The sequence below is a fragment of the Oncorhynchus keta genome, chromosome 19, assembly GCF_023373465.1.
Source record: "Oncorhynchus keta strain PuntledgeMale-10-30-2019 chromosome 19, Oket_V2, whole genome shotgun sequence".
In the NCBI taxonomy this organism is placed as follows: Eukaryota; Metazoa; Chordata; class Actinopteri; order Salmoniformes; family Salmonidae; genus Oncorhynchus; species Oncorhynchus keta.
The window spans coordinates 32840017-32984195 of NC_068439.1; the positions used below are offsets into that span (position 1 = coordinate 32840017).

Consider the following 144179-nt stretch of genomic DNA (forward strand, 5'->3'; position numbering starts at 1 on the left):
GTTTTAAACGGGAATGTTTGGCAGCATGAGTGAAGGATGCTTTGTTGCGAAATAGGAAGCCAATTCTAGATTTAACTTTGGATTGGAGATGTTTGATGTGGGTCTGGAAGGAGAGTTTACAGTCTAACCAGACACCTAGGTATTTGTAGTTGTCCACGTATTCTAAGTCAGAGCCGTCCAGAGTAGTGATGTTGGACAGGTGGGCAGGTGCAGGCAGCGATTGGTTGAAGACCATGCATTTAGTTTCACTTGTATTTAAGAGCAATTGGAGGCCACGGAGGAGAGTTGTATGGCATTGAAGTTTGCCTGGAGGGTTGTTAACACAGTGTCCAAAGAAGGGCCAGAAGTATACAGAATGGTGTCGTCTGCGTAAAGGTGGATCAGAGACTCACCAGCAGCAAGAGTGACATCATTGATGTATACAGAGAAGAGAGTCGGTCCAAGAATTGAACTCTGTGGTCCCCCATAGAGACTGCCAGAGGTCCGGACAACAGACCCTCCGATTTGACACACTGAACTCTGTCAGAGAAGTAGTTGGTGAACCATGAGAGGTTCAGGTGATAAATGAGCTGAAAAAGAGACTGGGGTATGATTTTAAAGGGGTAGTTTACTCCAAAATCAAAGTTTGTCAGACATCTAGAGATCTTTTAACGTGGTGTATTTCCAGGATATCTCTATTTTCTAAGTCCTCTATTATGGAGATCCAGCTAACGGTATGTGACTCAATCCCAAATGAATGGAAAAGGCCATTGAAATGCAGTTGCATTATAGTTGACTGGCGGGTTTTGCAACCCTATCAACAATCAAGCAATACAGTGAGTCATTATCAGATACCTAGTGTGGAGCAGCACTTTGCGAGGGGAGTTAACCTCGTGGTGTCTCTTGTTTTGTTCTCTTTCGCCTGGTATGCTGAAGCTTCATGTAAACAGCACATTCCGATCCCTCGCAGAGTGTGGGATGGATGTGTTTGCTCAGCCTCACTCTGCGTGCCTCTGCATGTCCACAAACACACATGTGCACTCATACACCACATGCACGCACAACGCACACACACACTCTTTCCCTTTCTGTGTACATTCGTTAACGATCTTTCCCATGACGTTTTGATTCTATCTTCTAATTGTCTTAAAGGAGAACCAAGTGTTTTTCACACATTTGCACAGTCTGTATACAGAGTATTCAGGTCATTGATAGGCTTACTGTATCTCTGTATGTATACTGTATTTTACTGTGCAGACCAGTGGACTCTTTCTGTCATGCCCTGGCCATAGAGAGGCTTTTATTCTCTATTTTGGTTAGGCCAGGGTGTGACTAGGGTCTGCATTCTAGTTTCTTTGTTTCTATGTTTTGGCCGGGTATGGCTCTCAATCAAGGACAGCTGTCTATCGTTGTCTCTAATTGGGAATCATACCTAGGCAGCCTTTTTCCCACTTGTGTTTTGTGGGTAGCTGTTTTCTGTATAGTTTATGAACCTTACAGAACTGTTTCGGGTTTTCCCTCTTGTTTATTTTGTTCAAGTGTTTTGTGACCAAATAAAATCATGAACACTTACCACGCTGCGCTTTGGTCCGATCCTCATTACGATGAGAGCCGTGACACTTTCATTACTATGATCCAGAAAATGGGTGATAATAGCCGGTTAATCCCAGACTTGGATTAAGCCTAGTCTAGTTTAGTCCTGGACTAAAAAACATATCTAGAAATTCTCCAATTAACTTTTTAGTCCAGGACTAGACTTAATCTGTGTCCGTGCGAAACTGTCCCTAAAGAGTTTAATCTGGCATGTAGCTACAGATTATGTCTGTGTGTTGTGGGCGGAATATCAGGTACTTTCTCTTCTTTCAGCAGAGAGCATGTACATGACCCCATTTGAGACATGTGACCGCAGTATCTCAAATTCCACCAGCCCACATCCTGCTTATATCTTTCACCAGTCCTTGTGTTGCGTTTTGTCTTTTACAGTTTTTCTGTGTGAGCTGATCAAATTGATTTTACGCAGCCTGTGTCTCATGTCTATGTGTAAGTCAGTACAGTCCTTGACCATGAAAGTACCTTCTATCTGCGGTAAACAAAGAAGACGTCAAAGAAGACATTAGTTTAGTGCTCCGGGAAGTAGTGGTTCAAAACGTGCAAATGTAAGGTAAAAGTGGATGACGTGAAAGAGATGTCACTAGATTTGTTGAAACAATATGCTATGTTAACTTTAGTAGCGTATGCAGACTTGTTTATGTAACTATTTAACTGTATGATTTCCACACCCCTTCAGAGCGAAAAGAGACATGTGGTCAAGAGATTCCTCACCCTCATGACTTGTGAACATCTTGTCTCCCTCTTCGTTAAACTCCATTTTGCCATGGAAGGTCACACAGAATAGAAAAAAAACTTGACCGTCTAAATTCAACCTAACAGTCTGATAATTTGTTTTTCATGTGTTCCCTTCTAGGTTAAGCTCTCTCCTGTTTAACCTCTAGCGTCGAGCAATCCCATATCCTGGAGCGTAATCATAGCCTCAAGCTCATTATCATAACGCAACTTTTCCTATTCATGAAAATCGCAAATGAAATGAAATAAATATATTCAAACACAAGCTTAGCCTTTTGTTAACAACACTGTCATCTCAGATTTTCAAAATATGCTTTTCAACCAAAGCTAAACAAGCATTAATGCATAGCATTAACAAGCATTAATGCATAGCATTAAGCCTAGCATTCAGCAGGCAACATTTTCATAAAAACAAGAAAAGCATTCAAATAAAATCATTTACCTTTGAAGAACTTCGGATGTTTTCAATGACGAGACTCTTAGTTAGATAGCAAATGTTCATTTTTTTCAAGAAAAAGACCGTAAAATGCAGTCACTTACAACGCCAAACTTTTTTCAAAATTAGCTCCATAATATCGACAGAAACATGGCAAACGTTTTTTAGAATCAATCCTCAAGGTGTTTTTCGCCTATCTATTCGATAATCTATCAGTGGTGGCAGTTGGCTTCTCATCAGAAGCAAATGGAAAAATACTGCAGCTGGAGATTACGCAATAATTGCAACGGAGGACACCAAGCGACCACCTGGTAGATGTAGTCTCTTATGGTCAATCTTCCAATGATATGCCTACAAATACGTCACAATGCTGCAGACACCTTGGGGAAAACGTAAGCTGACTCCTAGCTCCTTCACAGCTATATAAGGAGTCATTGGCATGAGGCAGTTTTAAAAAATGCGTCACTTCCTGATTGGATTTTTATCTGGGTTTTTTCTGTAACATCAGTTCTGTGGCACTCACAGACAATATCTTTGCAGTTTTGTTTTCTTTCCAAAGCTGTCAATTATATGCATAGTCGAGCATCTTTTCGTGACAAAATATCTTGTTTAAAACGGGAACGTTTTTCATCCAAAAATGTAAATAGCGCCCCCTATATCCAAGAAGTTAAACAGAAGACTCATAGCAAAACAGTCTAGGCCGGGATTCAATCAAAGATCACTTCCTTGATGTTCACAGAGATCGGATTCACATTGAGAGAATGCTGTGGATATCGGCTCAAGCGTCAAATACCTTGAAGTGCACTTTTGAATCCCGGCCTAAGGAGGAGTCAAATCTTAACTGCCGTGTTTGGAGTAATTATTTAAAATTTTATGCTCCAGAATTGACTACAGTGGGTACAGTCAAATAAATGGGCAATGGCATAGTTTGGGTTTCAGACGAGTTCTGTGTTATGCCATAGATAGGTTGGCTGTTTAGCACATCTAAAAACAGACAGGGTTGGCTTAGATTGTTTACAACATATATTACTGAAAACATAAATAAGTTTGCACGATGAGCACTTGTCTCTCAAATACATTGTTACAGTTGTTGGTTAGCTAGCTAGCTAGCGAATTTTCGCCATATATGTGACATCAGTCAAAACACCTCAGTCAAGACATGGTATCAACAACAAGATAGTCTAGCTGAAACGAGCCACCTATGATTCCCCCACATGGCAGCTTCTTGTCATTGTTGCTAGCTATTTTCCCATCCAGAATCACAACACATGGCCTTCTGCCCCATTAAAAAGCGCACATTGTTTTCATGACGTTGTCAGCTAACCTGTCTAGGAAGAGCATAGGCTAGAAGACTCTGGCCATTTAACTGACACGTGTGCCCACTCAATCATGGAAGATGTAGGTCAGTGACTGAGTTATGTGGACGCCACCAATGTAACTTCTACCCAGGGGAGATAGGGAGATTGGAGTGGGGCCCAGGGGTGTAGTGCCATAAGAGTGTGGGAACAGGGATTGATGTTGCAAAATTCACTGGGAACCAGATAAACCAGTGTTTCACATGTACTGTAGCAAAATTCAATGGGAACCAGATAAACCAGTGTTTCACAAGAATGAAATAAATGGGAAGAAATATTTAGTAACCATTTAGTAGTGCACATTGAGTGGAGGGGGAAGAGACATTTCTAGCACACCTTGTTCTTCAGGTCTAGTTCATTTGAAGTTGGGCTCCAACGTAGGAATCGGGAGCTCACTCTTAAAACAAAGTTAGTCAGTCATTAGTGGTATGAGGGAGGCCCTGGAGAAAGCCTCTCTTCTTAAAAAAAGTACTGTCTCAAGACCAGAGCCTGAACTGAACTGCCTGCAGGGGATGCTTACATGCACTCCTCGCATGGCAGCCGCATGCACATGCCCTTCAGCCAATCAGAGAGCGAGTGATAGCGCCTGTCGGCCAATGGGGGTTCTCATTTTTGTTGAGGATAAGCAGAGAGGAAAAAACTGAGTTCACCTCAAGCAAGGGCCTGTTGTACTATAGCAAATGTTTTGACGGTCATAAACATTATCTCACCTGATAGAGTATGTGATGAGTTTATTTGATACAGGCTATTAGATTCTTCTAAAAGAATATAACCTTCACATGTTTAAATCCACTTTTAACCTGTGATATATTCACATTTTAGCCCATTTATCACCATCAATTCCGTATACATTTCAATGTGTAATTCCCCATTTAATCAGTGTAGTTTGTACACACATCTGCTTTGACTTTGATCATCCCTGCTGTGAGATCCTCTACTGCTGTCAGATCAGCTCTTCTTTCTAAGCATTTACACAATGACCTAATCAGTTTCCTATTTCAGAGTCAGACTGGGCTATACTGGGAGTGAAAGGATCCATGCTTGCATTCATTGTTATCTTACACATAATTTTTACTTACACATGCTCTACCCCTCTTTTTACAATAAATATGTTAAATATTTGTACAAATATATCAGTCTTTTACATTAATCTATTGTAAACCATGTTATATTAAAATATATTGTGTGCCCTGGTTTTATGGAGGTCTTTTAGCGGTGCCTAAGCCTAATAGTTGTAAAAGCAGGTCTATAATTGATCAGAGATGCTTTTTGTTTCCTTTAGCAGCTAGCTAACACATGCTGGCCTGGATTCTCTCAACCAGCTGTAATAAAAGTAGAACAGAAAGGAGGAGAGAAGAGACAAAGGCTTGCTTGACTCAGGCCTCTAGAACAGAAACAGGAAATCCACAAGTGGGAGGGCAGGGGTGTCTGGTGCAGGGTGTAGTGAACACGCGCTGACTGAATGGTAGCCCTCGTGAACAACCGATATGACCAATCGCAATGTGAGTGATCAAGTGGCTGAGCCAATGAGAAGCCCAAAAAAAGAAACCAGAGAGTGTGAATACTGAGTTGAGTATAATGGTTTCATACCATCAGAGGGTTTTCTGTGATGAGACAATACTCAAATTTAGAACAAGGGCAGGATAGTCTGTTGCAATGTTGTGCATATTTGCGGAAAGGAATGTTAAAACACATCTTCCAATCCAGGGGATGGTAACATGATCTTGTTTTTCCTTTTGATGATGAACAAAAGTTGACATGAGGCTTATTTCCAAAGCTATTCAGAAAGTGAATAGAATTACAGAGAATCATTATTGTAATTTGTGTTAACTGGGTGTCATCCTGGCAAATCTTCCCACAAAATGTAATATTCTACTAACTGTATCATACTTGCTTGTTTCAGAATATGGAACGATTACTGAAGAGAACGACATACACCAAGGACTCCAAACTCTGATTCAAGAGTGACCAACATACAGTAACCACACAATGGGCACAATTCTTGTGTCTGTGTGTCAGAGACTGAAAGTTAGCTGCAAAACTAACTATTACTACAGTAGCTTCAGCATCCACTGTTTACCATTGGTGGGAAAAGTATTAAATTGTCATACTTTTGTAAAAGTAAAGATACCTTAATAGAAATTGACTCAAGTTAAAATCACCCAGTAAAACACTACTTTAGTAAAAGTCTACAAGTATTTGGTTTTAAAAAGACTTAAAAAGACTTAAGTATCAAAAGTAAAAGTGTAAATCATTTCAAATTCTTTATATTAAGCAAACCAGACGGCACAATTTTTAAAAACATTTTTAATCGATGGATAGACAGGGGCAACCTCAGACATATTTTACAAACAACACATTTGTGTTTAGTGAGTCTGCTAGATCAGATGCAGTAGGGATGATCAGGGATGTTTCCTTGATAAGTGTGTAAATTAGACAATTTTCCTGCCCAAATGTAACAAGTACTTTTGGGTGTCAGGGAAAATGTATGGAGTAAAAAGTACCTTATTTTCCTTCGGAATGTAGTGAAGTAAAAGTTGCCAAAAATATAACGTGTAAAGTAAAAGTACAGACACCCCCTCCAAAAATACTTAAGTCGTACTTTAATGTATTTTTACTGAAGTAATTTACACCACTGCAGTTTACTAGCCTGGTCAAGTGTGGAAACTGGATGGGGTGTATTTCCTTTTTTCCTAGAAGACCGGCTGCACATATCTTGGCAAGAGACCAGTGTAAGTGTACGTGTGTCAGGAAATCCTGAAGCACATGCCATAGTAGTCAAGGCATACCAGAGCAGCACTGAGCAGGGAAGGAGAGCATTGCAGCAGACAGAGTAACCTTGTTTGGTCAGAGAGAACGGCTAAGAGAACATTGGGTACTTCTCTCAGCTTTACAATGCTGGCCAAGCTTTCGGTCACAACACAATACTTAACACCGACAGGTATAACATATTATGATCCATTTATAATGCACTGTAAGACTTGTTATCAGCACGTATGACTTCCGGACTAAATAACAGCCATTTTGAGTACGACAATTTTCTACATAGAGAGACATAACATACTGTATAATACAGGAATCCTTAAAATAATAACACATTATAAAGGCTCATAAATGTTATAACAAGTTATAAAGCTTCATGTCTGTCCGGTTTATGTGAAGTAGTTCAATTTAAACCATCGTCTCCCTTCAATATCACTGTAACATGAATAATGCATTTGATCCTTTCCAACAGTTTGTCAAATGACTGACCACTTCTGTTACAGAAAAGCTATAGGGAACACAAATAATCAAATCAAAACTAAAGTTGTATTTGTCACCTGTAGACTTAACTGTGAAATTCTTACTTACAAGCCCTTTCCAACAATGCAGAGTTAAAAAGTATGAAAAGATTATCAAAGATGTCACACCCTGACCCTAGAGAGCCTGGAGCCCGCAACCAGGGTGCCCAGTCCGTGGCCCGCAACCAGGGTGCCCAGTCCGGGGTCGGTGGCCAGAGGTGCCACCAATGCGGGGTGATCCAGAGGCTACGTCCCAGCACCAGAGCGGTAGATGTAGATAGATGTCCATCCAGACCCTCCCCTATAGGTTCAGGTTTTGCGGCCGGAGTCCGCACCTTTTTTTGGGGGGGGGGGGTACTGTCACACACTGACCTTAGAGAATCTTTTTTATGTCTCTTTTTGGTTTGGTCAGGGTGTGATTTGGGTGGGCATTCTATGTCCTTTATTTAGTCTTTGACAATTTTTAGGGCCCTCTGTAGCGCCTTGTTGTCGAATGCCAAGCAGTTACCATACAAAGCGGTGATGCAGCCAGTCAAGATGCTCTCAATGGTGCAGCTGTAAAACTTTTTGAGGATCTGAGGGTCCATGCCAAATCTTTTCAGCTTCCTGTGGGGAAATAGGCGTTGTCGTGCCCTCTTCACGACTGTGTTGGTGTGTTTGGACCACGATAGGTCCTTAGTGATGGGGACACTGAGGAACTTGAAGCTCTCGACTAGCTCCACTACAGCCCTGTCAAAGTGAATGGGGGATGCCCATGCCCTCCATTTCCTGTAGTCTATGATCAGCTCCTTTGATGACTTTGAGGGAGAGGTTGTTGTCCTGGCACCACATTGCCAGGTCTCTGACCTCCTGCCTGTAGGCTGTCTTATCGTCATCGGTGATCAGGCCTATCACCGTCGTGTTGTCGGAAAACGTAATGATGGTGATGGAGACGTGCACGGCCAAGCAGTCATGGGTGAACAGGGAGTACAGGAGGGGACTAAACATGCACCTCTGAGGGGCCCCCGTTTTGAGGGTCAGTGTGGCGGATGTGTTGTTGCCTACCCTCACCACCTGGGGGCGGCCCACCAGGGTGTCTGGGATATGATGGTGTGATGTGAGCCATGACCAGCCTTTCAAAGCATTTCATGGCTACAGATGTGAGTGCTACGGGGTGAGTTCTCTTTACACTAGGACACATACAGAGAGCAAAGAAATTAAACTACAGTATACAAAAAAAACTTCTTTGAACAATTTTAACTAAATTTAAGGTTAGATTCATATGATATTTTGAGTGTAAGATCAAGCTGATAAACAACAATGACATTTTTTCACAGCATTTTTTTGTTCATATCTACCTAGGGTGCCATCCTCAGGAGGACACTGTATATACTGGAACCAACATACAGATCGCATTCCCAGTTCTCCAGAAGTTGCATTGCATGCGCACCATGGACGTTCTCCCCATAAGAATCAGGACAGTGAATCATTTCTGGGTTTTAGTCAAATTCTACAAAAAAACAGCAATCTGTTGTGTTTTTGAAGTTTTTCAACAACAATAAATAAATGTAAAATGTAATGATATCATAAAATTGCTGTTGAACCAGGCTTCGTTAAAGTAGGCTTAGGCGAAGGGTAACCTACAGAGGGCTTGGGTTTAAAAAATATGAAATGGAAAACAAACCTTTGTTACAGGAAAATTACTTATAAATACGAGGTTCACCAGTATTTACCGAGATCCTCATCTCTTGTTTCATGATGGACATGGACACATGTAGCCTACATCATGGAGGGTTTTTTACACATGTCTAAACATGGTGAAAATAATGTAAGCCTGCCTACAATATATAGGTAAAAAAAAGGACTGTACTCTCACTGTTTTTCCCCTCTCAAACTTTATCTTTTATTAAAGCTTTGTTGATGAAGATTTATTTCCAAGTGGTTGGACTTGACTAGCCTACTTGATTACATTGGGCAGGACAAAAATAAAACAGCCTTCATTGAGAGGAGGAGAGGCTATTCTTGGTTTTGAATCAAACACAACAAAAGTTTTATGTTTGTAAATACAAAGTAGCCTATACAAGTACCAAAAGCACATATTGTTACATGCGCATATGGGCAGTGCACGCCCTGACTGGTTAGTCTGCATTTCCCCTGTCAAAATTCATGCCATAACCAACTGTGTTGTCACTAAAATCACTTAAATATCCCAACAAGTGCTGCCTGAAATTTGCATTGTGGATCATGTTTTTAGGGTCACATCTCAAATATTTCCATCCCTCCCATCTGAGTGCAAGCAAGCTGATGTTGGACAGGTAAATTTCCGAACCTGGCATTAGGGCTGGAAAATCCAGTGTGCCAGTTTGTACATGAGAAAATTCCAAACTAATGTGCGTTTGACACTAGCACTGCCTTAACTCCAGCTGAAAATAGAGCCCTGGGTCAGGGAGAGGTTGGAAATGTCAGTGAAGACACTTGCCAGCTGGTCAGTGCATGCTCTGAGTACTCGTCCTGGTAATCTGTCTAGCCCTGTGGCCTTGTGAATGTTAACCTGTTTAAAGGTCTTACTCACATTGGCTACCGAGAGCGTGATCACACAGTCATCTGGAAAAGCTGGTGCTCTCATGCATGGTTAAGTGTTACTGGCCTCGAAGCCAGCATAGAAGGTATTTCGCTCATCTGGTAGGCTTGCATTGCTGGACAGCTCGCGGCTAGGTTTCCATTTGTAATCTGTGATAGTTTGCAAGCCCTGTCACATCCAACGAGCTTCAGAGCCTGGATATGGGCCCTGCTCGGGATAATCAATATGTCCTTCGCCTCCGACTCATTGAAGTAGAAGTCCTCATCCAAATCAAGGTTAGTGATAGCTGTTCTGATGTCCAGAAGCTCTTTTCGGTCATCACTTTCTATTATTCATTTTACCCTCTAAAGAGCAAACGAAAACTTGAAGGGCATTGTGCATAACACAGTAGTGAGGACTTTGTGTTTGTTACAAGTTAGGTCTGTCAATTCATCCATTGTTCATTGTTAAACAATTGAGTGCTCCTATTGGATATGCCTGGATGGTGGATGGTAAGGTGACTAGTATATTCCACGTACAGATGTTCTAAGATAACAGCCAGAGGGAAAGAGTCTCTCCTAAAGTACATTGGTTTCTGATATTTGCCATCACCAAGGACTTCCTATTTCACATGCTGACTCAACTCGTTTCTGATTGGCCAGAGAGCTAAATCACTTGCAATGCAATTGGCTGAGAGCAGTTTCACATGGGCTGCCACATGCACTCTGCATGCACAGCACTTCCCAGAGCTCTGGGTTATGCTGGATTTATAATCATGAAACTCTTCATGAACATGAACTGGAAAGTAAGGCATCATCACAATGATTTCACCCTTCAGGAATTTTCATTAAGCAAACACATACAAAAGGCAACATCGTCAGCTTTGTCATAAACATCCTCATTTGTTCAGTTGTCCTTTCTCTTAAAAATACAAGTTCAAGACTTATAAGACTTATCTAGGTTTTGAGTTCTGTTTTTCTTACAAAGTTATACAATGTTTTGTGAGATTGACTTGCTGTGACACACCAAAAACATGAATGGGAGAGGTGGTGACTACTAGAGCCTGAGGCAAGTTATATTGCAAAATAAGAAAATAATTAGTGGAACAGAAAGTAAAGGCAAAATGAGAACCAAAATCCCCCTTCACCACCACTCTGTCACAGAAACAGAGTTCTTTGAAATAACCCAAGAGTGAAAACTCCAAGCCAACCAGACAAAACAACAGTTAAACTCCAACATGTGTCACTGAGAAGCGTTTTTTTGTTTTGGTGTCCAAGAGAACTCTCTCTACGAAGCCCACACCCATACCAGATGCCATCCTGTTCACCTCTGTAGTCTAGGCCATGCACACCTCAAGATGATTCTGCAATCTGCGAAAACAACCAAGACTCATACAGTAAAACCATTAGTGTGTTTACTTCGTGTCTCAATCTCTTTTGCCTGCGGCCAAAGAAATCTATGAAACTCGAGACATGCTCCACACTGTCAGGAGCCAAGCAAGTGTCTGGGACATGGCAGCCAATGGGAGACTGGATGAACAACTCCCCTTAACCAATTAGAGCTCTAATAAAGAGCATCTGCAATTAGCTACTTGAGATAAGGATGAAACTTCCCATGCTGTTTTTCCTCCAATTACCTCACAAGACTCACCAATCATATACAGTTGAATTCGGCAGTTTACATGCACCTTATCCAAATACATTTAAACTCAGTTTTTCATCATTCCTGACATTTAACCCTAGTAAAAATGCCCTCTTAGGTCAGTTAGGATCACCACTTTATTTTAAGAATGTGAAATGTCAGAATAATAGTAGAGAGTGATTTATTTCAGCTTTTTATCTTTTTGTATCACATTCCCAGTGGGTCATAAGTTTACATACACTCAGTTAGTATTTGGTAGCATTGCTTTTAAATTGTTTATCTTGGGTCAAATATTTTGGGTAACTTTCCACATGCTTCCTACAATAAGTTGGGTGAATTTTGGCCCATTCCTCCTGACAGAGCTGTTGTAACTGAGCTAGGTTTGTAGGCCTGCTTGCTCACACATGCTTTTTCAGTTCTGCCCACACATTTTCTATAGGATTGAGGTCAGGGCTTTGTGATGGTCACTCCAATACCTTGACTTCGTTGTCCTTAAGCCATTTTGCCACAACTTTGGAAGTATGCTTGGGGTCGTTGTCCATTTGGAAACCCATTTGCGACCAATCTTTAACTTCCTGACTGATGTCATGAGATGTTGCTTCAATTTATCCACATAATATTCCTCCCTCATGTTGCCATCTATTTTGTAAAGTGCACCAGTCCCTCCTGCAGCGAAGCACCCCCACAACATAATGCTACCAACCCGTGCTTCCGGTTGGGATGGGTGTTCTTCGGCATACAAGCCTCCCCCTTTTTCCTCCAAACATAACGATGGTCATTATAGCCAAACAGTCCTATTTTTGTTCTATCAGACCAGAGGACATTTCTCCAAAAAGTATGATCTTTGTCCCCATGTGCAGTTGCAAACCAAAGTCTGGCTTTTTTATGGCGGTTTTGGAGCAGTGGCTTCTTCCTTGCTGAGCGGCCTTTCAGGTTATGTTGATATAGGACTCATTTTACTGTGGATATAGATACTTTTGTACCTGTTTCCTCCAGCATCTTCACAAGGTCCTTTGCTGTTGTTCTGGGATTGATTTGCACTTTGTGCACCAGAGTACGTTCGTCTCTAGGAGACAGAACACGTCTCCATCCTGAGCGGTATGACAGCTGCGTGGTCCCATGGTGTTTATACTTGCGTACTATTGTTTGTACAGATGAACGTGGGACCTTCAGGCGTTTGGAAATTGCTTGGCTGATTTCTTTTGATTTTCCCATGATGTCAAGCAAAGAGGCACTGAGTTTGAAGGTAGGCCTTGAAATACATTCACAGGTACACATCCAAATGACTCAGATGATGTCAATTAGCCTATCAGAAGCTTCTAAAGCCATTTTCCAAGCTGTTTAAAGGCACAGGCAACTTAGTGCATGTAAACATCTGACCCACTGGAATTGTGACATAGTGAATTATAAGTGAAATAATCTGTCTGTAAACAATTGTTGGAAAAATTACTTGTCTCATGCTCAAAGTAGATGTCCTAACCGAATTGCCAAAACTATAGTTTGTTAACAAGAAATGTATTGGGTGGTTGAAAAATGAGTTTTAATGACCCCAACCTAAGTTTATGTAAACTTCCAACTTCAACTGTAAATAGGCTTTCTAACATCGTAAACATTTTTATAAGGATAGTGATGTTGTTTGTAGAGTTGTCATATATCTTTCTAAAAGTCAAATCTAGAACTCTGAATTGTTTTCCAAGATGTGAATTGACCCTCTGTTTTTAATCCAGTTTGACTGCTCGTGAACTTGGCACTGTGACAGTGATTGCAGGTGTAAAAATACTTTATCCTACAGTATGCCAGGGCCTCAGAGCACTAATGAGCACTGTATAAAATTAGCCCCCACTAATCTAAGGATTTCAATGGCTTAATCAACAGGCTGCTATCTGACAGTGTGCACACTTGCCCTGTCCCTGAAAAGACATTCCAGCACCTTTAAGTATGGAATGGATGGCTCAGCAATAATTTGCAATGCTTGCATTAACAGATGCACATTTAAAATATAATTATATAAATTAAATTATATCATATTAATATTGTCTGGTGGTGCGGGAAGCACTAGCTAGCTTTACACATATTGCCCTGGGGTTCAATGGAGTGGAGTGTCTTCTCTGTGACACAATTCTCAGATGAGTTTCCTGAAAGGCACAGTGTATTAAACATTAGGAACACCTGTTCTTTCCATGACATAAACTAACCAGATGGATCCAGGCGATATCTATGATCCCTTATTGAGGAGACACGTTAATAAATAAGGATATTTAAGCCTTGAGACAATTGAGACATGGATTGTGTATGTGTGCCATTCAGAGGGTGAATGGGCAAGACAAAAGATTTAAGTGAATTTGAGCGAGGTATGGTAGTAGGTGCCAGGCTCACCGGTTTGAGTGTGTGAAGAACTGCAACGGTGGGTTTTTCACACTCAACAGTTTCCCGTGTAACAAGAATGGTCCACCTCTCAAATGACATCCAGCTAACTTGACTCAACTGTTGGAAGCATTGGAGTCAACCTGGGCAATGAACTGAGGCTGTTCTGAGGGCAAAGGGGGGTGTTACTCAATATTAAGGTGTTCCTAATGTTTTATACACTCAGGGGTCCTTTATTTCTTTTGACGACCCAAAAGCACACCACTCACAGAACTGCTTTATTTGATGAATTTGGTTTGCTCATAGACAGAGGATTGACTGTCAAATGTATGTTATACTTATATTACTCTATAACGACTGAGCTTTAGGGAAAAAAGAATCGTGTTTCTTATAAGATCCTGAGATAGGCTTCTTTACTGGACCTATAAACTGAAGTGGATTTTTATACATTTATAACCACGCAGTTTCTGCGTATATCTCAATACACATATTTTTCATTGATTGCGGACGGAATCATTTTCACAACTGTCTCAGAAATATAATCCATTTTGTTCTTGAGGATCCTTATCTTGCCAACTGGGTGAAAGGGTAGATGGTAATGAGATCAGTCTAGATGGGGCTACTCAGTAAGCCTTGTTTTGATATAATTCTCTCAGAAAGATCCCAGAACAGGTCTCATATTACGTCCTCTTGTCGCAGGACATGACCTTGTTTGTTCCACCTCTTGGCTTCGCTTGGCATTAAACTTTCCAAAACAAACACATTTATACCACATGTTGCATGTCTCCCAGAGTGCCTGGATAAAAAAAATATTTAAGAGAAATGTTGATGTCGCTGGCTCCCCAGCAGGTGATGGAAACTGGAGAACAGGTTGATCCTCTCACCTTTGTTCCACATGGCGTAATGTAACATAAAAGGCTCATCAGGCCAATTTTCCCACTCACACTGTACACATACTGTACTCCCAGCTCATGCTGCTCCACAGTACAGTCAGTTCCATTTGTGATGCTAAAGATATGTCTCTTCAGAATGCAGAGTTTCTAATACTGCTTGATTCAAAGTTGTTTGTTTTTGTAGCATTTAAGGGCCAATCCGCAGTTGAAACATTAGCAAAGTGGACACCACGCCTCTGTTTTGGTCAAAAGCTGAGAGATGGGGCTGGAGAAAATGTAACTACTCTCAAATTCATAGACTGCGCTGTGGATGCAAGGACTGACCATCCATGATTAAAAAATATATAGTTTTAACAATTTTCTGAGGCTATACAGGGTTTGTTTACATTTGCTATGTTTACAAAACATTGGAGTCAAAAAAAGCTGGGTTCTGTTATATTCTTCAAGAATCAACGGCTGTATATTATAAATGTATATGTCCAAAAATGTATGTAGCATCTGCAGATTGGCGCTTTAAGATGAATTTAGTTATTTCCAGAGTCTATAATGCTATAGTTATAGTTCTATTTTTTTTGTCCCAGCCGCTGTCCGCGCAGGAGACTTTTGGTAGGTCGTCATTGCAAATAAGAATTTGTTCTTTAACTGAGTTGCCTAGTTAAATAAAGGTTCAAGAAAAATAAAAGAATTCAACTAATAGTTCCACAAAGATCCAAAGGATCTCAAGAAAAACCTTCAAAATAGAGTTCTCGGTTACAAAGGGTTTATGGGATGTAGGGCATAGTTTGGGGTCAGTGCAAAAACAGCTTAGATGTAAATAGAGCAATCCTAAGCTTTTTTATTTATCCTTTATTTGCCTCAGGTGGGTTGTACCAAAAGATTGGTGGGGTCAATGACATCTAACAGAACATTTAACTGTCACATTTCCAAATTACATCGACACTACCTTCTCTCACAAACACAACAAAGTATCCATGACTTGCCGAGTTAAACAAAGGTTCAATATTATATATATATTTTTTAATCCATGGAAATAGCATGAACCTGGATCATAGGATCCAGGTTCATGCTATTTCCATGGATTCAAAAATATATATATATATATATAATATTTAACCTTTAACTAGGCAAGTCATGGTGAGCCTGGTGAGGTGGGGACATGTTGACAAGGTTGGTACTATCATTAAAACAAAGCCAATTGTCGTTAGTTGGTGATGAGAGGGTAATAAATGCTCACACATAATGGGGAAGTGGTGATGGAAGGGAGGAGGGCAGGGTTTGACCTGGCCTCACTTGACACTCCCTCGTGTCTGGTTTCCCCTGTCTGTAGTTACCTGGACTGCTATTTTGACAGCTAGGGGTTTGATTGGCCAAGGGTTGAGGGTAAGGAGGTGAGAGGTAGTGGAGTCAAGTCCAAAGGGGAGTCTTGCTCTATTCTAAGAATAGTTGCACGTGGAGTAAACAACAGTGTTGGGTTGCTAATGGGGTGTCTGTAGGGGCTCACTAGGACACTGACCAATGGGACTGCTGGGCTATGTTGGTGGACAGAGGAGCCAACAGTTAAATGTAAATGGCCAATGCATTAATTAAGTGTTTTAACCAATGTGTTTTTACATTGCTGACATGATTGTTATCATAGTATACAGTGCATTTGATTTCAGAATTTTCATGTCCACTGTGTAATTGCATTTTGTAAGAAAATTAATTAATAAAAAACAAATTGCATATATTTTTGTTTGCGTCATATAGTGTGTGGAGTATGCATTTCTATGAACATATATTGTCACCATTATTCCTTTCAATTCCAATCACATTTATTTTCAATACCAGCCATTTGAACCTTACCGCTTCAAATGATAATGGTGCTTTGTGGTGTGCAGGGCCTGCGGGGGTAAGGCATGAAGCTTTCAGCGATGAGTCTCCCGAGTGAAGATATATTCAACTTTTACCATAGCCAGTTGGCAAGCATGCCACAGTACAAGGTCTATTTTGCAAGTCAAACTTTAAGCAAAGGGATGGAATGGACATGGCTAAGATTCGAAATAGCAGTGTCGAAAACATGCTCGCACACTTTCATGTTGACACTGCATGGGTGATAAACACAGGTGAAAGGAAGGTTGGGGGCTTTGGCAGAGAGTTTCCATTTACAAGGCTGGAGACTTCGCAAATCCCGTTATCACATTTTCTAACACGTCTCTCCCCAGAGCATCTGACCAAATTACATGAGGTTTTAGTTCTGGGTTAACCGAGATTACGCTAATGCTAAACGTTTCCTGTCTCCACTAGGTTTAGGGCCTAAGATTAGAGGTATGCCGTGGCTAGGTCATGCAATGGACAAAGGGAGCGAGGGATCGAGGATTTACAACGCTCTCACACTCTTTATTTATTACCTGCTTGTCTATCTGAGTGCACAAATGCAATGCCATGGAAAAAGTTTGAGTTTAGAATGAAAAGCCTCTTCTATATATTTCACCAACCTTAAATGACCTCAGAACTTGTGCACAGAAATCTGAGTGGAAGAAAGTAAGGAGCTGCTCACAAACTAAACTGTTTATATTAGCAGATAAGCAGTCCACACAGATAAGATTTCTGCCTTTGTACTTTGCAAAGTACTGGTTACTCCCAGTGCCCTATATTTCCCATTGAGTAACACTGTTTACAGCACACGCTATGTATGTATATGCAATTACAGGTTTTGTTTTGGGATAAATACACGCAACAGTTTTCTAATGAGAGAAATGGTGAAACATAGCAATAGCATGTCGATTTTGGACATCGAGTTGTCCTCTTCATAACCTGGTATGACTATGTGAAAGACGACCATAATGTAACACCGGAGATATCTTTCCACACTCGGCTGAGAAATAGTTTCTGTCATATGCCAATGGAACATAGCGAGACTTCCAATAGTGTTTTTAAGAACTGGCTCTAGTGTTCAATTGTTTTTAGTGGGCCTTGATCATTTGCATACATGTCTGAAATATAGTGCCTTTGGAAAGTATTCAGACCCCTTGACTTTTTCCACATTTTGTTACGTTACAGCCTTATTATAAAATGGATTAAATAATCAAAATCCTCAGCAATCTACACACAATACTTCATAATGACAAAGCGAAAACAGGTATGTCAACATTTTTGCCAATTTATATACGAAAAAAATATATATATATTTACATAAGTATTCAGACCCTTTGCTATAAGACTCAAAATTGAGCTCAGGTGCATCCTGTTTCCATTGATCATCCTTGAGATGTTTCTACAAATGTATTGGAGTACACCTGTGGTAAATTCAAGGCACTCATCTGTCTATATAGCTTCCAACATTTGACAGTGCATGTCAGAGCAAAAACCAAGCCATGAGGTCGAAGGAATTGTCCATAGCGCTTTGAAAGAAGATTGTTCAGGCACAGATCTGCAGAAGGGTGGCAAAAAAAAGTCTGCAGCATTGAAGGTCACCAAGAACACAGTGGCTTCCATCATTCTTAAATGGAAGTAGTTTGGAACCACCAAAACTCTTCCTAAAGCTGGCCACCCGGCCAAACTGAGCAATTGGGGGAGAAGGGCCTTGGTCAGGGAGGTGACCATGAACATGATGGTCACTCTGACAGAGCTGTAGAGTTCCTTTGTGGAGATGGGGGAAACCTTCCAGAAGATTACAGCACTCCACCAATCAGGTGGTCACATATACTGCCTTCCCGGCCTCTAGGTCATCAGGCTGCTGATTATCCCGCACACCTGTCACCATCGTCAAGTGCACCAGCGCCTCATGACACTCACCTGGACTCCATCACCTCCTTGATTAATTTCCCTATATCTATCACTCCCCTTGGTTCTTTCCTCAGGTGTTATTGACTATGTTTCATGTTGGTGTGTTGTTTGTGTTTCGTGTTTATCGTTTTGTTTATTTATTAAAAAACTCACTCCCTGTATTTGCTTCCCGACTCTCAGCGCACTCGTTACACAGGCCTTTATGGTAGAGTGGCCAGATGGAAGCCACTCCTCAATAAGAGGCACATGACAGCCCACTTGGAGTTTGCCAAAAGGCACCTGAAGACTCTCAGGCCATGAGAAACAAGATTCTCTGGTCTGATGAAACCAAGAAGGAACTCTTTGGCCTGAATGCCAAACGTCACGTCTGGAGGAAACCTGGCACCATCCCTACATTGAAACGTGGTGGAGGCATCATGCTGTGGGGATGTTTTTCAACAGCAGGGACAAAAAGACTAGTCAAGATTGAGGGAAAGATGAACAAAGCAAGGTACAGAGAGATCCTAAATGGCATATATTATTATATATTAAAACCTGAACCAGAACGCTCAGGACCTCTGACTGGGGTGAAATTTCACCTTTCAACAGGACAACGACCCTAAGCATACAGCCAAGACAACGCAGGAGTCTCTGAATGTCCTTGAGGGGCCCAGCCAGAGCCCGGACTTGAACCCTATCGAACATCTCTGGAGAGACCTGAAAATAGCTATGCAGTGACCCTCCCCATCCAACCTGACAGAGCTTGAGAGGATCTGCAGAGAAAAATGGGAGAAATTCCCCAAATACAGGTGTGCCAAGCTTGTAGTGTTATACCCATATATCTGACAAAGGTGCTTCAACAAAGTACTGAGTAAAGGGTCTGAATACATATGTAAATGTGATATTTCAGGTTTTATTTTGAAGAAATTTGCTAACATTTCTAAAAACCTGTTTTTGCTTTGTATTTATGGGGTATTCTGTGTAGATTTGAAGGTTGATGAGGGAAACAAACCATTTAATACATTTTAGAGTAAGGCTGTAACGTAACAAAATGTGGAAAAAGTCAAGGGGCCTGAATACTTTCCGAATGCACTGTACATGTGGATGGTATCCCCCATTACATAACACTGGATCACTGGTCAGCCAATCGATTGTGAGATAAACAGGGGCTGCTGACAGCTCTGGTGGTGGTCAGTCAGCTACAGAGATATGCAGTATATAGCTGTCAAAAGATGGTACTTGTTTTCATAACACTGGCTCTGGGGGTGGGTTGTGGGGGTAGTAGTTGAATAGTTGGGTTACAGACCAATCTCTCCTACACTGCAATTATAAAATACTCAGAATCAGGCTGTGTTTAAATTGCCTTCTGTTGTACCCAAACTACAAAAAACATTTTAGTTGCGCAATTTTACATCTAACTATAGTGTTTGGTGCAGTATTTCGCAAGTATTGTGTTGTGTGGTCTTATGTAAACAAAATCGGAACTACTGGGCAGGTCTGTCTCAATGTCTATAGATGGGTTAGCTGACAACGTCACGAAAACAATGTGCACGCTTCAATTGGGCAGAAGTCCATGTGTTGTTTTGATTTTGGATGGCCAGATAGCTAGCAACAATGACAAGAAACTGCCATGTGGGGAATCTTAATTGGCTCGTTTCATCTTGTTCTTGATAGCATGTCTTGTTTTGAGGTATTTTTTACTGATTTCATGTAAACGCTAATATGGCTGAAATATATTGCAGCTTTAACTGTAAATACTACAATATTAGTCCGCAAAAACACTAAGGTGTATAATATATATATATAATATATATATATATATATATATAATATATATATATATGTATAATACTACAGTGAATAATATATTATTTATAACATTAGTATTTTGTCATGTGGGTAGCTCTGTTATCTGCTGTTGATATTTCTTCCACAGCCACCACATTAGCCATACCCACTCATTAAGTTCAGAATGGGCAAGTAATGGTGACTCAATGGAGTGGAACAATCTCAAGGGAAACAGCCATTAACCAATATGCGTGGGTGGGTTTCAACCATTTCAGTTCGCCATCTGCTACTCCTTTGGTCAACCATTAACTTTGGGAATGTTTCCAGAAGAAGGTGGACATTACAGTTTTTTTTCTCCAAATCTGTCCTATGCCACGCTCATCCTTTGACCACAGGGAAGTTGTGTACACCTGTACAAACCAAACAGTTTGCCCATGTACATTAGTGCAGATGTTGGCAAAATGGCAACGGAAAAGCATGGCACGGCATGAGGATGGGCACTTCTACTACTAGTCGGTGTGACCTCACAGAGCTGTGTGAGGCCATGTGTCCACAAACGTGAGGGGTACTGAATGGATACGAGGGATGGGCCCAGGAAACAAATTTGTTAAGGTTTCCCCAGGTCATGTGACCGGTGACCCTATGACGTCTGAAGAGTCAGGCCTTGCGGATCTCAACTTAGGATCAACGCTATATGTTCAGACAGAAAGTGAAATTGAAGCATAGCCTTCAGAAGTTAAGTCAGAGAAGAGAGGGGGTGGAGCTGCTGGACAGAAGATAAGCGACGGCCCTTATCGCTCTACCCACAGGAGCACTCAGGCACGTCAGCACCGAAATAAAAGAGAATATGCTTAGGAAAAATGACCCCTGTTCATGCTTCTCAGTCTTGACTGAATCCATCACTAACTAGACAAGGGCACAAACAATTAAGGAGTGCTCTCCAAACTCCATATCTGACTGTCTCCCTCAATCAAGCATTAAAAGGCCAAATTACCTAAATATTCTGGCCACAGGCTTGTAGGATAACCATCGCATTGAGGTAATATAAGCAAAATTACATGACTTTGGATTCCCACGCTAGACAGACAAAAAGGAGAAAACATCTCATTTGGGACATAAACTCAGCAAAAAAAGAAATGTCCCTTTTTCAGGACCCTGTCTTTCAAAGATAATTCGTAGAAATCCAAATAAATTCACAGATCTTCATTGTAAAGGGTTTAAACACTGTTTCCCATGCTTGTTCAATAAACCATAAACAATTAATGAACATGCACCTGTGGAATGGCCGTTAAGACACTAACAGCTTACAGACGGTAGGCAATTAAGGTCACAGTTATGAAAACTTAGGACACTAAAGAGACCTTTCTACGGACCCTGAAAAACACCAAAAGAAAGATGCCCAGGGTTCCTGCTCATCTGTGTGAACGTGCTACAGGCATGCTGCAAGGAGGCATGAGGACTCAAGATGTGGCCAGGGCAATAAATTGCAATGTCCGTACTGTGAGACACCTAAGACAGCGCAACAGGGAGACAGGACGGACAGCTGATCGTCCTGCTCAGTGGCAGACCACATGTAACAATATCCGCACAGGATCTGTACATCCGAACATCACACCTGCGGGACAGGTACATGATGGCAACAACAACAGCCCGAGTTCCATCAGTGCTCAGACTGCCCGCAATAGTATGAGACGCTGGACTGAGGGCTTGTAGGCCTGTTGTAAGGTCCTCACCAGACATCACTGGCAACAACGTCACCTATGGGCTCATCGTGAGATGACCCTCCAGCATGACAATGCCACCAGCCATACTGCTCGTTCTGTGCGTTATTTCCTGCAAGACAGGAATGTCAGTGTTTTGCCATGGCCAGCGAAGAGCCCAGATCTCAATCCCATTGAGCACGTCTGGGACCTATTGGATCGGAGGGTGAGGGCTAGGGACATTCCCCCCGGAAATGTCCGGGAACTTGCGGGGTAACAATCTCACAGCAAGAACTGGCAAATCTGGCGGTCCATGAGGAGGAGATGCACTGCAGTACTTAATGCAGCTGGTGGCCACACCAGATACTGACTGTTACTTTTGATTTTGACCCCCCCCCCTTTGTTCAGGGACACATTATTCAATTTCTGTTAGTCACATGTCTGCGGAACTTGTTCAGTTTATGTCTCAGCTGTTAAATCTTATGTTCATACAAATATTTACACGTTAAGTTTGCTGAAAATGAATGCAGTTGACAGTGAGAGGACATTTCTTTTTTTGCTGAGTTTAGTATTATAAGTAAGGTGAAATGGTAAAAACCTGGGGACAGGTGTTCTTTTAATCTCCCTCTATTTATAAAACATAATTGGGATCACTAGACATGGAGGTAACTTGAAAGGATAAAAGTACAAGCTTCCCAAAAGACAAGAGGTCACAAACCCAATAGTGTATACACCATGCATAGCACAACTAAACTAAGCCTGCATTCGCTCCACTCTCATTTGAAATGCCTTTCAGGAATCTTTTCTAGCTAGGTAAACAGTGAGTATTTCTGTTTGTCTTGACCTATTTCATGGAATGTTTCCTAAGAATTGTGTTTATCCTTGTTCAGTTGGTAGGGGAAGTTTTTATGGGCAATCAATTGTGGATTTGCACAATGTGTCATTTTTTGTCCATTTCCGATTGAGGCGCCACATGCAGCATTTACTGTGAATGGGGTAACGTTGCCTTTAAAACATGCATTGCAAAGCGCAATCAGATTGAATCCCGGTTCAAGTATATTTGCTCTCGTTATTGTGGGTCTCTTGAAAAATTGTACCCGATTTTAGTTCTGAAAAGGTGCTACCTCCAATAGTCGTGAAGCTGTAGTTACAAGTTCAATAAAAATAAAGTCAGTATGACTTGTTATAAAATGGAATTTGGTGAAACCGAAGGTTTCAGAACCATTGTGTAAATACTAGGGGCAGAACTCAATCCAGATCGCAGATCTGCATAAAAAAAAAAATCCCATTGCGCCGACATGAGTTTACTGCGAATGCTGTAACATTGCCATTAAAATTGAGCTATAACGAGGATTTTTCTGCAATACAGATTGAATCCCACCCTAGGCTTCTAATTAAAATTCCCTTTCAGCAAAGGGATCATCTCTATAAGCAATTGTGGCCTGGTACCATTAACACTTGGCTAAACCGTAATGATTGTAGGTTGTCGTCATGCACATTAGATTTGTACCACAAGACAAATGAATTACAACTTTTTATTAATAGATACTAACCCATAGGGTCTCATAAAAAATAAAAAAAACTTTTCATTTATGATCTGCACAAAATATAAAAGATGCATTGCATATGTGTTCTCACAGATCAGTCTTAGTCATTCAGTTGAGGGCCTGCTTAGGCATCCCACAGTGCAACACTGTCTAGGAGAAACCAAATATGTTTACAATAATATTCACATATCAACGTCTGATAGCATGTGCACATTTTCAAAAACACTGGTACAGAAAAATATGTGGACTCGGCACGATTGTCTTGGGAGAATATATATATCTCTCAACATGTCGCAATTATCAAAAGCAACAAATATTCTTTTAACATCAGTCTGTCAAAACAAACTCCATAATAAATTTGCTTACTTTCATTTTAGAAATAAACAAAATATGGTTGCTCAGATGAAATCCCAATTTTCATGAAATACAGGAATTATAAGAATTGACTACACACTATGAAGTACGGACACCCAACAAACAAAGAGCTTATTCATAATCAGTTGGGGACTTGTCAACGTGTGATTGGCCCCGGTGGGAAACTAATGGACAAGACATCGCAAACCACAAGGTCTGCAGTGGCACGTTCAGAAACCGGAACAGCAACAGAACAAGATCAGCTTAGATGGCGCAGCAAAGATTGCCGACAGCGCAGGCACAAGAACTCTTCAGCTTCTTGCCCTTCACATCCTCTTCCTTTCTCGATGCAGGGCCAGCTCCGATATCCGCCACATCACTTCTCAAAGTCCGTCCAACACTTCTCCATAAGTAGTTTGGCTCTTCTACTCAATTGAGCTAAGTGCCGAAAGTGGCCCTTATGCAGTGGACCAGAGTTCTGGAAGCTACAAGGTAGTTCAGCAGACCTGCAGCATGTGAGCGTTGCCACTGAACTCCTCATCAACCTGAAACATACGAGACGCTTTGTTAGATTACCTGCTCATCAATTCAATCACCCTTCAACTAGTGCCATCATGGAGATATCACTTAATCACTCTGCATTTATTTTCGAGACACTCACCTCAGAGTAGGCAGGCAGGTTCGGGAACTGGAACGCAGAGGCGTGCATGAAGATGGGGCTGTCGTCACCATCGTAGTCATTCAGAAGGGGCGTGAGGGGCTGGTCCAGGCGGCAGTCACGTGTGACGTCACAGTAGCTGGGGGGAGCAGAAGGCATGCGCAGGGACACCCAGCTGGCTGAGGCGTTGCTGACCGAGCCATCTGTGCTGCTCATGCTGTTGGTGCGGCTTCCCAGGCCGGCTGTGCCGATGACCAGCGGCAGCTCCAGGATCAGCTTTTCGCTGCCTGGGATGTGCATGTAGATCTGGAGGTCGGGATAACATTAGAAACCAGACTTGCCGAGTGGCCATTTCAAAAGGCTGCATGTCTAAACTAGTGCGGTCACTTGGCTAATCCCCTTATCCAACTGAAGGGATCTGGCGGATTTACAGTAATGACCATAGTATTACAAGCATGTCTATGATGCGTTAGTTTGAAGGTTGATCAATACACTTAATTTCCCCAATGAAAGTTCTTTGCTACTCGAAACAGCTGCTTACCACCAAAGCCATTAGCACTCTGCTATTTTGCTAGTTGGAGGGGATCAAGATGCTCACCATGAGGGCGTACTCTACACGGATGATGTTGCAGCCCAGCATAGAGGGCTTGATCTTGGGCACCCGGATGGTCTTTCCCTGCCAGGCGTCGCACATGCCGGAGATGATGTGGTTGCCGCGCACAGAGGACAGCTTCTGCCGGAAGACCTTGGTCCTGCCATTGGCCTGGTAGGTGTGCTTGGAGATGATGGCTGCCTTGGGGACCACAATCCGTGAGCAGGTGTTCTCAAACTTGGCGCAGATGCAGATGTCTTCACCCTCACAGAACCCCTTGCGGTCAATCTTGGCATTCAGGGATACCTGGCCATCAGGAATGAACATGCAGGTGACCTTCTTCTCCTTCATGCCACCTGTAGGAGACTGAAGAGAGGGCAAGAAAAATAGTGGTTTCACAGGGGCGCACTTGAACAGATGTTTAACCATGTTTTTAGAGCTCCAATTCAATATCGCTCTTCCTTCATGTCCACATAAATGCCAAGTTAACTTAATAATTTGAAGACTTCTAGGAACAAATCTGTCCATGCTTTACAAGGCAGATGCGCAGCATATAACAGAGCTGCCCGACCTGAAGCTTTACATCAGGACCCGACTAATCCCACATTTGAAATTATAGTGCAAGGGAAAAGTCTGCGATAGACTGCTCACCCTTAACTTTTTAGGGATAGGGGGCAGCATTTTCACTTTCACTTTGGATGAATTGCATGCCCATAGTGAACTGCCTCCTACTCTGTCCCAGATGCTAATATATACATATTATTATTACTATTGGATAGAAAACACTGAAGTTTCTAAAACTGTTTGAATTATGTGTGTGAGTATAACAGAACTCATATGGCAGGCGAACTTCCAAACAGGAAGTGGAAATTCTGGGGCTGGTTGATTTTCAACTCATCGCCTATTCACATCCCAGTAAGATATAGATCTGTTCGCACTTCCTACGCCTTCCACGTTCTACTGACTGAAGCCTCTAGTGTGATGTGGGACCGGATGGCAGCTATTTGAGTCAGTGGTCTGGCAGAGTGCCAGGTCCTGGTCAGGTGCATTTCTCATGATATCGCCATGCGTTCCATTACTCTGTAGACAAAAACGAATGCTCCGGTTGGAACGTTATTGGATATATATGATAACAACATTCTGAAGATTGATTCTCTACTTAATTTGACCAGTTTATTCGACCTGGAATACAACTTTGAAGTTTTCGTCCCGAGTTCGCCTGGACTGGCGCCAGCTTTTGGACATGTGAACTAAACATGCTAGCAAAAGTAGCTAATTGGACACTAGTAATGGACATTATCGAACAAAACAACAATTTATTGCAGAACTAGGATTCCTGGCACTGCATTCTGATGAAAGATCATCAAAGGTAAGGGAATATTTATGATGTAATTTCATATTTCTGTTGACTCCAACATGGCAGAGAAATATTGTGTACCTCTGAGCGCCGTCTCAGATTATTGCATGGTATGCTTTTTCCATAAAGTTTTTAAAAAATCTGACACAGCGGTTTCATTAAGAACAAGTGCATCTTTAATCATATGTAAAACATGTATCTTTCATCAAAGTTTATGATGAGTATTTATGTTATATGACGTGGCTCTCTGTAATTACTCCGGATATTTTGGAGGCATTTCTGAACATGGCGCCTATGTAAACCGAGATTTGGGGATATAAATATGCACATTATCGAACAAAACATAAATGTATTGTGTAACATGATGTCCTATGAGTGTCATCTGATGAAGATTATCAAAGGTTAGTGATTAATTTTGTCTCTTATTTCTGCATTTGTGACCATCTTTGGCTGGGAAAAATGGCTGTGTGTTTTTTTGGATTTGGTGGTGATCTAACAAATATATGTTGTGTTTTCGCTGTAAAACATTTTAAAAATCGGATACGATGGTTAGATTAACAAGATGATTATCTTTAATTTGCTTTATTGGACTTGTTAATGTGTGAAAGTTAAATATTTCAAAAAATATTTTTGAATATCCCGTGCTGCCTTTTCAGCTGAATGTTGGGGGGAAGAGGCAATAATGATGCTTTCAAAATGTCATATGTTGTGTATCAGAAATACTATTAACAGAGGAGTTTCTTTTCAGACATCCAAGTGGCAAGTTAGCGTGCAACTCAGCTATTTCTACTTTTGCAGTTCAGGCTGCGGTAAGTGAGATGAACTCACCAACAGATCTGGTGTGTTCACATCCAGGGGCTCCTCCACCTCAAAGTGTTTCTTGCACTCCAGGGCAGGCTGAGCAGGTCTCTCCATAAAGGCCTTGACGTAGTATTGGACATAGCCAAACTTGCCCTTGTAGGAAGACACAATCTGCCTTTGGGGAAACAAAGGTAAAGAAAGATAAGACAGAGCCACAGACCCAGAGAGGAAGATGTATTGTATTGACAATAAAATAATACAGGCCAATGCAGAGACATACCCTTGCTGGGGGAGCTCAAATCCAAACATGTACTCATACTTGTTGCCAGGTCTAAGGATAACTGAGCCATCATGATCTGAAAATGAAAAAGAAAGCCATTTAATAAAGGTGATTTATCTTGCCAATTCCACTAAATCAGGCAAAAGGTTGGTTTATTTTATTTTTACTTTAGACTATCAGCTATGTTAACTTCCTGCCAAGCCTTGTGTTGGGGGGTTTGCCAAGGCCACCATGCCACTCTGCCAAGTACGGTGAAACATAGATACTAAATGCTTGACACCTCATAAGGGGATTCCCTGTATCGACTGACCATGCACTGCTCAGTTAATGCTGCCAAAATCTTTTGCATGGTTCATTCCATGAAATTCAACTCTAAATCAATGACTCCTCATAAGTAGGGGACACTTTCAGTCTAAATAACAGTTCGGTAAACAAATCTAATAACGTTATTTGACATTAATATGTAATTCAACCCTTACAGTGACATTTGAAATGCATGTCATAATCACGAAAATGATTTGAGTCACTAACCTTAGCTAGGAAGTTAATCATCATCGACAGCAGCACCAGCTAAACGGGCATCCACATGGCTACACTTGAAAACAAGTTATCATGTTGAATGCTTGGAAAATTTATGAGGATCTTACCAGCTGGCTGGTCATCAAGTTGAACAACCTCTTCGTATCTCAAGTACTCATTCTCCTCTCGGCATTTCTGCTTTCCTTTGGCATATTCCACTTTTGCGCATCCAACTCCGAGCACTTTCATAGCCGAGACTCTCGTCACCTCAGCTACTTCCACCAGGATCTTCCCGGCTACTTTGTCTCCACTGCAGTAAAAAGTCTTGCTAGGATCGCTGAAAATAACCTCGAAGGTCTTCACTCTCTTTGATATAACAACCATGTTCGCTATTTAATCGATATCCAAGTCGAAGAAGATTTGAACTACAAGAAGTTCAGAGCTATTCCAACTCAAGTTTTGTTGTTCAATTAGACTGTCAATATATGATTGGGCGAGGTTCAGAGGTCTACGATTGGGATGCAGCGCAAAATGCTTGCTTTATAGCGTACGACTAAACTCATAAGTTACCTTCTCTCATGTTAACAGTGTGAGCTTACAAACCAAGAAGGCGCAGCTTTTATATGTGGAGACCAGCCAGTGATTCACCAGGGTTGTGATCACCTCAACTGAGCATGTGGAAGCAGAATGCACAGTATGGCTCAGCGCATGCACATCACTGTCATTGGTTGAAAAATATGCTTGTGTCGTCCTTAACCAATCACCACCCGGGAACTGCGCGTGGACACCTCGTGGCTGAGAAGAGAGCGCGAGTGCTCAGCAGTTGTAACGGAAGCGGAGGAGTGGCTAGACTAGACGCTTGTCTGGAGAAAGAAATTAACTTCACAAGCCCGGGACAGGAATAATATAATTAATTTGCCCTCAAATCTATAACGTGATTTAATATTTTTACAGCCCCATCGATTTACATTTTCCATCCTGGTAGTGGATAAATGAGTGTTATGGCTCTAACTATTGTCAGTCGTGTTGGGAAAACAATTTGACACAGTTGTTTGAGGACAAGCTTGCTTTGGAATATTTTTGTAAAACCTTTTGGTCATATTTCTACATAGGCTTGGCCATGCCTTCAGTAGGCTTTCAAGGAAGCACACCGTGATTAGGTTCACAGTCAGACATGTCACTGCACACAACATAAATTTACAACCATCCCCCAAAATGATCCAAATGAACTACATACATTTTCCTCGGGTTTGTTATTCCATGAAACCAATTTAGAAAAAGTAGCCAGATCTGCATTTTAAAGAGACTTATGAGGGGTGATGTTCAGTGTACATCCACTGCTATTATCAAATCAACATCCAAAACGACATATTGATAACTAACATATGGACTCTATAGTTCCCAGCATAGGCTGTAGACCTTGTAATTAAGAAATCATTGGCCCCATGGCTTTGTTTTTTTTTCATGCAATTCTACGTAATTTACATGACAGAAGAGAATAGCTGGATATTTTTTAATAACAGACAAATTACATACATGAGTGGCAACTCTTGACTGACAAACTGAGATCAATTGGTATTGAATTCGTCAGGGCATGGACTCTAAAAGGTATCGAAGCACTCCACCGAGATTTCGGCCCATGTTGATTCCAATGCTTCCCACAGATGTATAATATTTGCTAGATGTTCTTTGGGTGGTGGATCATTCATGATACACATAGGAAACTTTAGCGTGGAAAACACTGCGCCATTGCAGTTCTTGACAAAAGCCGGTACGCAAATTGATAGCGGGTGCCAGAACAAGGGGGAGTTCTTATAGACCGCCAGCAAAAAAAGCCTCTATTTACATGTTGCATATATGAGTGCATTTCACACTACTTTTGGATTATAATTTGTAAAACTGGGATGAAATTCGTTCTTAATAGAATTTCTGTGTCATCATCGCAAATCAACTGCATTATACTTTTAAAAAACACTTCAACTTCAACCAGTAAAATGTATCTTTGGCTAGCTTTTTGTATTAAAGTAGTTAACGTGACAGCCTATCCTATATCAATGACGTTAGCATTTTAGCTAACAACTGCTGCATCCAAAATAGTTATTTATGCAAAGATCACAAGCAAATATAATCTTAGCGACTGTTCAAGCAATAATAAAAACATCATTATAAGCGTATGATAACCCAACAGTCATTTTATTGAGAAGTAATAAAAACGTACATCTATGCTATATTGAAAGGAGGGCAGTTGGCGATTGCCTTCTTACCGCCGCCTAGAGTCGCACACATCTGGAAAAGGGTCTATGGCTTTCACCTATTCAGTCTATGTCATGGAAAGAACATATGTTCTTAATGTATTGTATACTCAGTGTATATCATAGGCTATATCATTGCTTCCTCATGGGTCCCCCACAGGCCTGGACCCTTCAGCATAGGCCTACATGCATGCATGCAGGAGCACGCACGCATGCATGCACACACACACACGCTTAATTGCTTTGGGTTCTTTTCAACCATGACAAGGACTGAAGAGCCTGCAACCTTGGGTCACAGGAAAGCTTTCTCAACAACTCATATTTTTAGCATGTAGATCCTATGTCTTATCATTATCCCATAAGTAATGATCCTAACTAAATATCAGCCATTTTGAGTCAGTTCAAAAAATTATACATATAGAGACATATTATATAACCCTTATAACACATCATGAAGGCTCATACATGCTTATAAAAAGTTATATATAACAACCTCTCTCTCAACGTGATAAAGACAAAAGGAGATGATTGTGGGCGGAACGAGCACGCCCCCATTCTTAATGACGGGACTGTAGTGGAGCAGGTTGAGAGTTTCAAGTTCTTTGGTGTTCTAAGGTTGTGTGAGGGAAAGGGGTTGAGTGTGTATGAGTGTGTGGGTGTATGTGTGTATGCCACAACTGTTGCGAGGGAGTAAAAGATGTTAGGAATAATACAGGATGATTCACAGTAATTGTTTGCTAATATAATAATGGCTTGCAATAATGTCATTTTGGTAATAGCGAGACTGGTGAGAGGTAAAATCCTTTGCATAAATTGCCTACATTACTACAAATATTAATAGCTAATTATGGAAAATAAGATAAACAGGATTTTTTTCTATATATATATATATATATATATATATATATATATATATTGATGGCTATATCAGAAATCAGAAATCAAATTTTATTTGTCACATACACATGGTTAGCAGATGTTAATGCGAGTGTAGCGAAATGCTTGTGCTTCTAGTTCCGACAATGCAGTAATAACCAACAAGTAATCTAACTAACAATTCCAAAACGACTGTCTTATACACAGTGTAAGGGGATAAAGAATATGTACATAAGGATATATGAATGAGTGATGGTACAGAGCAGCATAGGCAAGATACAGTAGATGGTATCGAGTACAGTATATACATATGAGATGAGTATGTAAACAAAGTGGCATAGTTAAAGTGGCTAGTGATACATGTATTACATAAGGATGCAGTCGATGATATAGAGTACAGTATATACGTATGCATATGAGATGAATAATGTAGGGTAAGTAACATTATATAAGGTAGCATTGTTTAAAGTGGCTAGTGATATATTTACATAATTTCCCATCAATTCCCATTATTAAAGTGGCTGGAGTTGAGTCAGTGTCAGTGTGTTGGCAGCAGCCACTCAATGTTAGTGGTGGCTGTTTAACAGTCTGATGGCCTTGAGATAGAAGCTGTTTTTCAGTCTCTCGGTCCCAGCTTTGATGCACCTGTACTGACCTCGCCTTCTGGATGATAGCGGGGTGAACAGGCAGTGGCTCGGGTGGTTGTTGTCCTTGATGATCTTTATGGCCTTCCTGTAACATCGGGTGGTGTAGGTGTCCTGGAGGGCAGGTAGTTTGCCCCGGTGATGCGTTGTGCAGACCTCACTACCCTCTGGAGAGCCTTACGGTTGAGGGCGGAGCAGTTGCCGTACCAGGCGGTGATACAGCCCGCCAGGATGCTCTCGATTGTGCATCTGTAGAAGTTTGTGAGTGCTTTTGGTGACAAGCCAAATTTCTTCAGCCTCCTGAGGTTGAAGAGGCGCTGCTGCGCCTTCTTCACGATGCTGTCTGTGTGAGTGGACCAATTCAGTTTGTCTGTGATGTGTATGCCGAGGAACTTAAAACTTGCTACCCTCTCCACTACTGTTCCATCGATGTGGATAGGGGGTGTTCCCTCTGCTGTTTCCTGAAGTCCACAATCATCTCCTTAGTTTTGTTGACGTTGAGTGTGAGGTTATTTTCCTGACACCACACTCCGAGGGCCCTCACCTCCTCCCTGTAGGCCGTCTCGTCGTTGTTGGTAATCAAGCCTACCACTGTTGTGTCGTCCGTAAACTTGATGATTGAGTTGGAGCGTGCGTGGCCACGCAGTCGTGGGTGAACAGGGAGTACAGGAGAGGGCTCAGAACGCACCCTTGTGGGGCCCCCGTGTTGAGGATCAGCGGGGAGGAGATGTTGTTGCCTACCCTCACCACCTGGGGGCGGCCCGTCAGGAAGTCCAGTACCCAGTTGCACAGGGTGGGGTCGAGACCCAGGGTCTCGAGCTTGGAGGGTACTATGGTGTTGAATGCCGAGCTGTAGTCGATGAACAGCATTCTCACATAGGTATTCCTCTTGTCCAGATGGGTTAGGGCAGTGTGCAGTGTGGTTGAGATTGCATCGTCTGTGGACCTATTTGGGCGGTAAGCAAATTGGAGTGGGTCTAGGGTGTCAGGTAGGGTGGAGGTGATATAGTCCTTGACTAGTCTCTCAAAGCACTTCATGATGACGGAAGTGAGTGCTACGGGGCGGTAGTCGTTTAGCTCAGTTACCTTGGCTTTCTTGGGAACAGGAACAATGGTGGCCCTCTTGAAGCATGTGGGAACAGCAGACTGGTATAGGGATTGATTGAATATGTCCGTAAACACATATATAATACAAATCGAGGTGAGGGCGATGGAAATGCATTTGGCAATTGATGTACTTCTGTTCTGTGAGTGGCACTGTGTGCTCTTTTCGAAGGATGGATCCCAGTCTATTCAGGGCTATGGGATCCGGGGGGGTCGGGGGTGGTCTGCCGGGCATTGGGATGACAACCCAGCTCGGGATGAGGAGGGCTTTAAGTGGGTGGAATAGTGGGGACCAATTGGAGGTTTACTTAGTAGCAATGCAAATATCATGGTACAGCTATATAGACACTCAATAATGATGTTACTTTTGAATGGTATGTTTACAAACATATATTTTGATAAATAGAATTTAAAGTTGTGTCTCATTATGGAAATGATTGTAATGGCTTAGCAGATAATAACAAAATATTATCATTTACCTGGCTAAAAGAGAAGGGATATAATTTATATTGTTTACAGGAAACTCATTCAACAATTTTAGATTATGTTTTGTGGAAAAAGGAATGGGGGGACGAAATATATTTCTCCCATGGGCAAAGAAATTCAAAGAAATTGGAATTAATTAACAGTCATTTTGATCCAATTGTGCAAATTGTCAAAACAGATCATCAAGGTAGATGGATTATTTTAAATATGTTATTGGACAATAAACAGATATGGCTTATTAACCTATACGGTCCAATAATGATGATCCAAGCTTCTTAGAAAATATATATAAGAATTGATCAACTCTATAAGCAACACTAGACTCTATTATTATGGTGGGAGATTTTAATACGGTCTTAAATACCTCTATGGACCGTAAAGGAAATCGCACTACAAACTATCACCCTCAGGCACTTAAGGAAATCATGAATGTCATGGATATATTGGAATTAGTGGATATATGGAGGCTTAAATACCCTGACCTAGTGAGATATACATGGCGGAAGCTTAATCAAGCTAGTTGTCTTGATTACTTTCTTATGTCATTCTCTCTGGCTCCAAAAAAGTGTTGATAGGGGACAGAATGTGGTCGGATCATCACATAATTGGCATATATATTACTCTTACAGAATGTCCACGTGGGCAAGGATATTGGAAATTTAATCAAAGCCTACTAGATGATAAATTGTTTATAACTAGGACAGAAGAATTTATAACAGACCTTTTCAGACATAACATAGGTACTGCAGATCCCCTTATTGTATGGGACACTTTTAAATGTGCCTTTAGAGGCCATGCAATTCAGTACTCATCTATAAAACAAACACAATTTAGATCAAAAGAGTCCATATTAACAAAGGAAATTGAAGGGCTAACAGTGCAGTCAGATAGCAATAAAAAGTGTACCATAGAGGCAGAGAATAAGTTATAGGAAAATCAAAAAGAAATGGATGGCCTTAATCAAGAAAGATCCAGTGTAATATATTAAAGAAATAAAGCAAACTGGATGGAATATGGGGAAAAATGAACCAACTTCTTTTTCAATCTTCAATATAGAAATGCTACCAAAAATAATGTATTGAAACTTGTTACAAATGATGGAGTCACGCATGATTCACCAAATTATATTTTAATTTCAGTCTCCTCCATCTCCACTAACCAAAGCTAATTGTATGGATTTTTGTCCGAGTAATAATGTAAAATTAACATCTGAACAGAAAGACTCATGTTAAGGCCATATTACAGAGGAGGAACTTCTTGATGCAATTAAAGCCTTTAAGGCTGGGGAACACTCCAGGGCTGGATGGCATACCAGTGGAAGTATACCAAACTTGTTTTGATATACTCAGAGGACCATTATTAGCATGTTTTAAGCACTTCTATATAAATGGTAGATTATCGGACACGCAACAAGAAGTTCTAATTTCATTATTACTGAAACAGGACCCAAGTGGTATATATAAAGATCCAGTCCATTTAAAAAAATGGAGGCCTCTTACACTTCAGTGTTGTGATGCAAAATCCCTAGCTAAATGCTTGGCGCATAGAATTTAAAAAGTATTGTCAGATATTATTCATCCTAATCAGACAGTTTTTTTTACATGGACGATACATTGGAGATAATATAAGACAAGTACTGGAAACAATAGAATACTATGAAATATCGGGAACATCAGGCCTGGTTTTCATAGCTGATTTTGAAAAGGCTTTTGATAAAGTACATTTGGAGTTTATATAAAAATGCCTAGAATATTTCAATTTTGGGGAATCTCTTATAAAATGGGTTAAAGTTATATATAGTAACCAGGTGTAAAAAAGTAAATATTGGCCACATCTCAGAACATTTTAAACTGTCTCGAGGAGTAAAACAAGGTTGTCCACTATCGGCATATCTATATATTATTGTCATCAAAATGTTAGCTGTTAAGATTAGATCCAACAATAATATTAAGGGATTAGAAAGAACAAAAGGTGTCATTGTACGCTGATGAATCATGTTTTCTTTTAAAACCACAATTAGAATCCCTCCACGGCCTCATAGAGGATCTAGATACTTTTGCTAACCTTATATTACGTTAAAAAAAATGCTAATGTGTACATTACCGTGTAGTTTACCAATAAAATGGTCTGACGGGGATGTGGACATACTCAGAATACAAATCCCAAAAGAAAGAAATAATCTCACTCCAATACATTTTTATAGAAAGATCTTGCTACCATGGAAAGGAAAATACCAGCCTATTTGTGGAAAAATCACCCGATGAACTCTTTAGTCATATCACAGTTTACCTATTTGCTTATCGTTTTGCCTACACCTAGTGAACTACTTTTTAAATTATATGAACAAAAATGTTTACATTTTATTTGGAATGGCAAGCCCGACAAAATTAAAAGGGCCTATTTATATAACGAATATGATTTTGTAGGGCAGAAATTATTAAATATTAAAGCATTAGCCTATAGTCATACAGAAGTTATACTTAAATCCAAACTGGTTCTCTAGTAAATTGGTAGGAATGTCTCACTCCATGTTCAAGAATGGCCTTTACCATTTATTCAGATTACAACTGCTTACTTTCGGTTGTTTGAAAAGGAAATAATCCAGCTAATGAAACGGCTCCCCAGACTATTTCTGCTGGTAAACCCTGTTTATTATCTATGCATAGTCACTTTAACTCTATGTACATTAACATATTACCTCAATTACATTTTCTAACCTGTGGCCCGGCCCGTACATTTTTATTTTACCTTTATTTAGCTAGGCAAATCAGTTAAGAACAAATTCTTATTTTCAATGACGGCCTAGGAACAGTGGGTTAGGTTAACTGCCTGTTCAGGGGCAGAACGGCATATTTGTACCTTGTCATCTCGGGTTTTTGAACTTGCAATCTTCCAGTTGCTAGTCCAATGCTCTAATCACTAGGATACCCTGCCTCTACATTGACTCTGTTATTTTACTGCTGCTCTTTAACTATTTGTTATTTTAATTGTTTCTTATCTATACTTAGCACTTCTTTTTCTTAAAACTGCATCGATGGTTAAGGGCTTGTAAATAAGTATTTCACTGTAAGGTCTACTACACCTGTTGGATTCGGCTCATGTGACAAATACAATTTGATTTAATAAAGCATTATACCATTCGGCTTTAAGAAAAGTGTTACTAATATCCTTCATCAATTCATACAGTATGAGACATGCACCAGGATATGGAAACGGAAATGTAATGGAATTCTAATCCAAACTGTTACTCTGTAGCTTCGCGTGGGTGATATTGCTGTTTTGCAATGAGAAAAGCGCCCTCTAGTGAGAAACCATAGCATGAATAAAATATTCCGTAAACTACCAAACATGAGACAAACTAATTTGGGGTTGAAGACAAATTTGGTAAACAATCTCAGAATAATGGGTCACACACATAGCTCATTCCTGAAATTGCTTGTAATATCCATTACAAAACGACAGCTGGCTTTGTGCCAATTACATAATGTATGAATAAAGTTTGAAGAGAGGTCGACTGCTGTTGCTTTTGCAGCGGATGTTTATGAGTATGCCAGGTGCTTTCTTGGAAGCAGGAAAACAACTGACTCAAGCAATGTCAATGTTTAAACGCTGGCTTCATAGGTAATACTCATACTGTAAATTTGACCTATGACTGAATATGAGCCATATTACAGAGTTCCAAATAGTTATAGATTCTTAAGTTATAAAACGTATACCTGGGCGTTTACCTACATTCCTTACTTTTTTTCGGTGACTTTATTTAAATGCTGCAAAGTTATCAAGACTTCAAGTGTTACCCTTTTTTCCGGAGACATTAGATTGGATGTCATGAATTTGAATGTCTGGAGCGTGAATCAGAAGTGCAGAGAAAGTTAATGTTTCCCCTGTCACCACTAAAACTGTGATCACATTGCTCCATCTAGAGGTCAACGTGTGCTGCTATAGTTATTGTCTATGTAAACGCCTGCAGCGTCTTTTTATCCACGCCCGCGGCTGTTCCCTGGGAGAATGAAGCACGCTCGAGACCAAAACAAAACATTTCCAAACATACCTTGCATTTTCCCAATTGTGAATATAAAGCTGCATTAAAATAGATTTTTAGTGAGCGATTTCAGCCAGACTGACTGACCAGATGGATAGCATCAACATCAATGATGGTTGCATTGTTTTTGGAGGTAATTCAACTGTGAATTATAACAAGTGATATTTCTATTTTACACCGCGGACTTTTTAAAATTTTACTAGGCAAGTCAGTTAAGATTCGTATTTACAATGGCGACCTAGGAACAGTGGGTTAATTGCGTTGTTCAGGGGCAGAACGACAGACGTTTACCTTGTCAGCTTGGTGATTCGATCTCGCAACCTTTCTGGTTAACGTTACTGGCCCGTTGGGTTGAAGTAGTGTGCGTCGTCTAGCATAAGTTTAGTGTGGTCATCAAAGGGTTTAAGAAAAGACTATTGAGATACTTAGCTACATGACATTTGTGCTAGTTGCCAACTAAAAATATGCTGCAAAGCTACTTCTAGCTGAATGGGCAAAGCCAGCTCTGTTGATTCCAGAGGCCAGTCGTCATTCAGGGCAGGTGGGGCAGAGCCTGTTTTGAGCCCTACCTGTTGCTAGGTTGAAAAGAAAAACGGAGAGGGAGCTATCTGATTTTTTTCAATAGAAATTCTCGTTTTCATCTCAAAATGTTTTCTGTTTGGAGTAAATGGTTTCAGTTGCAACAGACGAAATGTTTTGCAACAGAGTCTGCGTAATGAATACACTCCTGGTTATAACATTAATCCTGTGTCCTGATCTTGTCCTCATTCTTTTTGTGCCCACATTTTCAGACTTGTCTACACATGGTGTTAAAATGTATTTTATCCATGCACTGTATGCATTGTGACCAGATTCCCCGGCCCTCCTGTAAGACGCACATGCCTGCTGATACATTAAGTCAGTGGTGCCAGTTGTAAATTATTTTAGAGGGCAGAATAATTATTTAAATGGATTCACTGTCCAGAGCCGTCTACACTTGTAAGATATCCAGACACAATGCGTGCCTGACTACCTCCGAAGACGGGCAGGAGGATCTGATCACATTCAGATCACAATGCATCTTATTTTTTTGCCCCCATTTTCATGATATCCAATTGGTAGTTACAACCTTGTCTCATCCCTGCAACGAGGCGAAGTTTGAGACACGCATCCTCTGAAACGTGACCTGCCAAGCCGTGCTGCTTCTTAAGCTTCTTAACACACTGCTCGCTTAACCCCGGAAGTCAACCTTACCAATGTGTTGAAGGATTCCAGCTTTGATCAAAAGTTGGCATTTTAACTAACCTTAACCCTATTCCTAAACTTAACCTAATTCTCCCAACCTTCTACTTTAATTATCCTAACCTGTTGCATAAGTTCTTCTAACTTTCTACAAACAGTCAAATCTGACGTTAATTTGACCAAAGCTGGATGCCTTCTAGCCATGACCTGTTTTCTCCGACTTCTGGGTTAAGCGAGCAGTGTGTTAAGCAGCGTGTCTTGTTTCCGAGGACCGAACTCAGCTTGCTTATTCACTCAAAATACCAATTAGTGAAAAAAAAAGCTCAGAATTAGGCTGCCTGTGTAAATGTAGCCAATTAATCAAGATCTGCAACGCTGCAGGGTATTTCCACGTTCAACAGTTTCCGTGTGTATCAAGTAAGGTCCACCATCCAAAGGGCATCCAGCCAACTTGACACAACTGTGGGAAGCATTGGAGTCAACATGGGCCACATCCCTTTCGATACTTTGTAGAGTCCATGCCCCGACGACTTGAGGCTCTTCTGATTCAATATTAGGAAGGTGTTCCTAATGTTTTGTACACTCAGTGTAGTCCTGTACCTTGGGATTTCACAATCTTGATTTCTTAAAAGTATACTGAACAAAAATGTAAATGTATAGTGTTGGTCCCATGTTTCATGAGAAAGATCCCAGAAATGTTCCATATGCACAAAAAGCTTATTTCTCTCAAATTGTGCACAAATTTGTTTACATCCCTTTTAGTGAGCATTTCTCCTTTGTCAATATAATTAATCCACTTGATAGGTGTGGCATATTAAGAAGCTGATTAAACAGCATGCTCATTACACAGGTGCACCTTGTTTTGGGGACAATAAAAGGCCACTCAAAAATGTTCTGTTTTGTCATACAATACAATGCCACAGATGTCTCAAGTTGAGGGAGTGTGCAATTGGCATGCTGACTGCAGAAATGTTCAACCGAGCTTTACCCAGAGAATGTAATGTTAATTTCTCTACTATAAACCGTCTCCAACATAATTTTAGAGAATTTGGCAGTACGTCCAACCAGCCTCACAACCGCAGATCACGTGTAACCATGCCAGCCCAAGATGTCTACATCTGGCTTCTTCACCTGCAGGATCGTCTGAGGAGATGAAGAGTATTTCTGTCCAGTGATAAAGCCTTTTTGTTGGGAAAAACTCATTCTGATTGGCTGGGCCAGGCTGCGCTCATTGCCCAGTAATGTGAAATCCATAAATTAGGGCCTAATTTATATATTTAAATGGACTTATTTCCTTCTATGAACTGTAACTAAGTAAAATCTTTCAAATGGTTGCATTTTGCTTTAACATTTTTGTTCAGTATAGCTTTCATTCTTCATTTTATATAATAATAATAAAAGCTATTCTTTTGTCATTTTATATAATAATAATAAAAACTATTGTTTTGTCAATCAATCTTTAGCTCTTGACTTGGCCAACCTGTAGTCAGGTGTAAGGTTGCTGTGGAGTTAAAGACAGAAAGAGCACCACTGTAAAGTAAATGTACCTTAAAAACACAAAAGTATGCATGTATATGCGCACACACAGACACACAGGATAGAGCTAAGGCACAGGTGATGGAATGTATCTGCACAGATGCTGTGCTAGGCTTAAAGTCACACCCTGATGTGGATCTGCTTGCGGTAGAACTCATAGTCCTCTGGTACAGTATCTGATGGGAAAAATAAATAAAGATTATAACCAGGAAGCCATAACAATTTCAATTGAATTAATTCAAGAGGTTAAATTCCAATTCAAGAAGGTTGACATACCGTTGCAGCGATAGCCCAGGTTGGACCAGATGATTTGCTCCTGGGAGAAGCAGAAGACGCCCAGCCTCCCGCCCCTCATTGAGGTGTCCACCAGCACGCCCGAGTCTGCCACCAATGTCATGCCTTCATACAGCCTCACTCTGGCATAGATATACACAATGAAAAGCTGTACAGATCGCTCTATCATCTGAATTATATATAGATACTGTATAGCCATAAAGAGCTATAGATCTATCTCTATACAGTAAACAGCTCAAGGAAACAGTGAGGAAGGCCCTACTTAATAACCTTCCATCTTCTCTAAATTTGCTGTTGAATTACAGATATCTGAGTTGCCTAACTTTTACACATGATTGGTTAACTTGATGTTCCTAGGGCCTCCACCGAGCTACTGTATGTATATACAGTCGTGGCCAAAAGTTTTGAGAATGACACAAATATTAATTTCCACAAAGTTTGCTGCTTCAGTGTCTTTTTTTTGTCAGATGTTACTATGGAATACTGAAGTATAATTACAAGCATTTCATAAGCGTCGAAGGCTTTTATTGACAATTACATGAAGTTGACGCAAAGAGTCAATATTTGCAGTGTTGACCCTTGTTTTTCAAGACCTCTGCAATCCGCCCTGGCATGCTGTCAATTAACTTCTGGGCCACATCCTGACTGATGGCAGCCCATTCTTGCATAATCAATGTTTGGAGTTTGCAAGAATTTGTGGGTTTTTGTTTGTCCATCCGCCTCTTGAGGATTGACCACAAGTTCTCAATGGGATTCACGTCTGGGGAGTTTCCTGGCCATGGACCCAAAATATCAATGTTTTGTTCTCCGAGCCACTTAGTTATCACTTTTGCCTTATGGCAAGGTGCTCCATCATGCTGGAAAAGGCATTGTTCGTCGCCAAACTGTTCCTGGACGGTTGGGAGAAGTTGCTCTCGGAGGATATGTTGGTACCATTCTTTATTCATGGCTGTGTTTTTAGGCAAAATTGTGAGTGAGCCTTGGCTGAGAAGCAACCCCACACATGAATGGTCTCAGGATGCTTTACTGTTGACATGACACAGGACTGATGGTAGCGCTCACCTTGTCTTCTCTGGACAAGCTTTTTCCGGATGCCCCAAACAATCGGAAAGGGGATTCATCAGAGAAAATGACTTTACCCCAGTCCTCAGCAGTCCAATCCCTGTACCTCTTGTAGAATATCAATCTGTCCCTGATGTTTTTCCTGGAGAGAAGTGGCTTCTTTGCTGCCCTTCTTGACACCAGGCCATCCTCCAAAAGTCTTCACCTCACTTTGCGTGCAGGTGCACTCACGCCTGCCTGCTGCCATTCCTGAGCAAACTCTGTACCTGGTGGTGCCCCGGTCCCGCAACTGAATCAACTTTAGGAGAGGGTCCTGGCGCTTGCTGGACTTTCTTGGGCGCCCTGAAGCCTTCTTCACAACAATTGAACTGCTCTCCTTGAATTCCTTGATGATCCGGTTGATTTAGGTGAAATTTTACTGGCACAAATATCCTTGCCTGTGAAGCCCTTTTTGTTCAAAGCTGATGACGGCATGTGTTTCCTTGCAGGTAACCATGGTTGACAGAGGAAGAACAATGATTCCAAGCACCATCCTCCTTTTGAAGCTTCCAGTCTGTTATTTGAACTCAATCAGCATGACAAAGTGATCTCCAGCCCTGTCCTTGTCAACACCCACACCTGTGTTAACGAGAGAATCACTGACATGATGTCAGCTGGTCCTTTTGTGACAGGACTGAAATGCAGTGGAAATGTTTTTGGGGGATTAGGTTCATTTGCATGGCAAAGAGGGACTTTGCAAGTAATTGCAATTTATCTGATCACTCTTCATAGCATTCTGGAGTATATGCAAATTGCCATCATACAAACTGAGGCAACAGACTTTGTGAAAATGAATATTTGTGACATTCTCAAAACTTTTGGCCATGACTGTATACAGTCCATTCAGAAAGTATTCAGACCCCTTGACTTTTTCCACGTTTTATTACGTTATAGCATTATTCCAAAATTGATTAAATTGTTTTTTTTCTCCCGCATCAAACGGGAGACAATGACTATTGTAGCTGGAAACAGCTGATTTTGAATGGATTATCTACATAGGCATACAGAGGCCCATTATCAGCAACCATCATTCCTCTGTTCCAATGGCACGTTGTGTTAGCTAATCCAAGTTGATCATTTTAAAAGGCTAATTAGTCATTAGAAAACCCTTTTGCAATTATGTTCGCACAGCTTTACTAATCTTCTGTGAGTTTTACTAACAATACACACAATACACAAATACTTATTTTCCACCATAATTTGCAAATAAATTCATAAAAAATCCTACAATGTTATTTTCTGGATTTTCTTTTCTCATTTTGTCTGTCATAGTTGAAGTGTACCTATGATGAAAATTACAGGCCTCTCTCATCTTTTTAAGTGGGAGAACTTGCACAATTGGTGGCTGACTAAATACTTTTTTGCCCCACTGTATATATATATATATATATATATATACACTGAACAAAAATATAAACGCAAAATGTTGGTCCCGTGTTTCATGAGCTGAAATAAAATATCCCAGAAATGTTCCATGCGCATAAAAAAACATTTTTCTCAAATTTTGTGCACAATTTTTTTTACATCCCTGTTAGTGAGCATTTCTCCTTTGCCAAGATAATCCATCTGACATGTGTGGCATATCAATAAGCTGATTAAACAGCATGATCATTACCCAGGTGCACCGTGTGCTGGAGACAATAAAATACCACTTAAAATTTGCAGTTTTGTCGTACAACACAATGCCACCGATGTTTAAAGTTTTAAGGGAGCGTGCAATTGTTATGCTGACTGCAGGAATGTCCACCAGAGCTGTTGACAGAATAGATAGTTCATTTCTATACCATAAACTGCCTCCAATGTCATTTTAGAGAATTTGGCAGTACGTCCAACCAGCCTCACAACAGCAGACCTCGCATAACCACGCCAGCCCAGGACCTCCACATTCGGCTTCTTCAACTGTGGGATCGTCTGAGAGCTCTCTCTCAGATGAGGTCTGCTGGGGGGAAGGGGGGAGTATTTCTGTCTGTAATAAAGCCCTTTTGTGGGGGGAAAACTCATTCTGATGGACTGGGCCTGGCTACCCAGTGGGTAGGCCTGGCTGCACTCCTGCCCAGTCATGTGAAATCCATAGATTAGGGCCTAATGAATTTATTTCAATTGACTGACTTCTTTGAAATTGTTGCATGTTGCATTTATGTTTTTGTTCAGTATATATACTTTTTGGGTTGTGTCAAATGTGTATATTTATAGGTCTCTAGATCTCAAAATGTTTTCCCTGTTAAAATAAAGGTTAAATACAAATAATACATTGGCAGAAGAATACAACTAGGAGTAGAGCATTTGTGGCTGTAATGCCCTTTGACTTTTTGCTCACTTGATGTAGCCCATCTGTGGGCGGTGGCTGAGGTGCCAGCGGTAAGATGTCTTGTCCCTCCAGCCCACATTCCGGGGGTCCTTCCACAGCAGGGTGACCTCGCCCGGGGTGTCGCCCGTGTGCCACAGGGCGTTCCGGAGGTACTCGCCTGGACCCGTACGTGACTTCACTGCCTGTAGAGAGAAGCAAGTAAAGTCAAGTGTGTGGCTGGGGTAATCTAATATCTACTACATTTGGAGTTGAGGCACGTAGCTAGAACTACCCAACTGGATGACGTGGGATGTGGACTCCTATTGACACAAGACTATTTTGAAGGTCTAAAACATCTGACAAACTTCTGATGTTTGAGTGTAATGTCCCTTTAAAGTCAACTGGTGCAGTTTACTGTGTGCCCCACCTTTAGTTGCAGGCCTGGCTGGGCCATGGCCCTAAAAGGCAGCGACTGCCAGTAGGTCTGCTCCGTCTGTTTCCACATGACCACGTAGAAGCTGGACGAGTCCTGGTAACCGAAGATGAAGCCCACGTAGTCATCGTCTGTGGCCGTGTTGATGTGGAATGTCCCTTCAAAGTCTACCCCGTTAAAGGCTGTGTAGCCTGGTGGGGATCGGGTTGAGGGCGAGAGAGAGAGAGCGAGATACTTGACTTTTCATGCTCTTTTTTTGAGACATTTTCACGTAAAAAGGAGAGAAAGTGGGATAAAGAGGGGTGGGGTCAGAGGAAGACAAACAGAAAGATACACCACAGAGTGGCAGAAGGAGGTTTACAGACGTACCTATGGCCAAACCAGGGTCACTGTTCATGGTTTGAACAATTTCCATACCCTAAAAATACATTTCAGAACAATACAAAATTAATTGAAGTACATACAATATAATGTTTGTTTTCTACATGGGAATATTCCAAATGGTCACCCGATTGAGCACAATCCACTTGGGTTCGATTTGGGCATCGCCCTCCGGGTCCAGGATGACCGTCTGATAGTTTCTGAAGTCAGTCATTGTGACTTCAGCGCTTTCTGGACACACGTCAATCAAGTCTATCACAGAGTCGTTGTCAAAGTCATTCTCGCACATGTCACCAATGCCATTTCCTGATTGGATAAGGGGGACACAAAAAATACACAAACATACACCACTCAGAGAACACAGATGAGGTGGGGAGTATAGCGGAAATAGGTTACTGTAGTATGACATACAGTATAGGTTAGGACAAACATAGGTGGCCTGTGGTAGTTTGCCAGCAGTCCAATAAAATGCCAGACCATTTAAAACAGAATACGAAATTCTAATCTAACTTTAATTTCCAGTAAAAAGTGCTACCCCTCTGTGTGTGTCTGAAAAGTTACAGATTGGGCTTTTAAATCCTGGTCACCTTCTCACGTGTGAGTTTCAACTATCTCGAACAGTCGCCCCAGTGTGAGTCTCTTTATGCACGCAATGTCAGAATATACTTACTCACTGTTCCAAAATGTGATTCAAACCAAGCCACGCTGCCTGCTAATTATCTATAGGCTATGTTTCAACTAGTCAATTCACATATAAGTAGTCCATTTAACTGTTGCGGACAATTTACGTTTGAGGCTTTACTGAGCAGGACATACTTCTCTCTTCAATGAAAGCCCAAGCACAAACTTTTTCCTCCCTGGCACATTTTCCAGCTTCGTTCACTACTAATAATACCTTTGACATGTGTACATTCCTATCAAAGTAAATGCCTTGTTACGCTATCATTATAGTTTCTGTATATCGTGTTGTCGGTTCTAATGTAGAACACCGTATGTATGGAGCATAATGTATTAACTGTTTTATTCACGTTTTCAAGTACTGGTGACAAATCATGCATTCCGATTCTTGCATAGATTATAATGGACACATATGAAGTGTGTAAAATACTTTTTTGAGGGATGTAATTATTATGATGAGCTAATGCTAAGCTATTTGCCAGCTACAGTTGAAGTCGGAAGTTTACATACACCTTAGCCAAATACGTTTTTCACAATTCCTGACATTTAATCCTAGTAAAAATTCCCTGTATTCATCAGTTAGGATCACCACTTTATTTTAAGAATGTGACATGTCAGAATAATAGTAGAGAGAATTATTCATTTCAGCTTTTATTTCTTTCATCACATTCCCAGTGGGTCAGAAGTTTGCATACACTCAATTAGTATTTGGTAGCATTGCCTTTAAATTGTTTAACTTGGGTCAAACTTTTTGGGTAGCCTTCCACAAGCTCCCCACAATAAGTTGGGTGAATTTTGGCCCATTCCTCCTGACAGAGTTGGTGTAAGTGAGTCAGGTTTGTAGGCCTCCTTGCTCGCACACGCTTTTTCAGTTCTGCCCACAATGTGTCAATGGGATTGAGGTCAGGGCTTTGTGGTGGCCACTCCAATACCTTGACTTCGTTGTCCTTAAGCCATTTTGCCACAACTTTGGAAATATGCTTGGGGTCATTGTCCATTTGGAAGAACCATTTGTGACCAAGCTTTAACTTCCTGACTGATGTCTTGAGATGTTGCTTCAATATATCTACATCATTTTCTTTCCTCATGATGCCATCTATTTTGTGAAGTGCACCAGCCTCTCCTGCAGCAAAGCACCCCCACAACATGATACAGCCACCCCTGTGCTTCATGGTTGGGATGGTGTTCTTCGGCTTGCAAGCCTCCCCCTTTTTCCTCCAAACATAACAATGGTCATTATGGCCAAACAGTTCTATTTTTGTTTCATCAGACCAGAGGACATTAGCCCATCAGAAGCTTCTAAAGCCATAAAATCCTTTTCTGGAATTTTCCAAGCTGTTTAAAGGCACAGTCAACTTCCCAAGTTCTCTCACGTCACCCCGCTCCTCCGCTCTCTCCACTGGCTTCCAGTTGAAGCTCGCATCCGCTACAAGACCATGGTGCTTGCCTACGGAGCTGTGAGGGGAACGGCACCTCAGTACCTCCAGGCTCTGATCAGGCCCTACACCCTATAGGTTGTTAACTAGAAATTTGTGGAGTGGTTGAAAAAGTTGAGTTTTAATAACTCCAACCTTAGTGTATGTAAACTTCTGACTTCAACTGTATGTGTGGCGCCATCTTTGCTGACCTCATACAATGCATTCACGTAAACGTCTGTTAGACCACGGATGACTTTTATTAGATTTTTAGAAAGGGTTTTACTCAATTATTTAGATCACTGGTGAGGTCACCAGCGATGTGATGAATTGTAAATAGTAAATGCTATTAGCCTTATTCATATTATGGTTTCTGTCATCCGAGAGTTAGCTAAATATCACTGCTTGTATTAGGTCACTCTTTCCTCAGTTAACACTACAACTAATGTGGCCAGCTCAAACACGGACTGTTGCGTCAATCATAACTGTAACCTTCTAAATAAGTGTTCTAATCACACCGGTTTGAGCGTACGCTGCAGGGACCACTGTAGCATGATCACACACGTGTTCATAGGTGTCAAAGGGTTAAAACTCTGCGCTTCAAAGAATTTCTTTCCCTGGAACTCCTCCCATACCATTAGTGTCTGTCTGGCTGGGGTTAGGGATGAGACGACAGTTATCCGGCCCGGGAGGTCTCGCATCTGGAATGCCATCGTTGTCGTCGTCATCGTCGCATTCGTTGCCGATGCCGTCATTGTCTGAGTCCAGCTGGGAGCTGTTAGGGACGTCTGGACAGTTGTCCCTTGAATCCTGGTGGCCGTCCCCATCCCTGGACAAGATTGGGACATTAGAATAAGGCTCAAGTATACAACCTGAGATCATGGACAGGTTGTATACTTATTGTAAAATTATGTTTTTTACACATCTTGTTAGTGACAAGAAAAAGACAGCTTTACCTTGTTCAGCCTGGTTGTCATCTGGTTATATAACCAGATAACAGCTCCAAAATAGCTTCTTTATGTTTTGCTGAAGTCCCCTAAACCAGAAAACTAGTAAGAGCACTCACATGTCCTGGTTGGTGTCACACACATCTCCCACCAGGTCGTTGTCTGTATCAGACTGAACGGAGAAAATAGGTTTCAAAGATTTCCTCAGTAAACTATAGTTTTATTTCAACTCTCTAGAATGTTATTCTTGACCTCTGACCTGCATGGGGTCGTTGACTTCCGGGCAGCTGTCACAAGCGTCCCCCACTCGATCCCCATCACGGTCAGTCTGCATAGGATTGGGCACCTTGGGACAGTTGTCCAGCACGTTTGGGATACCTGGCGAAAGGACAAGGAGGAGGAAGATGAGCGATTCATTTATGGTTTTGGGCCGGTATTCACACAAAGGGTCTCAGAGTAGAGTGGTGATGATCTAGGATTAAGTCTTCCCTGTTCATGTACTCTTATTTATTATGATTGACAGGCAAAAGTGATCCTATATCAGCACTCCTACTCTGAGATTCTTTGTGAATACTGGCCCTGGACGGCCAAAACACTTCCGGGAACACTTGCGAAACAAACACTTCCATTCTCTCTCTCTATTCATGAACTAAATCAGACAAGGAACATAATCAATAATATCAACCAATCAATTAACTACCAGGTGGGGAAAAAACCCAGCAGTACTTTGGTCCTTGTGGGACAGTAATTGAATAGCCCTGTCCTAAGCGATCCATAGCCTACCATCCCCATCAATGTCATTGTCACAGGTATCCCCAGCCCCGTTTCCATCTGTGTCCTTCTGGCTTCCGTTGGGAACGTTGGGGCAGTTGTCACACGTGTCCCCATACGAGTCTGTGTCCGAGTTCTGTTGATCCTTGTTTGGGACCAGACGGCAGTTGTCCTAGAAAAACGAAGAGGAAAAACTAAATGGTGTGAAGTGGAAACAGGGAGATTCCATTTTGCCTACTGAACATGATCTCCCACTGACAAAATACAAACACGGAATTTCTAAACCCAGAGGCGCAACCATCGCAAGATTTCCGGGAACAGTTGCGAAACAGACCAGACCATTGTTTAAAGAGTCAAAGAGAGAAGTGAAAAATTCTTCCTTACTTGTTCATTTTCTGAAAATGTAAAGGCACAACCTTGATTCGAGCCAATGTCTCAAGTAGTTTGAACATCTTATGACTTCAACCTCATGAAACTGGCTAACTGACACATTTTCTGTCAAAAACAACTTTATATTGAAGGAGTACCATTGATTTGACGACGTGCACATGCACAGTTTGGCATGGGACGACCGTTAGACCTGATGACACGTTTCTACGCGTGCGCTTAGCTAGGCAACGTCACCATGACATCGACTACAAGTGTGATCGGGGATTTCTGTTGGAGGAACAGTTTTAGCCTGTCTTCATAATGTACTGTCTTGGATACAAGGCTAGACTGACCTCCACGTTCTTGATGCCGTCTCCGTCCGCATCTTCATCACACTGGTCACCTATACCGTCTCCGTCTGCATCCTCCTGGCCAGAGTTGGGTGTGTTCACACAGTTGTCCTGCATAGGGAACACAACACATGATGATTGTGGTAAGTAAGACATTTTGTTAGTGTTCTGTGTGTGTGTGTGTGTGTGTGTGTGTGTGTGTGTGTGTGTGTGTGTGTGTGTGTGTGTGTGTGTGTGTGTGTGTGTGTGTGTGTGTGTGTGTGTGTGTGTGTGTGTGTGTGTGTGTGTGTGTGTGTGTGTGTGTGTGTAACAAGCTTACGGCTCGGCAGTGATAGTCATTGTCTATGCAGGGGAGAGGTTGGTCGGGGTAGCCATCAATGTCTGTGTCTGGGCCACATGTATGCCCATTACCTGCCCAGCCCACATTACACTGTAAGGGAAGAGATATTCAGAGAGAATATACCAAGTGGTAAAACATTGGAACAGGATTTCTTAATGATGTCATACTGTATAACCAGATTACAACCAACTGGTCTCTGTTACAACCAAATAAAGACCTCTTTTCCATGGCAACACATTTTAGGGAAAATGTCATATTTTGGTTGTTATCTTTTTCTTGTTGCTAAAAAGACATTGAAGGGATAGTTCACCCAAATTACAAAATTACATATTGGTTTCCTTACCCCGTAAGCAGTATAGGGACAAGGTATGACAGAAATCCATGCGTTGGTTTAGTTTAGTTTCCACATTCAATATTTTAGCGTTTCTGGCACAAATCCTACTCAAGTCATGGGACCGATATTAGCATTTTTCGCACATCATGTTCAAATAAACTATAAGGGACGTTGTTGAGGTTCACAATCAATTTTAGATACTTTTGGAGGATTTGGACACGATGCACGAAAAATTATAATATCGGTCCCATGACATGAATGGGATTTGTGCCACAAATGCTAAAACATTAGCATGTGAAAACAATGCCAGGGAAACTTAATTTGAAACCAATTTGTCATTTTGTAATTTGGGTGAACTATCCCTTTAACAACTTCCTTTTAAAAGCGTCTTTAGCCTATTGAGATGTGCTATGCGTGTCTTACCTCGCAGGAGACCCTGGCAGCACCCTTTATGACACAGTGGGCATTGACGTCACAGGGGTTGAAGCCCAGCGTGGCGCAGGACCTCCGCAGGAAACAGCCCACCGTCTGGTTGCCTACGAAGCTCTCCTTACACGGACCACACCTGAACGAGCCCTTTGGTGGGAGGGCGAGATGGAGGAGGGAGTTGGGGCAAGACAGAAGGGTAGCGAGGAGGGAGACAGAGAGAAAGACACAGAAAGGGAATAATGTATTTCTTTTAAGTGATACAAATATTTCACCTCGCAACCTCTGACTCCCTTTCCACTACTGACCTCTGTGTTGATGCAGACAGAGTTCGGCACACAGGCCTTGTAGGGGACAGCACACTCATCCACATCTCTGCACTTCTACATAGACAGACAGAACACCTCAATTTAAGGACAAAACATATCAGACCACCTATTATGATGGCCATAGTGGCAATCACTTTGACACAGTGCACATCTATGTATACAGTGGGTGAGAAGAGGTGTCAATAGTGGTGGTGGTGTGTGCCCGCTGTGTATGTGTGTGTGCACAATGTTAATGTATGTGTGTAGGGTTAGGGAAAATAGGATTTTTAATGGTCAAACATTTTTACACTCCAAAAAGTCCTGATGTTTCACGAAAACAAAGTGTGTGTGTGTCAGGGGGTCTAATGTTGGTCAGACCTGCTTGTGGCTCTTGGCAAACTCCACCCCAAGCCCGCTAAGGATGGGTCCGGAGAAGCCCACGGGACATGGTTCACAGGTGAAGCCCTTTGCCGTGTTTACGCAACCCTCGGGCGAGAAACAGGGCCGGGCTAGAGCACACTTAGTAGACATAGAGAGAGAGAGACAGAAAGTAACAATACACATATCAGTGTTTTGTGTTTTTGTCACACCTCAAAGCGATTGGTCGCCAAACATCAACTTTCTAATTGTTACTCTGCAGCTGGGTCATCTGGGGAAATATTGTTCCACCTTAGCTGCAAAGCTTTTGGGAAACTCAACCAAGAATGTTTAAGAAATGATGGGAGCATATCGTGCTATCATCTTGTGGTGTTAAAGAAATATAAATAAGACCCTTAGAATACCTCGTCAATGTCCTGGCAGTGGGTGCCATTCCCCGTCATGCCGTCTGGGCAGGCACCACAACGGTACCCTGGGTACTCCCTGGTCTCTGTACAGGCCAAGCCCTTATAGCAGGGGTTGGGCTCGCAGCGAGAGTGGGTCTCATGGAAGCCTGGTTAACAAAGATATAGAGCATACCAGAGCTGGGTTCAAAATAGGATTTGAAATCTTTTAGCATGCCTTTGAGCTTGCACAGAGTGCCATATGGGCAGGGTTTGCACTTAAACGGGCAATCTGCAGTTGCTACTTAGAAACGAATTATATGTATCCATTGATTCTTGAAGAATATAACTTATAAATGCTTAATGAGCTCAGTTCAACTGTCACATCCCATCAGAGCCCAAAATATAAGCTTGTTTTACTCCAATGTTTGTAAAGAAATTAAATGTAAACACACACTGTATAGCCTCAAAACTATAATTTTTGGTATCATGGATGGTCAGTCCTTGCATCAATAGCTCTTTCTATGAATTTGAGAGTGGCTACATTTCTCCAGCCCCTTTCCTCAGCTTTTTACCGAAACAGTGGCGGGGAACTCTTTTTTGCTAAATTGAAAGGAGCAATTTTTCAATTGGTTCCATTGCGCCAAGGAAGATCAATCAAAGACAGCTAAAGTACTTCATATATATTCAATCTCTCTCTCGCTCTGATTTCCTGTGCTTCTCATCTCATCTGGTTTATCTTTTCTTTATATGAATCCCCTCTGTTTTATACACGGAGGCCCAGCCTGATGGTATGGTACTGCTCTTCATGTACTCACCACACACTTGGCACTCCAGGATAGTGTTCCTAATCAGAGACATCTCCTTTACCTGTGAAGGCAACAAACATACAGCAGTCACCAGAACTGTTTAATGTACCGTAATTGCTGGACTATTAAGCGCACCTGAATATAAACCGCACCCACTGAATTATTAAAAAATATGTATTTTGTAGATAAATAAGCCGCACATGTCTATAAGCCACAGGTGCCTACCGGTACATTGAAACAAATGAACTTTACACAGCCTTTAAACGAAACACGGCTTGTAACAAAAATAAATAGGCTTTAACGAAACACGGCTTGTAACAAAAATTAAAACAGTAGCCTACCAAGAAAGTCATTGGTCACTATCTTCCTCCTCCTGTGCACTGAAACCACTGAAGTCATCACCTTCGGTGTCGGAGTTGAATAGCCTCAGAATTGCTTCATCCGATGTTGGATCGTTTTCATTGTCGCTCTCGTCACTTTCATCCGGAGGCAAATACCCCGCTGAGCTCATGCTGCCCTCTTCAACACGCAGCAGTCCAGCCTTTCCAAACCCGTTGATGATAGTGGATTTTTTGACAATGCTCCACACTGTCAGGACCCACTGGCAGACTTGACCATAAGTTGCTCTTCACATGCGGCCCGTTTTAGTGAAGGATTTCTCCCACTTGTCATCCAAGCCTCCCACTGAACACGGAGCGCCACCTTAAATGCACGATTTACACTGATGTCGAGTGGCTGCAAATACTTTGGGCCATCTGCTTTTCTTCCCTCTGAAAGCTTTTGTCTTTCTGCACTGAGTCAGTTCCTCACGCTGCTGTTTACAAAGTCTTATAATCGACTCATTAAGGCCAAGCTCCCGTGCAGCAGCTCTATTTCCTTTTCCAACAGCCAGATCGATCGCCTTCAACTTGAAAGCTGCATCATATGCTTTTCTCCGTGTCTTTGCCATGATGAGGGTGACAAAATTACTACCGTAATCAGAATGATGGGAAGTTTGAGCGCGCTCAATTTACGCCACATTATGTGACGGTGCTCAGTTTTTTGGCGGCATGAATCTTGTGAAAGCGGGAAAAATCCATAAATTAGCAGCGTCATTGTATAAACCGCGAGGTTCAAAGCGTGGGAATAAAGTAGCGGCTTATAGTCCGGAAATTACGGTATTCAACTCTAAATGTAGTATACTGTAGTTGCTCTATAGAACAGGGGTGTAATGTAGTTGCTCTATAGAACAGTAGTATACTGTAGTTGCTCTATAGAACAGGGGTATAATGTAGTTGCTCTATAGAACAGGGGTATACTGTAGTTGCTCTATAGAACAGGGGTATAATGTAGTTGCTCTATAGAACAGGGGTATAATGTAGTTGCTCTATAGAACAGGGGTATAATGTAGTTGCTCTATAGAACAGTAGTATACTGTAGTTGCTCTATAGAACAGGGGTATACTGTAGTTGCTCTATAGAACAGGGGTGTAATGTAGTTGCTCTATAGAACAGTAGTATACTGTAGTTGCTCTATAGAACAGTAGTATACTGTAGTTGCTCTATAGAACAGTAGTATACTGTAGTTGCTCTATAGAACAGTAGTATACTGTAGTTGCTCTATAGAACAGTAGTATACTGTAGTTGCTCTATAGAACAGTGGTATACTGTAGTTGCTCTATAGAACAGGGGTATACTGTAGTTGCTCTATAGAACAGGGGTATACTGTAGTTGCTCTATAGAACAGTAGTACACTGTAGTTGCTCTAAAGAACAGTAGTATATGTAGTTGCTCTATAGAACAGTGGTATACTGTAGTTGCTCTATAGAACAGGGGTATACTGTAGTTGCTCTATAGAACAGTGGTATACCGTAGTTGCTCTATAGAACAGTGGTATACTGTAGTTGCTCTATAGAACAGGGGTATACTGTAGTTGCTCTATAGAACAGGGATATACTGTAGTTGCTCTATAGAACAGGGGTATACTGTAGTTGCTCTATAGAACAGTAGTATACTGTAGTTGCTCTATAGAACAGGGGTATACTGTAGTTGCTCTATAGAACAGGGGTATACTGTAGTTGCTCTATAGAACAGTAGTATACTGTAGTTGCTCTATAGAACAGTGGTATACTGTAGTTGCTCTATAGAACAGGGGTATACTGTAGTTGCTCTATAGAACAGTAGTATACTGTAGTTGCTCTATAGAACAGTAGTATACTGTAGTTGCTCTATAGAACAGTAGTATACTGTAGTTGCTCTATAGAACAGGGGTATACTGTAGTTGCTCTATAGAACAGTAGTATACTGTAGTTGCTCTATAGAACAGTAGTATACTGTAGTTGCTCTATAGAACAGGGGTATACTGTAGTTGCTCTATAGAACAGTAGTATACCGTAGTTGCTCGATAGAACAGTAGTATACTGTAGTTGCTCTATAGAACAGTGGTATACCGTAGTTGCTCTATAGAACAGTGGTATACTGTAGTTGCTCTATAGAACAGTAGTATACTGTAGTTGCTCTATAGAACAGTAGTATACTGTAGTTGCTCTATAGAACAGTAGTATACTGTAGTTGCTCTATAGAACAGTAGTATACTGTAGTTGCTCTATAGAACAGTGGTATACTGTAGTTGCTCTATAGAACAGTAGTATACTGTAGTTGCTCTATAGAACAGTAGTATACTGTAGTTGCTCTATAGAACAGTAGTATACTGTAGTTGCTCTATAGAACAGTAGTATACTGTAGTTGCTCTATAGAACAGTAGTATACTGTAGTTGCTCTATAGAACAGTAGTATACTGTAGTTGCTCTATAGAACAGTAGTATACTGTAGTTGCTCTATAGAACAAGGGTATTCAACTGGGGGAGGTACAGGGAGTCAGCACATTTTTAAAGTGGAAAATGTAATGTTTATTTAATGAATATCGCTAGTAACAATACAATGAACTAAGTTTGAATTCTATACCCACAGTAGAAAAGGGGAAAATATCTTCTTTCTAATGATGTCAACTTTATTTCTCAACTCCTAATATTGAGTAAATTACACTCATTGGAGCCGGTTACACTCACTGGAGTATCTGACATAGGCTTTGAAAAGGCATCCTCGAACATAATAGGCTATAATGTGGCTGTGGAGGTCAAAATAATGAAAAACTATCTAGCAAATCTATTCATTTTAAAATATGATAACTGCTCCTTGCCTGATGATGAGACATGACATATAATGGGGGTCCCTGTTTGGTTTTCCTGGGAGGTCGTCCCTGGGAAAGAAAAGCTTGAAAACCCGTGCTATAGAACACTGCCATCTCTCAAACAGTTACGTTCTTGTTTATGTGAGCACACAATTGATGAACCTGTACATTTCTGCTTGTTTCCTCTCTCTTTCATCTCTCTTTTAGTCCCCTCTCACCCTCAGTCCCTGTGCCTCTTATCCTGTCACCCCCCCCCGCCTTCTCCCCTCTCTCTCTTTCATTCCCCCTGGGCCTCTTCCCCCTCTCATTCTCTCTCCATCTCTTACCTGTTCCCTGATGTCCTCTCGGAGTTCACCAAGAATCTGGTTGAAGATGATCAGCTGGCCAATCAAAGCCTTGGTGTGGTCACCTGACACAGTGATGTCCAAGCATTAGAACATAAGCACAGGGAAACCATTAAAGTAAATGATAGCATTATACCGGTAACTATAATTGGTAGGTAGCATTTGGGTAGGGGGAGGTTGATAAACCAGTGTTTCTGATTGATACTCACCCAGAATGGCATTGACATCGGCGCTAACTATGGAGACAAGAAAGTCCACTTTAATCATTTCAATCACAACACACTACTCATTTTAATATACTATTCCTAACAATGTCTTTCACAGACATGAACTAGTACATGTAAACAGAGATGGAAAAAGGACAACCAACACGACAATTATATGTTAGTTACGTGGGCTCACCACTAGAGGGGGATAAAGTGATAAGAATACATTACTGAGATTAGCTTCTGCTGACCAAATACCTAATGTGACATATGGGTAGGAGGAACAAGTGGATGGAAATATATATCAGCAGATATCAAAGTGAACACTCTCTATAGACAGACAGGTTTCCTCCCACAATGTACCAATATTCTGGCTTACATGTCTGTACATAATAAATGTCAGTTTGGCACAGAGGAAAAGGCAGAGTTGGAACATCTGGCTTTCCTACATCACTGTCTTATCTGCAAGTTGCCGTAGCGTAAACCCCCAGACACAAAATGTATTTTTTTTGTTACCAAGACAATGTCATTAATCACAGATCTAGTGATGTTACTCCTAGGTCTGAGTTTCTATGACTAAAGTGAATATAACATTATACACGGGGGTTTACCAAACATTAGGAACAACCTCCTAATACTGAGTTACTTTGGTGCGAAAAGTGCAAATCAATCCCAGAAAGGACCTTGTGAAGATGGGGGTGGCAGTATCATGTTGTGGGGGTGCTTTGATGCAGGAGAGACTGGTGCACTTCACAAAATAGATGGCATCATGAGGAAGGACAATTATGTAGATATATTGAAGCAACATCTCAAGATGTCAGTCAGGACGTTAAAGCTTGGTCGCAAATGGGTCTTCCAAATGGACAATGACCTCAAGCATACTTCCAAAGTTTGGCAAAATGGCTTAAGGACAACAAAGTCAAGGTATTGGAGTGGCCATCACAAAACCTCAATCCCATAGAAAATGTGTGGGCAGAACTGAAAAAGCATGTGCGAGCAAGGAGACCTACAAACCTGACTCAGTTACACCAGCTCTATTGTGGGAAGGTGGTGGAAGTCTACCTGAACGTTTGACCCAGCAACGCTACCAAATACTAATTGAGTGTATGTAAACTTCTGACCCACTGGGAATGTGATGAAAGAAATAAAAGCTGAAATAAATCATTCTCTCTACTATTATTCTGACATTTCACATTCTTAAAATAAAGTGGTGATCCTAACTGACCTAAGACAGGGAATTTTTATTAGGATTAAATGTCAGGAATTGTGAAAAACTGAGTTTAAATGTATTTGGCTACAGTGTATGTAAAGTTCCGACTTCAACTGTATAAGTGTGCCCAATGGTTTCCATTGGGCTGTCGATTATTATTATAATGTTCGTTGGTGCGTGTGAGTACCTGTGCTGTGTGTTTTGGGCTTTCGTGCCCTTGTGGATTGCGCAGATGATTACGGGTCTCGTTCCGTGGGTGCGTGTGTATATATTTTCAAGGTATTCCTCGCTCTTTTGTTTGGGTGCATTTTTATGGTGAAAATTATCTTCCCAAAACTTCAAACTCACGCACTGCGTATGTATGCCAGTTAGGCTCTACGCCTGTTGCAAAGTGGATTAATGTGCTTAATTTTAAGAAGTTATTTGGCCACTTTAGTTGTGATACAAACCTTACCGAAACATATAGGCCTATGGGCTAGGCTACATGAGTTGTGCGACTAAAAAGTCACAAAAAAAGGTATGTCTTCTTTCTTGCCTTATGATGGTCATCATTCACAAGAGATAATAACCTCAGCAAAAAAAGAAACATCCCTCTCACTGTCAAGTGCATTTATTTTCAGTAAACTTAAAGTGTGTAAATATTTGTATGGACATAACAACATTCAACAACTGAGACAAACTGAACAAGTTCCACAGACATGTGACTAACAGGAATTAAATAATGTGTCCCTGAAAAAAGGGGGGGGGTCAAAATCAAAAGTAACAGTCAGTATCTGATGGGGCCAACAGCTGCATTAAGTACTGCAGTGCATCTCCTCCACATGGACTGCACCAGATTTGCCAGTTCTTGCTGTGAGTTACCCCACTCTTCCACCAAGGCACCTGCAAGTTCCCAGACATGTCTGGGGGGAATGGCACTAGCCCTCTCCCTCCTATCCAACAGGTCTCAGACGTGTTCAATGGGATTGAGATCCGGGCTCTTCGCTGGCCATGGCAGAACACTGACATTATTGTCTTGCTGGAAGTCACACACAGAACGAGCAGCATGGTTTGTGGCATTGTCATGCTGGAGGGTCATGTCAGGATGACATGGGGGAGGAAGGGGAGGAGGATGTCTTCCCTGTAAAGCACAGCGTTCAGATTGCCTACAATGACAACAAGCTCAGTCCGATGATGCTGTGACACACCGCCCCGACCATGACGGACCCTCCACCTCCAAATCGATCCCGCTCCAGAGTACAGGCCTCGGTGTACCGCTCATTCCTTCAATGATAAACGCAAATCTGACCATCACCCCAGGTGAGACAAAACTGTGAAGAACACTTTTTGCCAGTCCTGTCCGGTCCAGCGACGGTGGGTTTGTACCCATAGGCGACGTTGTTGCCGGTGATGTCTGGTGAGGACCTGCCTTACAACAGGCCTACAAGCCCTCAGTCCAGTCTCTCTCAGCCTATTGCAGACAGTCTGAGCACTGATGGAGGGATTGTGCATTCCTGGTGTAACTCGGGCAGCTGTTGTTGCCATCCTGTACCTGTCCCGCAGGTGTGATGTTCGGATGTTCCGATCCTGTGCAGATGTTGTTACACGTGGTCTGCCACTGCGAGGACAATCAGCTGTCTGTCCTGTCTCCCTGTAGCGCTGTCTTAATATATAATATAATATATAATATATGCCATTTAGCAGACGCTTTTATCCAAAGCGACTTACAGTCATGTGTGCATACATTCTACGTATGGGTGGTCCCGGGAATCGAACCCACTACCCTGGCGTTACAAGCGCCATGCTCTACCAACTGAGCTACAGAAGGACCACTAGGTCTTAGGTGTCTCACAGTACCGACATTGCAATTTATTGCCCTGGCCACATCTGCAGTTCTCATGTCTCCTTGCAGCATGCCTAAGACACGTTCACGCAGATGAGCAGGGACCCTGGGCATCTTTCTTTTGGTGTTTTTCAGAGTCAGTAAAATTGCCTCCTTTAGTGTCCTAGGTTTTCATAACTGTGACCTTATTTGCCTACCGTCTGTAAGCTGTTAGTGTCTTACCGACCGTTCCACAGGTGCATGTTCATTAATTGTTTATGGATCATTGAACAAGCATGGGAAACAGTGTTTAAACCCTTTACAATGAAGATCTGTGAAGTTATTTGGATTTTTACAAATTATCTTTGAAAGAGGGTCCTGAAAATGTGACGTCTCTTTTTTTGCTGAGTATATAATTCACAAGTAATATTGTCACCCATCAGACTATTCTTGATTTAGTCTTGTATTTACATATACTAAATAATATGTGTATAATTTGTTTTGATTTAGAATGGACCATTATCATGCACCTGTCTCGCAACAGGGGCAAGGCAAAAACAATACATGTCATCTATGCACTTAAATAGCGAATGGAGGATGCTTTTCCTGTAGTTCATTTTCATGCCAGCTAGGTAGGCTATACTCCTGTTGTAAAGAGAATCCATTTTCTTAATATTAGAAAAGTTGTAAATATAGTATACCTAATCTATGGAACACTGATGGAATCATCCTCATTTTAATAGAGGCCATCACTCTGTTTTCTCACGCAATTGCAGAGTCTATGGAAATGTGGTAGCCTATAGAAAACGTTTGGACACCTCTACTCATTCAATGGTTTTTCTTTATTTTTACTATTTTCTACATTGTACAATATTAGTAAAGACATTGAAACTATGAAATAACACATGGAGTCATGTAGTAACCAAAAAAGGGTTAAACCAATCAAAATATACTTTTTATTTTCGATTCTTCAAAGTAGCCACCCTTTGCCTCGATGACAGCTTTGCACACTGTTGGCATTCTCTCAAACAGCTTCACCTGGACTTTCCACATATGCTGGGCACTTGTTGGCTGCTTTTCCTTCACTCTGCGGTCCAACTCATCCCAAACCATCTACATTGGGTTGAGGTCAGGTGATTGTGGAGGCCAGGTTATCTGATGCAGCACTCCATCACTCTCCTTCTTGGTCAAATAGCCCTTACACAACCTGGCGGTGTGTTGCGTCATTGTCTGTTGAAAATAAACGATAGTCCCACTAAGTGCAAACCAGATGGTATAGTGTAAAGCTGCAGAATGCTGTGGTAGCCATGCTGGTTAAGTGTGCCTTGAATTCTAAATAAATCACTGACAGTGTCACCAGCAAAGCACCCCCACACCATCACACCTCCTCCTCCAAGCTTCACGGTGGGAAATACACATGCGTTCACCTACTCGGCGTCTCACAAAGACATAGCGGTTGAAACCAAAAGTCTCAGATTTGGACTCATCGGACCAAAGGACAGATTTCCACTGGTCTAATGTCTATTAAGGCTAGGGGGCGGTATTTTCACGTCCGTGATTTGTTTAACACTTTTTTGGTTACAACATGATTCCATATGTGTTCTTTCATAGTTTCGATGTCTTCGCTATTATTCTACAATGTAAAAAATAGTCAAATAAAGAAAACCCTTGATTGAGTAGGTGTGTCCAAACTTTTGACTGGTACTGTTTATTTGCATTTATGTCAGAGTGATTAGAGGGACAATTGAGTGCTGCGTAACAGGCAGTTAGCAAGTTTGGTAGGCTACTAATGACCATCAGCAGCATCAGAGCTTGGAGAAGCCTATTACAAGTGGAATGTGACTGCCTTCATGACTCGTGACTGCCATTGTGGTGGTCATACGGTCCCCATAACAGCCCTAGTTGTCTCGTCCCCTTCATCTACACTGATTTAAGTAGATTTAAAACAGGTGACATCAATAAGGGATCATAATATTCACCTGGATTCACCTGGTCAGTCTATGTCATAGAAAGAGCAGGTTTTCTTAATGTTTTGTATACTCAGTGTAATAAATTAGTATGAGGATTGTTTGCATGTGTTTATGGTTGTATACAAAGATTTTACCTGAATTCTGAAAATGTGTATCTCCCTGAAACGGACAGTCGGTAAGGATTCCTGCTTTGGCTATAGAGCCACCCAAAGCCAGTTTCAAAGAGTCCACTGAGCCCTGAAACACACACACACAAGCACAGTACAGTTAAATTAATTAACTCTCTCACACACACAAAGGGGCATGGTAGGTGGAAAATCATGCTAATTTGTATTCGGAGTAAACTGTCACTTTTAAATGAATGTCTAGGCCTAGGGCTATGTTATGCAACTGACAACATGCAATGTTCCCTACAACTCCTCTAGGACTGCAGCTCCCCCAGGACTGCTGCGCTAAAGAAATACCAGCTCGTGCATAGAAGTACAACAAAAAAAATCCCCGTTAGTTAACACAATCAACGTTTCCCTCCACTCAAAACTTTTCATAAAATCAATGTAATATTTGCCACTTTCAATGCAACGTGACAAGCATGAGCGGTTGCGAGTAGATTCACTTGTTTTGAGATCAAAGTGTGTGCACATTTACTCATCTTCTTTGCTAGTCATTGAGTTATGGCTAATTTCTGGTCAGCATCTTTGAAAAGAGTCAGGTAAAGAGCTTTTTTATGTCTTAAAGGGGCAGTGTTATATTTTGAGACAGGCTTGAATAAGCTAATAAGTAGCCAATAGGCAGAGGATACCATACATTTGTGTCTGATTCTTTGTAACAATAATAATGGTATGGGAATAATAATGCATTTTATTTTGTAAAGTGGTGTCTTGCATCAAACACAACACAACAATATTTTCTGGAAATTCCTTGTCTGAAGGACAAGTGGATAAACAGGTTAATGTTAAGCCCTGCATGGTTTTAAAAAAAAGTCTCATGGAATGTAATTCTACATTGAATACCAAACATTGGCTGCTACTGTAGGCTGAATGCTAGAACTGCTATTTCCATGTAAATAATATTGTTTTTCATGGCAGGCCACTCTGGTAGGCCTACATTATGATCACTGTTAAAACTGTAACTTAAAGTGGGTACAATCTCAGTGTTCACAGTAAACACACAGGAAGTTGCACAGAATATTCACAACATACAAGTTTGCGCTCAGTAGACCTGAAATTTGCTCAGTGTGAAAACAATTAGAGGGAACATTGACCCCCAGTCTTACTTAGACATATTGAGGCACATGCTCTGGGTTGTGTTCATTGGGGCACACCGTAGCAGAAAAATAATCAAAATGTTGTGCAACGGAAAGCAAAACATGTGTTTCTTATTGGACAAATTCTGATAGTACCTCCCAGTTTCACTCCCCTTCTGACCGTTTCCTTCGGTTTTATGCCTCGTGAACATGACCCTGGTCAGTACCCGTGTACATCTGCATGCATATCACCTGAGCGGTCCATTCAAGATAAGAGATACAAACTAGGAACAATAGCTGCAGTGTGCCCTCTCATTTTAGATATTTCCTTCTACAATTCCCCCCCCCTCCTTCCCGTTCTCTCTTTCATCCATCCTGACAGGGAGTGTGGCATCTATCAGTCAGATAGTCACACATGCAAACAGCACCACAGAGTTACAGATAACTACAGAGTTCTCCATATAAGCCTCAGTTTTGTCCCATAAAAATGTAGCTGATAGATAGGATTCCATGTTAGGATTTCATGTTATTCCATTTTTTTGATGAAAAGTTACTGATAAAATAGTAGACATTTGACAGTTCACTCAATTTACATATGTGCATACCCCAACCAGAAGCCATGGATTACAGGCAGCATCTGCACTGAGCTAAAGCCTAGAGCTGCTGCTTTCAAGGAGCTGGACTCTAACCCTGAACCTTACAAGATATCCCGCTATGCCCTCCGATGAACCATCAAACAGGCAAAGAGTCAATACAGGTCTAAGATCGAGTCATACTACACCGGCTCTGACGTCCGTCATATGTGGCATGGCTTGCAAACCATTACAGACTACAAAAGGAAGCACAGCCGAGATGCTGCCCAGTGTAACGAGCCTACCAGATGAGCTAAACTACTTCTATGCTCGCTTCGAGGCAAATAATACTGAAACATGCATGAGAGCACCAGCTGTTCTGGAAGACTGTGTGATCACACTCTCCGCAGCCGATGTGAATAAGACCTTTAAACAGGTCAACATTCACAAGGCCGCAGGGCCAGACGGATTACCAGGATGGGTACTACGAGCATGCACTGACCAACTGGCAAGTATCTTCGCTGACATTTTCAACCTCTCCTTGTCTGAGTCTGTAATACCAACATGCTTTAAGCAGACCACCATAGTCCCTGTGCCCAAGAACACAAAGGTAACCTGCCTAAATGACTACCGACCCGTAGCACTCACGTCTGTAGCCATGAAGTGCTTTGAAAGGCTGGTCATGGCTCACTACAACACCATCATCCCAGAAACCCTATACCCACACCAATTTGCATACCGCCCCAACGGATCCACAGATTATGCAATCACTATTGCACTCCACACTGCTCTTTTTCAACTGAACAAAAGGAACACCTATGTGAGAATGCTATTCATTGACTACTGCTCAGCGTTCAACACTATAGTGCCCTCAAAGCTCATCAATAAGCTAAGGACCCTAGGACTAAACACCTCCCTCTGCAACTGGATCCTGGACTTCCTGACAGGCCGCCCCCAGGTGGTAAGTGTAGGTAACAACACATCCGCCACGTTGATCCTCAACATGGGGGCCCCACAGGGGTGCGTGCTCAGTCCCCTCCTCTACTCTCTGTTCACTCATGACTGCACGGCCATTCACGACTCCAACACCATCATTCAATTTGCAGATGACACAACAGTGGTAGGTCTGATCACGGACAATGACGAGACAGCCTATAGGGAGGAGGTCAGAGACCTGGCATGTGGTGCCAGGACAACAACCCCTCTCAACGTGATCAAGACAAACGAGATGATTATATTGTGGTCTACAGGAAAAGGAGGACCGAGCACGCCCCCATTTTCATCGACGGGGCTGCAGTGGAGCAGGTTGAGAGCTTCAAGTTCATTGGTGTCCACATCTCCAACAAACTAACATGGTCCAAGCACACCAAGACAGTAGTGAAAGGGCACAAAACCTATTCCCCCTCAGGAGACTGAAAATATTTGGCATGTGTCCTCAGATCCTCAAAAGGTTCTACAGCTGCACCATCGAGAGCATCCTGACTGGTTGCATCACTGCCTGGTATGGCAACTGCTCGGGCTCCGACCGCAAGGCACTTCAGAGGGTAGTGCGAACGGCCCAGTACATCACTGTGGTCAAGCTTCCTGCCATCCAGGTCCTCTATACCAGGCAGTGTCAGAGGAAGGCCCTAAGAAAAATTAAAAGACTCCAGCCACCCTAGTCATAGACTGTTCTCTCTGCTACCGCACGGCAAGCAGTACCGGAGTGCCTACCTACATGTACATACTACATCAACTAACCTGTGCCCTCGCACATTGACTCTGTATCGGTAACACCCCTGTAAATAATCTCGCTACTGTTATTTTACTGTTGCTCTTTAATTACTTGTTACTTTTATCTCTTATTCTTATCCATATTTTTTTTAACTGCATTGTTGGCTCGTAAGTAAGAATTTCACTGTAAGGTTTCACTGCACCATTGTTTTGGTCACATGTGACTAATAAAATAACATTTTATTTCATAACTAATATCTACGACATCTTATTAGCCATGCAAAATCTAGGTAATTTGCTTAAGTGGCATAGATGGCAGTTGTGGATAGAAGATTAGGCATGTAAATCAACCATAAATGAGCAACACTATTAAAATGAGGAATCCATTGTGGTCAGGCTGGCTTTGTGTTTCATGTACTGTATGGCTTAATTGCTTTGGTCTTATAAAAGCTAATCTGCCAGACTCCTGCCAACTACATACAAGTAGTGTAGTACAAATGGTTGAGTTAGGAAGTATGATTAGAGACTTTGAGTCTGAGAGCATGCTCTAAAATGTGCTCCTAATAAATAGAGGTAGACTAAGCAATATGACATCATCATTTTGCTGCCCTGCCACCTTCTGCTATACAAAAAATATGAGCTCTTCCCAATTGTTGCACTCGCTTGAGGCACACGTGCCCACATTGGGGAGAGTCAATTGTGGAAGCCATAGGGCAGATTTAAATGTTGTTGTTGATTTCTGTAAGCAGGATGCCCCACTGTGTATGATGATATCTTATTGCTAAGTCTACCTTTAACTTCAGTCTAGGTCTGTTCGGAACTTATTGAAGTTGTGTTTCATCACCTGTAGCCTGGCATAGGCCTTCTGCCCGTTGCGTATCTCCACAGACTCTGCCTCGGCTGGGAGCTGGACCATGGATGGCAGGACCTGTGCTGAGTCAGCCAATCGGCAGTTGACATAGAGTTCCATGTGGAGGTGGTTTCGTTGGAGCCCACCCACACGGAGGATGAGTGACTGGGTGCGTCCATCGGAGAGGCCAGGGTTCTGGAGGTTCACAGTGTGTATTTTACCATCCTCGCGTACGTAGCGCACCAGAACTGAGAAACAGAGGATTCTAAGATCAGGTCATCTCTTGTAGACAGATCTACGTAAACATAACTGGTACCGTAGAATCTGTCTGGAAGGAATGGGATGCGTTGGATAACGAGCAGCAGTAGTTCCTGTGTTTGGATTTTTCATCACTGGTTATTTGGACAAATCACAATTTCACATAGGTGTTAGCATTTTTAAAATTACAGAAGGGAAGGGGACATTCAGTCCATAACCCGCAATCTCTCTTGGACAGATTCTCGTGAAAAGATGAAACGGCAATAATCTAGTAGTTCCTGGTTTGGAGTTTTAGACGTTGATTATTTGAACGAAATCAGGATTGGATGAAGTCGGTGCTTAAACTGGTGGGGTGATTTTCAAGCCTGTGTACTTTCCACTAGATTCCACAGCCACAAAGTCAGAATCGGCTGTATGATAAAAATTCATACAAATACAATAAAAAACGTTTTTGCCCAAGATAAACACAAGTGAAATTAGCGGAAGGGAGGTGTTTAGCCAAGAGTTACCATTTGCGAGGGAGAAGACTAATCACAATTGTTAACGGTATTCCCCCAGAAAGTAAAAGGAAATTACACACTTTCAGGGGAGAATTTTACTTCTAGGTAACCGATATTAACTTGCCTGTAATTTAGCAAAGAGAGAAGGTGGAGATTCTCGTTCCGGTTCCGCTCCTCGTTCTAGCATCTCTTAATCCCTTCTCTTAAAATGTACTGTATGTACCCAGAACATAGAGATCAGGCAACCCTGAGCATCATTGAAGCTAGCCTACATACTGTAGAAGAGTTTGTAGAACGAGAGCTCCATATGAAAAAACAACGTACATATTGTTAATTGTTTTGCAACTATCTTAGATGTATGGGTGTAGGGGCTAGGGGTCGATTGGGGTATCCCACTATTGGGATTGGATGATTGTGTCTTAGTTATAGGCCATGAAGAGAATCAATTTAGGCTACACCAAAATATCTACCAACCACACTTCCCTCCCTATCCCCTCTACTGACAGTACACCCTACCTTTGTTGACCTTGCCCATGAGGGCCACCTCCAGGTACTTCCTGTTGTCGCCTTTGTTGTAGACTCCCAACAACACTCCTCCCAGTTTGGGCGGCAGACGAAGAGTTGACACCAGGTAAAGGTCCGACACGAAGCCCAGAGCCCCCGACATCTTCCCCACCGCGGACGCACTCTGCCTGGCATCGTGCAGCTCCAGCATGTCAATCACTGAAAGATGGAGGGGTGGTGGTGAATTACATGGGTCCAGTTGGAATACTTTGGAAATGCCTCCTTAAAGTGTGCACATGTGTCGGGTGTGAAGAGGAGGAGGGATGGATAGTGAAGGTAGAGAAAGAGGGATATTGCAATAGAGAGAAAATAGGAATACACAAGAGAAAGAAGGCCAAACAGAGGACACAAAAAAGGAGATATCGGATGGAGTAAGAGTGAAAGAGAAAATATGAATGAATAGACAAAATGGGGGATTCATCCTTTTTGCGTTTACTGCCACTTTGGAGGGTTTTTTGAGAGTTTATAAGCCAGACACAAACTTAACGCCTTGTCTTCTTTCTGTTCCGTCGCCCCTGACACAAAATAAACACTGTCACTGAAAAGACCAGCCTTTGCTGTCACTGTTGGTGGCAGAATTTATGTCTGTCATTAAACTGGGTGCTGCTGGAATCTTTTCCTTATGAGACGTCTCTCCATTTATGGTGAATTTCGGTGGTGTTATAATGGTAAGTTATTGGCCATGGTTGGCAATGGCGACTGGCGTGGGGCTACAACATACATTATGCTCCTTCGCTTAAAAAAAAAAAAAAACGGTTTCTTATATTTGTCTATGAAGATATTGGAAACCCTTTGAGAGGTTGGAAATACTGCAGGGAGAAAAACATGGGGTGCAGATGACAGGAAAAGTCTTAAAATGCTTGTAACCATCATGAGTTGCAAATGTGTGCAGCAACAGAATGCAGACAAAAGAAATGTCACGTGTAACATTCTCAACTGTTGTAACAAGTATGTTCAAGGCCTAGATAAGAGTCCATTTATCCTATGAGCATTTTGCTTGAGCTCTCGTCCAGGTGAGTGAGTGAGAGAGAAAGATGACAGACATATCGGATTAGACATACCAGCCTCTCTCTAATCGTTCTCGTGTCTCCCTAGTGGCTGCCCATTCAGCAATCTGACTAAAGACAAAGACATCAGGGGTGCCTCTAACCACCAATTCTCCCCTTGCAGACGTCCGTCTCTGTATATCCCCCTTATAATACAAGCCCAGGATTTGTTCAGTCTGAATTATGTTGAATATAGACCTGGACCTAATGTGTGACCAACTCCGTTCGGACCCAGTTCTTTTACACGCCAGAAGATTAGCTAACTCAGCTAAAACCTTCATGTGTTAGGCAGTTACAGTACTCATCTCTTCATGGTTTACCAAATCACCAGTTAGTAATTAACCTTAGGCTTTAGCTTAGCGGGTTAATACAGTATTGTGGTGTGCAGGAGACCCGGGTTCAAACCAATAATGTATATAAACCCAGGATTGCTGATGCTATGTATTGGCCAATGAGAGGATTTGAAGCAACCGGTTGGCAATATTGGCACTCCTCAGAAGAAGCAGTCCTCGATAGGAATGAATGGAATTCTACAGTATTTCATTTAAATGTTTCAAGAACAAAATTACATGTATTTCAGTATTGTTTTGTGGTAGTGGGGGCAGTAACATAACGAATAGCAAAAAATTGTACTTTAAGGATTTATTTTATGTTTAGCTCACATATTATTTAAAAGTATGCATTAAGATGTATGTAATATAATAAATCTAGCAAAAATAAACGTAGACATGAATAAATGCATTTGTATAGCTTCCAAAATGTTTTGTTTTTTACAGTGGTGGGGGAGTGCCATGTTGGAGGCTTGAAAACAGTCATATAGTGTATATATAAATCATTGGTTCGAACCCAGTTGGTCACATCAGCACCCCAGGCATTCCATGGCGTCTTATTCCATTGTCACACAATGCTAACTCCTCTTGTTGGTCACCTTTGCTTTCAATCAATTGTTCTCACTCTCTACCTTGGTCTCCTCCCCATCTCAACTGCTGCGTTGCTTGTTGGTTAGTTCTACTTGGTCTCCTTTTTATTTTCTTTGATGATCTTCCTCCAAGTCCTTATCATCTCACACTCATTCTCTCTTCAGTCTTCTCCCATTCTCTCTCACTTCAGATATTCACTGGCTTGCAAAACAAGGCTCTCTGCATTTGATATCAACCCTAACAAAAATTATTCTCTTAAAAAAAAAAAAAATCAGCCTCCACTGTTTGATCGAATCCGAAAGGTCTCCTTCCGGACACCCTCTTCTTTACTCTTTCCCCAACTTTCAGAACACTATTAAATCACTTGTAAACTTGGGATGGGCTTGTTCAGTAGACCAGAACACTTACCACTGCAGATAGAAATGCACCGTATAGAACAGATTCCCAATTGTATAGGTGACGAGTGAGTCCAGTCTATACCATTTCTACCTGCACCATTCTGAATGTTCAGTCCCACTTAAAGCAGCCCTAGTGAATGAAAAGGCAGGGCAGCAATGACCCCAGGGGTTAAGAATTTGTGAGGTGATCCTTCTGTTGGACTGTTGTATGGGCCAGTAACCATTAGACCGGTGCACCATCGTCGTGGGCATGTCCCTGTGAAAACCTATTGATGCCCATCATCTGTTTGGCCCCATTCCACCATATGGTTCAGCAAACACCTTCTAGTGGGAGGCGGACCCATCAGTGAGTGTTCCTTGTTTCACTGGTTGAATCTTATTTCTATCTTAAACTGCATTTAGCAGGACATCTGGTCATCTCTATTGTATAGAGACGGCAGCCATTGTATGCAGAATTAAGAAGGAAACGAGTAGGCTAGAGATGTTTACCGTTTCAAGTTTAGGAGCTCTTTATAAAGCAAATGTAAGCTTAATATGCTATTTATTATTCTGATGGCATCGCAATGTAATGATAGAGATGATGTAATACGCAGCCACAAATTTAAGGAAATTAGAAGGGGGATTCTGGCAGGGGGGAGATTTTCGGCACAACACGCAACAACAAAAAAGTCCTTCAATTTGCATGACCTCAAATGTTGAAGAGGTCGTGGGCGATGGCAAGCATTCCACAAGAGCGCACATTTCGCGTTTTCTACATAAGTGTCTATGTTTAATACACTTGAGTCTATAGTGGTTAAATTGAACATAGCCTAATCAGAATGCCTCAACACCGCGAAAGTGAATTTGATAGGAATTACCATAATAATCATGAAACTTTTTACATATAGGTTGTGGCATACAGCCACTGAACGATGCAGTGGCTTCACTTACAATACAATTAAAACTAACATCAGAATACTATTTTGTCAAATCATGCGTTATAGTTTTCATTACCTTGCATTTCTGAAGCCCTGGTCAAGCCCAAGAGAACCACCGCGCTCGCAAGCAGCAAATTTAGCACAAACCTCACCATATCCATCCTCAAGGCACAAGGTTTATAAACGTTACCTAAATAATCGAATGTATAACTTTTCAACTGTGACTACACCGAAGTAACGAAACGTGAGTGGGAGTGTGTGAAGAACACTCCTCGACCGGCACGCTGACTCCTCGACCGGCACGCTGACCAGCGCGGGTGGAGTTGTCAAGGAGTTTAGGCTCGCACAGCCAGGCAGGTCAGCGGGTCTCGCTCGTGATCCGCGCAGCTTGGGGTGTGCTGCACCGAACACTTTCCCCATCTGCCAAATGAGAAACATGAGCTGGTCTGCGAGCTACTACAGACAGTGAACAGGGCAATTGCCTCTGTGCGCTCCCTGTCTCCAACTTGCATACTGATAATCTGAAAAGTATTCAAACGAAATGAAAACAAATATCACTTCTTACTGTACATGAATTGCAATCACACAATTAATGTTTAATTATGGTGCAATGATTCCGTTTCATTTGTATGCGTACGTACGATTTGCTTAAGAGCTGGTAAATACGTGATATTCATTTAACAAAAGCACATTTTTTATAAAAAAGCATCCCACAGGATCTAATTGACAATCCTACTAGACCAGGTCCAAACTACCAAACTTTACCCTTGACAACATTTGGAATGGCCTGCCAGAAGCTTTGAGAATTATCTTATGTATTTATGAAAACTTGTTTTTTGGTTCAAAAAGATTGAGATTATATCATGGCTCTGAGCTTTTGCCTTCAATTTATAGTTTTATTTTCTGAAATAATGTGGTTGTAGATTGATTACTGAGACTGTTTAAACTAAAGTACACTTAGTGTGATTTCATCCATATGTTTTGGCCTACAATGTACACAATGACAACACACAGGTCAAATTATGAATGTGGAGACAAAACATATGGTGAAAATAATATCTCCCTCCTTGTAGTAGTTGCCTGAAGTTTAGCTCATAGAACACACAAACAATGTCAGTTGGAGCCATTTTTCAGCATATTATTGAGTGTACTGTATCTATTTCACTGTTTATATGCTTCAGTTCAACCTCAGCGTAAGAACCAGGGCGTGTTTAGGAGGGTGTAACATAACATAACATTCAGATAGAAATGCTTTGTGGAGACAATATATACCTAACAAAAATATAAAACACAACATGCAACAATTTCAAAGATTTTACAGAGTTACGGTTCATATGAGGAAATCAGTCAATTCAAATGAATTCACTAGGACCTAAATCTATAGATTTCTATAGATATGTTGGTCACAGATACCTTTAAAAATAAATGGTCCTAAAGGATCTCATCACTGTATTTCTGTGCATTCAAATTCCCATTGAGAAAATGCAATTGTGTTCGTTGTCCATAGATTAGCCTGCCCATACCATAACCCCACTGCCACCATGGGGTACCTGGTACATGACGTTGACATCAGCAAACCCGCTCGCCCACACAACGTCATACTATCTGCCCAGTACAGTTGAAACCGGGATTCATTTGTGAAGAGCCCACTTCTCCATAGGCCATCAAAGGTGAGCATTTGCCTGCTGAAGTCGGTTTCGACACTGGACTGCAGTCAGGTCAAGACCCTTATGAGAACGATGAGCATGCAGATGAGCTTCCCTGAGATGGTTTCTGACAGTTTGTGCAGAAATTCTTCGGCTTTGCAAACCCACAGTTTCATCAGCTGTCTGTAATGAAGCCCTTTTGTGGGGAAGAACAACATTCTGATTGGCTGGGCTATGCCCTCCCAGGCCCACCCATGGTTGTGCCCCTTCCCAGTCATTTGAAATCCATAGATTAGGGGATAATCCATTTATTTAAATTGACTGATTTCCTTAAATGAACTGTAACTCAGTAAAATCTTAGAAATGGTTTCATGTTGCATTTATATTTTTGTTCAGTGTATAAATGTTTTTTTTCTTCTGTTGTGACAGAAACCTTCTCTGTGTTAAACTAAAGTCTGTCTCCTTCCCCTTCTTGGAAAGATCAAGCAATTTAAATAACAACTTCCAGTTAATATATCTGCTGTACTGTATAATTCTGTCTATGTTTTCCATTGTGATTTTAGGGGTAGGGTAACATATTTGAAGCTTGGAGAAACTGGAATGTTGGCAAACATACAAACACCTTGTGACAGATGGTTCAGCATTTTTCCTTTTAATGACCTGAAATCAAGTCAAAATTCTGTTTGTGTAAGTGAAACCTGACAAAACATTTCAGAAAGTGGCTCAACCCTCATAACTTCTACCTGAAAGAAAGAAACCTGAAAAAAGAAAAGGCATACCATTCTTGAATTAAATTAAAGCGTTCTTGAAGATTCTGAGACAAGAAAAGGTATGCCTTCCTGGGATGTCGAGAAAACAAAAATCAAGCACCAAAAACAGAGACTGCATAACTAGGCATGTTTGTGGATGCCTAGAAGTGGTCTGAACTGACAGAGGATTATCGTGCATTGTGGGAGATTGAGATGTTTGAGGAACGTAATTCCTGTCCATCTATTCTCCGTCAATATGCACAGAATAAGTCAGAGAACGTCCATTTTCCCCTCACAACATCTCCTTCTACCTGGTCCTACACCGAGACAGTACTGCTCATTCCTCTTCCTCTTCCTCTTCCTCGCCTCCTTCTTCGATGTGGCGGGGTCCCACTAGCGCTGCCTGCGGTCGGATGTGCTGGATGCTGACGATCCCCATCAAAATGGCGTAGCCCAGCATCGAGCCCATGGCGAACAGGACCGACAGGATTTGCTTGCGTCGTTTATGGGGCTCGCTGTCAAAGTCACTACTGTCCGAATGGACTGACACCTTGCGATTGGGTGGCTCTAAAACAGAGAAGAAAAAACAGGATGAGAGTCCAAGAGCAGAAAGCATGAAGTCTCTGCACACAGTGGATCTAACATTTTAGCAATAGATGCTCAATACAGTTAGAGTTTTAAGTGTTTTGGAATTGAGTATCAGACTGCTAGACTAGGCACTCAAGATCAGCATTCTTAAACTCTGGTTCTCGAGTATCCCAAACAGTACAACTTTTTTTGATGTAGCCACGGACAAGCACACCTGAATCAACCAATCATCCACGTGACTATTTGAAATCAGGTGTGTTTGTCCTGTGCTACAACAAATGTGTGTACGGTTGGGGGTACTGCTCGAGGACCGGAGATGTAAAATAATACTCCAGGGAACTTACCTCCGCCCTCTGAGGGGAAATAGAGGATGAGGATGTTGGTGCAGTAGTGCCGCAGGTTGTCCAGGGAGTTGAGGTGTTGCTGGAGTTTCCCATTGGGCAGCTTCACCTTCAGCAGGGGGGCTAGGTGACCAAACACATAGGCATCCAAAGAGGATGGGCTGTGGAGACAATCCACAAATGACAGTATACACACACTCATATGAAAGTGTGGCAAACGTGTTATACATGCAATTTGTTTGCAGTTTGCACACAGCAGGCACTTACGAATCCCCGAAGAAGAACTTGTGTGAGCCCAGCCGTTGAGAGAGCAGGGTCATGCACTCTAGCGCATCATGGTAGAGCTGTGGAGAAGATGAAAAGCCCCCAGACAACCATCAGCATGGACACACAGAGGCATTCACAGCCTGATCAGCTGTATCTGCATTCATGAAAAAGGTAGTCAGCGAGCAAGTGCCCATGGGGCTTATTTACGAACCATCCTTCAACGAAGCCAGAACATTGTTGTGTGTACAGTTAAACCAGAGATGGGCAACTCTGCCAAGGACCAGATTTGCCCATCCAGAGTTAGAGTCAATAAAGTATAGCATAAAAAAACAATACCCCCTTTACTATGGAGATAAACCACCTAACCCAATTACCATGTGTTGTGAAAACACAGACTGTTTTGGCTTTTTGGGATTACTATGAACTACCCTCTCCATGTCAGTGTACCAAAGAGCCAATTCAAGGGCCTCTCTCTAGTAATAGCTAGCTGCCATTTTAATGATAATAGTCCTTCCATAGACTTGACTGTATAACCCCTAATTTATGCCCTGTGGTGATACTCGTTTTTCACCTCCTTCTCAAGACCCTCTTTCATCACTCCCCTCCATCTCTTCATTCTCACCGTCTGAATAAACTCTTTGTAAACTCTTTGTTCCTCTCTTCTGCATCAACCTCTTCTTCACCTTCTATCTCATCCCTCCACCTGCTACCTGCCCATTTGCAGAATCCCATTGTGTCAATTCACACGCTCTTATCTTCTTCCATAATATGTATTTCTCACCCTCAACCATTCCTCCTCACCTCCTTCTCCAGCTGCTCCCCAGGCTCCAGTGTGGGGTCTCCCCTCACCAGCCTCAGCCTTTCCAGTTGCTGGTTGTGAATGCGGTTGGGCAGCAGGAAGTTGAGTGGGAAGGGGATGTTCTCGGCGTACCAGCGCCGTGTCACGTCCACATAGTTTTTTGAGTCCACCCACTGTGTGTAGATCTGAGGAGGGAGATGGAGAGAGACAGAGAAAGGCAGGGACAGACACATACAGTGCCTTCAGAAAGTATTCATACCCCTGGACTTTTTTTATAGCCTGAATTTAAAATTTAGATGTTTTGTTACTGGCCTACACACAATAGCCCATAATGTCAAAGTGAAATCAGTTTTAAAAAACGACAACATTTTAACAAATGAATTAACAATGAAAAGCTGAAACGTCTCGAGTCAATAAGTATTCAACCCCTTTGTTACGGCAAGCCTAAATAAGTTCAGGAGTAAACAAGTGCTTAACAAGTCACATAATAAGTTGCATGGAGTCACTATGTGCAATAATAGTTTTTAACATGATTTGTGAATGACTACCTCATCTCTATAACCCACACATATAATTATCATCCCTCAGTTGAGCAGTGAATTTCAAACACAGATTCAACCACAAAGACCAGGAAGGTTTTCCCAATGCCTCACAAAGAAGGGCACCAATTGGTAGATGGGTACAAATAAAAAAAGCAAACATTGAATATCCCTTTGAGCATGGTGAAGTTATTTATTACAGTTTGGATGGTGTATCAATACACCCAGTCTCTACAAAGATACAGGCGTCCTTCCTACCACAGTTTAATGGCTGTGACATTGTAGTTACTCCACAATACTAACCTAATTGATTGAGTGAAAAGGAGGAAGCCTGTACAGAAAACAAATATCTCAAAACATGCATCCTATTTTCATAAAGGGACTAAAGTAATACTGCAAAAAAAATTGGCAAAGCACAAGGTGTTATGTTTGGGGCAAATCCAATAAAACACATTGCTGATGACCACTTTCCATATTTTCAAGCATAGTGGAGGCTGGATCATGTTATGGTTATGCTTGTAATCGTTAAGGACCGGGGAGTTTTTCAGGATAAAAAAAAGAAATGGAATGGAGCTAAGCACAGGCAAAATCTTTGTGTAAAACCTGGTTAAGTCTGCTTTCCACCAGACACTCGGAGATGAATTCCCTTTCAGCAGTACAATAACCTAAAACACAAGGCCAAAACTACACTGGAGTTGCTTACCAAGAAGACAGTGAATGTTCCCAAGTGGTCGAGTTACAGTTTTGACTTAAATCTGCTTGAATCTATTGCAAGACTTGAAAATGGTTGTCTAGCAATGATCAACAACCAATTTGATAGAACTTAAACAATTTAGAATATAATAAAAATGGGCAAATGTTGTACAACTCAGGTGTGCAAAGCTCTTAGAGACTTACAGCTTTAATCACTGCCAAAAGTTGTATCACTGCCAAAGGTGTAACATGTATTGACTCAGGAGTGTGAATATTAATGTAAAAGGAGACACACTATATATACAAAAGTATGTGGACATACATACCCTTTAAAGTAATGGATTTGGTTATTTCAGCCACACCTGTTGCTGACCGGTCTATAAAACTGAGCACGCCGCCATGCAATCTCCATAGACAAACATAGGCAGTAGAATGGCCTTACTAAAGATCTAAAGATGTCATAAGATGCCACCTTTCCAACAAGTCAGTTGGTCAAATTTCTTCTCTGCTAGAGCTCCCCGGTCAACTATAAGTGCTGTTATTGTGAAGTGGAAACATCTAGGAGCATCAACAGCTCAGCCACGAAGTGGTAGGCCACACAAACTCACAGAATGAGCGAGTAAAACTTGTCTATCCTTGGTTGAAACTAGAGGTCGGCCGATTAATCGGAATTGCCGATTAATTAGGGCCGATTTCAAGTTTTCATAATCGGAAATTGGTATTTTTGGACGCAGATTTAAAAAAAAAAAAAGTTTTTTACAACTTTATTTAACGAGGCAAGTCAGTTAAGAACACATTCTTATTTTCAATGACAGCCTAGGAACGGTGGGTTAATTGCCTTGTTCAGGGGCAGAAAGACAGATTTTTACCTTGTCAGCTCAGGGATTCAATCTTGCAACCTTACGGTTAACTAGTCCAACGCTCTAACGAGGAGCCTGCCTGTTACGCGAATGCAGTAAGAAGCCAAGGTAAGTTGCTAGCTAGCATTAAACTTATCTTATAAAAAAACATCAATCAATCATAATCATTAGTTAACTAAACATGGTTGATGATATTACTAGTTTATCTAGCGTGTCCTGTGTTGCATATAATCAATGCGGTGCGCATTTGCGAAAAAGGACTGTTGTTGTCCAACATGTACCTAACCATAAACATCAATGCCTTTCTTAAAATCAATACACAGAAGTATATATTTTTAAACCTGCATATTTAGCTAAAAGAAAGGTTAGCAGGCAATATTAACCAGGTGAAATTGTGTCACTTCTCTTGCGTTCATTGCACGCAGAGTCAGGGTATATGCAACAGTTTGGGTCGCCTGGCTCATTGCGAACTCATTTGCCAGAATTTTACGTAATTATGACATAACATTGAAGGTTGTGCAATGTAACAGGAATATTTAGACTTATGGATGCCACCCATTAGATAAAATACGTAATGGTTCCGCATTTCACTGAAATAATAAACGTTTTGTTTTCAAAATTATAGTTTCCGGATTCGACCATATTAATGACCAAAGGCTCGTATTTCTGTGTGTTATTATATTATAATTATGTCTATGATTTTATATTTGATAGAGCAGTCTGTCTCAGCGATGGTAGGCAGCAGCAGGCTCGTAAGCATTCATTCAAATAGCACTTTTGTGCGTTTTGCCAGCAGCTCTTCGTTGTGCTTCAAGCATTGCGCTGTTTATGACTTCAGGCCTATCAACTCCCGAGATGAGGCTGGTGTAACCGATGTGAAATGGCTAGCTAGTTAGCGGAGTGCGTGCTAATAGCGTTTCAATCGTCACTCGCGCTGAGACTTGGGAGTGGTTGTTCCCCTTGGTCTGCATGGGTAACGCTGCTTCGAGGGTGGCTGTTGTCGATGTGTTCCTGGTTCGAGCCCAGGTAAGAGAGAGCAGAGGGATGGAAGCTATACTGTTACACTGGCAATACTAAAGTGCCTATAAGAACATCCAATAGTCAAAGGTATATGAAATACAAATCGTAGAGAAAGAAATAGTCCTATAATTCCTATAATAACTACAACCTAAAACCTCTTACCTTGGAATATTAAAGTCTCATGTTAAAAGGAACCACCAGCTTTCATATGTTCTCATGTTCTGAGCAAGGAACTTAAACGTTAGCTTTCTTACATAGCAAATATTGCACTTTTACTTTCAACACTTTGTTTTTGCATTATTTAAACCAAATTGAACATGTTTCATCTATTTGAGGCTAAATTGATTTTATTGATGTATTATATTAAGTTAAAATAATTGTTCATTCAGTATTGTGGTAATTGTCATTATTACAAATCAAAAAAATGTTTTTTAAAAATCAGCCGATTAATCTGCTTTCTTTGGTCCTCCAATAATCAGTATCGGCGTTGAAAAATCATAATCGGTCGACCTCTAGTTGAAACACTCTCTACCGCGTTCGAAACTGCCTCTGGACGCAACATCAGTACAATAACTATTGGTTGGAAGCTTTATGAAATGGGTTTCCATGGCCGAACAGACACACACAAGCCTAAGATCACCATGTGCAATGCCAAGCGTTGGCTGGAGTGGTGTAAAGCTCTCTGCCATTGGACTCTGGAGCAGTGGAAACACGTTCTCTGGAGTGATGAATAACGCTTCACCATCTGGCAGTCCGACGGTCGAATCTGGGTTTAACGGATGCCAGGTGAACATTACCTGCCCGATTGCATAGTGCCAACTGTAAAGTTTGGTGGAGGAGGAATAATGGTCTGTTGTTTTTCATGGTTTGTGATAGGCCCCTGAAGACCAGTGAAGGGAAATCTTAAAGCTACAGCATACAATGACATTCTAGACGATTCTGTGATTTGTGGCAACAGTTTAGGGAAGGCCCTGTGCACAAAGCCATGTCCATGCAGAAATGGTTTGTCAAACATATTTGGGATTAATTGGAACGCCAACTGCGTGCCAGGCCTAATCGCACAACATCAGTGCCCGACCTCACTAATGCTTGTGGCTGAATGGATGCAAGTCCCTGCAGCAATGTTCCAACGTCTAGTGGAAAGCCTTCCCAGAAGAGTGGAGGCTGTTATAGTAGCAAAAAGGGGCACCTACTCCATATTAATGCCCATGATTTTCAAATGAGGATGTTCAATAAGCAGGTGTCCACATACTTTTGGTCATTTAGTGCATTTCATTTTCAATACATTCGCAAACGTTTCTAAAAACATGTTGTTTTCATTGTCATTATATGGGGTACTGTGTGTAGATTTTTTTTTTTTTTAAATCAATTTTGAATTCAGGCTGTAACAACAAAATGTGGAATAAGTCAAGGGGGTATGAATACTTTCTGAAGGCACTATAATGGATGGAGGAGGAGAACAGAAGAGGCAGGTACCATAGATTGCGACCATAAAGTACAGCTAGAGCAACTACAACAAATGATCAAAGGCACGTTATAGAGCCAACACACAACAATGAAGATCAAATGCAACTTTTTTCAAAACACACCTGTGATCTTTTCATGGTGGAGAAACGTGCGTGTTCCACACTAGTTCCTACCCTGTCAACACCATAGGTTATCAAAAGGTAAACTCCCAATACCAGACAGAATTAATAGGACAGGACCACCCTGACTTTCCAATATGGGAAACAGTTGATCCTATTGTTGAAAATAGTATCAATGGCTAGGACTCCAATTTTGAAAACTGGATGTTTGATGACCTAATTCATGCGATTTAACCAGGGGCACAATGGTATTTACATGCTGACCACACAGCTTGCGTCGCAAAATAAATGTACACATACATGTTATTCAAATCATTGCACCCACACTGCTCGCGCACGCCAAGGAGCGTCTGCGTTGCCAGGCGCTAAAATAGAAGTTAGTTCTATTTGTGACGATGAGCGTGGTGCAAGTTCTGCCTCTCCCATCTCCTCATTGGTTTATAGACGCAGATACCCACGTGCCATCTCCTCATTGGTTATACCCACATGGTTGATTGAAAGACAAATTAAGGTCGGTCGTCGTTGTGGTAATACTATGAAAGTTAGATGCCAATCGCCATATAAAGTCCAAAGAAGAAAAGGCCTGGAAGGAGGAGCGATGACTAGAAACAATTTGGTTGACTGTTTTATGTGTGGATTAATTGTCGGAGTAGAGGACCTTGTGCATTTCAGGTAAAATAGCAACTCAACGTTTATATCCCGGGACAAATTAGCTAGCAATAGCAAGCTTGGTAAATAGGACAAATTAGCTAGCAACTGTAAGCTAGCTAAATTGCCATAAATGTTTAATGCTTTTCGACCTCCAAATTAATATAATTGGTTCAGAGTTTTTGATATTTCAACATGCGTGTCATGATTTGCGCACGATGGCAGGTGGACGAACACACGCGCCCGGTTTGGGTATGGTGTCAGACAGAATCCACAGGGGTAACTCCAACTCCTCCCCCTGGCACAGACTGAAAGAGCCAAGACCTTTGATAATGTTTGGATCATCATCAACCACCATAGAAAGGCAATAATGGGAATGTTAAGATGTGGATATAGTTATTTGTGTGTGTGTGTGTGTGTGTGTTGACCCCATGCCCCTGTTTTACCCTGATCTGCTAAACCATATCCACCCTTTACCCCTTTTCTCATCTCACTTTCCCTTTCTTTTTCTATGTTCTACGGTATGTGAAGAGAGAAAAACAAACTGTCATCTCTTTCCTCTGGCCTTCCCTCGCCCTCTCCACATGTAGACGTTATCTCACCAATGCGGGCAGCAGTTTCTCCTCCAGTAGTGACACAAAGGCCAGAGTGTCCGCCCCTTCCTTGGCTGAGAGGTCATAGTCAGCGTTGTATTTCTGAAAGACAAGGACGGTCAGTCCTTTAGTTTAGATATGGGATATCAGGTCCTAGATGAGAGTATGAATGCCGTTACAAAATAGTCAATAGAATTCACCAGGTAAAAAGACAGTCATAGCAAAAGTTCAGGTGAAAAGGCCTTTACAAAGCAGAGAGGAATCTATACTGAACCAAAACAGAAACGCAACATGTAAAGTGTTGGTCTCATGTTTCATGAACTGAAATGAAAGAACCCTGAAATGTTCCATACGCACAAAATGCTTATTTATCTAATTTTGTGCACATTTGTTTACATCCCTGTTAGTTAGCATTTCTCCTTTGCCAAGATAATCCATCCACCTGACAGGTGTGGTATATCAAGAAGCTGATTAAAAAGCATGATCATTACACAGGTGCACCTTGTGCTAGAGACAATAAAATACCACTCTAATCACACAACACAATGCCACAGATGATTCAAGTTGGGGGAATGTTCAATTGGAATGCTGACTGCAGGAAAATCCACCAGAGTGGTTGCCATAAGCCACCTCCAACATACAGCAACAGCATTACGTCCAACCGGACTAAAAACCGCAGACCACATGTAACCACGCCAGCCGAGGACCTCCACATCAGTCTTCTTCACATGACGGATTGTCTGAGATCAGCCACCTGGACAGCTGATGAAACTGAAGAGTATTTCTGTCTGTAATAAAGCCCTTTTGTGGGAGAAAAAAAATAATTGTGATTGGCTGGGACTGGCTCCCCAGTGGGTGGGCCTATTCCCTCTCAGGCCCAACCATGGCTGCACCCCTTTCCCAGTCATGTGAAATCCGTAGATTTGGGCCAAATGAATTTATTTCAATAGACTGATTTCCTTATATGAACTGTAACTCAGTAAAATCTTAATACAAAGTTGAGAGACATTTCCCTGTAATGCTTAGAGAAAATCTAATGTCAAGTGTTATTGAAGTGTTGTGGTTGTAGGTTCACCTGCCTCATAAAACCCCTATTATTTCAGGGAGTTACTAGACTGTAGGTCACCAAGTGCTAACAATCAGTATCTATATAATGTGTGTGAAATGCTTGATATTGTATGTGTTGTAAACAGGTCTACTTTCTTGGGGACCTGAATATTCATTGGTTTTCATCAAGCGGAAGCTTCTAACTGTAACCAGTGCCTGTAATCTGGTTCAGGTTATTAATCAACCTACCAGGGTGTTTACAAACACTACAGGAACTATATCATCCACGTGTATTGATCACATTTGTACTAATACTGTAGAAAAGGGATCTTCAACTAGATTAAACCGCCGGGCCATTTTTTTATTGAGCGGATGGTCAGGGGGCCGGAACTTAATTACAAATATTTTGTAGACTGCAAATTGACCACAAGTAGTACAAAACCGTTATATACCTCAGCTGAATCTGGTAATGAATGGTGTGGCTGTTGAGGAGACTAAAGTAACCATAGATTGTAAACTGTCATGGTCAAAACATATTGATTCAAATGGTTGTAGATGGGGAGAAGTCTGTCCGTGATATAGATGCTCTGCTTTTTGACACCACACTCCACAAAGCAAGTCCTGCAGGCTCTAGTTGTATCTTATCTTGATTATTGTCCAGTCAGAAGTGCTGCAAAGAAGGCTGCAGCTGGCCTAGAACAGAATGGCAAGTTTTGCTCTTCATTGTAATCAGAGTGCAAATATCAAGCTCTTAGCTAATAGTTGAGGAAATACTAACTGCATCGCTTCTTGTTTTTATAAAGAGACATTGTTTACATAGTCAATTTACACACAGCACTGGCAAAATTCAAGGAAACATACATTATGATACAGAGCCATGATAGCATGGAACTCCCTTCTTTCTCATACAGTGCAGGTGAACAGCAAACCTGGTTTCAAAAAACAAATAAAGCAACACCTCTTGGTACAATGTAAATAGTCTGGTGGCCATTTGATTAACTGTTCAGTCTTATGGCATGGGGGTCGAAGCAGTTAAGGAGCCTTTTGGTTGTAGACTTGGGACTCCGTTACTGCTTGCCGTTCGGTAGCAGAGAAAACAATCTATTACTTGGGTAACTGAAGTCTGACAATTTTTTGGGCCTTCCTCTGACACCACCTAGTAGTATATAGGTCCTGGGTGGCAGGAAGCTTGGCCCCAGAGATGTACTGGGTCGTACGCACTACCCTCTGTAGCGCCTTACGGTCTGATGCCGAGCAGTTGCCATACCAGGCGGTGATGCAACTGGTCAGGATGCTCACGATGGTGCAGATGTAGAACTGTTTGAGGATCTGGGAACCCATGCCAAATATTTTCAGTCTCCTGAAGGGGAAAAGGTGTTGTTGTGCCCTCTTCATGACTGTCTTGGTGTGTTTGGACCATGATAGTTTGTTGGTGATGTGGACACCAAGGAACTTGAAGCTCTCAACCTGCTCCACTACAGCCCCGTCGATGTTAATGGGGGCCTGTTCGGACCGCCTTTTACTGTAGTCCACGATCAGCTCCTTTGTCTTGCTCACATTGAGGGCGAGGCTGTTGTCTCATCGTTGTTGGTGATCAGGCCTACCACTGTTGTGTCGTCAGCAAACTTAATGATTGTGTTGGAGTCGTCTTTGGCCACGCAATCATGGGTGAACAGGGTGTACAGGAGGGGACTACACATCCTTGAGGGGCCCCAGTGCTGAAGATCAGCGTGGCATATGTGTTGTTGCCTACCCTTACCACCTGAGGGCGGCCCGTCAGGAAGTCCAGGATTCAGTTGCAGAGGGAGGCGTTTAGTCCCAGGATCCTTAGCTTAGTGATGAGCTTTGTGGGCACTATGGTGTTGAACGCTGAGCTGTAGTCAATGAACAGCATTCTCACATATTTCTTCCTTTTGTCCAGGTGGGAAAGGGCAGTGTGGAATGCGATTGAGATTGCGTCATCTGTGGATCTGTTGGGGCGGTATGCGAATTGGAGTGGGTCTAGGGAATCCGGGAGGATGCTGTTGATGTGAGCCATGACCAGCCTTTCAAAGCACTACATGGCGACCGACGTGAGTGCTACGGGGCGGTAATCATTTAGGCAGGTTACCTTTGGTTCCTTGGGCACAGGGACTATGGTGGTCTGCTTGAAACATGTAGGTATTACAGACTCGGTCAGGGAGAGGATTAAAATGTAAGTGAAGACACTTGCCAGTTAGTCTGGGTGTGCTTTGAGTACACGTCCTGGTAATCTGTCTGGCTCCGCGGCTTTGTGAATTTTGACCTGTTTGAGCTAGGCAGAATACTGCCCCCTTTGGAGGAATTGAGTGCCCATAGTAAACAGAAAAAAATCTGTCCAAAATTGCTAATATATGCATATAATAATTATTATTGAATAGAAACCACGTTAAAGCTTCTAAAACCGTTCAAATTATGCCTGTATGTAAAGCAGAACTCACAGGGCAGCCATTCTCCCAAACTCTCTGTCATCAATAAAGTTGGGCCAACTTTGACGTCATCGCCCCCACCCTTCCCAACCAGCTACGGATCTGGGAACAGTTTCTATGTCTTCAGCGAGATGTCTCCTTTCAATAGGGCGTTTCATTGTGAAAATCGCGCGCTCTCACCCTTTGGCGGGCTAAAACATTCGGGTCACGCGAAAATACATGCACTCTCATGCGCACGTCGCGTCTGGAGATCCCTTTGTTCCAGGAATCATTACACGATGTGAGTTTGTCTCTTCGAGTTGAGAATTGCTTTGCACGTTTAGAAAGCTTGATTCTGCACTTAGTTTGACCAGTTTAGTCGACATATAATATGTAATTTTGAAGTTTTGATGCGCAACTCCTCGAATTTTGGCTGCATTTCAGCCAGAATTTGTCGCGTTTGATAACCCAAAGACGCAGACTTGAAAGCCAAACGCTGTTTTTGGTAAGTATGACTCCTTCCCGACTTCTGATCGAAGACCATCAAAGGTAAGGGAATATTTATGTGGTAATTTTGTGTTTCTGTTGACTCCAACACAGCGGAGAAATATTGCTAATGTCTGAGCGCCGTCTCAGATTATTGCCTAGTGAACGAATTCTGTAACGTTAAAAATAAATGTAACACAGCGGTTGCATTAAGAAGCAGTGTATCTTTCTAACTATATGTAGAACATGTATATTTAGTCAAAGTTTATGATGTGTATTGCTGTTATCTGGTGGAGTTATCATAATTTCTCTGGACATTTTAGTAGCATTGTTTGAACATGTCGTCATTGTAAACAGAGATGTATGGATATAAATGGCATATTATTGAAAAAAACATAAATGTACTGTGTATCATGTCCTATTACTGTCATCTGATTAAGATTTTCAAAAGGTTAGTGAATTATTTTTCTTTTAATCCTGCGTTTGTGATTACATATTTTGTTCGACAAAATGGCTATTTAAATTAGCTGTGTCTTTGGTGGTGGTTTGACATAAATCTGACTTGCTGGGTAGATGAACACGGTGTTTATCTTTCATTTGAGCTATTGGACTTGTTAATGTGTGGAGGTTAAATATTTCTACGAATATTTTTGCATTCTGTGCGCCACCTTTTGAGTTGAGTGTGGGAGGGGGTGTGCCCTTGGGGAACGTGGTAGCGTGATGTCGTTAAAAGGTCTTGCTCACATTGGCTACCGAGAGCGTTATCACACAGTCGTCCAGAACAGCTGGTGCTCTTATGCATGCGTCAGTGTTGCTTGCCTCGGGTCCATAAAAGGCCTTTAGCTCGTTTGGTAGGCTCGCGTCACTGGGCAGCTCACATCTGGGTTTCCTTTTGTGGTCTGTAATAGTTTTCACCCCTGCCACATCCAACGAGCGTCAGAGCTGGTGTAGTAGGATTCAATCTTAATCCTGTACTGACGCTTTGCTTGTTTGATGGTTCATCTGAGGGCACAGCGGGATTTCTTATAAGTGTCCGGATTAGTGTCCACCTCCTTGAAAGCGGCAGCTCTAGCCTTTAGATCAATGAGGATGTTACCTGTAAATCCATGGCTTCTGGTTGGGATATGTACGTACGGTCACTGTGGGAACGTCGTTGTCAATGCACTTATTGATAAAGCCGATGACTGAGGTGGTATACTCCTCAATTCCATTGGATGAATCAAGGAACATATTCCAGTCTGTGTTAGAAAAACAGTCCTGTAGCGTAGCATTCGCATCATCTGACCACTTCTGTATTGAGTGAGTCACTGCCACTTCCTGCTTTAGTTTTTGCTTGTAAGCAGGAATCAGAGGATATAATTGTGGTCAGAGTTTCCAAATGGAGGGTGGGGGAGAGCTTTGTATGCATCTCTGTGTGTGGAGTAAAGGTGGTCTAGAGCTTTTTCACTCTGGTTGCGCATGTGACATGCTGGTAGAAATTAGGTAAAATGGATTTATGTCCCTGGCCACTAGGAGTGCCGCTTCTGGATGAGCATTTTCTTGTTTGATTATGGCCTTAAATAGAGTTGGTTGAGTGAGGTCTTAGTGCCAGCATCGGTTTGTGTTGGTAAATAGACACGAATAATAGATAGTAGATAGTATGGTCTACAGCTTATAAGGTACTCTACCTCAGGCGAGCAATACCTCAAGACATTGTGAACCAACTGTTATTGACAAATAGACACACACCCCTCGTCTTACCAGACGTAGCCTCTCTGTCCTGCCGGTGGGTGGAAAATACCGTCAGCTCTATATTATCCGTGTCGTCATTCAGCCACGACTCGGTGAAACATAAGATATTACAGTTAATGTCCTGTTGGTAGGATCATCTTGATCGTAGGTCATCGATTTCATTTTCCAATGATTGCGCGTTGGCAAATAGAATGGATGGCAGTGGGAGTTTACGCGCTCGCCTACAAATTCTCAGAAGGCAGTCTGACCTCTGATCCCCTTTTTCTCCATCTTTTCTTCATGCAAATGACAGAGATTTGGGCCTGTTACCGAGAAAGCAGTATATCCTTCAGGTCGGACTCGTTAAAGGAAAAAGCTTCTTCCAGTTCGAGGTGAGTAATCGCTGTTCTGATGGCCAGAAGTTATTTTCGGTCATAAGAGACGGTAGGTAGCAGCAATATTATGTACAATATAAGTTAAATTCTATTTTTTTAATACAAATGTAGCATGTGACCTACTTGTTGTGTATATGAACTGACGTATGTGTAACTGATGCAAACACACACGCACACTACACTAGTCACTTTAAACAATGCCACTTTAATAATGGTTACATATCTTATTACTCATTTCACATGTATATACTGTATTTTATACCACCTATTGCACCTTACCTATGCCGCTCGACCATCGCTCATCCATACACTTATATGTACATATTCTCATTCACCCCTTTAGATTTGTGTGTATTAGGTACAGTTGAAGCCGGAAGTTTACATACACTTAGGTTGGAGTCATGAAAACTCGTTTTTCAACCACTCCACAAATTTCTTGTTATTAACAAACTAGTTTTGGCAAGTTGGTTAGGACATCTACTTTGTGCATGACAAAAGTCATTTTTACAACAACTGTTTACAGACAGATTATTTCACTTACAATTCACTGTATCACAATTCCAGTGCTTCAGAAGTTTACATACACTAAGTTGACTGTGCCTTTAAACAGCTTGGAAAATTCCATAAAATGATGTCATGGCTTTAAAAGCTTCTGATAGGCTAATTGACATCATTTGAGTCAATTGGAGGTGTACCTGTGGATGTATTTCAAGGCCTACCTTAAAACTCAGTGCCTCTTTGCTTGACATCATGGGAAAAGAAAAAAGAAAATCGTCCAAGACCTCAGAAAACAAATTGTAGAACTCCACAAGTCCGGTTCATCCTTGGGAGCAATTTCCAAACTCCTGAAGGTACCACGCTCATCTGTACAAGCAATAGTACGCAAGTATAAACACGATGGGACCACGCAGCCTTCATACCGCTCAGGAAGGAGACGTGTTCTGTCTCCTAGAGATGAACGTACATTGGTTCAAAAAGTGCAAATCAATCCCAGAACAACAGTTGTAAAGATGCTGGAGGAAACAGGTACAAAACTATCTATATCCACAGTAAAATGAGTCCTATATTGACATAACCTGAAAGGTTGTGCAGCAAGGAAGAAGCCACTGCTCCAAAACCACCATTTTAAAAAAGCCAGACTGCGGTTTGCACCTGCACATGGGGACAAATATCGTACCTTTTGGAGCAATGTCCTCTGGTCTGATGAAACAAAAATATAACTGTTTGGCCATAATGACCATCGTTATGTTTGGAGGAAAAAGGGGGAAGCTTGCAAGCCGAAGAACACCATCCCAACCGTGAAGCACGGGGGTGGCAGCATCATGTTGTGGGGGTTCTTTGCTGCAGGAGGGTCTGGTGCACTTCACAAAATAGATGTCATCATGAGGAAAGAAAATGATGTGGATATATTGAAGCAACATCTCAAGACATCAGTCAGGAAGTTAAAGCTTGGTTGCAAATGGGTCTTCCAAATGGACAATGACACCAAGCATACTTCCAAAGTTGTGGCAAAATGGCTTAAGGACAACAAATCAAGGTATTAGAGTGGCCTGACCACAAATCCCTGACCTCAATCCTATAGAAAATGTGTGGCCAAACTGAAAAAGAGTGTGTGAGCAAGGAGGCCTACAAACCTGACTCAGTTACACCAGCTCTGTCAGGAAGAATGGGGCAAAATTCACCCAACTTATTGTGGGAAGCTTGTGGAAGGCTACCCAAAACGTTTGACACAAGTAAACAATTTAAAGGCAATGCTACCAAATACTAATTGAGTATATGTAAACTTCTGACCCACTGGAAATGTGATGAAATAAATAAAAGCTGAAATAAATCACTCTACACTATTATTCTGACATTTCACATTCTTAAAATAAAGTGGCGATCCTACCTGACCTAAGACAGGGATTTTTAATAGGATGAAATGCCAGGAATTCTGAAAAACTGAGTTTAAATGTACTTGGCTAAGGTGTATGAAAACTTCTGACTTCAACTGTAGTTTTTGGGGAATTGTTAGATTACCTGTTAGATATTACTGCACTGTCGGAACTAGAAGCACAAGCATTTTGCTACACTTGCATTAACATAAAAAAAAATATAGATTTTTTTTCTCACGTTTATTTAACCAGGTAGGCCAGTTGAGAACAAGTTCTAATTTACAACTGCGACCTGGCCAAGATAAAGCAAACATTTCGACAAAAAACACAACACAGAGTTACACAAACAAACATACACAATAGAAAAATCTATATACAGTGTGTGCAAATGTAGTAAGATTAGGGAGGTAAGGCAATAAATAGGCCATAGTGGTGAAATAATTACAATTTAGCAATTAAACACTGGAGTGATAGATGTGCAAGTAGGGATACTGGGGTGCAAAAGAGCAAAAATAAATAACAATATGGGGATGAGTTAGTTGGGTGTTGCTATGGTGACCAGTAAGCTGAGATAAGGCAGGGCTTTACCTAGCAAATACTTATAGACGACCTGGCGCCAGTGAGTTTGGCGACGAATATGAAGCGAGGACCAGCCAATGAGAGCATACAGGTCGCAGTGGTGGGTAGTATATGGGGCTTTGGCGACAAAACAAATGGCACTGTGATAGGCAAATTGGATGTAGTCTGAGTAGAGTGTTGGAGGTTATTTTGTAAATGTCATTGCCGAAGCCAAGGATCGGTAGGATAGTCAGTTTTACATGGGTATGTTTGGCAGCATGAGTGAAGGAGGCTTTGTTGCGAAATAGGATGCCGATTTCAGATTGGAGATGCTTAATGTGAGTCTGGAACGAAAATGTCCAGTCTAACCAGACACCTAGGTATTTGTAGTTGTCCACATATTCTAAGTCAGAACCGTCCAGAGTAGTGATGCTAGTCGGGCGGGGGGCAGCGAACGGTTAAATTTGCAGCGGGGGGTGCAGAGCTGTTGGCCGGGGTTGGGATAGCCTGGTGGAAAGCATGGCCAGCCGTAGAAAAATGTTGATTGAAATTCTCAATTATCGTGGATTTATCGGTGGTGACAGTGTTTCCTAGCCTGAGTGCAGTGGGCAGCTGGGAGGTGCTCTTATTCTCCATGGACTTTACAGTGTCACAAAACTTTTTGGAATTTGTGCTACAGGATGCACATTTCTGTTTGAAAAAGCTAGCCGTTGCTTTCCTAACTGACTGTGTATTGGTTCCTAACTTCCCTGAAAAGTTGCATATCGCGGGGGCTATTCGATGCTAATGCAGTACGCCACAGGATGTTTCTGTCCTGGTCGAAGGGCAGACAAGTCTGGAGTGAACCAAGGGCTACATCTGCTAACCATGTGTATGTGACCAATAACATTTGATGTTAATGTTTTTAAATGTATGTAAATAAAGGTTTTTGTCTGTAATGTATTTTTTGTTATGTGTCGGACCCCAATAAGACTGTTGCCATTGGCCCTAACCCCTCAATCTGTAAGGTCGAAGCAATATGGGAGACGCTTTACCACAACACTGCTAAACAAATCATCTGTTGCTCAACCTGTGGGGTATACTACAAAGTAGGATCAATGAGTTAGCCAAGTAATTTGATAAACAACCAGAAACAACTATTGATTGATTTCTGAAAGCTAAACTTAGATGTGTTTTTGGTTGTTGTAGTCAATTAGACAATGTCCATTTCAAGCTTATCTTTCTAAATTGTAAAAGGTTATTTTAGAATATTAAGGCAAGTTAGCTGGCTAATTTATTCATCCTGATTTGTAGTATACCCCTCTGGTGACTTGAGGAGAAACCCCTTCCATCTATGCAGAGTTTATGGCCAAGATTTCTACACCAGAGGCTCACAACCCAGCCAAAAACACTAAATTAAGCCTAGTAAATCACTATGCTAAGACTTTCTACCAATAAAGGTCAATGCAACAACTCATAACCAGTTAATCTCCACCCCCAAGACTCACTGTCCCTGGACAGCAATATATTTAAGGACCTCAAGTTTTGCCTACGGTCTTCCTTTTGCATACCAGTTGTATCATTTTGGCAGACGAGAAAGACCCCTTGCACTTATGCAAACGAGTGCCTTTTTTAAGTTTCTTAACCATACTTCTTAATATGGTTGGTTAAATGGTTATATCAAATAAAAAAATGTTTAACGTAAACTTTAAATCCGAGTGTGTGAACCTCCACTTTGAGTACTGACAATTTATTTTATTTTTATTTATTTCACCTTTATTTAACCAGGTAGGCTAGTTGAGAACAGGTTCTCATTTGCAACTGCGACCTGGCCAAGATAAAGCATAGCAGTGTGAACAGACAACACAGAGTTACACATGGAGTAAACAATTAACAAGTCAATAACACAGAGAAAAAAGGGGAGTCTATATACAATGTGTGCAAAAGGCATGAGGAGGTAGGCGAATAATTACAATATTGCAGATTAACACTGGAGTGATAAATGATCAGATGATCATGTACAGGTAGAGATATTGGTGTGCAAAAGAGCAGAAAAGTAAATAAATAAAAACTGTGGGGATGAGGTAGGTGAAAATGGGTGTGCTATTTACCAATATATTATGTACAGCTGCAGCGATCGGTTAGCTGCTCAGCTAGCTGATGTTTGAAGTTGGTGAGGGAGATAAAAGTCTCCAACTTCAGCGATTTTTGCAATTCGTTCCAGTCACAGGCAGAAGAGTACTGGAACGAAAGGCGGCCGAATGAGGTGTTGGCTTTAGGGATGATCAATGAGATACACCTGCTGGAGCGCGTGCTACGGATGGGTGTTGCCATCGTGACCAGTGAGCTGAGATAAGGTCGTGTGGTCCTTCTGTGGCTCAGTTGGTAGAGCATGGCGCTTGTAACGCCAGGGTAGTGGGTTCGATTCCCGGGACCACCCATACGTAGAATGTATGCACACATGACTGTAAGTCGCTTTGGATAAAAGCGTCAGCTAAATGGCATATATTATTATTATTATAAGGCGGAGCTTTGCCTAGCATGGCCTTGTAGATGATCTGAAGCCAGTGGGTCTGGCGACGAATATGTAGCGAGGGCCAGCCGACTAGAGCATACAAGTCGCAGTGGTGGGTAGTATAAGGTGCTTTAGTGACAAAACGGATGGCACTGTGATAAACTGCATCCAGTTTGCTGAGTAGAGTGTTGGAAGCAATTTTGTAGATGACGTCGCCGAAGTCGAGGATCGGTAGGATAGTCAGTTTTACTAGGGTAAGCTTGGCAGCGTGAGTGAAGAAGGCTTTGTTGCGGAATAGAAAGCCGATTCTTGATTTGATTTTCGATTGGAGATGTTTGATATGGGTCTGGAAGGAGAGTTTGCAGTCTAGCCAGACACCTAGGTACTTATAGGTGTCCACATATTCAAGGTCGGAACCATCCAGTGTGGTGATGCTAGTCGGGCATGCGGGTGCAGGCAGCGATCGGTTGAAAAGCATGCATTTGGTTTTACTAGCGTTTAAGAGCAGTTGGAGGCCACGGAAGGAGTGTTGTATGGCATTGAAGCTCGATTGGAGGTTAGATAGCACAGTGTCCAATGACGGGCCGAAAGTGTATACAATGGTGTCGTCTGCGTAGAGGTGGATCAGGGAATCGCCCGCAGCAAGAGCAACATCATTGATATATACAGAGAAAAGAGTCGGCCCGAGAATTGAACCCTGTGGCACCCCCATAGAGACTGCCAGAGGACCGGACAACATGCCCTCCGATTTGACACACTGAACTCTGTCTGCAAAGTAATTGGTGAACCAGGCAAGGCAGTCATCCGAAAAACCAAGGCTGAGTCTGCCGATAAGAATATGGTGATTGACAGAGTCGAAAGCCTTGGCAAGGTCGATGAAGACGGCTGCACAGTACTGTCTTTTATCGATGGCGGTTATGATGTCGTTTAGTACCTTGAGTGTGGCTGAGGTGCACCCGTGACCGGCTCGGAAACCAGATTGCATAGCGGAGAAGGTACGGTGGGATTCGAGATGGTCAGTGACCTGTTTGTTGACTTGGCTTTCGAAGACCTTAGATAGGCAGGGCAGGATGGATATAGGTCTGTAACAGTTTGGGTCCAGGGTGTCTCCCCCTTTGAAGAGGGGGATGACTGCGGCAGCTTTCCAATCCTTGGGGATCTCAGACGATATAAAAGAGAGGTTGAACAGGCTGGTAATAGGGGTTGCGACAATGACGGCGGAATAGTTTCAGAAATAGAGGGTCCAGATTGTCAAGCCCAGCTGATTTATACGGGTCCAGGTTTTGCAGCTCTTTCAGAACATCTGCTATCTGGATTTGGGTAAAGGAGAACCTGGAGAGGCTTGGGCGAGGAGCTGCGGGGGGGCCGGAGCTGTTGGCCGAGGTAGGAGTAGCCAGGCGGAAGGCATGGCCAGCCGTTGAGAAATGCTTGTTGAAGTTTTCGATAATCATGGATTTGTCGGTGGTGACCGTGTTCCCTAGCCTCAGTGCAGTGGGCAGCTGGGAGGAGGTGCTCTTGTTCTCCATGGACTTCACAGTGTCCCAGAACTTTTTGGAGTTGGAGCTACAGGATGCAAACTTCTGCCTGAAGAAGCTGGCCTTAGCTTTCCTGACTGACTGCGTGTATTGGTTCCTGACTTCCCTGAACAGTTGCATATCGCGGGGACTGTTTAACTTGAACGCACCAACAAAATAACTAGTGCCCAACCAAACTATAGATGTGGAGGTCTTGTAGAGATTACCATGTTGTTACTGGAGCTCAAGAAAACACTCGTGAAACTAATTTGTGCCTTGAATTTATAAGCAAGGGAATATACCTTGCGGCCAAAAGCAGTACACATTGGAAATCAGTTCCTGACTATGACGATATCTACAAATGGCTCCGGATGTCACTCAACCTTTTAGTGTTACATTAACACACGTTTCCTATAGAACAGCTCATAATTTGGCAGAGCATCATTACCCACCTGTTCCCTCTCCAAAAGGATGGGGGTGGAGGGGGAGGTTGTCTTTCAACTGCTTACCATTCATCTCCCCTGTGGGAAGAAGAAGAGACATGGTAGGAATAGGACTCACCTGTTTTCTAAGGTGAATGATGATATTACTGGGTTTGGAAAGACTACGAGTACTTTCCTCCGTGGTCTTCAGTGCCGGCAAGGTACCTGAAACGAGGGACCAGAGCAGTCAGCCGAAAGGGCGCAATCAAGGTAGTCTTTATTGCAATCGCTCTGCGCAGATTATCAGACCTCACTCACAACGCGTGGAAAAGTGTTTAACATCTCAGGAAACACATTAAAATGATATAGCGATCTTCTGAAATGGATAGCGGGAATGCAAAAAACAACGATCCAGACAGTAACCACAAAGACCTCAGAGTCGTCTGAACCCCCTGCGGTGTGAGGAAGCCAGGAGGGTGCAGCAAAACTGGGCTGGCATACAAAGAAGGTGGTATTGAGAGATATGAGAACGTCAGGTGCTCGCTGACCTTTTGACTGTTACCACACGACCTGTGACCCCTGTTCTACTCCAGTGAGAAGAGGGGGAAAGTAAGAGCTTCCTGTTCTCATATATCAAACCATCGCTTTCTTCATTCCTAAGGGTGAGTGAACGCAGACGGTAAAGTAACGCTATGGGAGTTGTGTGATGTGTGAGCCTGTACTGAGTTCAGTGAGTTCATTCCAAAAAAGGCATGGTGAGTACTAGGGCTGGGAATTGCCAGGGATCTCATTACGATATCAAAATGCTTAGATGCTGATAAGATAAGAATTGCAATTCTCCCTATTCTATATGTATTGTGATTTGATTGCGATTTGATGTTCCACACATATTGCTCACTATACACTGTGTACAAAACATTAGAAACACCTTCATAATATTTAAATGCACACCCTTTTGCCCACAGTCTCAATTCTAAACGGTATCGAAAGCATTCCACAGGGATGTTGGCCCATGTTGACTCCAATGCTTCCCACAGTTGTGCCAGGTTGGCTGGATGTCCTTTGGGTGGCGGACCATTCTTGATACTCACATGATACTGTTGAGTGTGAAAAACAGCAGCATTGCAGTTATTGACACATTAAAACCAGTGTAGCTGGCACCTACTACAATACCCTGTTGAAAGACATTTCAAGCTTTGTCTTGCCCATTCACCCTCTGAATGGCACACATACACAATCCCTGACACAATTGTTTCAAGGCTTAAAAATCCTTCTTTAACCTGTCCCCTCCCCTTCATCTAGACTGATTGAAGGGGACTTAACAAGTGACATCAATAAGCTTTCACCTGGATTCATCTGGTCCAGTCTATGTCATGGAAAGAGCAGGTGTTCCTAATGTTTTGGACACTCAGTGTGTGTCTGCTGAAGAGAGACGAGACAGCATAAGAAAATGACTTTTGATCAGTCATGGAAATAAAAGTGCTGAAAACGTATTTAAAAGAAGATGAAAATACTGGAGTTTTAGCGTAGGTACTGCCGACTAGCGCTAGCCAAGCTACCTAGCAAAAAAATACAACATTTCAAATTGATACTTGAAGTCAAAATATCAATATAATATCATCCAAAATAATTTTTCAATATGTATCGATTTTTACGATAGTGAGAACAGAACATAGCAGTGCTCTGGGTTGGAATTACCTGTGGGGCTTCTCCAGGGGTTGGTGATCTTGTGGACTTTGAGTGGAGCACCAGCAAACTTGGCATAGGCCTGAGAGAAAGAAAGACAGAGAACCAGATGAGCAAACAGTTTCCAATAAAGTTTATGACTCAATATAATAAATGCCATTTAGTAGAAGCTTTTATCCAAAGCAAGTTACAGTAACGCGTGCATACATTTTACATATTGGTGGCCCCGGGAATCAAACCCAGAACCCTGGCTGTGCAAGCCCCATGCTCTACCAACTCATGCTCTACCCATGCTCTACCAACTCTCTACCATACAGGACCACAGTAATGGAGTCTTATGGATTACTTTGGTGCCTTATACTTTAGGACAGTGAGATGCCTCTTTCACCACAGAGAAACTATTCAAGCAAGAAGAACACCACTTCTTCCAGATCGCACTGAAGAAATGACATGTCTTTAGAACTGAAGAGAGGTGCATGACTCTTTTCCGGCCAAAATACCAGATTACAAAGCTCATTACCTTCTTGAAAATTCAGTGAATGTTTAAATAACACAACGACTCCTTCAAAGACCGAGAGATCTCGTTAGGAAAACTCAAAAGGCAAGAATATTCTGACATTTTCAACCTCCCCTGTCGGAGTCTGTAACACCAACATGTTTCAAGCAGACCACTATAGTCCCTGTGCCCAAGAACACTAAGGTAACCTGCCTAAATGACTACCGACCCGTAGCAATCATGTCTGTAGCCATGAAGTGCTTTGAAAGTCTGGTCATGGCTCACATCAACACCATCATCCCAGAAACACTAGACCCACTCCAATTTGCATACCTCCCTAAAAGATCCACAGATTATGAAATCTCTATTGCACACTAGAGGTCCACCGATTAATCGGAATGGCCGAATAATTAGGGCCGATTTCAAGTTTTCAAAACAATAACATTTATTTTTACACCTATATTTAACTAGGCAAGTCAGTTAAGAACACATTCTTATTTTCAATGACGGCCTAGGAACTGTGGGTTAACTGCCTTGTTCAGGGGCAGAATGACAGATTTTTACCTCGTCAGCTCAGGGATTCAATCTTGAAACCTTACGGTTAACTAGTCCAACGCTCTAACCACCTGCCTCACGGGGAGCCTGCCTGTTACGCGAATGCAGTAAGAAGCCAAGGTAAGTTGCAAGCTAGCATTAAACTTATCTTATAAAAATCAATCAATCAATCATAATCATTAGTTAACAAAACATGGTTGATGATATTACTAGTTTATCTAGCGTGTCCTGTGTTGCATATAATCAATGCGGTGCGCATTTGCAAAAAAGGCCTGTCGTTGCTCCAACGTGTACCTAACCATAAACATCAATGCCTTTCTTAAAATCAATATACAGAAGTAGATATTTTTAAACCTGCATATTTAGCTAAAAGAAAGTTTAGCAGGCAATATTAACCAGGTGAAATTGTGTCACTTCTCTTGCGTTCATTACACGCAGAGTCAGGGTATTTGCAACCGCTTGGGTCGCCTGGCTCATTGCGAACTAATTTGCCAGAATTTTACGTAATTATGACATAACATTGAAGGTTGTGCAACGTAACAGCAATATTTAGACTTAGGGATGCCACCCGTTAGATAAAATACGGAACGTTTACGTAGTTCACTGAAAGAATAAACATTGTGTTTTCTAAATGATAGGTTATTAATATGGTCGAATCCGTAAACTAAGGCTCATTTTTCTGTGTTATTATGCCTATAATTAAGTCTATGATTTGATATTTGATAGAGCAGTCTGACTGAGCTGTGGTAGGCACCAGCAGGCTCGTAAGCATTCATTCAAACAGCACCTTAGCGAATTTTGCCAGCAGCTCTTCGCAATGCTTCAAGCATTGAGCTGTTTATGACTTTAAGCCTATCAACTCCCGAGATTAGGCTGGTGTAACCGATGTGAAATGGCTAGCGAGTAAGTGGGGTGCGCGCTAATAGTGTTTCAAACGTCACTCGCTCTGAGACTTGGAGTAGTTGTTCCCCTTGCCCTTTTGTGGAGCGATGGGTAACGCTGCTTCGAGGGTGGCTGTTGTCGATGTGTTCCTGGTTCGAGCCCAGGTAGGGGCGAGGAGAGGGATGGAAGCTATACTGTTACACTGGCAATACTAAAGTGCCTATAAGAACATCCAATAGTCAAAGGTATATGAAATACAAATCGTATAGAGAGAAATAGTCCGATAATTCCTTTTATAACTACAACCTAAAACTTCTGACCTGGGAATATTGAAGACTCATGTTAAAAGGAACCACCAGCTTTCATATGTTCTCATGTTCTGCGCAAGGAACTTAAACGTTAGCTTTCTTACATAGCGCAGATTGCACTTTTACTTTCTTCTCCAACACTTTGTTTTTGCATTATTTAAACCAAATTGAACAGGTTTCATTATTTATTTGAGGCTAAATTGATTTTATTGATGTATTATATTAAGTTAAAATAAGTGTTCACTCACTATTGTTGTAATTGTCATTATTCCAAATAAAAGATAAAATAAAATAAATGTAAAACCGGCCGATTTATCGGTATCGGCTTTTTTTTGGGTCCTCCAATAATCGGTATCGCCGTTGAAAAATCATAATCGGTCGACCTCTACTCCACACTGCCCTTTCCCACCTGGACAAAAGGAACACCTATGTGAGAATGCTATTAATTGACTACAGCTCAGCTTTCAACACCATAGTGCCCTCAAAGCTCATCAATAAGCTAAGGACCCTGGGACTACACACCTCCCTCTGCGACTGGATCCTGAACTTCCTGACGGGCCGCCCCCAGGTGGTAAGTGTAGGTAACAACATATCCACCACGTTGATCCTCAACACGGGGGCCCCTCAGGGGTGTGTGCTCAGTCCCCCCCTGTACTCCATGTTCACTCATGACTGCACGGGCAGGCCCGACTCCAACACCATCATCAGGTTTGCTGATGACACAACAGTGGTAGGCCTGATCACTGACAACGACGAGACAGCATATAGGGAGGAGGTCAGAGACCTGCCCGTGTGGCACCAAGACAACCACCTTTCCCTCAACGTGATCAAGACAAAGGAGATGATTGTGGACTACAGGAAAAGGAGGCCCGAGCACGCCCCTATTTTCATCGACGGGGCTGTAGTGGAGCAGGTTGAGAGCTTTAAGTTCCTTGGCGTCCACATCACCAACAAACTAACATGGTTTGAGGGCACGACAAAACCTATTCCCCTTCAGGAGACTGAAAAGATTTGGCATGGATCCTCAAAAGGTTCTACAGCTGAACCAGAGTATCCTGACTGGTTGCATCACTGCCTGGTATGGCAACTGCTCAGCCTCCGACCGCAAGGCACTACTGCGAACGGCCCAGTACATCACTGGGGCCAAGCTTCCTGCCATCCAGGACCTCTATACCAGGCAGTGTCAGAGGAAGGCCCTAAAAATTGTCAAAGACTCCAGCCACCCTAGTTATAGACTGGCGAGCAGTACCAGAGCGCCAAGTCTAGGTCCAAGAGGCTTCTAAACAGCTTCTACCCCCAAGCCATAAGACTCCTGAACATCTAATCAAATGGCTACCCAGATTATTTGCATTGCCACCCCTATTTTACACCGCTGCTATTCTCTGTTATTATCTATGCAGTCACTTTAACTCTACCTACATGTACATATTACCTCAATTACCTCAAATAACAGGTACATTGACTCTGTACGGGTACCCCCTGTATATAGCCTCATTATTGTTATTTTACTGCTGCTCCTTCAATTATTGTTAGTTTTGTTTATTATTCTTTCTTTTTTTTAGGTACTTTAAAAATGTTAAACTGCATTGTTGGTTAGGGCTCGTAAGTAAGAATTTCACTGTAAGATCTACACCTGTTGTATTCGGCGCAATAAAATTTGATATCCAGGATTATCCTACCTTTACGAGGTAGAGTTTACAGCACTCCAAAACCCTTAAGGGCACATTACTTGCATTATGCTGACAGGGCAAGTGTCCAAATATTTCTATTTACCTCAACTTTAAGTTAAACCCTGAGGACGTCAGGCCAACAAAATGAAACAACCAACCTGCACTCCCTAAATTAGGTCTACATGTAGGCTAGGCCCCTTGAAAGTTGAGGGGGGATACATTCAATATTCATTAGACTCAAACTAGCTGGGTTTAATTGAAAATAAAGACGTCAATCATCGCTTTGGCATAAAGTAGGCTAAAAGTAGTCACCCTTACAGGAGTTAACTTAAAATCTATCTGGGTGGTGGTGGTAGGAGGGGAAAGGAAAAGAAAGGAGACGAGGGGTGACGAGCCCCTAAGTAGTCTTCCTGAGGTTCAAACCCCCCATTTTCTGAAACCCCTAGGAAACCGCAGTTAAAAAACATAACATAAAATACTCGGTGGTGTTCGGAGCGCTCTATAAATCATCTTCATTTTTGGGTGTCCATAGGGATGGAGAGGAATGCATAGCCTATTTCACATAGAGCAATAAAAACCTACAGTACCCTAAACAAACACTGACTGACATTTACAAGGATATACAAGCCAAGTATGCTACAGCCTAAACTTGGCCCAGCTATCACATTCATTTTGAAATCCATCCTGGAAATGTTTAAAACGAGGGCCTGAACTAAACTCAGCAAAAAAGAAACATACCTTTTTCAGGACCCTGTCTTTCAAAGATAATTAGTAAAAATCCAAATAACTTCACAGATCTTCATTTTAAAGGGTTTAAACACTGTTTCCCATGCTTGTTCAATGAACCATAAACAAAACTTAGGACACTAAAGAGGCCTTTCTACTGACTCTGAAAAACATCAAAAGAAAATTGCCCAGGGTCCCTGCTCATCTGCGTGAATGTGCCTTAGGCATGCTGCAAGGAGGCATGAGGACTGCATATGTGGCCAGGGCAATAAATTGCAATTTCCGTAGTGTGAGACGCCTAAGACAACGCTACAGGGAGACCGGACAGACAGCTGCTCGTCCTCGCAGTGGCAGACCATGTGTAACAACACTTGCACAGGATCGGTACATCCGAAAATCACACCTGCGGGACAGGTACAGGATGGCAACAACACCTGCCCGAGTTACACCAGGAATGCAAAATCCCTCCACCAGTGCTCAGACTGTCCACAATAGGCTGAGAGAGGCTGGACTGAGGGCTTGTAGGCCTGTTGTAAGGCAGGTCCTCACTAGACATCACCAGCAACAACGTTGTCTATGGGCACAAACCCACCGTCGCTGGACCAGACAGGACTGGCAAAAAGTGCTCTTCACTGACAAGTCACGTTTTTTTCTCACCAGGGCTGATGGTTGGATTTGCAGATATCGTCAAAGGAATGAGCGTTACACCGAGGCCTGTACTCTGGAACGGGATCGATTTGGAGGTGGAGGGTCCGTCATGGTTTGGGGCAGTGTGTCACAGCATCATCGGACTGAGCTTGTTGTCATTGCAGGCAATCTCAACGCTGTGCGTCCTACTCCCTCATGTGGTACCCTTCCTGCAGGCTCATCTTGACATGACCCTCCAGCATGATAATGCCACCAGCCATACTGCTCATTCTGTGCGTGATTTCCTGCAAGACAGGAATGTCAGTGTTCTGCCATGGCCAGCCCGGATCTCAATCCCATTGAGCACGTCTGGGACCTGTTGGATCGGAGGGGAGGGCAAGAGCCATTCCCCCCAGAAATGTCCGGGAACTTGCCTTGGTGGAAGAGTGGGGTAACATCTCACAGCAAGAACTGGCAAATCTGGTGCAGTCCATGAAGAGGAGATGCACTGCAGTACTTAATGCAGCTGTGGCCACACCAGATACTGACTGTTACTTTTGGCTTTGATCCCCCCTTTGTTCAGGGACACATTATTCCATTTATGTTAGTCATATGTCTGTGGAACTTGTTCAGTTTATGTCTCCGTTGTTGAAACTTGTGATGTTCATACAAATATTTACACATGTTAAGTTTTCTGAAAATAAAACACAGTTGACAGTGAGAGGACATTTATTTTTTTGCTGAGTTTACAAATAAGCTAGACTGCTGAAGAATTGAGTTCCTGCAAGGATCTAGCGTAGAGTAGGCTATACCACGAAAATGTGCCAACATTAGATGTTGGCTATCCCTGGATAATAATAACAAAATCAATGACTTTCCCAGAATTCCCAGTTTTTCCATAAATCCTGGAATCAGGAGGGAATAAGTGCAAAATCCAGAATCCGGGATTTCTAGAAAACCTGTGGATTGTAGGTAAGTTGCAACCCTACACCTGACCAAGACACCTTTATTGTTAAGTAAAAAAATAGGCAGCTAGAAAGTCAAATTAGGTCAACTGGCCTGGATGTTGATACTGTGAATGCATGCTGTCAAACAATGGTTCTGAATACCATGATGTGTTTTGTGCCCAGTATGCGTGGGTTCACATAGTAAGGACAACACTGACACAGCTTTAGAAAATGGCCCATGACTTAGGAAAATATCTTAAGTGAAAGAGATGAATTCTGTGGCCTGACAAAATAAAGCCCTGTCTGCCTTGTCATGGCAGATCATATAACACTGCCAAGTAGCCTCCAACACCACAGTGACTGCTGTGCAGCTTTAGAGCAGCTAAGCAGAACATTCCTCCCTCCCTCAATCTGAGTGTGATGAAGTCCAAACATCACTTTCTCAGCACAGTAACTAAACAGTAGATTCCCTTATGTCTGAATGTAGACAGTTTGGGCCTATAGAGCTCTCATCTCTCTTTGAGTAGCTCAAGTATCATAGCCTACCATTTAGGCACTATCGTGCTGACCCGAACTGTGCTGGTCTGGCTTGACCCTAGATCGTAATTTCTAGCATGGTTCAAGCAACTAATCTATGCGTAACCAGGTCAGCACAGAACAGTTCATCTCGGCTTGTGAAATGGCTATTAGACCACTTTAAGCTCTCAGAATGAAGACAACCTTAATACTCGGATTTGTATACAAGAAAAATCACCTTTACCCCTCCCATATGGTCTCTGTGTGTGACTGTAGTTATAATAAGAGAGGGTTCAGGACATTGTACCATATGTTAGAAACCATAACCCCACCCTCATCCCCCTCGGGTATGGGTTTAGTAAATGGAGACCCCACTTTGTTGCAGATGAGAATGAAAATCATTACATTTTTCCCTGCCACAGGAAAAATAGTGGGAGTGTTTCCTTCCCACTGTGGGATTTGCCAGACGCTTTTACATCCCATTTCCTTCAGGGAAAAAAAGCTATTTGGGTTTGCCAGCTGAAGTGAGTCTGGCTCGAGGGAAACGAAAGAAACACTAAGGTCTAGATCACTATCCTAGTATGCCTAAGTCATTAAACAGACGCTGTGGAATGAACATTGTTCATTAACATGGTTTTAACTACTGTCGATTATGCCAACACCTGCCTGAGATGGGGAGAGAGATGATGTAGTCTATGGTTTATGCTGTATAGGCGGCATTGGAGCTTTAAAGTAAGAGCGTGGTAGTATTGTGCAGTGCAAATCATGTAAATTGAGAAAGCTCGACAAGTATTGGGTTTCAGATCCCCTAAAAATACAGACAAAGGAGGGAGCCACAATAATTGACAGAGACCTTTGTCAGGCAGCAGGAAATGTCCTTGTGGCTCCCAATCATGTCTACACATATTTTGTTGGAACTTACACTACATGACCAAAGGTACACCTTCTCAAAAATCTTATCCCAAAACCATGGGCATTAATATGGAGTTGGTTCCCACATTTGCTACTATAACAGCCTACACACTTCTGGGAAGGCTTTCCACTAGATGGTGGAATATTGATGTGAGGACTTGCTTCCATTCAGCCACAAGAGCATTAATGAGGTCGGGCACTGATGTTGGGCGATTAGGCCTGGCTCGCAGACATTGATCCAATTCATACCAAAGGTATTTGTTGGGGTTGAGGTCAGGGTTCTATGTTAGCCAGTCAAGTTCTTCCACAGAGAGGTCAGTACAGGTCCATCAAAGCTTGGACCGAGAGCCTAAAAAACAGCTTCTATCTCAAAGCCATCAGATGGTTAAATAGCCATCACTAGCTGGCTTCCACCCGGTTACACAACCCTGCACCTTAAGAGGCTGCTGCCCTGTATACATAGACTTGGAATAACTGGCCACTAATAATGGAACACAAGTCACTTTAATAAATGTTTAAATAACGCATACATACGGCTTTACTCATCTCTTATGTATATACTGTATTATATTCTCCTGTATTTTAGTCAATGCTCGATTTTATAGACCTGTCAGCAGCGGGTGTGGGGAGGGCGTAACAGGGCATCTTTCCACAGGAAACACAATTTTTTTGTAAATTATACAAGGGGAAGAATGTGTGCTTATTTATGTTTTCTTCCCCTTTCTTGGCTTTTCTCTAGTTTCTTAGAACCCCGCTAGTTGGGTGGTGGTGGTGATGATGATGGCTACATGCTGTTTAGACAGCTGCACTGGACAGTGAGATAATCCATGCTGGGTAAATTAAAACAAATACAAGTAATAACAGGCTAGCCAGGGTTCAAAGCAAGTCCCTATAACACCAACAAAATGGGGCTAAAGTGAGAGCCGGTCCCTTTCCAGTCGCCACCATTCACAATGACATCAGCATCAATTGTGTGTTAGTTAAATGAAGTCTGCCATAGAATGAGGAATTATAATAATAGGATCTCTATGTTACCAGCCCTCCGATGTTCACTGGAGGAATGAGCCTCCATATTAATTACCCTATGCCGAATACAAAGAAAACACCAGGCTAAAAATCGGTTAAATTATTGACACTTTTTCTTACAGTCAAAGATCTCAAACACCATCTGGGAATTAAAGTCATGAAATAGCCTAGCCTAGTGTTTAATCTGTCCACAAATATTTGGGTGTATGAGAACACATTCTCATTTGCAGAAACAACCTGGGGAATAGTTACAGGGGAGAGGAGGGGGATGAATGAGCCAATTGTAAACTGGGGATTATTAGGTGGCCAAATTGGGAATTTAACACCCCTACTCCTGCGATAAGTGCCATGGGACCGCAGAGAGTCAGGACACCCGTTTAACATCCCATCCAAAAGATGGCACCGTTGATTTTTTACCTTTATTTAACTAGGCAAGTCAGTTAAGAATAAATTCTTATTTTCAATGACGGCCTAGGCACAGTGGGTTAACTGCCTGTTCAGGGGCAGAACAACAGATTTGTACTTTGTCAGCTCGAGATTTGAACTTGCAACCTTTCGGTTACTAGTCCAACGCTGCCATCCCTAATGCAGGGTGGTATGCTGCTGGCGAATTGTATGTTTAGTTAGAAGTAGTAAATTAAACTAACTCTACACTAAAAATTATTGCCATTGTAAATAATATAAATGTTTCACTTCACAAATGAATGCGTATTGTGAACTGGACATTGCAGTGGCCACTTATTAGTCACTTTAAGAAAAGAAAAAAATGACACTATAAATGACATTTATTTTAGGACTAACTATTTTTTTTCAGGGGGGAAAATTATGAAATTTGTGTCTGAACAAAAACAGTTGAGCAAAATAGAATGGAAAGCGTTTAACATTTGACCTTTGACAATTTAGGCCATTACTCGATCCTTGGCTTTAGCTAATACCAAGACATGTAGCTAGTTCAAACTGTCATCAAATTCATTACTAGAAATTCTCAACACAATATTCCAACAGAGTAGTACAGTAGGCCGTTTAAGGCATGTCACACTTGACTTGTCAAAAGCAAGCAACCAGAAACCTGAAATTGGCTGTTCCCTGACCAAGTTGCATATCCAACGAGTTAACGTTACCTGGCTAAATAATAAGAGTATGTTTTACTGGATTTGAGCTAAATGTTATAACTGAGCTAACGTAATGGGAACGTGACGATCATTGACCAGCCTAGGATTGTTGGATCAATGCATGTTATGTTGTCAATAACACATGATGTAGTTAGTTAGCTAGCTAACATGAGTGTGCATTCAAGTCATTCATCAAAGCGAAGCTAACCGTTAGCTAGCTAGCTAGGTCACCTCAGTCCTCACCCTCTGTTGCCTTGTGTTGAAGGGAAATTATTTATGCGACGACAGTAACGGTGAATAATAATTTACGTATTGTAATCACCTATTGTATTTCTTACCAAAACGGTTAGACAGTCTGTATCAACTGAGGGTAAACCCCAATCGCCTTTCCAGCAGTACAACTCCAAGGGGGCAGCCATCTTAATTTGTTAACCCTTCACTCGGAAGCTAAGCTGCGAACGCCTCGATAACATCGACAGTGTCATTGTGCAAAATCGTACGCAGCCTCATCTGGATGTGTCCAATAAAAGTTAAACATTCACATTCTACTACCATTTCGGTCAAGCCTTCTGTGCATACAATTTGATGCATACGTTCGATAAATCCACACAGAACGCACTGCTTCTGCAACGCAATGCTGCAAGGAACACGCAGCGTTCCATTGGAAATGAATGTACTTCTGGGGTACCAAAACACGAAACACTGTCGGTGTGATCAAGGCGTTCGCGCCACTGTAACCACTGACAACACTCTCAGGACTTCCCTAGCAACGTTGAATGAAGGAACAGATATAACAATGAGCTATTTGATGAAGACAGAAGACGGGAGGACAAAGATGGTGAATACATGAAGATACCGGTAATTCACTGAGGCTGTTTACCAATGAAAAAAAATATTATTCTTCGATGAGATTTAATGGCGGTTGGCATCCAATAAATGTTGTATTACCGCCACCTACTAGACTGGAGTACAACCCCGTACACTTTGCTTGAATAAATAAATAAACACATACCCTACCATCTAACACCACACCCATATTTGTATTTATTTGTATAACAAATAACACCACCCTACCCTATTTAAATCTATTTAGTCCTACCTCAGGCCAACAACCTGAAAGGCATGCGACACCACCACTTAACACACCCAATTACTTCTCTGCAGCTGCCACCACAACCTCAATTTTCTGCAACTTACGTTCCATCCCTGCTGTACAGTTGATAACCATTGCTAAAAATGCTAACAATCCAATCTCACTGAAACATATATCACTTATTTGCCAATCCATATGTACTGGTAAAGATCTACTACTCAACACCACTCCTCTGATGATCCTGCCCACTTTACCCATCTACCTCTACTTTCTTCACTGCCTCACCATATGACAACTTCTGCACTACTCTAACCCTGGAAACCTCAACCTGCCTCTCTTACACTGGACATTTCTGATCCCCAGCCCCATGGGCACCCCTACAATTAACACATACCACTACTTTCCCCTATGCTACACATTAATTTATCTCATGCCCTTCTGCACACTTCTCACACCTATGATAAAATCAAATCAAATGTATTTATATTGCTCTTCTTACATCAGCTGATATCTCAAAGTGATGTACAGAAACCCAGCCTAAAAACCCAAAGAGCAAGCAATGCAGGTGTACAAGCACAGTGGCTAGGAAAAACTCCCTAGAAAGGCCAAAACCTAGGAAGAAACCTAGAGAGGAACCAGGCTATGAGGGGTGGCCAGTCCTCTTCTGGCAAGATGTTCAAATGTTCATAAATGATCAGCATGGTCAAATAATAATAATCACAGTAGTTGTCGAGGGTGCAACAAATCAGCACCTCAGGAGAAAATGTCAGTTGGCTTTTCATAGCCGATCATTAAGAGTATCTCTCCCGCTCCTGCTGTCTCTAGAGAGTTGAAAACAGCAGGTCTGGGACAGGTAGCACGTCCGGTGAACAGCTCAGGGTTCCATAGCCGCAGGCAGAAAAGTTGAAACTGGAGCAGCAGCATGGCCAGGTGGACTGGGGACAGCAAGGAGTCATCCTGCCAGGTAGTCCTGGGGCATGGTCCTAGGAACCTCCCTCCTACACACTGCCGCCACATGCCCAGAAGCTTGACAACTGTAAAAACATCATTTATTCGGCACAAAAGCTGAATAAATTATATATCCTAGCATCACTTTGTCGGGCAAAGTCTCAACATCAAAACTCATAAGAACAGACAATGACTCTTCTGTTTCCCCACTCATGCCACCCTGTCTGTTGCACCAAATGACGAGCATCCCAAACACCGGGAATCTTCCCCTTCAGTTGGTCAACTTTTACATTTACTGTTACCCCGGTAATCACTCCTTTCAATGGCACCCTTTTCTTGAGAGCAAAACAATTCACATTTCTTGCCCCCATTCGTTTAATGTGGAACGCCTCTCCCTCTGACCAGCAGAAACACAAACAATTATCACAAGACCACTTCTGGTTACCTTCACCGATTCCACAGCACCCAACTCTGTTTTCACCCACCCCAAAACCACAAATGGATCAGCCAAAAGGCAAGGGTCCACTTTTCCAAAAACTTCACTTCTACTGTCACAGACTCATCTCTATCCTGACCCTCAGTGCAAGCAAGCCTCATGCTCTGAGAACTTCACCAAGCCTACCATCTCCAATACTTTGACCTCATTCACCTCCATTTCTCCTCCTGTCTTCAGCTCATTCTGCTTACACTTTCTACCATTCTTCTTTAACAAACTATCTACTTTTTCCCCACCATTTTTAACCGACTCATGCTCACACTCTTCCTCCCTCTCCCTCGCTCTCTTTTTCCCTCCATTCCTCCTCTGTATTCCAAGTATACGTCTCCTTATGATAATACTGCACTTCTCCTGACATACATCTTGTTCTTGTCTTCTCAAGAGATGCCATTTAACTGGCTGTCACAATCTCCGTACAATCAGCACGAACCCCTCGAGATGTAGCGCTCAACAGTGCATCCCACTAATAAAGCAGCTGCTTCGTCTTGATGTTGTTCTTTATCAAAAGCTACCGCAACGCTTTTCCATTTCAAACAAGCGCGCTCTTCCAACCACCATCTCGCTTCATGCCATTCATGGAAAAAATGATCAGTTCCTGTCTAATTAAGGTGGTGGTTCTCCCATTGACACAGATGTGACAGCAGCCTGGTCTGGTTGACTTAGTTCATTGACTTCCATTGAAACAGAAAAAATAAGAGAATGGAATGTTTCGCTTCCTCTTCCATCTCTGGAGAGGACAGGATACATGTTTCTTGAACTAAAAATATACTTAATTTATGATACTTGTAAAAATATATCCAGACTACAGAGATACAAGTGTCAATACATGTGAGAGTGTAAGAACCATAGTTTTGGTCCATGTTTCCTAGGGGACCAGATAGGGGGCAGTATTTTCACTTTGGATGAATTGCGTGCCCATAGTGAACTGCATCAAAATCTGTCCTAAATTGCTAATATATGCATATTATAATTAATATTGGATAGAAAACACTCTGAAGTTTCTAAAACTGTTTGAATTATGCTCTCTCCTCGTCCGCCCACGTGTTCTCGCACACCCCGAGAGCTTCTGGTCAGCGGGGTGGTGGCACCGGGATCCTCATCTCTCCCAAGTGGTCTTTCTCTCTTTCTCCCCTTACCCATCTGTCTATCGCCTCCTTTGAATTCCATGCTGTCACAGTTACCAGCCCTTTCAAGCTTAACATCCTTATCATTAATCGCCCTCCAGGTTCCCTTGGAGAGTTCATCAATGAGCTTGATGCCTTGATTAGCTCCTTTCCTGAGGACGGCTCACCTCTCACAGTTCTGGGCGACTTTAACCTCCCCACGTCTACCTTTGACTCATTCCTCTCTGCCTCCTTCTTTCCACTCCTCTCCTCTTTTGACCTCACCCTCTCACCTTCCCCCCCTACTCACAAGGCAGGCAATACGCTTGACCTCATCTTTACTAGATGCTGTTCTTCCACTAACCTCATTGCAACTCCCCTCCAAGTCTCCGACCACTACCTTGTATCCTTTTCCCTCTCGCTCTCATCCAACACTTCCCACACTGCCCCTACTCGGATGGTATCGCGCCGTCCCAACCTTCCCTCTCTCTCCCCCGCTACTCTCTCCTCTTCCATCCTATCATCTCTTCCCTCTGCTCAAACTTTCTCCAACAATCTCCTGATTCTGCCTCCTCAACCCTCCTCTCCTCCCTTTCTGCATCCTTTGACTCTCTATGTCCCCTATCCTCCAGGCCGGCTCGGTCCTCCCCTCCCGCTCCGTGGCTCGACGACTCATTACGAGCTCACAGAACAGGGCTCCGGGCAGCCGAGCGGAAATGGAGGAAAACTCGCCTCCCTGCGGACCTGGCATCCTTTCACTCCCTCCTCTCTACATTTTCCTCCTCTGTCTCTGCTGCTAAAGCCACTTTCTACCATTCTAAATTCTAAGCATCTGCCTCTAACCCTAGGAAGCTCTTTGCCACCTTCTCCTCCCTCCTGAATCCTCCCCCTCCTCCCTCTCTGCAGATGACTTCGTCAACCATTTTGAAAAGAAGGTCGACGACATCCGATCCTCGTTTGCTAAGTCAAACGACACCGCTGGTTCTGCTCACACTGCCCTACCCTATGCTCTGACCTCTTTCTCCCCTCTCTCTCCAGATGAAATCTCGCGTCTTGTGACGGCCGGCCGACCAACAACCTGCCCGCTTGACCCTATCCCCTCCTCTCTTCTCCAGACCATTTCCGGAGACCTTCTCCCTTACCTCACCTCGCTCATCAACTCATCCCTGACCGCTGGCTACGTCCCTTCCGTCTTCAAGAGAGCGAGAGTTGCACCCCTTCTGAAAAAACCTACACTCGATCCCTCCGATGTCAACAACTACAGACCAGTATCCATTCTTTCTTTTCTCTCCAAAACTCTTGAGCGTGCCGTCCTTGGCCAGCTCTACCGCTATCTCTCTCAGAATGACCTTCTTGATCCAAATCAGTCAGGTTTCAAGACTAGTCATTCAACTGAGACTGCTCTTCTCTGCATCACGGAGGCGCTCCGCACTGCTAAAGCTAACTCTCTCTCCTCTGCTCTCATCCTTCTAGACCTATCGGCTGCCTTCGATACTGTGAACCATCAGATCCTCCTCTCCACCCTCTCCGAGTTGGGCATCTCCGGCGCGGCCCACGCTTGGATTGCGTCCTACCTGACAGGTCGCTCCTACCAGGTGGCGTGGCGAGAATCTGTCTCCTCACCACGCTCTCTCACCACTGGTGTCCCCAGGGCTCTGTTCTAGGCCCTCTCCTATTCTCGCTATACACCAAGTCACTTGGCTCTGTCATAACCTCACATGGTCTCTCCTATCATTGCTATGCAGACGACACACAATTAATCTTCTCCTTTCCCCTTCTGATGACCAGGTGGCGAATCGCATCTCTGCATGTCTGGCAGACATATCAGTGTGGATGACGGATCACCACCTCAAGCTGAACCTCGGCAAGACGGAGCTGCTCTTCCTCCCGGGAAGGACTGCCCGTTCCATGATCTCGCCATCACGGTTGACAACTCCATTGTGTCCTCCTCCCAGAGCGCTAAGAACCTTGGCGTGATCCTGGACAACACCCTGTCGTTCTCAACTAACATCAAGGCGGTGTCCCGTTCCTGTAGGTTCATGCTCTACAACATCCGCAGAGTACGACCCTGCCTCACACAGGAAACGGCGCAGGTCCTAATCCAGGCACTTGTCATCTCCCGTCTTGATTACTGCAACTCGCTGTTGGCTGGGCTCCCTGCCTGTGCCATTAAACCCCTACAACTCATCCAGAACGCCGCAGCCCGTCTGGTCTTCAACCTTCCCAAGTTCTCTCACGTCACCCTGCTCCTCCGCTCTCTCCACTGGCTTCCAGTTGAAGCTCGCATCCGCTACAAGACCATGGTGCTTGCCTACGGAGCTGTGAGGGGAACGGCACCTCAGTACCTCCAGGCTCTGATCAGGCCCTACACCCAAACAAGGGCACTGCGTTCATCCACCTCTGGCCTGCTCGCCTCCCTACCACTGAGGAAGTACAGTTCCCGCTCAGCCCAGTCAAAACTGTTCGCTGCTCTGGCCCCCAATGGTGGAACAAACTCCTCACGACGCCAGGACAGCGGAGTCAATCACCACCTTCCGCAGACACCTGAAACCCCACCTCTTCAAGGAATACCTAGGATAGGGTAAGTAATCCTTCTCACCCCCCTAAAAGATTTAGATGCACTATTGTAAAGTGGCTGTACCACTGGATGTCATAAGGTGTATGCACCAATTTGTAAGTCGCTCTGGATAAGAGCGTCTGCTAAATGACTTAAATGTAAATGTTAATGTCTATGTGTATAACAGAACTCACAGGGCAGGCAATCTTCCAAACAAGTTTTGAAATCCTGAAAGTTGGGGCAACTTTGACGTCATCGCCCCCTCCCTTCCCAACAAGTTATGGATCTGGAAACACGTCCTACATCTTCCACTAGATGTCCTCATTCAGTAGAAAGTGTAATGGAGCATTTGCTGTGAACTTTGACCTAATGGGAGGGAAAATAGTCGGTGTCGCAAGAGAATGCCATTTTGATGGCGCATTTCTTTTTGAGTGCTACGGCTGTTCCAATCAGCCCCAGATGAAAACGAATGATCCGGTTGGAATGTTATTGGATATATATGATTATAACATCCTGAAGATTGATTCTGCACATAGTTTGACCAGGTTCTTCGACCTGTAATATGTCTTTTGGAAGTTTTGATGCAAATTGATCCTGGACTAGAAGTCATTTTTTGGGCATGTGAGCTGAAAGTGATAGCAAATGCTGTTACTTGGACACTAGTATTGAACATTATGAAACAAAACAATTTATTGTTGAACTAGGACTCCTTGCACTACATTCTGATGAAAGATCATCAAATGTAAGGCAATATTTATTTTGTAATTTTGTGTTTCTGTTGACTCCAACATTGCGGAGAAATATTGTTACGTCTGAGTGCCGTCTCAGATTATTGCAATGTTAGGCTTTTTCCGTAATGTTAAAAAAAAATGTGACACAGCGGTTGCATTAAGAACCCGTGTATCTTTAATTATATGTAGAACATGTATCTTTAGTCAAAGTTTATGATGAGTATTTCTGTTATCTGGCGTAGCTTTCTATAATTCCTCCGGATATTTTGGAGGATTTTCTGAACATGGCGTCAATGTAAACCGAGATTTATGGATATAAAATGCATATTATCGAACAAAACATAAATGTACTGTGTAACATGTCATATGACTGTCATCTGATGAAGATTTTCAAGAGGTTAGTGATTGTTTTTTTTTAAATCCTGCTTTTGTGATTTTATCTTTTGCTGGAAAAATGGCTACGTTTTTTCTTTGGTTTGGTGGTGGTCTAACATAAATATATGTTGTGTTTTCACCGTAAAACATTTTAAAAATCTGACACGCTGGGTAGATGAACAAGGTGTTTATCTTTCATTTGAGGTATTGAACTTGTTAATGTGTGGAGGTTAAATATTTCTAAAGAATATTTTTGCATTCCCTGCAACACCTTTTCAGCTGAACGGGGGGGTGGGGTTCCCTGGGTGGAACCCATCGCCTCAACAGGTTTTGGCAAACAATATGTGAGATGTAGCCTATTAAACCACCAGGGGTGTGTTCATTAGTCGGATTCTGTTGCAAAACATTTAATCTGTTGCAAAACTTTGCAAAAACTTTGCAACAGAAACTGTTTACTCTGAAGAAGTTTTGCAACGCAAACAAGAGTTTCTGTTGGATGCAGGTCGCCCGCCCAAAAAGGCGCTATTGCGCCTTCTTCACCACACTGTCTGTGTGGGTGGACCATTTCCGATTGTCAGTGATGTGTACACCAAGGAACTTGAAGCTTTTTACCTTCTCTACTGCGGTCCTGTCGATGTGGATAGGGCCGTGCTCCCTTTGCGGTTTCCTGAAGTTCATGATCAGCTCCTACGTTTTGTTGATGTTGAGGGAGAGGTTGTTTTCCTGGCACCACTCCGCCAGGGCCCTCACCTCCTCCCTGTTGGCTGTCTCGTCATTGTTGGTAATCAGGCCTACTACTTTTGTGTTGTCTGCAAACTTGATGATTGAGTCGCAGACATGCTTGGCCACATAGTCATTGGTGAACAGGGAGTACAGGAGGGGGCAGAGCACGCACCCTTGTGGGGCCCATGTGTTGAGGATCAGCGAGAGCCATAACTGGCATACATAGGCAGCGTGTGAGTTTCAAGTTTGGGGAAGATAATTTTCACCATAAAAATGCATCTTTATAATAAATCATTACATGGACAATCTCATTTACGGTCACTTTTGAGAACAGTGTTTTCAGCTAACTGATTGCATTTTGGAACATTCACGATTATAGCTTATAATGTGAGGAAATATCCTAATATTTTACCAACATTTTAAGCTAAGCATTCTGATCTGTTGCATCAGCCTCATTGCTTTTAAAATGTTTTTTGATGCCAGCGGTGTATTAATTTGGGATCTACCTCATCCTACAACTGTCCCAGAGTATGTTTGGAATATTTATTTCTCGCACAGAAGGACAAGTTGAATGAGGGGTAACCTGTTACATAAAGGACACCCCTTCCATGTGTATGATGATTACACGCCCGATGTGGCAAGCAGCGCTCCGCCTACAGTGATGTCATGACCAAACTCTACAAACTCCATCTTCGCACAGCCTTGCTTTTCCCTGCCAGACTTAGAATTACCCCTCCTTCTGGTAAGAAGATTTGTCTCTACTCTGTTTTGGACGTAGATAAGTTTAATACACACCAGTACGGGTTAGTACGGGTTAGAGGGCCTTGTCATTGCGTGTTAGGGTCTGCTCATGGACTCGACGACTGACCTGTCGTTGAATTTTAGAGCAATGCCTGTTTGATTAGCTTGCCAGGTTTGATTATTGACACTTTTGGACGAGTGTCCTTATATTCCTCAATTTTTTTGTTTTGTTTCATCATTTATTTATTTATCAATTCTTACTTATTATCATTATCATACCTTTTTGTTTTGCAGGGGGTGATGGTTGGGGTAGGGTAGATGGGGTTGCATCAGACACCTGGAAATCGTGTTGGTGTTTTGTGCCATTCCGCTGGTTACTCCGATCATTTTGCGGGCCCGTTCTCCCCAATTAGGTTCCCACCAGCCTCCTGTGGTGTTTGTGTATGTATGTATGTATGTACAGTATATATATAAATGTGTGTGTACATATAATTAGTATTTGTACTTTATTTTTTCTCATCGTTTTGTTATTATGTATGTGTATATATATTTTAATTTAGTGTAGATTTTTTTATTAGTATTTATTTTATATATATGTCATTTCTATATATACATTTTCTCTTTCTATTTTTTGGATTGAGGGGTACGTTTAATTTAGCAAGATCCTTGTTCCAATTTCCCAACCCACAATATGGAAATGTACTGCTGTCTGTATCAGTTTCTGATGGTTTATGTTTAGATCTGCATTGCTCAGCAATATAACCTTGAGCTGTTACATCTTGTTTATCTCATGGAGTCAATCCAGGATGGAGCTTAAGTGCGTAATACATTTACGTTGCAACTTTTTTTGTTTTGGTTTATTAGATGCTAAGTTAACACTTGATTTGCGGGAGCCTCCTCAGTTCATATGTTAGTAGAAGTTCTAGGATAGTGAGTGGTGAACATACTGTATATTTGGGATTTTATTTTTGTTCTCGTTTGAGGTCACGCCGTGAATTTTTGGCATCAGCCAGACAGTGTGTTCTTTATTTAAATTTGTAATAATTTGTTTCCTATTTGTATATGCTTGTTCAAGGTTGGTTGAGGGGGAGGGTAGATGTTGGGGAAGGTTGGGGGACAGGGTGGCTAGTAAGGGTGCTTGCTGGGGGGGTCAGTGTAAGTGCTACATATGCTGCTCTTGATGGTTTGGTGGGCTTTTATACCTTTTTATTGAGTTGCATGTTATGCAGGTCACCATAGGAACAATAAAGGAAAGGAGGGCGGGGCTTACATTTATTTCCTGGAATGTCAAGGGTTTAAATGAACCAGTCAAGAGAGGCAAGGTCATCGCCCACTTGAAATCACTCTCGTCTGATATTATATTTTTGCAAGAAACTCGTCTGAAAAAAAAATCTTATAGCAGACTTAAATGTTGGTGGGTGGGTCAAGTGTATCATTCTAGCTTCTCCGCCAAAACGAGAGGCAAAGCAATTCTGGTACAGAAAATAATTCCCTTTCTACTGTACATAAAACCCCTATTGCAGATAAAGAAGGTCACAATGTGATCGCAATAGGAGAGATCCATTCTACTTCTGTAACTTTATTGAATATCTATGGGCAAAAAATTGATAACCCCACCTTTTTCAAAAGAGTCCTTGTCCTAATTCCAGCTATCTCCTATACTAACCTGGTTATTGGAGGGGACCGTTAACTGTGTGCAAGACCAATATTTGGATAGATCCTCTAACGGGGCATACCCCTGCACCCTATTCAAACAATTTTTTAAATACCTACATAAAAAAAATCTAACTTATTTGATATTTGGAGGATCTCCAACCCTACGTGTAGGGAATAGTCCTTTTATTCTCATGTTCAAAATGTTTATACCCGTATTGACTACTTTTTGGTTTATGCTAAATTACTCCTGGATACCTGTAATGTGAGGTATCATGATATTATCATCTCTGACCACAGTTCACTCACCTCTTCCCTGAGATTGGGTGACATCATATCAAGCGAGAGTGTCTGGAGGTTGAAAAGTCAGCTCCTCACAGAACCGATATTCTGTGAGCATCTTAAAGACCAAATTACATTTTCCTTTGATACCAACAACAACACAGAGACTTCCCCAGCAGTATTGTGGGAGGCTGTATCATCTTCTTTAAAGCTGCCAGAAGAAGGTAAAGCAGAGAAAAATGTGTAGAATTGGAGGAACAAATTCACTTACTGGATTGGGAGAATGCTAGTCATTCATCTATGGAGAAACAAAATAAATAACCTATTTAAAATTTGAATATATTGCAAAATCTTTTCTCTATTCCAAGCAAAAATATTTTGAGTTTAGTGACAAACCGCACAAATGACTTGCCAGACATCTTTAAAAAAGTGAGTGACCAAATGATTCACAAAGTTAAATCTGAAACTGGGGAATTACTCTCTTTTCCCAAGGACATCAATGACAGATTCCATCAGTTTTACGAGACTCTATATACATCTAAAGCAGATTCTAACCCCTTAATTATGCAACCCCAAAAAATAAAGGACTGGAATCTCCTTGACTTGAACCAGGAAGATTCTAACTTCCTGAATGAGAAAATATCTCTCTGAGAAATTTGAGAAACAATTACATCTCTAAAGAGTGGCAAGAGCACGGGCCTCGCTCTACAACAAAGCTTTCTTAGTGTCCAACAAGCTTTCTCTGCCCTTAACCTTGTTCTGAACACCCACAAAACAAAGGTCATGTGGTTTGCTAAGAAGATTTCCCCACTCCCAACAAGTATGATTACTACCTCTGAGGGTTTAGAGCTTGAGGTAGTCACCTCATACAAGTACTTGGTAGTATGGCTAGATGCTACACTGTCCGTCTCACAGCACATATCAAAGCTACAGGTTAAAGTTAAATCTAGACTTGGTTTCCTCTATTGTAATCGCTCCTCTTTCCTCCCAGCTGCCAAACTAACCCTTATTCAGATGACCATCCTACCCATGATAGATTTCGGAGACGTAATTTATAGATCGGCAGGTAAGTGTGCTCTCGAAAGGCTAGATGTTCTTTACCATTCGGCCATCAGATTTGCCACCAATGCACCTTATAGGACACATCACTGCACTCTATACTCCTCTGTAAACTGGTCATCTCTGTATACCCGTTGCAAGACCCACTGGTTGTTGCTTATTTATAAAACGCTCTTAGGCCTCACTCCCCCTATCTGAGATATCTACTGCAGCCCTCATCCTCCACATATAGCACCTGTTCTGCCAGTCACATTCTGTTAAAGGTCCCCAAAGCACACACATCCCTGGGTTGCTCGTCTTTTCAGTTCGCTGCAGCTAGCAACTGGAACAAGCTGCAACAAACACTCAAACTAGACAGTTTTATCTCAATCTCTTAATTCAAAGACTCAATCATGGACACTCTTTCTGACAGTTGTGGCTGCTTTGCGTGATTTATTGTTGTATCTACTTTCTTGCCCTTTGTGCTGTTGTCTGTGCCCAATAATGTTTGTTGTCATGTTGTGTTGCTACCTTGCTGTGTTGTCACGTGTTGCAGCCATGCTAAGTTGTTGTCTTAGGCCTCTCTTTATGTAGTGTTGTGTTGTCTCTCACATATGTGTTTTTCCAATATTTTCATTTAATTTATTTGTATTTTTAATCCCCCGTCAGTGCAGGAGGCCTTTTGCCTTTTGGTAGGCTGCCATTGTAAATAAGGATTTCTTCTTAACTAACTTGCCTACTTAAATAAAGGTTAAATACAATCAAATTAATTAATAAAATGAAATAAAATATGGATTCCCTGGTGAATTCTATAAAACATTCAGTAACATTCTCTCTCTCTACCTGCACAATCTGTTTGTTCAGGCCAATGAGGATGGAGCTCTCCCACCTACTTTGGATGAGGCGTTTATTACAGTTATACAGCAAAAGGGTAAAGATCTGTAAGAAGTAGGGTCATACAGACCAATATCTCTCCTCAATACAGACCAAAAGAGCTTAGCAAAAACTCTGGCTAACAGGCTTAGCACTTTAGTGGGCAAATTGGTTAATTCAGATCAGACCAACTTTATCCCTAACAGAAACTAATTATTCAATCTCAGGCGCCTCTTCAACATTATGTATTTTCAGAGGTTACCGAACGTGGACTTTGCCGTTATATCGCTGGACACCGAAAGGCCTCTGACCAAATTGAGTGGTCCTGTCTATTTAAGGTCCTACAGAAATATAATATTGGAGATGGGTTCATAAAATGGATCCAGCTTCTACATGGGAACCCCTGTGCAAGAATACTCACTAACCAATCATTGTCGCCCCTATAGAGGGACCTTAACCTTTATAGAGGGACAAGGCAGGGTTGTGCTCTGTCGTCTCTGCTTTTTGGTCTAGCCATTGAACCTCTCGCTCAAGCGATCAGATCTCACACACCAATACACGGCTATAATACTAAAGATACTCTGTACAAGATTTCTCTATACGCAGATGGCATTCTTCTCTCTGTAACTGAAGCCCAATCTATTCTTGATTTTATTAACCTATATCCTTCTCGGGATATAGAATTAATTGGAACAAGAACAAATTAATGCCCATGTGGTTGCAAGACCCCTCTTGGTTAGAACTTCTACAATTTAAATTAATGTACCGTTCTAGGAATTGTAGTTACCAAACAATACTCCTCTCCATTTAAAGAGAATTTCCCCTATCTGATGTAAAAACTCAAGGCAAACATACTATTTTGGAGAACTCTCCGAATTTCCCTGCTCTGAAGAATTAATGCCATTAAAATGGTCTTCCTCATACAACTGCTTTAGCTATACCAGAACATCCCGGTATTCATACCTACATCCTTTCATAAACAACTGGACTCAATTATCAATCCATTCATCTGGGATTCTAAAAACACACAGGATAGGTAAAAAACACCTCTGTAAATCCAAGATGGAAGCCAGACTGTCTCTCCCAAATGTTATATTTTATTATTGGGCTAATAAACTCCGTGCTGTTACATTTCGGCTGGATGACGCACCTCTTTTTTTTTTACCTTAATCCAATATCATTCCTGCTCCCTATTGTGAGGAATCCCTCCTTTGCCTCCTCTTACTTTGACAACACCTTTGAGCAATGGTGAGAACTAGGCATCAATACCATAGGGGATCTATATATGGAAGGGACCTTTGCCTCCTTTGCTTTGCTGAGGGAAACCTATAATCTTCCCAGAAGTAACTTTTTCAGATACCTACAGATTAGAGACTATGTTAGAAAACATCTTGCTACATTTGGAAATGCTAAACCTTCAATGTTTGATGGATGCATAAAAATCTGTCCCACCACAGGCAAACGGATATCTTGTCTATAAGACCCTGTTAAATCTGTCAGCACACCTTCTACAGATACCATTAAGGCAAAATGGGAGGAAGAGCTAGGCACTGATATTTCTGTAGCAGACTGGGAAGATAGTATATGGAGTAGATCCACACCTGCTCCATTAACTCCAGACATTGTCTCACACAATTCAAGGTATTACACAGATTACACTATTCAAAAACTAAGCTGAATAGGATATTTCCTGATACCTCCCCTATGTGTGATATATGTCATGCTGAGGAGTGTACACTACTCCACTGCTTTGCCCTATGTGTCAGGTATGCGTAAATGGCTGTAAGGGAGTCAGGTGCAGGAGAGCAGATATTGGGTAGCCAACGGAGCCTTTTATTTAGGCGAACCAAAAGCACACTGCAAAATAAACACGAAATAACAATTTGGGTTAACATAACCCAGCGCAACAGACTAACGTGCGCATAACATGAAACAGAATAAACAATGCCACATAAAGACATGGGGGAAACAGAGGGTTAAATACATAACACATAATGAGGGAAATGAGAACCAGGTGTGTGGAAAAACAAGACAAGACAAATGGAAAATGAAAAATGGACCGTCGACGTCGACCACCGAGCACCGCCCGAACAAGGAGAGGCATCACCTTCGGAAGAAGTGCTCTAACTTGCATGGTTATTGGTATGGAATTTTTAGGATCCCCGAAGTTCTGGAGACTTCAATCGACTCAGACTCAAATAAATTTGATTTTTGATTTGATTTGATTTGACCTGCTTCTGATCATTGTGGGAGTGTCAGAAACCATAAACAGACTAACCAACCTCCAAAAACAACTAAACTCTCAGTCTCATTTCGGCAATAAAATGTATGTTGTTGTTTAGGAAAAGGAAGGAAGTTCCATCTACCAACTTATGGCTCAGCGATTTGGCAAACAAGCTACACTTGGAAATAATTAGATATATTCTGAGCAATAAATTATCAAAATGTTATCAAATCTGGCAACCTCTCCTCTCTTATTTGGACCATTTGGCGCTGTGAATTTGTACATTTCCATGCACCCTTCCTTGTGATATTTTAATCTACCCGGCATGCGCTTGCCGCCCAAGGGTAGATTAAAGGCGGGATGATGAAGGGGGTGTTGATGAAAGGATGGACATGGGGGGTGACATCTGCCCTATTTCTGTTTACCTGTCCCTGTTCTGTATATCTTATTATGAATGATTTATTATTTTTGTATCTGTCTGCTCTTTTATGTTTATATAAGAATCGTCTTTTCTACAGAGTACTTACACACCATTCTTGTGTGCGTTCAATAACAAATATTTCAGTAAAAAAAATATTAAAAGTAATGCCACGGAATATATATATTTTTTGACCCCCTTTTTCTCCCGCTAAACCACTCTCCTATACACCCGCCTGCTTAACCCGCAAGCCAGCTGTACCAATGTGTTGGAGGAAACACCATTCAACTGACGACCAGTGTCAGCATGCAGGCGTCCGGCCTGTCACAAGGAGTCACTAGACTGCGATGAGCCAAGTAAACCCCCCCTGGCTAAACCCTCCCCTAACCCGGACGACGCTGGGCCAATTGTGTGCCGCCTTATGGGACTCCCAGGCACGGCCAGGTGTGATACAGCCTGAGATCAAACCCGGGTCTGTAGTATTTTTATTTTTATTCATTAGGGATCCCTATTAGCTGCTGCCAAGACAGCAGCTATTCTTCCTGGGTTTCAAGCACACCAAAGCATCGACATTACATATAAGACAAAAGATAAAACAGTGAACTATGTTTGTTCTGAATGAGCTAAAGATAAAACAGTACATCTTATAACATCCCTAGACCACCACATTTCCTCAACACAAAATGTTCAATACCACCATACAACAGTATCACAATGTGTGCGTATGCATGTGTCTGTACCTTTGTGTGTGTCTCATGTGTTTGTACCTTTGTGTGACGCCTCAAGCACTGCGATGCAGTGCGTTACACCGCTGTACCACTCGGGAGGCCAATGCCACGGAATTCTAAGCAAATCTTGTCTGCTAAATGAACTAGTCTAGCCCTCAGCCATATGGCATAGCCATATCAGGTTCTAACATGCTATTCTGATTTATTAGACTGTAGATGTTCCGGAGGTCTGCATCAGTGACTTGTAGGCTCAGCAGGGGAGCCAGGAGATGCTAAATGTGTTGATGTTAATAAATGGTCAATTGCCATGAGACAGGCAGTTATTTGCTTGACAATCACCAGCTGACAAAATGTCATTACCGCCACAGTAATAATTCTGAGCAAAACATTTATCTTCTTTTAAAGACTAATTTTAAATTGCATGTACCCAGTTAAGATCATGTATGTGTCTAATCTGTAATATGTCTCAACAGCTCTGCCCAAGGCTTCACTGACTAAAGATCCAAGAGACAGTCACTCTGATCTGTACTGTGTGATCTCACAGTGACTGGAGCTATCAGTGGTTCAAAGACAGCGGTAACAATAGTGTTCAATTAGTATAGCTTCTGTATCTGACCAGGGTCAGTACTGGTGTGAAGGGAACAGATTCTCTAGACCCACATCTTCATAACCAAGCGACGTGTTTACTCTGACAATAAATGGTGAGTTACTCTCTTGTGTGTGACTTTTTGTCATACAGTTGGACATTGAGTCAATGTTGAGTCAATCATAGACATGTTATGTGTCAGTAGGTTATTCTGACTCACTGAATTTTGATCAGTTACTCAAGAGGACATATCAGGCAGCAGATTTGAGAGATCTTTTCCTGTTGCATAACACCCTTTCCTTAATTCCAAAAGATAATCGTCCGACAGCCACACTGAAGTCCGGCCAAAGGGCAGTATTCACAGGCGATACAGTGACACTGACCTGTACAGTCGAGTCTTCTGGGTGGACAATCTACTGGTACAGACACAGCCAAGGCTCTGACCCAGTTACTATCGCTGGATACTCCTACACAACCGAGTCAGTGTCTCAGATGGAGGGCAGTACTGGTGCAGAACTGGGAGTGAGGACCCTGCCTACTACACCCTGTACAGTGATCCAATCCAGATAAATATTAATGGTGAATCTGAAATAAACTATATTTTTTTACCAAAACATGAATGGATTATGCATTTTACTTAATTGTATTGTCTACACATGATCCATTTACGGTTCTTAATGTAACCTCAAGCTTTTTGTCATGAGTATCGATTAATATATTCAGAATTGTAAAACTGAGATAATTGTGTGTGTTGTGTTCGTACAGACAGACCCAATGCTGTTGTGACCTTGTAGTCTGACTGGACCCAGATATTCGGTGGAGAGAGCCATTATTAGATGTAAGAGACTGGGAATATAAGTGGTATAAGGAAAGGATGTCCAGTACAGCGCCCTAGTACAGAATCAGTCCTGCCAAAATTACTGACAGAGGTTCAAACCCTGGAGACTCAATGACTGAGCTGTGGGGTTAAAGAGTTATCTACAGGCTGGAGATTCTTCTGGAACAAGATTGTTCCCTACAGAAAAGAATAACCTCTTGAGCCCTTATATGACATAAGTAATGTGAATGCAGGGAGATTCTACACTCTTATCCCTGCTGGTTCTACTCACAAAGGAGGGTATGTGTGTGTAGCTGGGAGAGGAAAATAGCGAACTTCAGTTTCTCTGGTCAGGAGGTAAGCGTCTATGGTTCTGTCTGTCTGCCTGCCTGCTTGTCTATCTCACACTACTGTATCTCAGTTGAAACACTGGAGGTGCAGCCTTTGCCAGTCAGTTGTCAAGATATTTATTCTATATTTTATCTACAGCAATGTGTCCACTTATATTTATTCTCTATTTCATATACATTTTTCTTTGAGTATTGGTCTGATGTTTTGCAGTCCTTAAAGTCTCATCAGTCCCAGCTTTTGGATCGTCTACATCAGTCCCAGTTGTGGGTCTTGTGGCCACCTGTGTTTTACTGGTCATTCTACTGATACTGCTGTGTTCATATAAATATGACAAAAGTGAGACCTTTACTAGAATTCGGATGTGCTGGCACTACTTAAAGACTTCTGGAATGGGGTACTTTTTTTGGTATTCCAAAAAAATGACTGTAGCAACAATGTTTTTAATTCATGGTGCTCTTATTATTTTAAAAAGCTGACAATGCTTGCCATGCTTTAAAAATAGTTTGAAATGTCCAAACAAACCCCATGTGGTGATTTGTTGAGGGTACTTGAGGGGGATGGAGGGACACCCCTTCAGAGGAGGAGCATGAGAAAACGAGGAACATTCATGTTTTTATGCATGCACACACACCCACACAGTTATGCACACAGGCACACAGCCAGGTATACACACACACACACACACACACACACACACACACACACACACACACACACACACACACACACACACACACACACACACACACACACACACACACACACACACACACACACACACACACACACACACACACACACACACACACACACACACATGCATGCGGCTATGCACACACATGCAGCCATGTCAACACACACAATAACAGCTTGTACATTAAAGATTTTAAACTTATTTTATAAGCTATATTTTATTGAATTGCGGATTAATCATGGTTTGATTGTGTTGAACTATGTGCTTAATATTAATATTAATATTCTATGCTATGTTTATATGCTATTCTCAGTTTTTTCCATTGTGGTCTGAGAGGCATTTGAGAAGAAGTCAGTTACAGTTCATATGATGTTTGATATTATCAGATGTTGTGTGGAAGGCTGATGACTCCGGGTTGGTTGACTCTAACAATGGCACTTGCCAATATCCCTTACAGAGGTCGGGTATAGTGAGGTACTTGTGTGTTCAATATGTTTCACCCTGATTGGTTTCACCTGTCTTATTCCTTGTCTCTACACCCCGTCCAGGTGTCGCCCATCTTCCCATTGTCCCCTGTGTATTTATACCTGTGTTCTCTGTTTGCCTGTAGCCAGTTCATCTTGTCTTGTCAGGTCTTACCAGCGTTCTTTCCCACCTTTCTGTTTCTCTAATTCTGTTTCCTATTTTTTTCCGGTTCTGCCCATTCTGCCTGCCCTGACCCCGAGCCTGCTTGCCGTCCTGAACCTGCCTGACTCTGACCTGATCACGAACCTCTGCCGGCCCTCGACCAGCCCTTTGCCTGCCCCATGTTTCTAATAAATCACCTGAGAACTGTACTATCCGCCTCCCGTGTCTGCATCTGGGTCATATCTTGAGTCATGATACAATAAGCTTAGTAATATCATCCTTTCTAAGCAGCATAGGGTAGAGGTAAAATGTTGAAATGGAGATTTCATCCTGACCCCCACACAAAACCTAGGCATGATGTGGAGTGTTTGGTTTCCGTCTTTTTAAAATGTATTTCATTTATTGTTACCTAAACCCAACCTTTTCGCGGTTCTTGCATCAAAAATTGCATCAAAATTCAATATCTGTGGTAAGCGGGATAAAAAAATAAATAAATAAACATAGACACTGAGAACCCTGTAGAGGCTCTTCAAGGACCACGGTATAGGTAATGTATATAGCAGACAAGTTAGGTAAGATATTAATCACATTCTTCCACTGGGCGGCACTAACTGCATACAGATAGCCAATAGATTGCGGGCAGCTAGAATGGAAACATATTTTTTATAGTTGAAAATCAACAGAAAGTCTGCACCCAATGTCTTACTAGCCTGTGAGTAATATGATGTTCATTTGGTCATACATTGGTTAATACAATCCCAGCCTTGAAACATTTTGTGGCCATGGAAGAAAATTCAAGATTACAGGTACTGTACCTCACTTGTGTTGTTGATTATTAGTGTTGTGTTGGATAGTCAATCACTCAGCTCAATCATAGTCTAGACAAAAATAATCCATCAAACGCATTTGGCATTTCATCATTGTGGTCTCTGACTTGTGGCCAGACTCGCTCAGGTGTAACAAACTTAAACTTGAGCCTTTTTTTCAATGGTGAATTGAATGTCATTGAGAAAACAGAAAAGTGTCATAATCAAAACATTTTGGAAACATCCATTCTGAAATTAAATGTAATCCAATGAGTAATCATCCATTTTTTTCTAAAGTATCTGTAATCTGATTACCGTATTTTTGCAGGTAACTGATTACAGTTACAGTTTTTTTGTAATCAGTTACTCCCCAACCCTGGTCTTATTCATAGTTTTATTTTCTGGTTGATGAATTGCATCCCACAGGGTTTGCCATTACGCAACAGTGTGTAAATCGTTCCAACATGACAAGTCATTTGGGTGGATACAAGGACCTAATAACAGTAAGCAAAGGCTCCAAGGCTTTGTGACAGCAAACACAACCTATTATAGATGGATTAAAAAGCAATTTTACACGCTGGTGACAAGCTACATACGTCAAAAACTTTCTTTGTGTCCTCCTTTGCCACACAACTCCCTTCCCCTTTGAAGCACAATTATAAGAATAGGTTCGGCAAAAACTAACGTCAAGGTGATGTTTTGTTTGTGTACAAACAGATCCTAATCAATGACAGCATTTGAAACTATTTAGCTATTCCAATATCAAGCAAGTTCTGTCTGACTGGCATCAAAACAGAAGAATGGGATAAATTATGATTTTAATCATCGTTTTTATCTCGGTGGCCTTTTTATTTGAGAGAAACGGTGGTGTAGTTGAGCTTGGTCAGTCAATCGACTGCTCTTCCCTCTGCCAGCCTCTAGCTGACTCGACAGTTAACCTGTCAATTGACTATCTGTGATGTGCTTGTTACGCCTTGGTCTTAGTATTTTGTGTTTTCTTTAATTATTTGTTCAGGCCAGGGTGTGACATGGGTTTGTTGTGTTGTCGTATTGTTTTTTTTGTAGGCATTGGGATTGTGGTTGATTTAGGGGTGTGTCTAGCATAGGCTTGGCTGCCTGAGGCGGTTCTCAATCAGAGTCAGGTGATTCTCGTTGTCTCTGATTGGGAACCATATTTAGGTAGCCTGGGTTTCACTGTGTATTTCGTGGGTGATTGTTCCTGTCTCTGTGTAGTGTTCACCAGATAGGCTGTAATTAGGTTTTCACGTTCCGTTTGTTGTTTTGTATTTATTTACTTATTTCATGTATCGCTATTCTACATTAAAGAACATGAGTAACCACCACGCTGCATTTTGGTCTGACTCTCCTTCAACAGACAAACGCCGTTACAGTGCTAGATGTCTTGCTTAAGATGTATATATAACAAATCCACTGGAGCTGATATGTTTGATCCATTTGATCCATTGATCCCCCTGATTACTGAATCATTAACCCATATTTTTTTACCCAATGATTATACATGTATCTGGTACTATCCCCAAGGTTTGGAAGACAGCCCATGTACTCCCCCTTCACAAAGGTGGTGATCTAATTATCAGTCTAACACTCTTGCCTAGCTAAACTATTAGAATCCTTGATCAATTCTCACTTAAGATCTTTCTTATCTTTGAAATGTATTCTAAATGTCCATTAGTCAGGTTTTAGACCAGGTCAAAGCACTATCTCTGCTGCATCCCTAGTTATAAATGAGGTGGTTAACTGTATGGATAAAAGGCAACATTGTGCTGCCTTCTTCATTGACCTGTCAAAGGCTTTCGACACTGTTGATCACTCATTGCTAATTCAGAGGCTTTCCTCAATTGGCCTAGACCAGGTAGCTGGTTTAAAAATTGTGTCCATATTGATTGTGTCCCTGCTTACAAATATCTGGGCATCTGGATAGATGAATTTTAATAACGATATTGAGGAGTTTGTTAAGAAGCTGAGCTCTTCTATAGAAATAGGTCCTGCCGCTAAATAGTTGAAAGCAGATTATTCAGGCGAAGTTCCTACACTCTAAAAATAAAAGGTTATTGGAGTATCATTTAGGGGTTCTTCACATTGGGAACCCCTATAAGTTCTTTGAAGATCTTCAAAGAACCGATTTGAATGGATCCTCGAGGAAGAACCCTATTATTACTATTAATAATAATAATAATAATAATAACATGCATAATAACAATAACAAAATATTTTAGTTGTCAGTGATTATTATGATTTTAGAGGCAAAGCAAATATGAGGTAAACTCCCAGCAGAGCCCCAAATGCAATGGGAATACCCTCGTGTTGATGTTAATGTGTTGACGTTCTACGTATCCACAGCCAGAATGATTTTGCAGTGCATGGTGATCTAACAGGTTTCCTGTTATATTAATCAGAGGTGTAAGGAGGGTGAAGTCTGAGAATCCAAAAAATAGTAATTATAAAGATGATTAACAAAACATGCACACAACAGTATTCATAACGTGTCTTTTTTGTGGTAAATGTGAATGATTTTGTTTTTTTATATAATGGTTTTCATACTCATACCTTTACATTTACATTTAAGTCATTTAGCAGACGCTCTTATCCAGAGCGACTTACAAATTGGTGCATTCACCTTATGACATCCAGTAGAACAGTCACTTTACAATAGTGCATCTAAATCTTAAAGGGGGGTGAGAAGGATTACTTATCCTATCCTAGGTATTCCTTAAAGAGGTGGGGTTTCAGGTGTCTCCGGAAGGTGGTGATTGACTCCGCTGTCCTGGCGTCGTGAGGGAGTTTGTTCCACCATTGGGGGCCAGAGCAGCGAACAGTTTTGACTGGGCTGAGCGGGAACTGTACTTCCTCAGTGGTAGGGAGGCGAGCAGGCCAGAGGTGGATGAACGCAGTGCCCTTGTTTGGGTGTAGGGCCTGATCAGAGCCTGGAGGTACTGAGGTGCCGTTCCCCTCACAGCTCCGTAGGCAAGCACCATGGTCTTGTAGCGGATGCGAGCTTCAACTGGAAGCCAGTGGAGAGAGCGGAGGAGCGGGGTGACGTGAGAGAACTTGGGAAGGTTGAACACCAGACGGGCTGCGGCGTTCTGGATGAGTTGTAGGGGTTTAATGGCACAGGCAGGGAGCCCAGCCAACAGCGAGTTGCAGTAGTCCAGACGGGAGATGACAAGTGCCTGGATTAGGACCTGCGCCGCTTCCTGTGTGAGGCAGGGTCGTACTCTGCGGATGTTGTAGAGCATGAACCTACAGGAACGGGCCACCGCCTTGATGTTAGTTGAGAACGACAGGGTGTTGTCCAGGATCACGCCAAGGTTCTTAGCGCTCTGGGAGGAGGACACAATGGAGTTGTCAACCGTGATGGCGAGATCATGGAACGGGCAGTCCTTCCCCGGGAGGAAGAGCAGCTCCGTCTTGCCGAGGTTCAGCTTGAGGTGGTGATCCGTCATCCACACTGATATGTCTGCCAGACATGCAGAGATGCGATTCGCCACCTGGTCATCAGAAGGGGGAAAGGAGAAGATTAATTGTGTGTCGTCTGCATAGCAATGATAGGAGAGACCATGTGAGGTTATGACAGAGCCAAGTGACTTGGTGTATAGCGAGAATAGGAGAGGGCCTAGAACAGAGCCCTGGGGGACACCAGTGGTGAGAGCGCGTGGTGAGGAGACAGATTCTCGCCACGCCACCTGGTAGGAGCGACCTGTCAGGTAGGATGCAATCCAAGCGTGGGCCGCGCCGGAGATGCCCAACTCGGAGAGGGTGGAGAGGAGGATCTGATGGTTCACAGTATCGAAGGCAGCCGATAGGTCTAGAAGGATGAGAGCAGAGGAGAGAGAGTTAGCTTTAGCGGTGCGGAGCGCCTCCGTGATACAGAGAAGAGCAGTCTCAGTTGAATGACTAGTCTTGAAACCTGACTGATTTGGATCAAGAAGGTAATTCAGAGAGAGATAGCGGGAGAGCTGGCCAAGGACGGCACGTTCAAGAGTTTTGGAGAGAAAAGAAAGAAGGGATACTGGTCTGTAGTTGTTGACATCGGAGGGATCGAGTGTAGGTTTTTTCAGAAGGGGTGCAACTCTCGCTCTCTTGAAGACGGAAGGGACGTAGCCAGCGGTCAGGGATGAGTTGATGAGCGAGGTGAGGTAAGGGAGAAGGTCTCCGGAAATGGTCTGGAGAAGAGAGGAGGGGATAGGGTCAAGCGGGCAGGTTGTTGGGCGGCCGGCCGTCACAAGACGCGAGATTTCATCTGGAGAGAGAGGGGAGAAAGAGGTCAGAGCACAGGGTAGGGCAGTGTGAGCAGAACCAGCGGTGCCGTTTGACTTAGCAAACGAGGATCGGATGTCGTCGACCTTCTTTTCAAAATGGTTGACGAAGTCATCTGCAGAGAGGGAGGAGGGGGGGGGGGATTCAGGAGGGAGGAGAAGGTGGCAAAGAGCTTCCTAGGGTTAGAGGCAGATGCTTGGAATTTAGAGTGGTAGAAAATGGCTTTAGCAGCAGAGACAGAGGAGGAAAATGTAGAGAGGAGGGAGTGAAAGGATGCCAGGTCCGCAGGGAGGCGAGTTTTCCTCCACTACCGCTCGGCTGCCCCGGAGCCCTGTTCTGTGAGCTCGCAATGAGTCGTCGAGCAAAGGGGCGGGAGGGGAGGACCGAGCCGGCCTGGAGGATAGGGGACATAGAGAGTCAAAGGATGCAGAAAGGGAGGAGAGGAGGGTTGAGGAGGCAGAATCAGGAGATAGGTTGGAGAAGGTTTGAGCAGAGGGAAGAGATGATAGGATGGAAGAGGAGAGAGTAGCGGGGGAGAGAGAGCGAAGGTTGGGACGGCGCGATACCATCCGAGTAGGGGCAGTGTGGGAGGTGTTAGATGAGAGCGAGAGGGAAAAGGATACAAGGTAGTGGTCGGAGACTTGGAGGGGAGTTGCAATGAGGTTAGTGGAAGAACAGCATCTAGTAAAGATGAGGTCGAGCGTATTGCCTGCCTTGTGAGTAGGGGGGGAAGGTGAGAGGGTGAGGTCAAAAGAGGAGAGGAGTGGAAAGAAGGAGGCAGAGAGGAATGAGTCAAAGGTAGACGTGGGGAGGTTAAAGTCGCCCAGCACTGTGAGAGGTGAGCCGTCCTCATGAAAGGAGCTTATCAAGGTATCAAGCTCATTGATGAACTCTCCGAGGGAACCTGGAGGGCGATAAATGATAAGGATGTTAAGCTTGAAAGGGCTGGTAACTGTGACAGCATGGAATTCAAAGGAGGCGATAGACAGATGGGTAAGGGGAGAAAGAGAGAATGACCACTTGGGAGAGATGAGGATCCCGGTGCCACCACCCAGCTGACCAGAAGCTCTCGGGGTGTGCGAGAACACGTGGGCGGACGAAGAGAGAGCAGTAGGAGTAGCAGTGTTGTCTGTGGTGATCCATGTTTCCGTCAGTGCCAAGAAGTCGAGGGACTGGAGGGAGGCATAGGCTGAGATGAACTCTGCCTTGTTGGCCGCAGATCGGCAGTTCCAGAGGCTACCGGAGACCTGGAACTCCACGTGGGTCGTGCGCGCTGGGACCACCAGATTAGGGTGGCCGCGGCCACGTGGTGTGGAGCGTTTGTATGGTCTGTGCAGAGAGGAGAGAACAGGGATAGACAGACACATAGTTGACAGGCTACAGAAGAGGCTACGCTAATGCAAAGGAGATTGGAATGACAAGTGGACTACACGTCTCGAATGTTCAGAAAGTTAAGCTTACGTAGCAAGAATCTTATTGACTAAAATGATTAAAATGATACAGTACTGCTGAAGTAGGCTAGCTGGCAGTGGCTGCGTTGTTGACACTACACTAATCAAGTCGTTCCGTTGAGTTTAATAGTTTCTGCAGTGCTGCTATTCGGGGGCTAGCTGGCTATCTAGCAGTGTTGTTTACGTTACGTTGCGTTAAAAGAACGACGTTAAAAGAACAACAATAGCTGGCTAGCTAACCTAGAAAATCGCTCTAGACTACACAATTATCTTTGATACAAAGACGGCTATGTAGCTAGCTATGTAGCTAGCTACGATCAAACAAATCAAACCGTTGTACTGTAATGAAATGAAAATGTGAAAATGTGATACTACCTGTGAATGCGACCGGGTTGTTGAGTTCTATTCAGTAGACGTTGGCTAGCTGTTAGCTGTTAGCTGTTGGCTAGCTAGCAGAGTCTCCTACGTTAAGAACGACAAATAGCTGGCTAGCTAACCTCGGTAAATTAAGATAATCACTCTAAGACTACACACTCTAAACTACACAATTATCTTGGATACGAAGACAGCAAAGACAACTATGTAGCTAGCTAACACTACACTAATCAAGTCGTTCAGTTGAGTGTAATAGTTACTACAGTGCTGCTAATCGCTAGCTGGCTAGCTGGCTAATACATTACATTACATTTAAGTCATTTAGCAGACGCTCTTATCCAGAGCGACTTACAAATTGGTGCATACACCTTATGACAACCAGTGGAACAGCCACTTGCATCTAAATCTTGTTGGGGGGAGGGGGGAGAAGGATTACTTACCCTTACTTACCCTATCCTAGGTATTCCTTGAAGAGGTGGGGTTTCAGGTGTCTCCGGAAGGTGGTGATTGACTCCGCTGTCCTGGCGTCGTGAGGGAGTTTGTTCCACCATTGGGGGCCAGAGCAGCGAACAGTTTTGACTGGGCTGAGCGGGAACTGTACTTCCTCAGTGGTAGGGAGGCGAGCAGGCCAGAGGTGGATGAACGCAGTGCCCTTGTTTGGGTGTAGGGCCTGATCAGAGCCTGGAGGTACTGAGGTGCCGTTCCCCTCACAGCTCCGTAGGCGAGCACCATGGTCTTGTAGCGGATGCGAGCTTCAACTGGAAGCCAGTGGAGAGAGCGGAGGAGCGGGGTGACGTGAGAGAACTTGGGAAGGTTGAACACCAGACGGGCTGCGGCGTTCTGGATGAGTTGTAGGGGTTTAATGGCACAGGCAGGGAGCCCAGCCAACAGCGAGTTGCAGTAATCAAGACGGGAGATGACAAGTGCCTGGATTAGGACCTGCGCCGCTTCCTGTGTGAGGCAGGGTCGTACTCTGCGGATGTTGTAGAGCATGAACCTACAGGAACGGGACACCGCCTTGATGTTAGTTGAGAACGTCAGGGTGTTGTCCAGGATCACGCCAAGGTTCTTAGCGCTCTGGGAGGAGGACACAATGGAGTTGTCAACCGTGATGGCGAGATCATGGAACGGGCAGTCCTTCCCCGGGAGGAAGAGGAGCTCCGTCTTGCTGAGGTTCAGCTTGAGGTGGTGATCCGTCATCCACACTGATATGTCTGCCAGACATGCAGAGATGCGATTCGCCACCTGGTCATCAGAAGGGGGAAAGGAGAAGATTAATTGTGTGTCGTCTGCATAGCAATGATAGGAGAGACCATGTGAGGTTATGACAGAGCCAAGTGACTTGGTGTATAGCGAGAATAAGAGAGGGCCTAGAACAGAGCCCTGGGGGACACCAGTGGTGAGAGCGCGTGGTGAGGAGACAGATTCTCGCCACGCCACCTGGTAGGAGCGACCTGTCAGGTAGGACGCAATCCAAGCGTGGGCCGCGCCGGAGATGCCCAACTCGGAGAGGGTGGAGAGGAGGATCTGATGGTTCACAGTATCGAAGGCAGCCGATAGGTCTAGAAGGATGAGAGCAGAGGAGAGAGAGTTAGCTTTAGCTAGTGAGGACTACGTTAGGATGACGAAATACGATAATTATGCAATTATCTTTGATACAAAGACGGCTATGTAGCTAGCTAAGAAGAAATTGCTAAGATTAGACAAATCAAACCGTTGTACTATAATGAAATGTAATGAAAAAGTTATACTACCTGCGGAGCGAAGTGCCGATGCGACCGCTCGCTCCAACCCGGAAGTACTCTGTCCAGAATGTAGAGGCCTATGGAATTTTCATTGAAGATGTAAGGGAGGAGGATGGTACAAGTGATCTGCTTAACATACCAATACCAATTGACAGACCTTTGTGTGCCCCCTTGTCTGCATACCTGCAGACACAGACACAAAGTGAGTAGTTCTGCACCCAATACGGCTAGCCTTCAACATATGCTTATAGCCTATATATTCTTACCTCTTTCAAAATTGATATCCATTGAATTGTGTCCATTTTCTGTTTTAGAAAGATTTGCACAAAGATGTATAGATGGTATTATAAAACAACATCAATTTAGATAACACAAGGGACAAACCTTACCTTAAATTGAGGAGATCATAAAATGTTTCAGTTAAGTGCCTGCACCAGCTATCGTTCCAAATTCAAATTCAAATGTTTCATTTGGGCAGTTAGGTTCCTGCAAGACTAAGGAGGGTGGTCGATGAACCCCATCTCCTATGGGGTTCATGGAAGAACCTTTTGGTGGCAATTTTCAGTACCAAGAACCCTTAGATTCTTGAAGAACTTTGAGGATCTTAGAAGAACCCTTGTTGAACCCCTAATTATTTGAGTTTATCGGTCCTAGACTATGGCAACATCCTCTATATGAACGCAGCTGCCACTTCATTAAAGCGCTTTATTAGGGGCGACAATTTTTGTACTCATCACTGCATTCTCTACCATGAAGTTGGTTGGCCCTCTTTGATGTCACGTAGGTTGATACAAACTATGTTTTCGTGTATAAAGCCCTTTTTCAAAAGGTCTCACTCTACCTAACATCCTTATTAAACTTTAGACATACGAGATACCACACCCTGTCTCAGGGATGTCTAACTGGGAATTACTTTGGTCTCTACTGAGTTAGGTAAATCAGCTTTTAGTTTTTGTTGCACCTTATTTGTGGAACAATCTTAAAAATGTTGTTAAAAGTGATGTTCTGGTGCCTCTATGGTAATTCAGAAAGCTGATTGAGGACCTTTTTACTGATGAATGTGTTTGTTTTTTACGACCATGTTTTTGTTCCTGCTTGCATTTTGAATTTATGTTTTAAAGTGTGTATTCTCAGTCATTTATGTAATTCAGGGCTCATCTGTAAATGACACCTTGGTCTCAGTATGACTCCCAAGATCAAATAATTGTTAAATAAATTGCAGCCCAGCCAACGATTTACACAAGTGTCAGGACAAATATAGATTTTTTTTTTCTGATCCAATTCAGTGTATTGTGTGTACAGGTCAAACAAATGTGCCTTGATGCTATAGCTCAAGAATCACAGAAGCAAACAGAGTTGAGGTATGAGTCACCTCTCACTCAGTTTTATCACGGCCCAGCCTCAAACCCACGTGGCAATTGAGTTAGGTTAACCCATATAAAAGACTGGTACCTCACCTGCAGATGACAAATTCCACTCATCATTGAAAAGTCCATACTTGAGAAGTTAAATCATTTGTATAATATATTTGGTTGAATTTGTTTAAATAGCCTGATTTTAATCATCAAGATGGTACGACCTTCGACTAACCTTTTGAGGACTACACAATGCATTTTAGTACTTGCCATCTCAGGTAAGAAAACTAATTCAGTTAAGTAAATACAACATTATTGTTGCTTTGTGGAAAAAGGAAGGAGAAATGTTTCTGTAGCTTGAAGTTGGAAAAATGTCACACTTGACATTGTCTTGGTGTTGATTCAGGTATATTTGACTGATTTTAAGTGGGAAAATATGCCCTACTTTCTGTGACTTGAAAATACAATTATTTTGAAATATATCCATAATTCAATTCAATCTACTTTGGTTTGGTTCATTTGAGCTAAAAGGACAATGGTCCTTGTATTCTGTAGTCTTAGTCCCAACCCTAAATGCCTTGCATATTAATGACAGTGACTGAATCGCTCGAATGTTCTCTACACTCAGATCTCCATGAGTTGATCATCCCACAACAACTAATTAGCAAAGTCAATCTAAGTGCAAACACTTTTGAGAGGGGTATTGTTCTTCAATTGATGCCTGAAGCGAATATAGTAATCTAAGCTAAAGAGTAATGAGGATAGAGTAATCCGGTACACATTGAATTCTATGTCGGGCATAAATGAGTGTTTGGATAGGAAAGTTTCCTTTTATGACCTCTACAGGCCTGAATGTTAAATAAAATGACATTTTACTTTACGGGTTGTACGTGTCCTTTTACAGGTAGGAATGTGATACAATATACAGTATCCCCAGAAAAGTATAATTCCATCCAACTTTTGAAAGTGCAGGTAATGCGTTCAGATTTATATCACCTGAAGCATGCGCACAAGATGAAAATACATGCAAGAGACCTATGCATACTTCCCAAGAACGTGTTTACATGGTTCTCCGCATGCGCCAGGTGATAGAAATCTGAAAGCACTACCAGCTCTTTGACAAACTGATGTAATTATACTTTCCTGTGGATATGTTGTCTCACATTCCTACCTACAAAAGGACCAACCGCACGGACAACTGGTAAAGTAAGTAAAAATACAATTTTAATCTTCAATCTTAAACTGTACAGCCAACAGCTAACTCTATGTGTGTGTACAGATGTAGGATCTTAATCTCTTTTGCTGCTGAGAATTTTCCTGCACTTTACTTTCCTGACTTTATTGTCTCCACAAGTCCATTTTATTGCATTATCATGTACACGTTTAAAGTGGCTTTTAAATACAGTAGACAACAAATTGACAATACAAAAATCATAACAGTTACATACACAGCAGGAAATGCAAACTTGTCAGGTCTTCAAGATTTTAAAAGGCTTCTAAAAGTGTGTAATTGATCTAATTGATTTGCCCTCACATAAAATGTATCAACCCCAACAAGAAGTGTCCATTTAATTGTAATACATTTAATAATTCACATTTCCTATTGCTGCAGGATTATTTTCTTGCTGTAGCAAACTGGCTCAAATGAAGACTTGACATCTATCTGTTAGCACTTTAGGCTCCCTCAAATATCCTCTAACTCCCAAGATGAAAGTTTGTTCACCTTACACTTTAGCCTTAATTTATCCACTTGAGTAAGGTGTATCTTTTTGCTTCTCACAGGTGCCCTGTCTGCCAGCTTCTTTCGAGTGCCCCGTTCAGTCACCCCAGCAGGTATGAGCACCACCCCCACAGCAAAAATGGCCTTCCAGATCTGCTTGGAGATCATCAATCGTGTCTTCAATGACTCCCTGTTGAGTCCAAATTCTAAGGACTACAAGAAAATGTATGCCGAGGTCAACCAATTGGTAAGCTTGAGAACCATGCCTTGAATTAAACAATACCACTATACCACAGCAAGGACCTATGGGCTGTTCTGGCCTTGTCCACTTACTTACAGCAATTATCACAGCAGGAATGATCTCTGAAAGGGATGGTCTCATGACAATGATGGAAATGGTGGACTAATGTAGTATTTTGCAGCTTGCTGAAGTCTATGGGTGTCGTACGTGCTCAACAAGATCCGTTTATGAGGGCATTGCAACAATGACTTTCAGGTACAGTAAGCTTGGCTGAGTCACCTGGATCCTCAATCTGCTTTTAAGAGGATGTGTCACTAAAGTATAAACACTGTATTTATATCTGTCCTTGACTTAGATAGAAACGTTAAATTATGACTTGGAATGACATGTCTCGTCTAAACTACATAATCTCGTAAAAAATTATACCTTCAATGACGCAATATCCTTAATGTTAAGTTTTGGTGGGTTAGCATAGAGACATATCAAACTTTGAAACAAAACAAAAACATTGAAAATGGCTGTGCCTCACGCAGGGCCAAACTTATGATATTCTGGTTTGCAATCCACCTGATCAAGGTTGGGTGTTGGATTTGTTATTATACTGTATTATCTTTAACTTTCTTAATTTTCTGAATCTTATCTTTCACAGTCATGGATCAGTGATAGCAAACGCTACCATAGTTTTCTACACAGAGGGTATCAATCAATGGGTGGTCAAGTATCTCTTCCTGAAACATATCAAAGACAATCCTTCTGCTGTTCTCCAGATAAATTCAAATTATACCGAATGTAAGACATACAAATATACCAATTGTATTTTTACATAATGTCATATTTATTGATTCATTACTCTGATTGAATGTTTTACCTGAGTGAGTTCCTCTTTTCTCTGTTCAGTTCAAGCAACACCAGTACCAGCCGTGGTTCCAAACATAACCATCCCCACCACACCTGCTAAAATCATAACAAATACGACTCCCATGTCTACAACCACTACTACTAACCAGCCAACAACCACTACTACTAACCAGCCAACAACCACTACTACTAAACAGCCAACAACCACTACTACTAAACAGCCAACAACCACTACTACTAACCAGCCAACAACCACTACTACTAACCAGCCAACAACCACTACTACTAAACAGCCAACAACCACTACTACTAAACAGCCAACAACCACTACTACTAACCAGCCAACAACCACTACTACTAAACAGCCAACAACCACTACTACTAAACAGCCAACAACCACTACTACTAATCAGCCAACAACCTCTACTACTAATCAGCCAACAACCACTACTACTAAACAGCCAACAACCACTACTACTAAACAGCCAACAACCACTACTACTAAACAGCCAACAACCACTACTACTAAACAGCCAACAACCACTACTACTAAACAGCCAACAACCACTACTACTAAACAGCCAACAACCACTACTACAAAACAGCCAACAACCACTACTACTAAACAGCCAACAACCACTACTACTAAACAGCCAACAACCACTACTACTAAACAGTCAACAACCACTACTACTAAACAGCCAACAACCACTACTACTAAACAGCCAACAACCACTCCATTGGCTACAACTACGAAAGATCCCTCATTTGACAAAACCAAAGAAGGTCCAATTGGCGTTGCAACCGTCTCTACCACTATAGGCAGTGGGATGAGAAACGATAGTGCACGCAGTACACCCAGTGCTACATCTACTTTATCTTCAGTGATAACCGATTTCTCAGGAGGAAACAACAGGACAAATACAAGTCATGCCACAAGCCATGGTGCCAGTACTTCACCTGGGAGGGTGGACTCAGCAAAAACCAGTAAGAGATCAACCACCTCCCCACCTGGCGGTTCTACGAAACGTCCCCTGAAGCCTTCCACCAGGCCTCAGTCAAGCACCACAACTAAATCTAGCACAACTGCCAACGTTGCTTCCGGGGGTAATGGTGGTGGTTTCAGAGACTGGGTACCGGGATGGGCCATTGCTCTGTTGGTGTTAGCCGCTGTCATCCTGCTACTCCTCATAATCATCTTCATCATGATGGTGAGTAACCTGCATGGTATTTTGTGTCCATTTGGGAAAAAATATTTTGTGATACTTTAACGCAAACAGTTTTCCGCAATGTCTGATAGCTTTCTTATATGTTGCTCTTTCAACAGGTGGTGCGTTGGTGCTGTAAAAGGTCAAAAGATGAAAAAAAGACCACCCCCAACATCGGCTCTTTCCCCGGACATGTCTCCCATGGCCCCCAGCACCAGCCGGAGCAACCCAATGGAAAGACCTTTGAGACCATTGTAAGAATACCTCTAAACATGAAATCTGATCATCTGATCATGCACTTATAGTGGTCTACCTCAACATAGACTTTATCTGCCATTGGGGCTGGAAATGTTGAATATTACAGCAGCTAATATTACTAATACCACATTTAGTACAATACAGTGCCTTGCACTGCAATACAATGCCTTTCATCCCCCTTGGCGTTTTTCATATTTTGTTGAATTGCAACCTGTAATTTAAATAGATTTTTATTTGGATTTCATGTAATGGACATACACAAAATAGTCCAAATTGTTGAAGTGAAATTTAAAAAATGACTTATTTCAAACAATTCTAAAAAATGTAAAATGGAAAAGTGATGTGTGCATATGTATTCACCCCTTTTGCTATGAAGCCCCTAAATAAGATCTGGTGCAACCAATTGCCTCCAGAAGTCACATAATTAGTTAAATAAAGTCCACCTGTATGCAATCTAAGTGTCACCTGATCTGTCACATGATCTCAGTATATATACACCTGTTCTGAAAGGCACCAGAGTGTGCAACACTCAGAAACTTTGAACATCCCACGGAGCACCATTAAATCCATTAGTAAAAAATTGAACGAATATGGCACAAAAACAAACCTGCCAAGAGATGGCTGCCCACCAAAATTCACAGACCAGGCAAGGAAGGCATTAATCAGAGAGGCAACAAAGAGACCAAAGATAACCCGGAAGGAGCTGCAAAGCTCCACAGCGGAGATTGGAGTATCTGTTCATAGGACGACTTTAAGCCGTACACTTCACAGAGCTGGGCTTAACAGAAGAGTGTCCAGAAAAAAATACATTGCTTTAGAGAAAAATAAGCAAACACGTTTGGTGTTTGCTAAAAGGCATGCGGGAGACTCCCCAAACATATGGAAGAAGGTACTCTGGTCAGATGAGATTAAAATGTAGCTTTTTAGGCCGGGTGGCGCAGTGGTCTAGGACAGAGACTCTGGGTTCGAGCCCAGGCTCTGTCGCAGCCGGCCTCGACCGGGAGGTCCATGGGGCGACGCACAATTGGCCTAGCGTCGTCCGGGTTAGGGAAGGTTTGGCCGGTAGGGATATCCTTGTCTCGTCACGCACTAGCGACTCCTGTGGCGGGCCGGGCCCAGTGCACACTAACCAGTGCGCCAGGTGCACTGTGTTTCCATCCGACACATTGGTGCGGCTGGCTTCCGGGTTGGATGCGCACTGTGTTAAGAAGCAGTGCGGCTTGGTTGGGTTGTGTTTCGGAGGACGCATGGCTTTCGACCTTCATCTTTCCCGAGCCCATACGGGAGTTGTAGCGATGAGACAAAATAGTAACTACTAACAATTGGATACCACGAAATTGGGGAGAAAAGGGGGTAAAATTCAACAACAAATAAAATGTAGCTTTTTGGCCATCAAGGAAAACGCTAAGTCTGGTGCAAAAACAACACCTCTCATCACCCCAAGAACACCATCCCCACAGTGAAGCATGGTGGTGGCAGCATCATGCTGTGGGGAGGTTTTTCTTCTGCAGGGACTGGGAAACTGGTCAGAATTGAAGGAATGATGGATGGCACTCAATACAGGGAAATTCTTGAGGGAAACCTGTTTTAGTCTTCATGAGATTTGAGACTGGGACGGAGGTTCACCTTCACCTTCCAGCAGGACAATGAGTCTAAGCATACGGCTAAAGCAACACTTGAGTGGTTTAAGGGGAAACATTTAAATGTCTTGGAATGGCATAGTCAAACCCCAGACCTCAATCCAATTAAGAATCTGTGGTATAACTTAAAGACTATTGTACACCAATGGAACCCATCCAACTTGAATGAGCTGGAGCAGTTTTGCCTTGAAGAATGGGCAAACATCCCAGTGGCTAGATGTGCCAACCTTATAGAGACATACCCCAAGAGACTTGCAGCTGTAATTGCTGCAAAAGGTGACTCTACAAAGTATTGACTCTGGGGTGGTGAATAGTTATGCATGCACAAGTTTTCTGTTTTTTTGTCTTATTTCTTGTTTGTTTCACAAGAAAAAAGATTTTGCATCTTCAAAGTGTTGTGCATGTTGTGTGAATCAAATGATATGAACCACCCCGAAAAATACCAAGGGGGGTGAATACTTTCGCAAGCCACTGTACAATACAAATTAATCAAATTGGCCTGGCCCCCTCTGTACATTTGATGATACTTAATATGATCAACAACAAAAGAATAGGAACAATAATAATTTTGATCATCTCCAATCCAGCTTCCTCTTTAATCTTAGTGGCCTTCCCTTTGGCCTTCGGTCTTCCTTTGGGGCTATCTCTGAGTAAAGTTTGTTATGAAAGCACTCTAGTGTCCGGATGTAAGAACTCAAGTGCATCTTGATGTCAAAAGCTGTGGTTATCTGTAATAGCAACAAATAGAAAGAACCATATAGTGGGGAAAACAATGTGGCATACCTCTACAAAACCACATCACGGCAAAAGCTGCAAATTGAAAAGCAAGAGTGAAAGACTTTAAACCAAATATTTGAATTACTGTGAGTGTTAAGTGTATTGGACTAACAATGCTGAATGGATTTCATGAACTTCACCTACATCATTTTTGCATACGTTTAGTGAGGATGGGATAATCTGACAATAGACATTAGAGGAAGGGTTGTTTTGAAAGGAAGTTCTGAAATGAATGCATCTGTCTGATACTGAGTTATATCTCTCAGCAGGATGAGCCCCGAAAGAAGAATAAAACAGGCATGTACATAGTGAACCCCTGAGCAGGAAGATGTGGAGGTGACATACCAACAGGTACCTAAATCCAACACAGCTCCTGATTGGTGATGTTAACAGACCCACAATCTAAGACCTTTCCAGATTGGTTGTGAATTTTATGTCACTAAAATATGGCTTAAAACATCATTGACCTGTGACATGCAAATACCATATTGCTCAGGATAGTTGTGACAGCAACATTTTGCGTATTCAAGTTCAGGTACATATGGATACTTGATTGAATGATGTCTGCAGGTTCCACCTATTGACAGTATCCATATCCCATTGTCCAAATCTATTGCTTTTCCCAGTTGTCATCATAGCATCAAGAATAATGTTCCAAGACACTTGCAAAACACAAAGAGCAGTGTCGAAAGGACTGAGAAAGAAGGAAGGGCCAGAAAATTTCGGGCTCAAGTGCTTACCACAGGGACAAATGGGTAGAGCGAGCCTTTTCAGCTTAAACAAATGTAACCAAGCCACACAGTACACAGCCATATAATCCAAACAATAGGGGAGAAGCATAATTCAAACAAATGCATTCAGCTCTGCTCTTTGCTGTTGTTATTAATACATATCAAATCAACCTCATAATACTGTTCTTCAATGGCTTTTACATTGCAGCAGATTACACACAAGCAGAGCACACACATACATTCAACTATTTAAAATACACTACACAGCGGAGAGAGTTACAGGACATAGTCAGGTAATCACATTACAGGGATTTATGCAAATAATTTGCAGCACAAAAATGAAATGCGTATGTTTTCATTGTGTTGAGTGTCACGTGCACATTGATGGAATGATAGAACACATTCAATCTAATTTGCAATCTGTAGTTTAGTTTTGTTGACATCCAATTGGCCTGCTATGGCCAAAGAGGAGTCCAAATAAAACAGTTGGTCTTTCTTATTTGATATCAGATTATGTTGGACCAGTACCCAGTTTGTCCATTCACAGCAACGCCCTACAATCTTTCATACCACTATATGTCACTCTTACAAAGGCTTATAAGGGATACTTCCTGTGAATGGCACCCAGCACCATTGTTTTGTTGGTGATTGATACCCCTGTACTTACTTTGGTAGTAAAGGTGGCAGATTGACTCACACCTGCATTCTAGTGGCCCTGCCCAGTGCATACCAATCATATTCATAATATCCTTAAATGTAATGGATATATCTTGTGTGGGAAGAAGCCTATACAATGCTGCCTCTCCCCACATCCCATTGTGAGTCATTCATTGGCCAATCTGTTCCCATATGAGGCTCAATCAAAATGAGTCATTATTTTTGACGAATGGCAAAAAAACATTGACTGATTGTCCACCTTGTGTGTGTGGTTTGAATAACCTGTCAGTTTCAGTGTAAATGACCAGTAAATTGGGTGCAATGAGAATATGTAATATTGACATGAACAAGCAATTAAATTATTGTGAAAATCAACATTAGGGCCTTGGTTCCATACTATGGGTGAGAATGTTTATTAATAGGTCTGGTCAAGCCAAACCCGCTTGAACAATATTATTATTTTCTTGCTTGATCAAGAAAATAATAATCTATCTTATATGACAGATATTAATGATAATCATAATTTTTTTTTCAGGCAAACTCTGGTCAACAGAACAAGAGCAGATAAGGATGACCTACAAGCAAAATCAAATCACAGCCCCTGTAGATATGTATAGTTCATCAGGAATTTAGTATGTTATATTTTAAGAATGAAAATGATCGGAATGAATGGTTTCATACTTTTTTATTTATTACACTTTTGTTTGTGCATAAATATTGGGCAACCTTGCTAGTATTTGTATTACTCTATATGACGTCATCATCTTTGACCCTGTTATCAAGACAACCAGCATTTTTATTATATTCTGACTTGTCCATTGGTACAAAACAATATTGGTACAAATATCTCAGATGTTTTGCTTTGCATCTTATGTAACTGTTCAGTTGTATAATGTTAAAGATTATTGTTAAAAAATATATGTAAAAATTCCTTAATTGGTCAGATATTTGAATAGGGAGTTTACACTAATAATGTGATAACTTGCAAAATGGAAATGAATCCTAACTTGACTTGAGATCCCATTGATGTCAATGGAAGATTTGCAAAAAGTCAAGTTACATGCACAGATCTTAAGTTAGTTTTGGGAGTTGAGCACTACACATCATTAGTGTCCTTGATTTCTGTGTATTGAGTTTGTATCACATCATGCTATATACAGTTTAATGGAAGACTTCATTGAAGTGTCCTCATTAAAGTGACAGTTCACTCCAACATCAAAGTTGCTATTTTTCTACCTTAAAAGTAGTTTAATGTTTAAACTGATGTTTAATTTAATTTAAATGTAAATGTAAATGTTTAATGTAGAAATAACTACATGCTTCAAGTAATCTAATCTGAAGTCATTCAAAATGCATGCAATCCCAAATATCCTTTGATTTACATGAAATTTGGTTTAGGCTTTATTGATTTACAGAAATAGGATGTGGGCTGGTACAAAGTAGATTCATTAATGAAAATGCATTCAACCGCTTCCCTCTGTCCATGTAATCTACACACCCCACCCTTAAAGGAAGGATACGCCTTTTAAATGGCAATTTCATATTTATTTGAACCCAATGCAAATACCATTAACATTATGTAAGCAGACAGGTTGTTTAGCATGTGTGATATATGAGTAATGTGGGAATGACACGATGCTCCAAGAAAATTATATATCTCTCCATCCATCTCACTGTAAGATGCAAGTGTCGTGGAGGTGGTTTGATGAAGTACTTTGAAACATGAACTATCTTTGCATGATGAACCTGGCTGAGCTCTGAAAACCTGTGCTTAGTATTTATTTTTAATCATTATTAAATATTAAATTAAGATAAAATGCTTTATTAAACATTGTGGCATGTTTTGTTTTGTCTTGCAATGTATTTATTTTTACTCAAATAAAATATATGAAAACCAAATATGTACTTAATGCTTTAGCTCAGCAGGCTAACCGTCTGTTGGAGTACAGACATTCAAAACGAGGTTCAAACCCAGTTGGTATTATAGGTGTATATACTGTATATATCCGGAATAAGAAGGATATATATACTGTACATAAATATAATCAACCTGTTAAAATCCTCCTTTTCAACCATGAACACCAAATCCACATTGTGCTGGTGCATTATGAGTTGTAAAGTACAGAGTCAATACACGATTGGGAAAGTAAACAGTCTACAGAATAAAAAAGTCTTTCAGGTCATAATCCCTCTAAGCTTTACACAAATAATCAGGTGTGTTAAGCTGAGCTCTTCCTGTTGTACATGCTCCCAGTGTGATTGAAATCAGATGGTTTTGAGGAAACCT

At 42.1% G+C, this 144179-nt stretch overlaps 4 protein-coding genes across 11 annotated transcripts; 1 reads left to right on the forward strand and 3 right to left on the reverse strand.

Moving 5' to 3' along the window:
* Nucleotides 1-23584: 23584 nt before the first annotated feature.
* LOC118398079 (thioredoxin-interacting protein-like) lies at nucleotides 23585-28821 on the reverse strand. The gene is made up of 6 exons (XM_035793081.2): nucleotides 28300-28821; nucleotides 27653-27728; nucleotides 27400-27547; nucleotides 25221-25580; nucleotides 24626-24928; nucleotides 23585-24509 (listed from the first exon to the last, which is right to left on the reverse strand). The coding sequence occupies exons 1-6, from the start codon at nucleotides 28553-28555 to the stop codon at nucleotides 24462-24464; spliced, it is 1191 nt and encodes a 396-aa protein (XP_035648974.1). The 5' UTR covers nucleotides 28556-28821; the 3' UTR covers nucleotides 23585-24461.
* An 8552-nt stretch (nucleotides 28822-37373) lies between these two features.
* On the reverse strand, nucleotides 37374-70463 carry LOC118398080 (thrombospondin-3b). The gene is made up of 23 exons (XM_035793082.2): nucleotides 70093-70463; nucleotides 66688-66894; nucleotides 65408-65661; nucleotides 61170-61272; nucleotides 56058-56084; nucleotides 55831-55913; nucleotides 52346-52397; nucleotides 51549-51697; nucleotides 51145-51285; nucleotides 50767-50841; nucleotides 50456-50608; nucleotides 49678-49788; nucleotides 49362-49469; nucleotides 48652-48811; nucleotides 48128-48246; nucleotides 47988-48040; nucleotides 47557-47750; nucleotides 44956-45134; nucleotides 44817-44865; nucleotides 44442-44638; nucleotides 44045-44217; nucleotides 40609-40748; nucleotides 37374-40508 (listed from the first exon to the last, which is right to left on the reverse strand). Exons 1-23 carry the CDS (start codon nucleotides 70175-70177, stop codon nucleotides 40453-40455), a joined length of 2868 nt encoding a protein of 955 aa, XP_035648975.1. The 5' UTR covers nucleotides 70178-70463; the 3' UTR covers nucleotides 37374-40452.
* A 1835-nt stretch (nucleotides 70464-72298) lies between these two features.
* On the reverse strand, nucleotides 72299-105577 carry LOC118398081 (metaxin-1-like). Of its 7 annotated transcripts, none has more exons than XM_035793084.2 (9): nucleotides 105073-105152; nucleotides 94970-95039; nucleotides 94618-94693; nucleotides 93411-93496; nucleotides 80355-80447; nucleotides 74409-74591; nucleotides 73608-73684; nucleotides 73344-73501; nucleotides 72299-72978 (listed from the first exon to the last, which is right to left on the reverse strand). In XM_035793084.2, the coding sequence occupies exons 3-9, from the start codon at nucleotides 94625-94627 to the stop codon at nucleotides 72749-72751; spliced, it is 837 nt and encodes a 278-aa protein (XP_035648977.1). In that variant the 5' UTR covers nucleotides 94628-94693; nucleotides 94970-95039; nucleotides 105073-105152; the 3' UTR covers nucleotides 72299-72748. The 7 variants fall into 7 exon arrangements, with proteins under 7 accessions (XP_035648977.1, XP_052326248.1, XP_052326246.1 ...); XM_052470288.1 differs by having other exon boundaries at nucleotides 94618-94690; nucleotides 105073-105087; XM_052470286.1 differs by having other exon boundaries at nucleotides 105057-105073.
* A 28322-nt stretch (nucleotides 105578-133899) lies between these two features.
* Nucleotides 133900-143720, forward strand: LOC127909352 (mucin-2-like). Of its 2 annotated transcripts, none has more exons than XM_052470289.1 (8): nucleotides 133900-134080; nucleotides 135585-135769; nucleotides 135945-136018; nucleotides 136413-136552; nucleotides 136661-137832; nucleotides 137949-138083; nucleotides 140771-140855; nucleotides 142428-143720. In XM_052470289.1, the coding sequence occupies exons 1-7, from the start codon at nucleotides 134017-134019 to the stop codon at nucleotides 140822-140824; spliced, it is 1824 nt and encodes a 607-aa protein (XP_052326249.1). In that variant the 5' UTR covers nucleotides 133900-134016; the 3' UTR covers nucleotides 140825-140855; nucleotides 142428-143720. The 2 variants fall into 2 exon arrangements, with proteins under 2 accessions (XP_052326249.1, XP_052326250.1); XM_052470290.1 differs by having other exon boundaries at nucleotides 140774-140855.
* Nucleotides 143721-144179: the final 459 nt, after the last annotated feature.

Coding starts and splice junctions, on each gene's coding strand:
- LOC118398079 (XM_035793081.2), bottom strand. CDS start 28,555: ATGGTTGTTATATCAAAGAGAGTGAAGACCTTCGAGGTTATTTTCAGC. Junction 25,581..27,399: donor TGAACACACCAGATCTGTTG/GTGAGTTCATCT, acceptor CCCTCTCTTCAG/TCTCCTACAGGTGGCATGAA. Junction 24,510..24,625: donor ACCTGCCTGCCTACTCTGAG/GTGAGTGTCTCG, acceptor CGTATGTTTCAG/GTTGATGAGGAGTTCAGTGG.
- LOC118398080 (XM_035793082.2), bottom strand. CDS start 70,177: ATGGATATGGTGAGGTTTGTGCTAAATTTGCTGCTTGCGAGCGCGGTG. Junction 47,751..47,987: donor TGTGACACCAACCAGGACAT/GTGAGTGCTCTT, acceptor AATCTTGTCCAG/GGATGGGGACGGCCACCAGG. Junction 40,509..40,608: donor CCTGGGCTATCGCTGCAACG/GTATGTCAACCT, acceptor TTTTCCCATCAG/ATACTGTACCAGAGGACTAT.
- LOC118398081 (XM_035793083.2), bottom strand. CDS start 105,153: ATGGCTGCCCCCTTGGAGTTGTACTGCTGGAAAGGCGATTGGGGTTTA. Junction 93,497..94,969: donor CCCCTGGAGAAGCCCCACAG/GTAATTCCAACC, acceptor CCCTCGTTTCAG/GTACCTTGCCGGCACTGAAG. Junction 73,685..74,408: donor GGGAGCAGCTGGAGAAGGAG/GTGAGGAGGAAT, acceptor TCTTCTCCACAG/CTCTACCATGATGCGCTAGA.
- LOC127909352 (XM_052470289.1), top strand. CDS start 134,017: ATGGTACGACCTTCGACTAACCTTTTGAGGACTACACAATGCATTTTA. Junction 135,770..135,944: donor ATGCCGAGGTCAACCAATTG/GTAAGCTTGAGA, acceptor AGTATTTTGCAG/CTTGCTGAAGTCTATGGGTG. Junction 138,084..140,770: donor GAAAGACCTTTGAGACCATT/GTAAGAATACCT, acceptor TATATCTCTCAG/CAGGATGAGCCCCGAAAGAA.